The sequence below is a fragment of the Bufo bufo genome, chromosome 10 (genome assembly GCF_905171765.1).
Source record: "Bufo bufo chromosome 10, aBufBuf1.1, whole genome shotgun sequence".
In the NCBI taxonomy this organism is placed as follows: Eukaryota; Metazoa; Chordata; class Amphibia; order Anura; family Bufonidae; genus Bufo; species Bufo bufo.
The window spans coordinates 25318212-25462390 of NC_053398.1; the positions used below are offsets into that span (position 1 = coordinate 25318212).

The 144179-nt window shown below is 42.4% G+C and overlaps 1 protein-coding gene across 3 annotated transcripts; it reads left to right on the plus strand.

The window, feature by feature from the left end:
• Positions 1 to 20584: 20584 nt before the first annotated feature.
• On the plus strand, positions 20585 to 73142 carry WT1 (WT1 transcription factor). Of its 3 annotated transcripts, none has more exons than XM_040410199.1 (9): positions 20585 to 21134; positions 27790 to 27912; positions 30280 to 30382; positions 46598 to 46675; positions 59968 to 60070; positions 68848 to 68998; positions 69130 to 69219; positions 70385 to 70477; positions 71122 to 73142. In XM_040410199.1, the coding sequence occupies exons 1-9, from the start codon at positions 20744 to 20746 to the stop codon at positions 71241 to 71243; spliced, it is 1254 nt and encodes a 417-aa protein (XP_040266133.1). In that variant the 5' UTR covers positions 20585 to 20743; the 3' UTR covers positions 71244 to 73142. The 3 variants fall into 3 exon arrangements, with proteins under 3 accessions (XP_040266133.1, XP_040266134.1, XP_040266135.1); XM_040410200.1 differs by having other exon boundaries at positions 70385 to 70468; XM_040410201.1 differs by lacking the exon at positions 46598 to 46675.
• Positions 73143 to 144179: the final 71037 nt, after the last annotated feature.

Genomic DNA, 144179 nt, shown 5'->3' on the forward strand with positions numbered 1-144179 from the left:
CGAACGGAGCGGCGCCCAGACATACTAGTAAGTGCAGGGGGACCCCTGGGCGCCGCTCTGCCCACTGATATAGTTAGTTTTTAGTTTCTACACTAGTGAAAGGTCCTCTTTAAATAGAAGCATGTGAGACATTTCTGCCATAAATACAAAGTGCTAAAACATCCTAGTTTTGGTCTGTTTCATGACACTTTTTATTAAAGGGGTATTCCAAACGCAGACCTGTAGGTGGTAGAGAGGGGGTTGAGAGAACAGGGGTCCCATGAGTCCTGTTTAGCATTCCAAGGGGCTGAGCTGAGAGGGAGAAGGAGGCCAGCCCCTCTCTATTACAGTCTATGGATACACCATAAATGTCTATGGTTGGAATACCCCTTAAAGGACATCTGTCAGTAGATTTGTCCCTATGGCACTCGCTGACCTGTTACATGTGCGCTTGGCAGCTGAAGACATCTGTGTTGGTCCCGTGTTCATATGTGCCCGCATTGCTGAGAAAATGTTTTAACATATGCAATTGATCCTCTAGGAGATATGTGCAAAGGGTACGACAATTGCAGAGAAAGCAGAAACTCTAAGGCCTCTTTCACACGGGCGTCATGGTTTTGGGCCGGATAAGATGCGCGATTTTTCTCCCCGAGTGCAAAACAGTGCAAAACATTTTCACAGAAGTTTGGGTATGGGTTAGGTGTTGTGTAGATTGTATTATTTTCCCTTATAACATGGTTATAGGGGAAAATGATAGCCTTCTTAATACAGAATGCATAGTACAATAGGGATGTTAAGAAATAAATACAAAATTATTTAACTCACCTTAATCCACTTGTTCGCGCAGCCCGGCTTCTCTTCTTTGTTCAGGACCTGGGTAAAGGACCTTTGATGACATCACTGTGCTCATCACATGGTCCATCACATGATACATCACCATGGTGATGGATTTATGTGACGGACCATGTGATGAGCGCAGTGACATCACCACAGGTCCTTTTCCTCCTGCACAGCAAAGAAGAAGACAGAAGAGAAGCCGGCTGCGCGAACAAGTGGATTAAGGTGAGTTAAATTATTATTTATTTATTTTTTAACCCCTCCAGCCCTATTTTACTAAGCATTCTGTATTAAGAATGCTCTTATTTTTCTTTATAACCATGTGATAAGGGAAAATAATAATCATCGGGTCCGAAACCCGATCATCTCCTAGCAACCGTGCGTGAAAATCGCACCGCATCCGCACTTGCTTGCGATTTTCATGCAGCCCCATTCACTTCTATGGGGCCTGCGTTGCGTGAAAAACGCACAAAATAGTGAATGCTGCGATTTTCACGCAACGCACAAGTGATGCATGAAAATCACTGCTCATGTGCACAGCCCCATAGAAATGAATGGGTCCGGATTCAGTGCAGGTGCAATGCGTTCACCTCACGCATTGCACCCGCGCGGAAATCTTGCCCGTGTGAAAGAGGCCTAAGAGTAACGGCAACACCCCCATTGCACCTAGTGGCTCATTTGCATATATTAAAGCATCATTTTTCTCAGCAATGCGGGCACATATGAACATGGGACCAACAGAGATGCCTTCAGCTGCCAAGCGTACATGTAACAGGTCAGCCAGTGTCATAAGGACAAATCTGCTGACAGATGCCCTTTAAACTTAATACTGGACACCCTACATGTTATGAATTTTGTGACAATGATCAAAAGTAACAAGAATCACCTGCAGAACAAGGCTCCCCTGATCCCCGCCCCATCTAGTGAGGTGACTGGCACATCCAATTAGAGAACAAATCTAGATAAGCGCATGTCCCAGAGGTGGACCCACATCTATGAGACAATTATGGCATATCCTGTGGAAATTCCATAAATATATAAAGGAATTGTATCTCAAAAATATTCAACAGTATTTAAACCAGCACCTGGATCTGAATACCTTTGTAATTGCATGTAATTAAAAATGTAGTATAGCCAGTGAGTTATTTAGTGAAATGTATCTGTATAGAGCCACCTGCTGTTTTTTCTTTTTCTTATTTCTTTGTCCTGCTCACTGACATGGTCGCACATGCTCAGTTTCATCCTTCAGCTGCCCCCTGAGCTGTGATAGGTAGAGCTGAGACACGCCCCCTGAGCTGCAGCAGAAAAGACACTCCCCTTGAGCTGCCAGCTTGATATAAATCTATCAGAGCAATGAATGGGGAGATCTCTGGATCCATGTGAGGTACAGGGCTGGTTCTAGCTTTGTTAGAAAGAGATTGTCATGTGCTATATGATGTCTGATTTTCACTTTTTACATTAGTCATGGGATAACCCCTTTAAGGACTGAATACCCCTTTAAGTCATGTCAGTGTCTGCAGACAGAAGACTAATCACATACAGATTTCATGAAGGAACTAGTGGAATTTTTTTCTTTCAACTTTGAGTGTGAATGGAGAAGAAATGGATGTGTGACTCAAGACCAAACAAATTGTAAAACTGACAAAATGGGAGATAAACTAGTGATCATGGGAACAGGTCTTCCTGTTGAAGTGTATAGTCAGCCTATTTCCAGTCTGTAATGGCTGATAGCAGAGAACAACAGATTCATTACATTTAACTGTACAAGAAACCTTTAGTTTTTATGTAATGAGCTGAGCCACATTCTTCTGTCCAGATATAATTTTATCCTCTGCTACAAGTATACGATGCATTGCTGGACACAATAAAAAGGGAAATGTCAATCTGCACCAGATGCATCACAATATTTCTCTGTAACGTGTTTACAGGAAGATGATTCTTTGTTAATACTCTCATTATTTTCTAATTCAAGCAAATTAGGGTAAACCGGCTATGGAATTATAATACTGTGCTATGGAAGTATAACTTTTTTTCTATGCTATGAAAAAAATATATAATACTATGAAAATAAGATGTATTATTTATTTATTTATTTATTTATTTTATTGTGTTATTTTATTTATTTTATTTTCAAATAATATAATAATACTATGAAAATAAAATACGATAGCATGAAAATAAAATATAATGATACACTGTGAAAATGTAATCTAACACTAGACTATGGAAATTATAATGTGATAACTATGCTATGAAAATATCACATAATATTATACTATATGGGAATATAACACTACTATACCATAAAAAAAATTGTAATACTATACTATGGACATTATAATATGTTACTACTATGTAATAATATAATATTATATCGTACAGTAAGACCAACTTCACATATATCCAGGAGTTTCAAAATAGTTTCCCTCCAGTGAGGTGCAGAAAACTGATGATGCTAGAATCTGTGCACTATGAAGTGTATATATAATATATATATATATATATATATATATATATATATATATATCAGTTGTGTCCAGCTCCCAGCCTATAACAATATACTATGAAAACATACTTTAATACTATATTAAGAAAATATATAGTAACACTATGGAAATATAATACAATAAACATGATATTATTCTATGGCCATTATACTACTATATTAGGGATATTATAATATAATGCTTTACTATGTACTATATAAAGTATCACAGAATAAAATAGGATAAAAGTGCCTGCATGATATAGTCTGCAGTCAGGGTGCTCCATTAGTGCCAGAAGCCCCGGACTGCTTCCTTAAAGTGCATCTGTCAGCAGCTTTGTACCTATGACACTGGCTGACCTGTTACATGTGTCCTTGGAAGCTGTGTAAGTTCCATGTACACATGTGCCCGCATTGCTGAGAAAAATGATGTTTTAAATATATACAAATAAGCCTGTAGGAGCAACGGGGGCGTTGCCGTTACATATAGAGGCTCAGCTCTCTCTGCAACTGCTGCGCCCTCTTCCATTTTGATTGACAGGGCCGGGCTGGTGTGATCACTTTTAAACTGCCTGCCCTTGTCAATCAAAGTGGAGAGGGCGCAGATGTTGTAGAAAGAGCAGAACGTTGCACCTAGAACAAGGGGCGTTGCCTTTATACCCAAGCACATAGGAACATGGGACCAACACAGATGCCTTCAGCTGCCAAGCGCACATGCAACAGGTCAGCCAGTGTCATAGGTACAAAACTGCTGACAGATGCCCTTTAAAGATCCGGCAGCGCTCTCATAGTGTTTTGCTGGATTAGTGAGAGAGGTGTGCTTTTGGACACTTCTCTCTCTCTCTGCCCGACACCGACGTGTGTAATCAGTCTAGGCAGGAGAGGAAGATTGTTCAGCACATGGAGAAGACGGTGAGAAACATAACCCTCCTCATGCTGAAGTTCCCCAGGCAGCAGGGAAACACATGAAAGCTCTTATTTAGCGTAGATCCTTTGATGATGTCATCAGTGAGACGGGTCAGACCAGTAAGAAGAAGAAGACTACACAGTGGGTGCTATATTGTACTGTGTACTGTAACTTCTGATGTTAATACTCCTATCATGTGTCCACATGCGCCACTGCTGTTTGTTTCAATGGTCAAAAGATGACACACTAGGATTAGGAGGAGCTGACTGTAAGCTATTAACCCCTCTATTCTAGACATTGACCCCTCTTGTTCATTAAACTTTAAATTAAATTTGTATAAAATATTTATTTTCTAATTTCCTGTTGTCTAAACCTGAGGGGCGTCTTATGGTCAGGTGTGTATATATAATTTATTTATTTCATTTGTTTTTGCTAAAAATTAATCAGAATTGACATTCTCATTTTACATTATTACGACCACCAGCCAATATCCAGAGTAATCGCCGTGTGCAGCATGGACAGCAGCTGGACGGGCTGGGAGTGACCAACAAGGTCCTGGTAGGTGGTCACAGGTATCTGGAGCCATGATGACTGCAGTGCATCCCACAGCTTCAGGAGGGTGCGGGGGAGGATCCATGGTGTGAACATGGTGATCCAGGTGGTCCTGCAGATGCTCAGTTGGGTTCAGGTTTGAGGTAGTACTTGGAAGTCTTGGTCATGCTCTTCCAACCAATATTGGACATTTCTAGCCATGTGACATGTCTCATTGTCTTGCTGGAACATCCCTTCCACCCCAGGAAAGACAATCAGCATGTATGGGTGTACGTGATCTGCAAGGATGGGTTCATACCCAAATCGGTTGAGAGCGCCTTTCATACGGATCATTCCCCAGACCATAATGCAGCCACCACCAGCTTGTGCTATTCCAGCAATAGTTGCAGGGTCTTTTCTGATGTTTCTCACCTACCACACCAACATCCATCCAATCTTGACATCAATCTTCGGAGGAGGCAACCCTTTACCAGTCATCAGAGGTCCAATTCTGATACTGCCCCCAAAACACCTTATATACCCACCAAGCCAGCTCACCACACATTACTTCCTTCATGAACTATGCACTGCTGATGCTGAAAGTAGGAGGTGGTCATAATAATGTGACTCCACTGGGTTCTATAGAAGCCGGTGTATCTCACACATTGCAGTGCACAGCCACAGTTAATGTCATGCGAGGCAGAATGATATATACTAGTGTGAGTACTAGAAGAGTATCCCTCACATGGACTTGAGAGGAGACAGATCCCCTGTGTTATGACTTATCAGTGTGAACAGATATCTATAGGTGCCTGTAAGATTTATAGAGCTGATTGCAGGCAGAAGTGCGGCACCAATTGTGAAAGGAAACACAAATCCCTCCAGTCTATTTCCTCCATGATTAATAGACAGCCGCCCGGATAGAACTAACAGCATCAGTAATGGCAGAGCATGCCTGGCTCCCAAACACCTGTAATGCTGCCTACCCCGCCGTAATAGAATTTTTTTAGAAGATGGAAATATATTTTATGTATACTGTACATTATAAGTATATATATAAAATAATACTATATAATATATAATATTAGAAATCAAGGTCTATTTATTTCAGCAGAGCTACTTTCAGAGAGTGGCAAAGTGGACAATATCGTGGGCTCCCATTTCAAAGGGGCCCCTGAGGTCTGGAGCAACTGTCTAAGGGCTCATGCAGACGGACACTCCCCGGCCATGCCCGTATTGCGGCCCGCAAACACTTGAATGGGTCTGAAATGCAGAAGGTGCGGAATGGAGGCACGGAAGCACTACGGAGTGCTTCCGTGGCGTTTCTCTCCGTGCCTCCACACCGCAAAAAAAATAGAACATGTTCTATTTTTTTGACAGTGTGGACGGATCACGTACCCATTCAAGTTGAATGGGTCTGCATCCGTCTGCGGAAACCTCATGGATAGTGTTGAGCGAACTTGTGTTTTAAGTTCGGCGTCTAAAGTTCGGGTTATCGAAGAATCGCGTTATGGATTCAGCTACCACGGACCATAACGGAATTTAGAATCCATAACGCGATTCTTCGATAACCCGAACCCGAACTTTAGACGCCGAACTTAAAACACAAGTTCGCTCAACACTACTCATGGATGTTGCCCATGTTTTGGGGACCGCAAATTGCAGTCCCCAATGCATTGAACGGCCGTGTGCATGAGCCCTAAGGCTACGGCTAGACCGCCTTTTGCTGTTTGTTGTGTTTTGTTTTGTTTTGTTTTTCATTTTTGCTCCAATTTTTTGTCTTTTTTTAATTAGTGTGTTTTAGCACATACATTTTTATTACATTTTTGACATTTTTAAAGTATGTACTCCTCTGATGTCACTTCCTCTGGAAAAAAAAGCCATGGTTAAAAATGCTATTAAAAAACACCATAAAAAAACGCCACACACATTGACACGTTTCATGCTGGCCAAAATAAACCAATGGGACAAAATGAATGCAAGAAAATGAAGGGAAAAAAACAACACTAAGGAAAAATAATGCCACTAAAAAAAATTTAAAATATGTTTGTAAGGCGTTTAATTATTTCCAGAAAGCAAACATATGGAAGTGGTTATTTTGCCTTTAAAACACTGCAAAGAAACACACACACACACACACACACAAAAAAGCAAAATGTCACAAAAACACAAAAAACTATTTGGAAGCCTTCTTCTTTCACCAATACTTTTTGGCCTTTAAAAAATTGAATTTCAGGTGTTTTTCACTTGTGTTTTGATCTTTTTATTCAATGCATTTTTAACAAAAAAAAAAATAGAAAACAAACAAACATGTAAACATAAATACCAGGAAAAGGCTTCATTTGTTTCCCCCATGTATGTGAGACCACTCTAAAAATGGTGAGTGGGGCCCTACTTTGCCCCACTATCTATAAATCCTGCCCTGTGTATACCTCTTTATGAAGAGCAAACATGGCCGTATACATTAGATGAACACTAGATGAACATAGGTCAAACTCACCGATTATGGTAGGATCGGAAACAGTGTCGGACTGGGGTACCTAGGGCCCACCAGTAAAATGTATTTTGGGGGCCCACCGTACTGATACATTCAAATATAATAAATAATCTAAAAAGTTTTTTATATGAACATGGACTTGTGGAGGTGCTGTACATTGAATATATGTATGTAGTGATCCGCGTGACGGGGAGATGCAGAGGTGGCTGTGTGGGCATCAGAGCAACGTGGGTGCCAGGGAACGGGGTAAGTATAACCAGTATGAGGGGGCCCGGGCATTTTGGCTTTAAGGGAAAGCTTGCCTTGTGCCATTGATTGGCTGATATGAAAAACTTTTTTTAAATAAAGTCTGCAGGGGTTCAGGTGTCTGTGGCTTCTCATTGTATAACTGCAGCTGCTGAAGAACCTCTTTTTCTATGAAGATTGTTATCACTGCATGTCATTAAAGGGAATGTATCATCAGAAAATCACCTATTGTTTAAATCACTTTTTCATGTTTAACATAGAATTTTTGGTGGTTATTTTTCTTTTTCCATGTCATTATCTATATTTAAACAAAAACCATAAAATCTTGCAGTTTGTGCGCTGAGTGATAGGCGCCACTTCTTGGTCAGTACAGATCACTTTACTGCAGTTATCTGCTTATTATTACAGGCAGTATTAGAATGACAGATACCACCTCTGTGTATTGATAAGATGGGATCCACCATTCACAATAGATGATTGTAAAAGCTTATCTGCTCCCTCTCTGTACAATGACCTCTGCACAGTTCACAGAGCATGCCTAGAAGACTCTCCCATAGAAGTCAATGAGGTCCCCTCCTGACCATTGTGTCTATGGACCACGGGGCTGCCTTAAAGAAATTTTCTTAATGCTTTCTAAAGCTGTTAAGAACATCTCTGGCGAGATGGCCGCCCCCATAATCATGTTCAGGAAATAGAATAAAAAATGTGCAATCAAACAATAAAAACAGATAAGAAAAAAGGACATGTGATTCTATCTGGGTTTTAGTAGACAGATACGTTTTTGGTGACAGATTTCGATTAAACAGGAGAAGTAACCAAGGTGATCTGTGACAGGGAGAGCTAAGTATTAGATTTATAGGTATTGTCCCACAGAACATGCCAGAAATGTCTGATAGGACGAGTCTCACCTCGGGGACCTGTATACAGGACACGCTGTATATAATATACTGTATACAGGACACACTATATATAATATACTGTATACAGGACATGCTATATATAATATACTGTATACAGGACATGCTATATACAATATACTGTATACAGGACATGTTATATATAATATACTGTATACAGGACATGCTATATATAATATACTGTATACAGGACATGCTATATATAATATACTGTATACAGGACACACTATATATAATATACTGTATACAGGACATGCTATATATAATATACTGTATACAGGACACACTATATATAATATACTGTATACAGGACATGCTATATATAATATACTGTATACAGGACACACTATATATAATATACTGTATACAGGACATGCTATATATAATATACTGTATACAGGACACACTATATATAATATACTGTATACAGGACATGCTATATATAATATACTGTATACAGGACATGCTATATATAATATACTGTATACAGGACACACTATATATAATATACTGTATACAGGACATGCTATATATAATATACTGTATACAGGACATGCTATATATAATATACTGTATACAGGACACGCTATATATAATATACTGTATACAGGACATGCTATATATAATATACTGTATACAGGACATGCTATATATAATATACTGTATACAGGGCATGCTATATATAATATACTGTATACAGGACATGCTATATATAATATACTGTATACAGGACATGCTATATATAATATACTGTATACAGGACATGCTATATATAATATACTGTATACAGGACATGCTATATATAATATACTGTATACAGGGCATGCTATATATAATATACTGTATACAGGACATGCTATATATAATATACTGTATACAGGACATGCTATATATAATATACTGTATACAGGACACGCTATATATAATATACTGTATACAGGACATGCTATATATAATATACTGTATACAGGACACGCTATATATAATATACTGTATACAGGACATGCTATATATAATATACTGTATACAGGACATGCTATATATAATATACTGTATACAGGGCATGCTATATATAATATACTGTATACAGGACACGCTATATATAATATACTGTATACAGGACACACGATATATAATATACTGTATACAGGACATATTATATATAATATACTGTATACAGGACATGCTATATATAATATACTGTATACAGGACACGCTATATATAATATACTGTATACAGGACATGCTATATATAATATACTGTATACAGGACACGCTATATATAATATACTGTATACAGGACATGCTATATATAATATACTGTATACAGGACACGCTATATATAATATACTGTATACAGGACACGCTATATATAATATACTGTATACAGGACAGGCTGTATATAATATACTGTATACAGGACATGCTATATATAATATACTGTATACAGGACATGCTATATATAATATACTGTATACAGGACATGCTATATATAATATACTGTATACAGGACACGCTATATATAATATACTGTATACAGGACATGCTATATATAATATACTGTATACAGGACATGCTATATATAATATACTGTATACAGGGCATGCTATATATAATATACTGTATACAGGACATGCTATATATAATATACTGTATACAGGACACGCTATATATAATATACTGTATACAGGACATGCTATATATAATATACTGTATACAGGACACACTATATATAATATACTGTATACAGGACATGCTATATATAATATACTGTATACAGGACACGCTATATATAATATACTGTATACAGGACATGCTATATAATATACTGTATACGGGACATGCTATATATAATATACTGTATACAGGACATGCTATATATAATATACTGTATACAGGACACGCTATATATAATATACTGTATACAGGACATGCTATATATACGGTAATATACTGTATACAGGACACACTATATATAATATACTGTATACAGGACAGGCTATATATAATATACTGTATACAGGACACGCAATATATAATATACTGTATACAGGACATGCTATATATATTATACTGTATACAGGACACGCTATATATAATATACTGTATACAGGACACGCTATATATAATATACTGTATACAGGACACGCTATATATAATATACTGTATACAGGACACGCTATATATAATATACTGTATACAGGACACGCTATATATAATATACTGTATACAGGACATGCTATATATAATATACTGTATACAGGACACGCTATATATAATATACTGTATACAGGACATGCTATATATACGGTAATATACTGTATACAGGACACACTATATATAATATACTGTATACAGGACATGCTATATATAATATACTGTATACAGGGCATGCTATATATAATATACTGTATACAGGACATGCTATATATAATATACTGTATACAGGACATGCTATATATAATATACTGTATACAGGACATGCTATATATAATATACTGTATACAGGACACGCTATATATAATATACTGTATACAGGACATGCTATATATAATATACTGTATACAGGACACACGATATATAATATACTGTATACAGGACATGCTATATATAATATACTGTATACAGGACACACGATATATAATATACTGTATACAGGACACGCTATATATAATATACTGTATACAGGACATGCTATATATAATATACTGTATACAGGACACGCTATATATAATATACTGTATACAGGACATGCTATATATAATATACTGTATACAGGACACGCTATATATAATATACTGTATACAGGACATGCTATATATAATATACTGTATACAGGACATGCTATATATAATATACTGTATACAGGGCATGCTATATATAATATACTGTATACAGGACATGCTATATATAATATACTGTATACAGGACACACTATATATAATATACTGTATACAGGACATGCTATATATAATATACTGTATACAGGACACGCTATATATAATATACTGTATACAGGACATGCTATATATAATATACTGTATAAAGGGCACACTGTATATAATATACTGTATACAGGACACGCTATATATAATATACTGTATACAGGACACGCTATATATAATATACTGTATACAGGACATGCTATATATAATATACTGTATACAGGACACACTATATATAATATACTGTATACAGGACATGCTATATATACGGTAATATACTGTATACAGGACACACTATATATAATATACTGTATACAGGACATGCTATATATAATAGACTGTATACAGGACACGCTATATATAATATACTGTATACAGGACATGCTATATAATATACTGTATACAGGACATGCTATATATAATATACTGTATACAGGACACGCTATATATAATATACTGTATACAGGACACGCTATATATAATATACTGTATGCAGGACATGATATATATAATATACTGTATACAGGACACGCTGTATATAATATACTGTATACAGGACACGCTATATATAATATACTGTATACAGGACATGCTATATATAATATACTGTACACAGGACATGCTATATATAATATACTGTATACAGGACATGCTATATATAATATACTGTATACAGGACACGCTATATATAATATACTGTATACAGGACATGCTATATATAATATACTGTATACAGGACACGCTATATATAATATACTGTATACAGGACATGCTATATATACGGTAATATACTGTATACAGGACACACTATATATAATATACTGTATACAGGACATGCTATATATAATATACTGTATACAGGACACGCTATATATAATATACTGTATACAGGACATGCTATATATAATATACTGTATACAGGACACGCTATATATAATATACTGTATACAGGACATGCTATATATACGGTAATATACTGTATACAGGACACACTATATATAATATACTGTATACAGGACATGCTATATATAATATACTGTATACAGGACACGCTATATATAATATACTGTATACAGGACATGCTATATAATATACTGTATACAGGACATGCTATATATAATATACTGTATACAGGACACGCTATATATAATATACTGTATACAGGACACGCTATATATAATATACTGTGTGCAGGACATGATATCTATAATATACTGTATACAGGACACGCTATATATAATATACTGTATACAGGACATGCTGTATATAATATACTGTATACAGGACATGCTATATAATATACTGTATACAGGACATGCTATATAATATACTGTATACAGGACATGCTATATATAATATACTGTATACAGGACACGGTATATATAATATACTGTATACAGGACATGCTGTATATAATATACTGTATACAGGACACGCTATATATAATATACTGTATACAGGACATGCTATATATAATATACTGTACACAGGACACGCTATATATAATATACTGTATACAGGACATGCTATATATAATATACAGGACACGCTATATATAATATACTGTATACAGGACATGCTATATATAATATACTGTATACAGGGCACGCTATATATAATATACTGTATACAGGACACGCTATATATAATATACTGTATACAGGACACGCTATATATAATATACTGAATACAGGACATGCTATATATAATATACTGTATACAGGGCATGCTATATATAATATACTGTATACAGGACATGCTATATATAATATACTGTATACAGGACATGCTATATATAATATACTGTATACAGGGCATGCTATATATATAATATACTGTATACAGGACACGCTATATATAATATACTGTATACAGGACATGCTATATATAATATACTGTATACAGGACATGCTATATATAATATACTGTATACAGGACACGCTATATATAATATACTGTATACAGGACATGCTATATATAATATACTGTATACAGGACATGCTATATATAATATACTGTATACAGGGCATGCTATATATAATATACTGTATACAGGACACGCTATATATAATATACTGTATACAGGACAAGCTATATATAATATACTGTATACAGGACACGCTATATATAATATACTGTATACAGGACATGCTATATATAATATACTGTATACAGGGCATGCTATATATAATATACTGTATACAGGACATGCTATATATAATATTCTGTACACAGGACATGCTATATATAATATACTGTATACAGGACATGCTATATATAATATACTGTATACAGGACACGCTATATATAATATACTGTATACAGGACATGCTATATATAATATACTGTATACAGGGCACGCTATATATAATATACTGTATACAGGACATGCTATATATATAATATACTGTATACAGGACATGCTATATATAATATACTGTATACAGGACACGCTATATATAATATACTGTATACAGGACATGCTATATATAATATACTGTATACAGGACACACTATATTTAATATACTGTATACAGGACATGCTATATATAATATACTGTATACAGGACACACTATATTTAATATACTGTATACAGGACATGCTATATATAATATACTATATACTGGGCATGCTATATATAATATACTGTATACAGGACACACTATATATAATATACTGTATACAGGGCACTCTATATATAATATACTGTATACAGGACATGCTGTATATAATATACTGTATACAGGACATGCTGTATATAATATACTGTATACAGGGCATGCTATATAATATACTGTATACGGGACATGCTATATATTATATACTGTATACGGGACATGCTGTATTTATTGTACTGTATACAGGACATGCTATATATAATATACTGTATACAGGACATGCTATATATAATATACTGTATACAGGGCACGCTATATATAATATACTGTATACAGGGCACGCTGTATATAGTGTACTGTATACAGGACACATTGTATATAATATACTGTATAAAGGACATGCTATATACACTGCTCAAAAAAATAAAGGAACACTTAAACAACACAATGTATTTCCAAGTCAATCACACTTCTGTGAAATCAAACTGTCCACTTAGGAAGCAACACTGAGTGACAATCAATTTCACATGCTGTTGTGCAATGGGATAGACAACAGGTGGAAATTATAGGCAATTAGCAAGACACCCCCAATAAAGGAGTGGTTCTGCAGGTGGTGACCACAGACCATTTCTCAGTTCCTATGCTTCCTGGCTGATGTTTTGGTCACTTTTGAATGCTGGCGGTGCTTTCACTCTAGTGGTAGCATGAGACGGAGTCTACAACCCACACAAGTGGCTCAGGTAGTGCAGCTTATCCAGGATGGCACAATAATGCGAGCTGTGCCAAGAAGGTTTGCTGTGTCTGTCAGTGTAGTGTCCAGAGCATGGAGGCGCTACCAGGAGACAGGCCAGTACATCAGGAGACGTGGAGGAGGCCGTAGGAGGGCAACAACCCAGCAGCAGGACTGCTACCTCCGCCTTTGTGCAAGGAGGAACAGGAGGAGCACTGCCAGAGCTCTGTAAAATGACCTCCAGCAGGCCCCAAATGTGCATGCGTCTGCTCAAACAGTCAGAAACAGACTCCATGAGGGTGATATGAGGGCCCGACGTCCACAGGTGGGGGTTGTGCTTACAGCCCAACACCGTGCAGGACGTTTGGCATTTGCCAGAGAACACCAAGAATGGCAAATTCGCCACTGGTGCCCTGTGCTCTTCACAGATGAAAGCAGGTTCACACTGAGCACATGTGACAGACGTGACAGAGTCTGGAGACGCCGTGGAGAACGTTCTGCTGCCTGCAACATCCTCCAGCATGACCCGGTTTGGCATTGGGTCAGTAATAGTGTGGGGTGGCATTTCTTTGGAGGGCCGCACAGCCCTCCATGTGCTTGCCAGAGGTAGCCTGACTGCCATTAGGTACCGAGATGAGATCCTCAGACCCCCTTGTAAGACCATATGCTGGTGCGGTTGGCCCTAGGTTCCTCCTAATGCAAGACAATGCTAGACTCATGTGGCTGGATGTGTCAGCAGTTCCTGCAAGACGAAGGCATTGATGCTATGGACTGGCCCGCCCGTTCCCCAGACATGAATCCAATTGAGCACATCTGGGACATCATGTCTCGCTCTATCCACCATCATGTCCACTCTGTCCAGGAGTTGGCAGATGCTTTAGTCCAGGTCTGGGAGGAGATCCCTCAGGAGACCGTCCGCCACCTCATCAGGAGCATGCACAAGCATTGTAGGGAGGTCATTCCGGCACGTGGAGGCCACACACACTACTGAGCCTCATTTTGACTTGTTTTAAGGACATTACATCAAAGTTGGATCAGCCTGTAGTGTGTTTTTCCACTTTAATTTTGAGTGTGACTCCAAATCCAGACCTCCATGGGTTAAAAAATTTGATTTCCATTTTTTTATTTTTGTGTGATTTTGTTGTCAGCACATTCAACTATGTAAAGAACCAAGTATTTTAGAAGAATATTTAATTAACTTAGATCTAGGATGTGTTATTTTTGTGTTCCCTTTATTTTTTTGAGCAGTGTATAATATACTGTATACAGGACACACTGTATATAATGTACTGTATACAGGGCACACTGTATATAATGTACTGTATACAGGGCACACTGTATATAATGTACTGTATACAGGGCATGCTATATATAATATACTGTATAAAGGACACACTGTATATAATATACTGTATACAGGATATGCTGTATATAATATACTGTATACAGGACATGCTGTATATATTGAACTGTATACAGGACATGCTGTATATCATATACCGTATAAAGGGCATGCTATATATAATATTCTGTATACAGAGTATATATAGTATATATATAGTATACTGTATACAGGAAATGATGTATAATAATACACTGTATACAGGGCATGCTATATATAATATACTGTATACAGGGCATGCTATATATAATATACTGTATACAGGACATGCTATATATAATATACTGAGGAATATATATACTGTATACAAGACATGCTATATATAATACACAGCATACAGGGCATGCTATATAATATATACTGTATACAGGGCACGCTGTATATATTGTACTGTATACAGGACATGCTATATATAATATACTGTATACAGGACATGCTATATATAATATACTGTATACAGGACATGCTATATATAATATACTGTATGCAGGACACGCTATATATTATATACTGTATACAGGACATTCTGTATATAATATACTGTATACAGGACATGCTATATATAATATACTGTATACAGGGCACACTGTATATAATGTACTGTATACAGGACATGCTATATATAATATACTGTATACAGGAAATGCTGTATATAATATACTGTATACAGGGCATTCTATATATAATATACTGTATACAGGACATGCTATATATAATATACTGTATACAGGACATGCTATATATCATATACCGTATAAAGGGCATGCTATATATAATATTCTGTATACAGAGTATATATAGTATATATATAGTATACTGTATACAGGAAATGATGTATAATAATACACTGTATACAGGGCATGCTATATATAATATTCTGTATACAGAGTATATATAGTATATATATAGTATACTGTATACAGGACACGCTATATATAATATACTGTATACAGGGCATGCTATATATAATATTCTGTATACAGAGCACGCTATATATAATATACTGTATACAGGACATGCTATATATAATATACTGTATACAGGACACGCTATATATAATATACTGTATACAGGACACGCTATATATAATATACTGTATACAGGACACGCTATATATAATATACTGTATACAGGACATGCTATATATAATATTCTGTATACAGAGCACGCTATATATAATATACTGTATACAGGGCATGCTATATATAATATTCTGTATACAGAGCACGCTATATATAATATACTGTATACAGGACATGCTATATATAATATACTGTATACAGGACACGCTATATATAATATACTGTATACAGGACACGCTATATATAATATACTGTATACAGGACACGCTATATATAATATACTGTATACAGGACATGCTATATATAATATTCTGTATACAGAGCACGCTGCATATAATATACTGTATACAGGACATGCTATATATAATATACTGTATACAGGGCACACGATATATAATATATACTGTATACAGGATATGCTGTATATAATATACTGTACACAGGACATATATAAGATATCTTCACTCCATAGGTCGCACAGTCTGTGGTGTGGTCGGGACATCGGGACATTGTACTTCTCCTTTTTGCTCCTCTTCGCCAGTGACCCCCATACTGGAGACCCCCCTTCCCCCGACCTTGACCCCAGGGCCGGACAGACAATAGCCGGGCTGCAATCTCTATTTCTGGGCCTGTAACCTTGTGGAGCTTTTCAATAAGAGGAAATGGAGGCAAAGGTGTCTGCCAATTAACACGGGGCTGCAATCGTTCCCTGCTGGATATTAAATCAATGCCCCGGCTTCCCAATGGCAGGAGCTGCTTAATTGACCGGCAAATTGACTCCACGGCAATCCTTTATGACACCATTCATTGATTACTGACCACAGGCCTCCTGGAATTATATGTGGGGGGCACAGAGAGAAACCCACCCCAGTACATATCCAGAGCTGCCACTAATTACAGCATGTGGAATATGCAGGAGGTGTGGGTGGATGGATAGATAGATAGATAGATAGATAGATAGATAGATAGATAGATAGATAGATAGATAGATAGATAGATAGATAGATATGAGATAAATAGATATTAAATAGATGGATTCGATTAGATATGAGATTGTTATATATAATATGAGATAAATTATATATATATATATATATATATATAAAATAGATAATAGAGATAGAGATTAATAAATATAGGCAGAACTCATATATGATTAATCGATATATGATAGATAGATAGATAGATAGATAGATATGAGACAGATAATAGAAGAAGATTATATTAGAGCGATAATACAAGACACTTCTATATGATAGAAGGTTAATAGAGAGAGAGATGAGCTCATATTAACTAGGTAGATATATAATACAGAGAGATTTTATAAGATAGATAATAGATATGTAGAATATATATGATAGATGGTTTAATAAGAGATGATAAGTAGACAGACAAATAGATATAGATAGATAGATACTGTAGATAGATAGATAGACAGACAAATAGATAGATATAGATAGATAGATACTGATAGATAATAGCTATATTATAAAATTAATATTCCAGTATCCCAGGGCTTGAGACAATATACACAGAAAAATTATTTCAATACTCACAAAAAAAAGAGTTTTGATAAAATAGGATTGAAATTATTTGATGTGTTTAGTGTAATATAAAAGATTCTGCGTATTTTGTGAAAAAAGACGATATCAATAAATACATAAATAGATAAATAAATAAATAAATAAATATTATGTTAAGAAAAACAGAAATCATCAAAGATAATGTGAATGCAAAGATACATTTTATATTCTAAACTGCTAATGGATCTAAAACTGCCTAATTGTGTATTTGAAATGTTGGGTTTTAAGGCATCAGAAAAGCGAAATATACATAAAAATATATATTGTTAAAAATTATAAAAGCTATATTATATTGTATATATATGTATTTAATTCTATAAACAAGAACATTATTTTTGTCGATAATTTACCGCTGATAAGAAGAAACATTTACTGTACTTTTCCCCTTTGCGCGCGGTTTACGCACAGTCCGCAGCAGTGATGGTACAGGTGAGGCGGACACAGGAGAATACCAGTCACCATACACGTAAATAACATGATTTGATACTAATTTTGTAGTAGATAATTTAATGAGGTGTCTGATGAATTCATTTATAAACAATCCCTTGATATCTCAGGGCTCACGGCCGGTACATGTTGGGTGCCTGGTCCTGTCCCATTAGTACTTGCTGATGATCCAGAGATAATGGCGGCTGCTGCCGGATCACTGGGTGCTGACACCCCCCCCCCCCCCCCCCCCCCCCCAGGAGCGTGTGAAAGAGCAGCAACAAGTGACACTAGGAGTAATAGAGGGAAGGTGAAAGTTCATTATCGTGTAATGTGAAATTAAGGACATGCCACTCCGACTAATTGATCCCTGGCAGATTCCTATCTCCTGGGATCATCTGTTTATGCAGAAGCAAAGCGATCACTACATGAGCCGATCATTACCTGTAATTACCATTACTCCAGTATTCCTTCTAGATATTCACAGACTACCGACTCATATCTATCTATCTATCTATCTATCTATCTATCTATCTATCTATCTATCTCATATCTATCTATCAATTTATCAATCAATCAATCAATCTGTATCTATCTATCTATCTATCTATCTATCTATTATCTATCTATCTATCTCATATCTATCTATCTATCTATCTATCAATTTATCAATCAATCAATCAATCTGTATCTATCGATCTATCTATCTATCTATCTATCCTTCTATCTATCAATCATCTATCTATCTATCATCTATCTATCTATCTATCTATCTATCTATCTATCTATCTATCTATCACTTCTATCTATCTATCTATCTATCTCATATCTATCTATCTATCTATCTATCTATCTATCTATCTATCTATCTCTATCTCATATCTATCTATCTATTATCTATCTATCTATCTATCTATCTATCTATCTATCTATCTATTATTTATTTATTTATTTATTTAATCTGTCTGTTTATGCAGAAGCAAAGCGACCACTACATGAGCCGATCATTACCTGTAATTACCATTACTCCAGTATTCCCTCTAGATATTCATAAAATACTGACTCCTTTCTATTATCTATTATCTATCTATCTACTAATGTCTCATTTGAGAAAAGTTCCTATTTTCTCCCATTCTCACAAAATTCTCACGGTTCCCAGTTGCTCCCAGTTGTTGCAGCTCAGCCCAGTCCTGTTATGTTTGTGGCTGGTCTCTGACGCCCATGCTTCACTTGCATTTTTTATAATTGGGGTAAATGGTCACCCCCTCCCCTCTGTGGCTGGGGTCTGGCTCAGGAGAGCAGTGATAGAAGGGCTGTGTATGAATGGAGATGGGGCTGGGACTCCACCTCCCAGTGAGGAGAAGCCCCTATTAGAGCATTAGGGTCCTGGCCAGTAGGAGACACTAGGAGAGGCAGCTCCCACACCGCACAGCTCCTGCAGGACTCCTGGTCACAGCACCCACACCCAGGAACTATATCCATTGCTGTGGAGCAGGACTATTGAGTGGACCCCAACATCTCACCCTGAAGTCCAGCATCAGTCCCTCCAGCATTCAGATGGGGTCTGATGTGAGGGACATGAACACCCTGCTGCCCCCTGTGTCTTCTCTCTCCGGGAACAGTAGCTGTAACATGCCAGTCAGCAGCAGTGGGCAGTGGGCACCAGTCCTGGACTTCCCACCAGGGGCCCCATACTCTTCCCTCACTCCCCACTCTTTTATCAAGCAAGAGCCCAGCTGGAACCCGGATCTCCATGAGGATCAGTGTCTCAGCGCCTTCACCGTCCACTTCTCTGGGCAGTTCACGGGCACAGCCGCCGGAGCCTGCAGGTATGGGCCATTCAGTGCACCCCCTGCCAGCCAGGCGACCACCGGGCAGCCGAGGATGTTCACTAATGCCCCCTACCTGTCCAACTGCCTGGAGAACCAGCAAAGCATCAGGAACCAAGGTAGGTCCATGGCTGGCAGCAGGACAGTGACCTGCAGATATATTCCATCTGCCTCTCTCATGTCATCTATATCTATCTATCTATCTATCTATCTATCTATCTATCTATCTATCTATCTATCTATCTAATATCTATCTATCTATCTATCTATTATCTATCTATTATCTATCTATCTAATAACCTACCTATCTGTCTGTTTATATATCTTAAATCTATCTATCTTCTATATATATATATATATATATATATATATACACTATCTATCATTATCTATCTACAGTATCTATCTATCTATCTATCTCTTTATCAGCTATCTATCTATCTATCTATCTATCTATCTATCTATCTATATTCTTTCTATCTATACAAAGCATGGTATAGCACATACATTACTCGTGGGGGTCATGTCAAAATTTAGGGATCATATCAGAATTAACTTCAGTAGTTTCAGTGTCTGTAAATGTTTTTATTACTTAAAGTAATATGGATTAAAATGTTAACATGTATGGGCCAATATTCACCAGCATTAGATGATTACTCTATATTCCAATATTTGACTACTTTTTAGCAAATGTTCTACCATGCTGAACAGACTACTGATATGCTCAAAATTATCTATCTATCTATCTATCTATCTATCTATCTATCTATCTATCTATCTATTTTATATCTGTATATAATTTATCTATATGTTATATTATATGTGTCTCTGTGTATCGCTAAATATTGCCTATAATACAATCTATAGAAGGTTCTGGTTCCTGGTCCAGTCTGAGTAAATGCAGGTGACGGTTCTTCAGGTTCAAGTTCAGACAGACATCATTGCTGTTACATAATGAGAGCGCCCAGGAGTGGACAGGGGATTAGGAGGAGCCCCTGTGTAATCTCACTGCACTCACCTACAAGATGACAGCAGTGCCTGCATTCCTGGAGACAACTCCGAATTTATACCAAGCAGTATAATCCTACCTCTGAGGAATACTATTCATATAGACACTGCAGATTCTGTATATACAGAGGAAAATACCAGAGTGAACGAAAGGAAGGTGGAAAAAGAGAAGAAAAAAACCCCAACATATTATATATATATATATATATGTGTGTGTATTATATGTTTTTTTCCTCTTTTTCCACCTTCCTTTAGTTCACTCTGGTATTTTCCTCTGTATATACAGAATCTGCAGTGTCTATATGAATAGTATTCCTCACAATATATATAATACACACACATATACTTCATAAATATACTACATATATGGAAGAGACACAAATGCATAGATAGGTAATAGATAGATAGATTAGATAGATAGATAGATAGATATGAGATAGATAGATATTAGATCTGAGATTATAGATAGATACACGAACAAGAATTAGAAATTGTAGGTTCCTATTCTTGTAGAGATAGATATAAAAGTAGATAAATATGAAATAGAGATAGACAGAGGCACAAATAGATAGATGAGCATCTAGTGAGAATCTCTGCTATGCAGAGGGATAACATACTTTAAATATCTATCTATCTATCTATCTATCTATCTATCTATCTATCTATCTATCTATCTATATAGAAGAAAGGCAGCACTCCAAAAGTGATGAAAAAAGGTGGACGATTCACCCATCTAGCAGCAACTTTTCAGCTCTCTCATTGGAGCCTTTGTTCAACTATCTATCTATCTATCTATCTATCTATCTATCTATCTATCTATCTATAAGAATAGGAACCTACAATTTCTAATTCCCACTAGGAGTATTACTCTACATTCCCAGTAGCTTTTCTGAATATTTGGTATAATAAGACCCATGAAATACATCTAGCAGATAATAATGGTGTCAGACTGGATCTGGTCAAGGCTAGAACCATGATGCTTGGTCTACTTCGTGAGAAAGATGTTACCTTGATGGAACAATGTCCCATTTTGCCCAGCCTTGTAGAGTTGCACTGTGACCATCTCCTCCAGTCTTTGTTCCCTCTTTCATCCTCTCTCCATGCCTCCAGCTGGGGAGCATTCTGGTTTTCAGCACCCTGTAATCAGCCCTGGTGTGATAAGACTCTAATTACCTAGAACTTGGTATCAGCAGAGGATTTGCTCTGAGCCACAGTCCCTTATCAAATTCCTGAAGTTTTGGGTCAGGCAGGACCAGGAAATGTGACCAAAAACATCATTCTGCCTTTCAGATGGATTTGTCAAGGTCACAGATGAGACATATTGATACATTGTAACGAGCACCACAGCAGTGTATGTGCATTGTTCAGGGACAGCCAGCCTAGTTTTATGGGGGAGTGAAGACAAGAAGCTGCATCCCCTGTGCTGTCACTTATTCAGTAGAACTAAGTGGGTAATGGTCAAAACAGGTAATTAAGTGAAAACAAATATATATATTTCTAAAATAAATAAATAAAATAGTAAAAATAAAAAGATATCTAATTATCTAGCTATATCTTTGTTTAAATAAATAATAGTAAGAAATAAAAATAAATGAAATACATAATACAATAGGATAAAATATTTATTGAATATAAAATGACACACACACTATCTTCTATCTATCTATCTATCTATCTATCTATCTATCTATCTATCTATCTATCTATCTATCTATCTATCTCTCTATCTCTCTATCTATCTATCTATCTATCTATCTATCTATCTATCTATCTATCTATCTATCTATCTATCTATCTATCTATCTATCTATGTGTGTATGGGCCAGTACCCACACCTCTATTTTAGTTCTATACAATACTATAACAGTTATTAATTCAGTAGTTACAGGGGTTTTACAGGAAAACGTTTCAATTTATCTGGTTTAAACCGTATTACAAAATAGACAATTAGAAAATAAAAAGTAAAAAATCATCTGGATATTAGAATAGTCCATTATTCTGGCTGTCGGTGTTATTCTTCTTCTTACTACATCTTCTAGTTAATGTGCACATTGTAAAGTTTCACTAATTTTCTATATTTGCGGAAAAAAAGGATGAAGAAAAAAAAGTGTGGGGGAGGGGGGTAAAAAAATTATATTGTAATTACTATGTTTACTTTCTATTGCCACATTGCATTATTGCACTAAACTGCCCCATGTAATTAATGAAAGTGCCTGTTCCAGGGGTGATGGATGACCCCAGGGCTGAAGAAAGGGCTGACTCTATTTGTTTGCTGTACATATTGGGAGGCTGTTTTTTCTTTGTCAAGTAATTTTCCATTCACTGGGATTAATGCTATTTATAACTGTATTTCTTTTAAAAAAATCACAAAACAAAACAAAATAAAAAAAAATCTCATTAACTCACAGGGTGCAACAATTGTTATTACTAGTGACATGTATTCCTTCATCAGTGGAAAATTGAGATATTGTCTAGATTTAAAATTCGAAAAAATGTAATAGATGTTACTATTTTTATAATATACATTTCCATAATAATAGATATAGCAGAATTATTATTATTTTTATTATTATTATTATTATAGTAGTATTATTATATTTATGATTATTATTATTACTATTATTATTTGATTATTATTACTATTAATATTTGATTATTATTAGTATTATTAAATGTATGATTATTATTAATACTATTATTTGATTATTATTAGTATTATTATATTTATGATTATAATGAATGTATTTATTGTAATTTTTATTATTATTTTCAACTAACAAGCCTATTAATGCCTCACATATTACAGATCATGTATATGCTATGTAATGTTCCCGAAAATTATAAATACATTAAAATAAATTCACTTTTTAGATATGATGATGTTATGTTTCCCAATGTAATATAAAGTGTTTTCCTGCTTTCATAATGGCTAATAATTATTAATAATATGATAACCACAGCCCTTCTGGAGTATTAGGCTCTAATAATAGAATTTCTGCCATTGAAAATATATAAGTGAATGGGTTGTTTCTGCAGCATTTACATGGATTTCTGCAAAATTCATTCAGATAAATGTAACAGAACAAATGTCTAGTCAGTAACTGATCTCTGTTGTCAATATTTAATTCAGAAAACATAGAAAGGGTTTACATTTTTTTTTTGCTTTTTTTTGCCTTTAAAATGGCATAAAAATTGATAAAAAAATTAAAATGTTTTTTTTTTTGCATATTTATTTTTAAGATTGCTGTTGTCAATATTTAAATCAAAAAACATAGGAACATCGTAATAGTTTCGTATTTTATTTTATTTTTTTGCTTTTTTCTGTCTGTAAAACTGCATAAAAATGAAAATTTGTTTTTTTTTTGCATATTCATTTTTATGTTTTTCTTTGAAGACACATAAAAAAAAACTACCAAAGTCTATAAAGCAAAATACCCCTGAAAATGTCCCCTATATATTTTCCTACAGACCAGTATTGCGGCTTGGCAGCTGTTTCTAAACTACTACTTCCAGTATGCTAGGAGTTGTAGTTTTGGTATGGGGCCAGTGTGGGTTTGTTTAATTTTTCCTATTTGTGACTGTATCACAAGGTTACAGTAAACGTAGAGCAGAAAAGTCGCGTGATTTGAAAATATGCGCGGCTTGTCTGCAACTTGCTGTCCTACGACTATTTTAGAGCTGTGATTTGGCTGGGAGAACGCAGGCACGTTACAGGCAAAGTCGCAGGTGAGTCTCTTGCTGCGCGCGATTACCATTAAAAACAATGGAGGCAAAGTTGTGCGCAACTTGCGACACAAAATCCGTCATGTCTGGATTTTTTTGTGACTGTCCCATTGTAGTCACACCATATCAAGTGTCGCATTGCATAAAATGTCCTTCAGCCTTCTTATCGCATGACGCACAGGGTTGCCATCCGTCCAGAAATTTCTGGTCAGTCCATAAAAATAGGTGACTTTTTTACTATGTCCATGGAAAAAAAATTGATGTGTCCGTGATTTTTATGAGGCTGGTGGTTCTGGACTAGATTTTTTTTTAATGGTAATTACCATCATTTTACAGCTTTTATAGAGTTTTTATCAGTATATTGGGCTATAGACATGCAATACTTATACTCTTTACCATTCATTATGGTTTTCCAATTTGTCCATAAAAAATGGTTGGCTGTCCGTGATTTTGGGATAAGTTGTCCAAGTTGTCCAATTCTGACTGGCAACCCTAGTGACGCCTATCGCCCCCTTAGTCAAACCCTGGGGATTCCAGCACAATATTTCATTGATGTTCCAGGTTGCTGGTTAGAAGTCAGTAAATAAATGTATGTTCACACAGGGCAGATTTGTTGGAAATATCCTATTGATTCGAATAGGGCTTGCAGAAACCCATGCACATGCTGCAGAAAATAAAACATTTAGATGCAGTTTATTTCTATTTTAGTCAAAGTCAGATGGATGGAAAAGGAAGGAAAAGTAGGAAGGAAAGACAGATCTCCTCCTCCTACTTTGGATCCACTCTTGACTTGGCTTAAAAAAAAACTATTTATAGGAAAACTGCATGTGTGAATCGAGCTCTATAGTGGGAGGTGGTATCCGTTTTTTCAATCAGATATTGACTGACTGGAAGTGAACTGAAGTGTAGTTACTGACACATAGAAGAGACGGATAAACCGCTACATGGTGTTAATACGGCTGATTTATCCCACTGAATATTTTCTTTTATTTTCATGTTTGGAAATCAATGTATAAAATAATTTCTCTGTCCGATTTTCATTCCATTTTTGAGACTTGATTGTATTTACCAGACGCAAAGCTTTTGGATGATGTACAAAACAGACCCTGACTGAACTGATGTATATATTTAGCCACCTCCATCTAAGGGGCTGTGAGGGGTCCAACAAATGATATGAACTCCGTCTATCTATCTTATCCATCATTCATTTCTGCTCTATATCTCATATCTATGTATTTATTTATCATCTATCTACCATTATTTCAACTTTCTATCTACCTCATATCTATCTATCTATCTATCTATCTATCTATCTATCTATCTATCTATCTATCTATCCCATATTTATTTATTTTATGCACTTATATAGCACTACTATATTCCGCAGCGCTTTACAGACATTAGCTTCCAACTGTCCCCAATGAGGCTCACAATCTAAGTTCCCTATCATTATGTCTTTGGAGTGTGGGAGGAAACCGGAGAACCCGGAGGAAACCCACGCAAACATGGGAGAACATACAAACTCCATGCAGATGTTGTCCTTGGCCGGATTCGAACCTAGGACCCAAGCTAACCACTGAGCCACCGTGATTTATGATCGATCGATCTATCTATCTATCTATCTATCTTTCTATTGTATATGTTTTGTTAAACCCCCATTCGTTAACATTGTTGTGGAATTTCAATGCAGATTTGGCAAATAAGATTCTAGAACAAATATACGATGTATGGACTTATCCTTTATCCTTTCTTTCAAGTCAGTGCTTCATAGGAAAACATAATGCATCATGTCAGCCAAACCCGAAAGTCCTCCACCTGTAGACAGCTGTTTTGGGGTTCTTGCAGGGCAGGGGGCTGGTTTGCTGGTTGATACGGCTCAGAGGAAGCCTGGGGGGGTCAGGCCCAGTGGTTGTATGAGGTCTCCATACACCTGCTCGGTCTCTGCAATGAGAAACATTAGCCCCAACCTGGAAACAGCTGTCACCATATCACCATCATCTCCTAACTTACTCATGTTACATCGGTAATGTCTTTATTTTGCAGGTTACAGTACAGTGGCTTTTGATGGCACCCCAAGTTACGGTCATACTCCATCTCACCATACGCCACAATTCACTAACCACTCATTCAAACATGAAGACCCCATCAGCCAACAAACCTCCCTAGGTAAGTGCCTTGTATATGTCTGTGCATAGTGTAATGTGTCATTGTGTTACCATATTACAGCAAAGAGCAGGACATTTATTCCTTTCTATATATTCTTGTTATTACACTGTAATTTTTAGACGTTCCCAGAACTGACCCTTGTACAGAGCTGAACGTGTCACTGTCTGATTAGGGACAGTGTCATTGTGCATATGTGCGGCGTTCTGTGTGCAGTAGTCATTCCTGCAGCCGTCGCTTAAATCACAGGTAACAAATGCGACTTCTCCCCTAGTTGGGCAGAACAACAGATGCATCTTCGCTGAATGATGGCATGTGAGATAGGGGAGACAGCACAATACATGGCCGAGGATCTCTGCTAAGCCAAGCTTGTCTGAATACACACAGTGATGTCCACAGCTTTGTGTACTATCCCAGCAGCCGGCATGTGGCCCTTCAGCTGCCGACAGGAGTTTACATGAAACACAAACTATTAATCATTTACAGAATCTTTCTTCTATTATTATCTTTGTATTTCATCTACTTGTTACCACTTATCATCTGCAATGTTATGCCGCCCTTTCTATCTATCTATCTATCTATCTATCTATCTATCTATCTATCTATCTATCTATCTATCTATCTCATATCTAATACAACTCCCATGCCCTGCTGTAGGCTGATAGCTGTAGGCAGTCTGGGCATGCTGGGAGTTGTAGTTTTGCAACAGCTGGAGAGCCGCAGGTTGGCCATCCCTGATCTAATATCTATCTGTCTATATCTATCTATCTAATATTTATGCCTGCAATTAATCAACTACCAAACTCATCCATTCATCGATCCATCCATTAATCAAGCAATCATGTTTTATTTTCTTAAAGTACCTTACTACCATGTCTCTCTTTCTTTCTTTCCTTTTCTTTCTATTTTTCTTTAATTTTTTTTTATTTTGTTCTCTCTCTTTTGTTTTTTCTCTTAATGACAAGTGAGTTAGCTGCCAATGTTACCAATACCAGTCACCTATAGTATATACATTTTCCATGTAATATCTCTCTAACATTATCTTACATCTAAACAGATATCCATCACCTACCCAACAATAAATAGAAAATTGGGATGATCTATCTGTTTATGTGTCCGTCAATTATCAAACTCATTGATCTATCATCTATAAATCAATCAATATGCTGAAACCTTCCTCCCTCTTCTCCCTCCCTCTCCTAACTTTCTTTCTTTTTCCTCCTTTCCTCATTACGGCTTTCTAATATTCAGTAAAATTGACACTCCATTTTCAGTATGGTAGTGCAGAATGTCAGTTATCTACTGTATAGTATGTCCATGTATTCTCTATATATGTACTTTTATCTCTCACCTGACATTCTATCTAATCCATGTATCTATCTATCTATCTATCTATCTCCTATCTATCTATCTATCTATCTATCTATCTATCTATCTATCTATCCATCTATTTATCTAATCTTTCAAGAAAGTTAGATGAGTTCATGTTTATAGGAAGAGGTGATGCAAATGAGTTTTTAGCAAGCTCTACCTCTAAAGCCACCAGATGTAGGATAGCTACTGTGTGATCTAATTCGACCTAGGTCCACCATTGACTTATAGGGTAGCTGCCTTACATCTGGTGGCATGAGCTCCTATGCATCCCTTTCTTCCCAGAATTCCAGAGGAGCATGTAGAGCCTTTAAAGGGAACCTGTCATGTGGATATTTGATTATAATCTAACTAATTATATACAATCATTAACTACTAAAAAGTACCTTAGATGTATTCACTTACTGGTGTGACAGATGGTTACCTCATAATATACACACATAGATGCCGCATGTTAATGAGCTGATTTGAGTCCAGCGTGATGTCAGTGAGTCCAGCGTTTTTTAATTCAGAGCTATAGCCACTCCCCTGCCCACCTGCTGCTGATTCATATGGAAAATAACTGTCAATCAGCAGCAGGTAGGCGGGGAGAGTCAGAAGGTCATGAATATTCATGACTCATCATTATGAGCTGGAGCTTTGCAATACAAGATATTGGCAGATTGACTGGGTCAATTAAAGAAAGTGACCCAGCATTTTGCTAAGAGAATCAGTCACTTATTTATGTTGCCCTTAGTTAGGACACCATAAAACTGCTGACAGGTTCCCTTTAAGTCTCCTCACACAGACTGGTCAGCCTCCATAAGGAGATTTAGTATCCTCCAAATTCTGTTTATAGAGAGATGTTCTAATCTTTTGTAGATAGTTCTCTAAGATGCAAACAAGTAGCAATCAGGTTTACATGTGGATTTTGTAAGAAGACAGACGGGTAATGGATGTAGATGATGGTGGGCGACATGTCGGGGTGATGTTTGCTGATTGGATGTGATTTCCCTGCAGGAGACCAGCAGTACTCAGTGCCTCCTCCAGTGTATGGCTGCCATACCCCTACTGACAGCTGCACGGGCAGCCAGGCCCTCCTGCTCAGATCTCCATACAACAGGTAGGTTGTCAGATGTCTGATGATTGGGGTCATGTATCAGTAATGATTGTGTGAAGCATGTTTAATACTAATGTCTCTGAAATATTACTATATTTATGAACACGTCATTGGAGAGTCCTCTATATGTATGACAGCTCTAGCCGCTGTGCATGTAAGCTACAGTACATGTGTTCACGCATACGTCAGCATGGACGGACAGCCCTCTTCTTGACTTTGGGATTTTTGGTATTGGAGAAAATATGGAGTAATGCATGGATAATGATGGCAGGTGAACAGTTCACCATATTATATGGCATAGTAACCCCACCTAAAGTGGTTGCACAAGATTAGGAAAGAATCATTTATTTTCAAAACTACGCCACTCTTGTTTACAGGCTGTGCCTGGTATTGCAGTTCAGTCTCATTTACTTAGATAGGACTAAGCTGCAATACTACAAGAAAATTTAGACAAGCACATTAATAGTCGCGGATGCACATCCGTAAAGCTAGGAGGCAGAAAGCAAACAAAAAAAGGTGCGGCAGCATAACATCTCACATACAAACAATACAACTGGGAAATAGAGTTTATTCTAAATTAAAGTGGTATTATACCTACTAGAAATGAAAAAAAAATATAGAATCTCCAATACTAGACTCAGTCTATAGACAAAACGCGCGCTGTTTCGAATCTCTTGCAAAAAAATCTAAAAATAAATTGGGTCTTGCATTGAAAGTAAATCCATTGATGTTTTAGAAGACATTTCATACAGTACGTGTCTCACATACAGGGGGATTTTGACGGTGAACAAATTGGGGCAGATTTACTAGTAATATGTATAATATAGATGGCATAAACTTAGTTATATGCAAATGAGGTGCTCAGAGCACTGAGGAGCTGGCCTAGCCCCTCGGAGCATTGCTTTACCTCTGCCTCTCCCTGTCACCACTCCCCCTTCTATGAGATTGATAAGGCCAGGCCTCCTTGCTGTGCCAATGCCTGACCCTGAAATCTCTCGCATGCACTGGCACTGTAAAGACTTTTGTCCCCATCCTGACATTGTACTCAGGCCGACGGTACTGCAACAGGTGAATGCGTGAGATTTTAGGGCTAGGCATGGGGAAGCCTGGCCCTGTCAATCTCACTGGGAGAGCAGGTGACAATGGGGAGAGGTAGTGGTAAAGCAGTGCTCCGAGGGGCTAGGCCAGCCCCTTGGTGCTGCTAGAACCTAATTTACTAAAAATAAGAATCTCTCTTTATCAGTAATACTGATTGCTCATTTTAGTCCCCATGATCAACCCCACTGGGCAGTATGCCTGGTTTAATGATTATGGTGAAAGAAGGGTGTCCGGATTTAGGGCTCAACCCGGATGTAAGCTCCCCTTCACTCCATTATCAGGTACGGGTGGAGCATCGGAGCATTTCCTTGCTCCGATGCTCCCCTTGCCTTGCGCTGCATCGCGCAGGGCAGGGGGTGTTTGTTGTGAGCCAGTGACGTACCTGGCTTCACATGAGTATGCTAGGCGGACACATTTGGAAGGTGTATAGCGTTGTTCTGCATGGTTTTAGAGGCGGGTACTAGTGATACAACTATTTGTAAATACAGTGCACATTTCAAATACAATGTTTCAGGATTTAATAATGCACTCATGTAAAATATTTTCTGATGCAATAACGCTTGTTCACACTGCTGTGAAATGTATTTCAATATGTTAAATAAGAGATTGCTGCTACTCAGTAGTGTAGCTAGACTCTTCCAGTATGAGGACTAAGATGCCTCAAGTGTTTTTAGAGACTAGCATTGGCCGTGCTGCTGCTGCTGTAGTTGTCGAGTCATAGAAGGTACAACCTATAATTATAGGATAGTTAGATCTCTTTCACATGAGCAATACGGATTGTGTCGGGATCTGTTCAGGTAAAAACTGATGGTTTTGCAGGCAAGTTCAATCGTTGTTTTCTTCAGTGATTTTATCCGGACGCATGTGAATAAAAACTGAAGGATAACAATCTTCATCTCCCAGCAACCATCAGTGAAAAATGCATGGCATGCAGAGGTCTTCCGTTGTCCATGCAGGCCCCATTCACTTCTTTGGGTCCAGAACAGCGTGAAAAACTCACAATATAGAACATGCTGCGTTTTTTTCCCTAAACACAAAGATGATGCATGTACAATGACGCTCATGTGCACAGAACCTTTGAAATGAATGGATCAGGATTCAGTCTGGATGCTGTCTGTTCATAACACGCATCGCATGTGCAGATTCTTTGTGTCATCAACAACAATATAACTAGATATCTGGAAAGGAGATCAATATGGTGAATGAGCCTATATTGTAATAGGTTAAAGTGGTCTGAAGGTGATCCGCTCTTATAATGAAGTCCTTTGGCTGGGCCCACGTGTGGTTGTAGTGCTGAAAGTAAATCATTTTGCTGCAGTAGGAAGTCCTGTTGACTCTTGACCACTTGTCATTGTGCTCCCAGGGCTGGTCCTCTCTCAGTTGTCAGGATAATATTCTAAACTCATAACATGATGATGAAACGTGAGGTTGTGACCATAGTGGAGTTACAGTACGTTACAGTCCTCACAGTGCTAAGTAGAAAAGTTCTTCCCATAGGCACAGTTCCCAGAACTCTTGCTTGGGATTGTAATTGCAGTTGTAGTTCCCCCCCACTTAAGTCAATGGATTCATGAAAAAAAAAACATAATTAGACAAGTCTGAGACAAAAAGTTGGAATTTTAACGTTTGGACTTTTTTTTACTCAAAGTTTACTAAAAAAGTGACTTGAAGTGGACCCATCACCTCCCCCGACGTGTCTGCTTTAATAACGGCTTTAATTCCCTGTATAATTACAATTCTGCAGCCTCTATTTTTATGATTCTTTGTTATGCTGTTCTTCTATTAGGCCCCTTTCGCACGGGCGAGATTTCCGTGCCGGTGCAATGCGTGTGGTGAACGCATTGCACCCGCACTGAATCCGGACCCATTCATTTCTATGGGGCTGTGCACATGAGCGGTGATTTTCACGCATCACTTGTGCGTTGCGTGAAAATCGCAGCATGTTCTATATTGTGCGTTTTTCACGCAACGCAGGCCCTATAGAAGTGAATGGGGCTGCGTGAAAATCGCAAGCGTCCGCAAGCAAGTGCGGATGAGGTGCGATTTTCACCCATGGTTGCTAGGTGACAATCGGGATGGGGACCCGATCTTTATTATTTTCCATTATGACATTGTTATAAGGGAAAATAATAGAATTCTCAATACAGAATGCTAAGTAAAATGTGGGTTGAGGGGTTAAAAAAAATAAAAAATTAACTCACCTCCTCCTCTTGTAGTTGCCAATCTCTTCTTACTTCTTTAATCATGAGCTGCCGGCTAAATGACCTGTGGTGACGTCACATCACATGGTCCAATCACATGGTCCATCACCGTGGTGATGAACCATGTGATTGGACCATGTGACGAGCTCAGTGATGTCACCACAGGTTCTGAAGAAAAAGCAGAGACCGGCAGCTATGGAGGAGATGAGTTTTTTTTTTTTTTTTAACCCTCAATTGACCTTCTACTATGCATTCTGTATTCAGAATGCTATTATTTTCCCTTATAACCATGTTATACGGGAAAATAATAAAATCTACACTACAACTAACCCAAACCCGAACTTCATTGAAGAAGTTCGGGTCTGGGTACCACATTCAGTTTTTTCTCACGCGCGTGCAAAACGCATTGCACTGGCGCGGAAAAAACTGAACCACGCAGTCAAAACTGACTGCAATTGTGCGCTCACTCGCACGATTTCCCTGCCACGCACCCGCATCCTATCCGGCCCCAATCCGTATTGCCCGTGTGAAAGGGGCCTTAGTCTAGAATGAATTGCTAGCAGTTTGCACTAAAATGTCCAGATGGGTGTTACCAGCTGAAGGCGTACAGTCTGACACTGTCCAATCAGTGCTGACAGCATCAGACTGTGCAGGGACACCCCCCAAACTGGTAACACCCAGATGGACTTTTATTGCAGACTGCTGGCAATTCATTTATACACTTCTGGCAGGAATAATAAAGGAATGACACAACAACAACAACAACAGCAGCAGCAGCAGCAATGTAAGAGTCATAAGAATAGATGCTCCAGAATTATTACATGGAGAATGCAAGAAATTACTAAAACAGACATGTACAATTCTGACAGAATTTGTAATTTTCGTTTTTTTTTCTTAACACGGCTCCAGGAATCTAAAAAGATTCTGAAGTAGAAAGTCAGAATTCTAAAATAAAAAAGTCAAAATGCAGAAAAAAAGGTAGAATTCTCAGACAGAAAGTTAATATTCTAAAATAAGGAGTCAAAAAAAGATATAAAGTCAGGATTCTAACTTTTTATCTCAGAATTATGATTTGTATCTAAAAATTTAACAATTGTTTTCAATTGCCCTTATTCTCCTTCATATTCAGTACAACGTACAATATCCATGAGATAGCCCTAGCATGGTCCATTAAAAAACAAACAAAAAAAAACCCAAAACCAATTACTAGAAATTCCATCTACTTTAATGGATTTTTTCCGCTGTAAAAAACATAATAAATAAAGAGGAGCGAGCTTTTTCTAACGGCGATAGTTGTCACATGTCTGTGCCTTCCTCACGTACGGTAATCCACAATTTTTAATTGTCCACTTGGACTGTAGAGGACTTTGCTATGTTTGCTGGTAAATTTCAGTTTCACCAGATATTATTAAAAAGCTTTTCATCATAATTAACCTTGCAGAATTTCCACCTTTTCTTGTAAGTGCAGAAAAAGATATAGTGCAGGTTCAAGACACACTTAAAGTATCACATTCCCTTTCCTAACATTTTCGGCAGTGAATAGGAAATCATTTCTCAACTCTGGGTGAACTTGGATACAGTCCTGTATCACTCTGATAAGACTTGTCTGGTGACTGGTACAAACTGCACCGTAGAACCAGTGGGGAAAATGAAGTCATATTTCCCCTAGGATGACTCCAGATCCAATAAATATTGATGCGTTCTACCTTGGCATGGAATCTGTTCCTACATGTTTTCTCTTTAGTAGCTCTAATGTAAAAATATAGCTCTAACACCTAGAAGGAAATAGCATTTGCTAATTTTTTTTTCAAGAATTTCACTTCCATTATGCCTTAGAATGGACAAAATATTTCAGATTCTTGGAAACATTCTTCTGTGCTCTTTGCTGTTCTCTGGTGTTTAGTGCATCTTATATGACCTGCTAAAAACAGTGGGGGCAGAGAGATGACCACTAGCTTTAGTACAAAATCAGGCTCATTTGGCTGCTTTCTTAAAGGGGTGTTCCATCGATCCAATACCATTGCCATGCCAGGGTCCTCGCTGCTCTCTACTTTGGGCTCCTGATTTGACACACAGGAATTGTCTGGAAGCACCCTCTCAGTCAATCACTGGTGCTCCACCTAAGCCCAGGACAGAAGGGTCATGTTCTTTTATTTTAAAAATCTTCTTTATTGTATTTTTCAAGTTCTATGATACAATCATAAATACAGAAGAGATAAAACACAACATACAGATAATACATCAATATCAGGAACTTGCAAAACCCCTTTAACTATAGAAGTTCATTGGGTAAAAACTATAAAGAAAAACATTACATGGTGCCCATTGAGACCACCGGGCATCTTAAGTATCACATGGGTGCCAGGAGTTGGACAAATAACCCTTAGCACCCATGTGGTACCACAGTAAACTTTGTGTGTTCACCAAGGACCACCGTCAGCTGTGACTAGATGTAAAGTTTAAGATCATCATGGTCAGTGGTCATTGTTTTATTCGTTTCTGAAACATTTGGAGCTCCTTATTTGAGGACTTTCTTGCCTCCCTATATTTACCGCCTCCTCCCTCACCTCTTAGACTCCCTTAAAAACAGATCAGGGTCCTCTCAGCTCCTGTGCCCCATACTAGATGCCATATCCCAGGTAGCTATGCCTATGATGGATGCATGTGGTCCTCCAGAGTAAGACCCATTCTTTCCATTGGCTCTCCACTCTGGCTAATTGAGGTGGTCCTGATAAGAGGCACCCCCATATTATCTCTGTATGTCCTAATAGCCCATAGGAACAACCGTTGCCTAAACCACACAGCCATTTATTAAAAACCTTTATCGATTATGTTTCAAAAATGTTGAGCAGACTTTATTTCCGAGGTAATTCCAGACCTATTACTTCAAGTGGATGTACAGATAAAGTAAAACATATAAGATGTCAGGGATTACGTATGTTATCATAGTACCAGTGCTCACTGGAGGAAATGGTGGTCTGTAAACATGAGTAGATGTATTTAAGGGGTTTTCTTACAAAACAGATTTATAGCATATCCACAGGATCCCTTGGTACTGCATGAACTGGGTACCAATAATAATATGGGGCACATGAAACTATGGAGGCTGAAAACAGCCAAACTACAACACTGGCTTAAAGGGAATCTGTCAGAAGTTCTTACTGATGGCGCTATATACAATAGCTGATGCGTGAGCAGTATAACATATCAGAGGCAACGGCCCTGCAGCTTTCTTCCTTCTTTTAATCCCCCGAGCACCCAGACTACAAGTTCCTGGTAGGTCCAAGCTGCACGACCATCTCCCCAGCTTTCAATGCTCCCCCTGTCATCTATATAGCGCTGTCTGCAGTTTTGCTGGGTGCACATTACTCACAGAATCCCTTCAATACAGCATGTTTACCAAACCCCCTATGCCAGTTTTCTGGCCTAAAAAAAGTTGCATATTTTGGTGTGAGCTACACTTGCTCAAAAACTGGCACCTTTTAAAGGGTTTGTACCACATTTCTCACTTTTTAAATAAGTGGGCAGTAGTGGATGGTATGGGTAGGGGGTAGGGCGTAGGCGCCCCTAGTGCATTTTTCAGAATTTACACTAGCGCCTCCCCTTGTGGTACATCTGATACCACGGGGTTTTCAGGATTACTATGGTCATTAACTGATAGGCTCACGCTGTTGCTTCCTCATGTACATCCTCCCCATGCTTTCTTTTTAAATCTGGACTCTCCTGACCCGTTTTCACCATGTAAACCAATTCCTCTGGTCTGCTTCCATCCTGTATGTAGCACTTCCAACCAAACCCATGATGCACTTCTTCTTCCTCTGCCACAGCTCCAGCTCCGCCCCTAACAACGCCCAGCTAGTTACATAGACACTCCCCTATCACTGACCCTAACAACACCCAGCTATTTTATAGCTCCACCCACCCAGCTAGTTACATAGACACTCCCCTATCACCTCCCTTAACAACGCCCAGCTATTTTATAGCTCCTCCCACCCAGCTAGTTACATAGACACTCCCCTATCACTGCCCCTAACAATGCCCAGCTAGTATATAGCTCCTCCCACCCAGCTAGTTACATAGACACTCCTCTATAACCTCCCCTAACAGCGCCCAGCTATTTTATAGCTCCTCCCACCCAGCCAGTTATATAGACACTCCCCTATCACCTCCCCTAACAACACCCAGCTATTTTATAGCTCCTCCCACCCAGCTAGTTACATAGACACTCCCCTATCACTGACCCTAACAATGTCCAGCTAGTTTATAGCTCCTCCCACCCAGCTAGTTACATAGACACTCTTCTATCACCTCCCCTAACAACGCCCAGCTATTTTATAGCTCCTCCCACACAGCCAGTTACATAGACACTCCCCTATCACCTCCCCTAACAACACCCAGCTATTTTATAGCTCCTCCCACCCAGCTAGTTACATAGACACTCCCCTATCACTGACCCTAACAATGTCCAGCTAGTTTATAGCTCCTCCCACCCAGCTAGTTACATAGACACTCTTCTATCACCTCCCCTAACAACGCCCAGCTATTTTATAGCTCCTCCCACCCAGCTAGTTACATAGACACTCCCCTATCACCTCCCCTAACAACGCCCAGCTATTTTATAGCTCCTCCCACCCAGCTAGTTACATAGACACTCCCCTATCACCTCCCCTAACAACACCCAGCTAGTTTATTGCTCCTCCCACCCAGCTAGTTACATAGACATTCCCCTATCACTGCCACTAACAGCACCCAGCTAGTTTATAGCTCCTCCCACCCAGCCAGTTACATAGACACTCCCCTATCACCTCCCCTAACAACGCCCAGCTATTTTATAGCTCCTCCCACCCAGCTAGTTACATAGACACTCCCCTATCACCTCCCCTAACAACACCCAGCTAGTTTATTGCTCCTCCCACCCAGCTAGTTACATAGACACTCCTCTATCACTGCCCCTAACACCCAGCTAGTTTATAGCTCCTCCCACCCAGCTACTACATAGACAATCACTGCTCTGCCCATCGACATAATATCACAGGAAATAAGAGCTGCATGGACATGTGACCACAGCCCAGAGCAGAAGATAGGAGCAATAAAGGTAAAAGAAATACATTACAAAATTACAACTTCCTTCATAAAGGTGGAAACCCCCTTTAAGGCTGGCATTAAACCGCTGGTTTCAGTAACTGTGTTTAGAATACTTTCATAGGAAGGAGAATATTGAGTAGAACATTGTAGCAAAATTTGACAAATGTGTTATAGATATTAGTCGCTAACGTTTATTTGTCCTGTCGTTATTACTTTATATATCATTAGTTTATTAATTCATGAATTAATTACTTATGATTAGTAGTAGTACTTTTTTGGGCCAAGTATTGCGCTATCTATACCCTTAGCTTGCAGATGTTGAACCTAGCCCATCGCAGGCCCCTCAGGCAGCGAACAAGCCATCCCAGCTACATGAGTCACACTTCCAGGGCTTGCAGAATGGGGGAGTCGCAGTGTAGATTAAAGCTTCATCCACTGCAGGGGTCAAGAACTCGTCATCCTTACCCTGCGGGCCAAGACAAACTCAGAATGATCTACTACTGAGTTCCTTTAAAGTTCCTCTTTTTCACTTGGACTTGGTTTCCTTTTATTTGTCTCCAAAGTGCATCAATCCAATTCAATCTTTCGACGCATTTTGCGGTAGAGAAGAAATGTACTTCCAATGGTCTGATATAAGATTATTTTTAGACAGCGCTGAATGGAAACTATTTTTTTTAAATACAATAACATAAAGTAGTAAGATGTGGAAGGAAGAAGACTGATAGTTGATCTTGGGTTACCAGTGTCATTGGCTGGAGCATTGGCTGAAGTCCCTTGGGCCCACCAGAGGAAATGATTCTGAGGGCCCACCCTCTGTGTATACAGGACCTTAAGGGCACTGATTTATTACGGGTCCATTACTGTCAGAGCTTGGGCCCAGTAGAGGAACCTCTGGTACTCTGGTAGGCCAGTCCGACCCTGGGCTGGAGCTCTCCATGAGCCCATGGCTGTGTCTGAATTTCCAGCTGGCATAAGACCTGAGATCTTTTGGTCTGTTGAGAAATATAGCCTTTAATAAAACTTTGGGTTAGTGTTAACCACCTCAATTATGTACAGATTCTCCAATGAGTCCTTACCATCTTTCTACTGATTGTACTCAAACATCCCATTGAGGATGGGTACAAGGTGCCTTCAAGGCTAGATCATAGAGGTCAAACAGGACATGTGCTCCACCACATTAGATGTCTAGACATGCACAGCATATCTACAGGAGGATAGTGGACACCCATTCTCACAAGAGGTGGGGTCCCCAAGGTGGAACACCTGTCTTATATTTATGTCATGCTTTGTGGATATACAAAAAATGTCTATTGTATGAAAATCCTACAATATTGATACTATACAGGGTAATGGCGGAGGGTGTGTAGGACTTTTAAGAGTTTTTTTTCGTTTGCATGAATATCCTTTAAACTAATCATTCATAAAGGGAGCTCCTGTAGTCGATTACCTCACTTCTGGTATTTCACAAGGAAGCACCCATTGTTTTTGTTCTGGGCTGTGGTCACATGACCATGTCCTTGCAGCTCCTTATTATTTCCTGTGATGTCATGTCCATGGGCGGGGCAGTCATTCTATGTAAATAGCTGGGTGGAAGGAGCTATAAACCAGCTGGACGTTGTTAGGGACAGTGATAGGGGAGTGTCTATGTAACTAGCTGGGTGGGAGGAGCTATAAACTAGCTGGGTGTTAGGGGTGGTGATAGGGGAGTGTCTATTTAACTAGCTGAGTGGGAGGAGTTATAGATTAGCTGGGTGTTAGGGGCAGTGATAGGGGAGTGTCTATGTAACTAGCTGGGTGGGAGGAGCTATAAACTAGCTGGGTGTTAGGGGTGGTGATAGGGGAGTGTCTATGTAACTAGCTGAGTGGGAGGAGTTATAGATTAGCTGGGTGTTAGGGGCAGTCATAGGGGAGTGTCTATGTAACTAGCTGGTTGGGAGGAGCTATGAACTAGCTGTGTGTTAGGGGTGGTGATAGGGGAGTGTCTATGTAACTAGCTGGGTGGGAGGAGTTATAAACTAGCTGGGCGTTGGTAGGGGAGGTGCTGGAGTTCTGGCAGAGAAAGGAGAAGGGCATCATGGGTTTGGTTGGATACAGCACCAGGAAGTGCTATATACAGGAGGGATTGATTTAAATTGGGAAAATTAGTCCAAATAAATAAAAAAACCATGTACATGAACATAAGTTACATAACTACATGGGCAGATCTGACGATCTGACCCAGAAAGGTTTATATCTCTTGAAATGAACTTTTTGTTCCACAAACGCTCATAGATGGTTCCAACTATTAGAATCAAGCTTTAATTAAAATGGATGAACATGATGCTCCAGAGAACCATCGACACCATATACATGTATAAAATCTATCTATCTATCTATCTATCTATCTATCTATCTATCTATCTATCATCAATAATTTATCTATCTATCTATTTGCCTATCATATCCATCCACCCATGAGACTATTAACAAGACACTTGAGATTAGTGAAATATGGGCAGCAATGTGTAGCTTTATGATGCTAATGGTTTCTGCAGGTTTATATAGCAGTCACCCTTCCAGCTTTGACTTATACGTGTTCCATTCAGAGTCATCATTTGGTTCCAAATTTACAGAACAACACAAATCACTTCATTTATTTCTGTCTATTCTTTTCCAAGATGATCCCAGATAATTGTACTGTTTAACAATGGGTAGCCCAGATCTCCCATTTCATATCAGGCAGTATAGTAAAACTGTCGTCACCTTTACACTGCTGGAGGGTTTCACTTGTCAGGAGCCCAGAACATTCCAAACATTAACTCTCCATGTGCTCCCTAATTTCCACAATCGTATAGCCAGCTACCATATGTGAAGAATAAAAATAGTTTCCCCTAAATAAAAAGTTATTTTTTAAGTTCTAATCTATCTATCTATCTATCTATCTATCTATCTATCTATCTATCTATCTATCTATCTATCTATCTTCTCTGTCTGTTCATAAGTCTATCTATCTGTCTCTGTTGATCTATCAGTCTATCTATCTATTATCTATATATCTGTCTATCTAATCTATCATCTATTCTATCTCTATTATGTATCAGAATAAAATATTATCATGCCATTTAAAATATCTGTTTCAAAATATATCTATATCTACCTATCTCCTGTAATATCTATCTATCTATCTATCTATCTATCTATCTATCTATCTATCTATCTATCTATCTATCTATCTATCTATCTATCCATCCATTAACATAGAAACATAGAAACATAGAATGTGTCGGCAGATAAGAACCATTTGGCCCATCTAGTCTGCCCATTAACGCTATCATTACAATCACTAGCAAAATATTCAAACCCCAATTTAACAAATTAGTATGGCTTTCCAATGACACCTACAATCATGGTTTTAGACATTATCTTCTAATGCAAACCAGTATGTTCTTAAATAAAACTCACAATTTATGATTTGTCAGAAGATATTCCTAAAATAACTGTGAAAATGCTGCATAAGTATTCAACCCCTGTGTCATGAAAGCTCCAAGTATCCAGGTCAGACACAAAATGGTTAATTACATTGACCCTATGTCACGTTCGGGTGTGGGATGGAAACACCACACCGAACATAGGAGGGAAGGGGGAAACAGGGAATACGGCCTGTAAACTAGGGAAAGGAGATGGACACCTCCTAGTAAAACCCTAATCAAAGTCCTGACTAACTACTAGTATGAACAGACCCCAGAGGTAGGTGAGTTCATACACAGGAATACCTAGTGTCCTAACTCACCCTATAGGACCCTGGTACTAAGGTCAGGACTGAGACAACCTGTTCCTCCAAAAGGAAGAACGAACAGGAGTCTCCCTCAGGCCTTAGTACAAATGACAGGGAAATGCAGCACACAAAATAACCCAAACAAAATACAAAAGGGAAAGAAAACACTTAACTTCAAGTGGCTATGGCAGCACCAGAAACTCAGCCGAGATCCACACACCAGCAATCCACAACTCCAACAGAAGCTATAAACCGCATAGCATAGTGGGAGAAACAACTATAAATAGAGAGAGGGTTAAATGACCACAATAGCCACACGTTGGGAAAGAAGATGTGGCAAGCACCAGAAACGTCATTTGATCCAAGCAGAAAACATGTCAGATCAAACCACGTGTTGCCAGTCTCACCGATCTCCTGCCACCTGTCGCTGGAACGTCAGTGACACCCTGACGTGCCATTTACACTTAGCATATGTGGGTGCAATCAGACATTCTCAGGGGATCAGGCTCGCACCTCATAGGGGCCCAATTTATAACACAATAGGGAGCCCCAGCTGTAATGGGCTACTGGGGTGTATTCATTTTTGGCTTATATCAGAAATTGTGATAGGACCTGTGCTTTTAATGATACCAGCAGAGCTTCTATATGGCTGGACCCTCAGTATAATCTCCTCTGGTTATCCCAGTGTGGAAATACCATCCCTATGGAAATACCAGTGAAAACCGCTATGTGCCCAACTTTATGTCTCATTACTGGTCCTTCCCCAATTTAAAGGGCAATTACCAATTAAGCAGACTCTGTGTTTGCTACTTCTGGCGGTTCACGTCCAGTATAGCACAATGATAGGCGACACATATAGATTAATGACAAACTGGAAAAGAATGACATGACTTGTTGAAAAGTGCAGAACATGAAGAAAGAAGAAATATTTCATGTTAATAATGACACGTCAGCTCGGTGCGGGTTTTTAGAAGAAACTCCTGCTGCAAGATCCCGAGCTGGTATTTCTAATAAAAAATAAAAAAACTGGTCTTGAAGATATTAATTACACTCTGCTACAGGAAGAATTTGTGGAATTGCTAAATGTAATGGTACAGACCAGCACGAGACGATGGGGAAACTGCAGGAGAGCCGCTCGTTTAAGAATTGATATGAAGGATATTGTATGAGCTCAATGCCAGGCCAGATGCTGCACCGAGTGGTGTAAGCTGGCCAAACACACTCTGTATAGCCTATAATGGGTATATCAAGGCATGTTACTATAACAGAAGGCCGAGGATATATTTGAAGTGAAATGTATACTTATTCACACTCTTTTCTTTGCAGAAATCACAGGGCCCCAAAGTAAATAGGCTCCACCAAATGTAAATGTTTTTATTAATATTTTATTTATATTATTATTATTATTATTATTTAGATTTTAGGGAAGAGAAATCTCTGTTCTGATCAAAGTGGTTTTCATCAGTTTCATACAGATGACTATCCACCACATTTATTTATGCACTTATATAGCCCTATATTCCACCGCACTTTACAGACATTAGCATCACTCGCTGTCCCCAATGGGGCTCAAAATCTAAGTTCCCTATCAGTATGTCTTTAGAGTGTGAGAGGAAACCCACGCAAACAAGCAAGCATCTCATAATGCTCCTTTGGACTAGTTTCTATTACCCGCCTATGAGTAAGTTAGTAGTACGGTATATCATGGTAGCAGGCTCATTACTAGCCTATATAATGACTCTTGTAGTTGCCCGGTATTCACATTTCAGTGACCCATTCCATGCACAAGTGTGTAAACACTCAGTTCCCGTCTGAAACACGTATACGATCCATGGATTCCCTCCAGAGTTCAAATATTTTAAGTAATGTATTTACACTGTCTGTTTAATAATAACCAAATAACCGGTGAGTTCTCTTGTCATTACTTATAATTGGAGAAAAGGGGGAGACAGATCCTACAAGGAATTCCAAGAATTTTCAAATAAACACAAAGTTACGTCCATAACTTGTTACTGCTTTTTAAAGGAATTATTTCATGTCTTCAATATACCAATGATGAAAACAAAAAACTTTAACATTTCTGGTCATCTATTTTTTTATTTATATTTATTTATTACTTTTACTTTACTACTATGTATTATTTTATTTATATACTTTTTATTTTCCAGCTGCATGAAACATAAAAAAAAAAAAAAATTAACAATGTAACTACTGATGATAATGAAAGACTGACTTTTAGAGCTGAGTATCACACATGTATCAAGGCTAAAATGTAAAATATTTACAGACATGATACATTGTGTGGACCAGTACATAAAAAATTATATTTGTGTTTCCATAATTTTAATAAAAATATATAGCAAATGATGTATCAGCAAATAAAATCACGCAGACATAGAGTCAAATTTTTTTTTCATTTGTATAAGATGAGCCGCATAAATGGGCCTCTGCTTTGGCTCCGGCTTCTGGTTTTATGAGATTCCAGAATATCTTGCTTTAAGGTACTGATGCTCTTGGAGGGTGGAAGGGTGTTACTGATTTTCCTTACAAAGATCCAGCGCCATCCTCAAGGTGAAACAGTACCACCCAAGAGCCCTACCCAGCCATAAAGCACCCTGCTGTCTACTAACAATGGTTTAGTCAAAATCTTAGTCTTAGTTTTTTTTTTTAAAGGGGTTGTCCGGGTTCAGAGCTGAACCCGGACATTCCTCCATTTTCACCCAGGCAGCCCCCCTGACTTGAGCATCAGAGCAGTTCATGCTCCGATGCTCTCCTTTGCCCTGAGCTAAATTGCGCAGGGCAAAGGCATTTTTTGGAGATCCGGTGATGTACCGGGGCTCTCCATTGGGCTTCCAGGAAGCCCGGTGACGTCACCGACACTGATGGGCGGGATTTAGAGCTGCCCTAGCCAGTAAAACGGCTAGGGCAGCGCTAAAGCCCGCCCATCAGAGCCAGTGACATCACCGAACACACTGCTGTGCGGAAGCTTCCCCCCGGCAGTGTGTTATGATAAACAAAAGAGCCTGTGCCCTGCGCGATCTAGCGCAGGGCAAGGGAGCCGCATTGAAGCATGAGATGCTCCGATGCCAACATCAGGGGGGCTGCCTGGGTGAAAATAAGGGTATGTCCGGATTCAGCTCTGAACCCGGACAACCCCTTTAAAGGTCCAGACATTGAGTTGCTTTTTCCTTCTGAAATTGGAGGACTATTTAACATAATCAGTTACCTGTTATGCAGTTTTTGGAATATAGTAACATGGCATCTTAATAATGCTTGTAGCTGTATAACCTGCTGTTAGAACGGGCCCTCCGTATGTGATCTGTGGCAGGGCCACTGTACACCCACCAGTCAACAGAAAGAAGAGGCTGCAGTGTTTGATGGAATACCTGATGCAACAGAGATCCGGTCCATGTGGCCATATTTGGTACTGCCGCTCAGTGCAGGCTCAACCCAATTCAAATGAATGGATCTGAGCTGCAGTACCAAACACAGCGACATGGATGTAAGTAAAGCCGACCCTTTTTTCTCTTGATTGGTAGGAATTTGGGGCACAAGTAACAACATACCACCATGCACCAAATGGTCCTTAGCCCTACCTAATACACAAGTAGCAACATACCGCCATGAACTGAAGGGTCTCTCACCCTACCTAACACACAAGTAGCAACATACCACCATGAACTGAAGGGTCTCTCACCCTACCTAACACACAAGTAGCAACATACCACCATGAACTGAAGGGTGTCTCACCCTACCTAACACACAAGTAGCAACATACCACCATGAACTGAAGGGTCTCTCACCCTACCTAACACACAAGTAACAACATGCCACCATGCACCCAAGGATCCATCGCCCTACCTAACACACAAGTAACAACATGCCACCATGCACCCAAGGATCCATCGCCCTACCTAACGCTCCCCACTTTACAGGTCCAAGTTTTCAGTGAATGGACAGGGTTACAGAGGGTGTGGGTGGGCACCAGGGGGGGTGGATGGACACACAAGAAGCAAATATGTCTCAGGATATTATTTGTCTGTACAGTAACCAGTGTCTCTTGTGTTGGGGTTTTTCCAGTGATAACCTCTACCAGATGACCTCACAGCTGGAATGTATGACATGGAATCAGATGAACCTGGGTACATCACTGAAGAGGTAGGACTCTTCATAGTTTTTTTCCCCTTTGCAGAAATTGTAGAAGCCTGTCCAACAACTGAGCTGCAATACCAAACACAGCCTAAGGACAAGGGTGGTGCTGTGCCCAGGATAGTCATTTGGCATCAATGTCCTTTTTCAATAGGGTCTCATTGTCTATGAAAGTATAAGAGTGTTCATGAAGTGAAATACAACTGTCAAGATTGTAAGACCCGGTGAGGACAGGGACTAATGTGATGACAGTCTCTTCTGTACAGGGCTGTGGTCTATGCTGGTGCTATATAAATGAATAAAACAAATTAAATTAACAAAACTAAAAATACGGCCATGTCATGAGCTGAAACCTTTAAATCCTGAGGCTGAAAACCCAGACAGACCTAATAGTTTGCCTAGCTGTACAGAACTATAAAACCATCAGAGCCAAATCCCATGTAGCATCCAGAGCGGAGGACTCAACTACATTTTGTAAAGGTCCAGAAAGAAAAGTATTAAAGAGCCTTTGTCAGCATGATCAACTCTGTTAAACCAGGCATACTGCCTGGTAGGGTTGATCATGCTGATTAAAACTAGGGCTTTCTTTTTTTATTTTATTTTATATTTTTATTACTATTTCTTTTGTCTGTATGTTATACAGCTGCAGAGATATATTCATTTTATTCATATGCAAATGAGCAATTGGAGCACCAGGCAACAGGGCTGAATACTTGGAGCATTGCTTTTGTAACACCTCTGTGCTCTATGCACTTCCCCTTCCTCTTGATTGACAGGGCTAGCCATCAGCATGCTGAGGGTGGAGCTGTGTCCAAACATGTACATATCATATACAGTACTTACTATAGCCTTACCATGGAGATGTCCCAGGTTTAAATCCCAGGAGAGAGAAATCTAGAATTTTTTTCTTCAGATATTTTATCTCTCTCCTTCATTTAACACATAATAAAAGACTATAGTCTTACTATATTGAGAATAGAGGTTTTCTATGCTTAGAAAGTTAACCTCTTTAAATATGGGTTAACACTGATAACAATAAGAAAAAGGAAAATACTCGTCACCCGTCAGGGGCGTACCTAAAGCATTTGGCACCCGGGGCGAACCCTTTGTTTGGCGCCCCCCCCCCCCCCCCCCCCAAGAAAGTTAAGAAAACATGCACAAACTTTTTTCAATGTTTTCAATAATATTTATTACAAATTTGTAAGCTCTATATCAACTTGAAAAAACTATAACTGTGAAAAATAAATTAACTTGGAAATAAATTAAACTTAAATAATTACTGAACAGCTTTCTAGAAACAAAAAAAACACAGATCCAAAGTGACCACTCAGTCTATTAGGCCGAGGTAATTTGAAAGGATTTACATCCTCTGCCTTCGAGCCTTCATTTTTGCAAATTTATCGATTACTTCATCAAAGCTAATCTGCCTTGCATATTCATGCTCAATGGAAAGTATGGCCAGATTTGTCAACCTTGTCTCACTCATGGTTGAGCGAAAGAAATTTTTTATCAATTTTAATTTGGAAAAACTCCCCCTCCCTCCCCACCTTAATTACAAACCCCTCCCTTAATTACACACACACACATCCCTTAATTACACAATTATTTACTCACATTTTGATGATGCCTCAGGCTCCGTCCGACCGCTGGTAATGGATCCTTCCGCTTCTTTAAAAGATCTGTGAAGGTGGCGCGGCGTCAGCGTCGTGACGTCATGTTGCAATAATCCTTCCACAGAAGCCGGCGCCTGGCGGAGTCGCGTCGCGGTGCAGCAGTGGATGGAGGGGTGACTCCGTCATGGCACCCCCCTTGTGAGTGGCACCCGGGGCGGGCCGCCCCCCCCCGCCCCCCCCCTTGGTACGCCACTGTCACCCGTACATACTACATGGTAAAACACTGGGTAACACTGACATGGAAAAGGACCTAGAATTTTAGTGGACAGCAAACTAAGCTGTAAAAACCAGCTGCTGCCAAGGCCAATAAGATAATGGGTTGCATCAAAAGATGCCTGTGATGAGAACATAGTCCTACTACTTTACAAATCACTGGTCAGACCACACATGGAGGACTGTGTACAGTTCTGGGCTCCTGTGAACAAGGCAGACATAGCAGAGCTGGAGAGGGTTCAGAGGAGGGCAACTAAAGTAATAACTGGAATGGGAGGACTACAGTACCCTGAAAGATTATCAACATTAGGGTTATTTACTTTCGAAAAAAGACGACTGAGGGGAGATCTACTGACTGTATAAATATATCAGGGGTCAGTACAGAGATCTCTCCCATCATCTATTTATCCCCAGGACTGTGACGAGGGGACATCCTCTGCGTCTAGAGGAAAGAAGGTTTCTGCACAAACATAGAAGAGGATTCTTTACGGAAAGAGCAGTGAGACTATGGAACTCTTTGCCTGAGGAGGTGGTGATGGTGAATTCATAAGAGTTCAAGAGGGGCCTGGATGTATTTCTGGAGTGTAATAATATTACAGGCTATAGCTACTAGAGAGGGGTCGTTGATCCAGGGAGTTATTCTGATGCCTGATTGGAGTCACAAAGGAATTTTTTCTCCTTAAACTGATGAAAATTGGCTTCTACCTCTTGGGGGGTTTTGTCTTCTTCTAGATGAACTTTGCAGGATAACAGGCTGAACCGGATAGATGGATGTCTTTTATTAGCCTTACAAACTATGTTACTATGTCCAGTTACCTGGGTCTACCATTAGCTGAACACCGATGAGGGTTTTAATGAGGCACATGGGGTTAAAATGAGGTCCACAAGGATCCTAATGAGAGGCACATATGGTTACCTACTATTAATGTGAGGTATACTGTATGTGCTTACAAATTGAATAAACCCACTATAATAGTAATTAATATGATGTATCTCCCAATAGTAACCCCAATGTGCCTACTGCGAGGTACATGGGGACATTAAAGGGTTTGTCCAATTATAAATTTGGCCCGTGCTATTAATGCTGTAGAACCGTTCACCGTTCTCTGCACTGCCGATCCGATCCTCCTCCACTATTTGTATACAAGGCCGCAGCGGTGATGTGCAGGTATACAGCAGTGTGTCCACTCCTATGTTTGGTAGCAGCAAAAATTCAGTTTTACTTTCAATAATTCTTCTTAAGGACTTCAAGGAGGAAATGCACCAACCTTGACCAATATCTGAACTCTAGACATAAAGGATGAAGATGGGAATTTATCTGTAAGGAATGGCTTAATGCATAGAGCACAATAGAAATAATAGAGAGCGTCCGCTCTATAATTAATGAAACGCAGCCCATCTGAAAGTTCACAGGCCATTAGCAACCAAAAATATCTGACCTGAGCATGTTTTCGGGCTGAAGGAATAGAATCTGTATGGATGATGTACAGCCCTGCAGGAAAAGATGAAAGCTCTTGTTCTTTTCTTTAAGTCCAGAGCTACAGAATCTGTGGAAAATCAGCCCTAGACATGGCCTCATCTTCACGATATAGAGCCAACATTTTTATCTGTCTTTGTTTGGCTGAGAGTTAAAATGCACAGTTCAGGCCGTCTAGTATCAGCGGCCATAAACATAAGCCTCATGCATCTGTGATATAGACTTTTCCAAAATTCCCCTTCCTCTTTTTTTACTACATTATACAGTCTTTCTTTATGATATTTTGGATTACTCTACATGTAATTGGAATTTTATTTTCATTTTTTTCTGATTATGGATCACGCAGCATGTTCAATGACTCCTCTCTTATAAAGGTCTCGTGAGGTGGGTTACGTGGTTACTTTTGGTCCTGGGTTTACAGTGCAGCCAAGTAGCTGAGGGCACAACTCTTACCCTTGGGGATTCCACCTGGCAATGGATAGCTCCCACCATGATCAGTGGAGGCATGTCCATCTGTGTAACTATAAGGTATATGTGAAATCCGGGCCAAGAACTCTTGGTAGGACTCCAGAAAGAGTTCCAGATATTTGATGATCGTCAGGAAAGCTGTAAAAAAAAAAAAAGAAGAGCCTTGCTTACCTGTTCAATCCCTTGCTCTGGTGCTCCTGGCGGCATACCTGTATGTTTCTGGCGCTGCAGCGATGGCATGCCCAGCTTTTTTACATGATTGCTGCAGCCAATCATTTGCCTCTTTGGTCACCTGGGATAGTCGGAAATGTCATCGCTGCAGCGCTGGTCTCTTCGAAGTACCCAACTACTTTATGAGGCCAGAGATTGGCTGATCATGTGGAGTCGGTGACATCATTGCTGAGCACCATAAACAAAAACCACCATGACCACTGGAGTACCAGCGCTGGAACATAGGGAGTTTGAACAGTTGAGTAAAGTTTCAACTTGATCACAATTGTTTTTTTTATGTCTTGTTACAAATTCTCCTAAAATGAGTCCCACCCCATCTTATCAATTTCTGTGGTTTGGCAATAAACATTAATAATGACATTTGTAATACCCCAAAATGCCAGTCACTGAATACATATATGTCTATAGGAACCTCGAACCTTGCCATTATTACCTTCTTCAAGTCACTTCCAGAGTTCTTGTCACCACCATGAAGTTGCCAGTCTCTACTAGGGAATGTTAGTTACAATAAGTTGCCTATAATGATCTATACAGAGACTAAAGCACATTGCTTGCCACCTCATCCACTGACTTTTCATTTATTAAGAGGCAGTAATCTTGAAATGGCCCTGATGATGGTGGACCTCTTGACTCTCGAAGAGTCATCCTTTAAAACTCAGGAGAGGAAAAACCCCTAGGAAACCTCTAGAGAACCATGCCTGAAGGACTTCCCTTCCCTCTAGGCAGGAAGGTTAGAAAGTCATGTAAGAGGTAGATACAGCAAAATATTCACTTGTAGTGAATGGATATTACTGGTTAATGTACAATATATACAGGATAAGAACAGAGACCGAACCCGCAATCTGCTTCTTCTTCTTAAAGTGTCTGATTTGAAGCTGGTGGCCACCATTACATTGCATGTGGTGACATCTTCATCTCCAGCTGCTAATTGTCTAGAGTCTAGACTCCAAGACCCCAGTCTGTATTGTATTTGGGTCCAACTTATAGACAAAGACCCCAACACTTGACACGCAGAAGAGAAGGCAATAGTCATGGATACTAGGGATATTCTTATGTGGACACTCCGCACTATAAAAAATAAACAGAAAACACATTAAGTATCAAGAAATAAAAAGTTCACAAATAATCAGCATATCAATCAGTTGATAATGTTATCGATAATATGAAAAACTTTAATCTCTGGAGATATCAACTGCACAGGGGCCAGTTTATATCCTTTCAGAGAACTTGTGTTATTAGGGTTTTGGAAGGCACCGATGTGAACCACTCCTGATCTATGTTCCATGGCCGCATTTATTCACTTCCTACTATTTCTGAGAAAGGAATGAAGATCAGATATCATCTTGTAATAACTCTTGTCTCCTCTATGCAGATTTTTTAGACAGTATATTAGGATTACATTACTAAATGTGTTTTTAAGCTCTGTATATACAAAAGAAGAGAAAGGAGCTGATATCTGTGGTGCTGGGGCTGTTAGTACATCCAGTGATATACTCAATTGGCTAACTGTAGATATGGTCCAAGACAAGTTAAATAGGGTAAATGTGAACAAGGCTCCGGGTCCAGATGGATTACACCCAAGAGTGCTTAAAGAGCTCAGTTCAGTCATTGCTGTGCCCCTATTTATAATTTTTAAAATTCTCTAGGTACTGGTATAGTGCCAAGTGATTGGCACAAGGCAAATGTGGTGGCAATATTCAAAAAAGAATCTAGGTCCTTCACAGGTAATTATAGACCAGTTAGTCTAACTTCTGTTGTGGGAAAAATATTTGAAGGACTCTTAAGGGACTTTATACAGTAGAATGTGACCGTAACTAATATCATAAATGACAACCAGGATGGGTTTACCAAGGACAGAAGTTGTCAGACTAACCTGATTTGTTTTTATGAGGAGGTGAGTAGTAGCCTGGACAGAGGGGCGGCGGTGGATGTGGTGTTTCTGGATTTTGCAAAGGCTTTTGATACTGTCCCTCATAGACGTTTAATAGGTAAAGTAAGGTCTATAGGCTTGGAAAGCTGTAATTGAATTGAAAACTGGTTTAAAGACCGTGTCCAGAGAATTGTGGTCAATGATTCCTGTTCAGAATGGTCCCGGGTTATAAGTGGTGACCCCAAAGTTTAGTGCTGGGTCCTCTGTTCATTAATTTATTTATTAATGATATTGAGGATGCAATTAATAGCACCATTTCTATTTTTGCAGAAGACACTAAGCTGTGTAGTACTGTGCAGTCTATGAAAGATGTCCATATACTACAAGCTGACTTGAACACTCTGAGTGATCGGGCATCAACTTGGCAAATGAGGTTCAATGCGGATAAATGTAAAGTTATGCATCTTGGTACTAATAATCTCTGTGCTTCATATGTCTTAAGGGATGTAACACTGGGGGAGTCACTTATAGAGAAGGATTTGGGTGTCCTTGTAGATGGTAGATTAAATAACAGCACAATGTCAATCAGCTGCTTCTAAGGCCACCATTAAATGGGGCGGGGATGTAATATTACCACTTTACAAAGCGCTGGTGCGGCCTCATCTGGAATATGCAGTTCAGTTCTGGGCACCAGTACATAGAAAGGACGCCCTGGAGCTGGAATAAGTACAGAGGAGAGCGACTAAACTGATAAGGGGCATAGAGGGTATTAGTTATGAAGAAAGATTAAAAGAATTACATTTATTTAGTCTTGAGAAGAAACTTTTTAGGGGGGACATGATCAACCTATACAAATAAATAAATGGGCCATACAAAAAATACGGTGAAAAACAGTTCAATGTTAAATGCCCTCAAAAGACAAGGGGGCACTGCCTCCGACTGGAGAAGATAAAGTTCAGTCTCCAAAAGTGTCAAAGCTTCTTAAGGCTACTGTCACACTAGCGTTTTTGCTGGATCCGGCAGAGTTCCGCAAAAATGCTTCCGTTACTGATAATACAACCATCTGCATCCGTTATGAACGGATCCGGTTGTATTATCTTTAACATTCCCAAGACGGATCCGTAATGAACTCCATTGAAAGTCAATGGAGGACAGATCCGTTTTCTATTGTGGCAGATTGTGGCAGAGAAAATTGATCCGTCCCTATTGACTTGCATTAGGGGTCATACCGGTTCCGTCTTGCTCCGCATCCCAGGACGGAAAGCAAACTACAACATGTTGCAGTTTGCTCTCCGGTATGGGAACGCAACTAAACGGAACGGAATGCATTTTGGAGCATTCCGTTCTGTTCAGTTCAGTTTTGTCCCCATTGACAATGAATGGGGACCAAACGGAAGCTTTTTTTTTCCGGTATTGAGCCCCTATGACGGATCTCAATACCAGAAAACTAAAACGCTAGTGTGAAAGTAGCCTTACTATAAGAACTGTGAATCTATGGAATAGACTTCCTCAGGACGTGGTCACAGCAGGAACAGTGGACAATTTTAAAAAGGGTTTAGATGAATTCTTGAAAGTAAATGACATTAATGCTTATGAAAATGTGTAGAAATCTGAGTCTCACTTCCTTCTGGGATTTGCTTCCTCACCTACCCCTTGGTTGAACTTGATGGACTTATGTCTTTTTTCAACCGTATTAACTATGTAACTATGTAATTATGTACTAAACTGACAATAACAGCAGGAAAGCCAATGGTTACTTTCTCGAAGAACCGATCCATCCATGTAGTGGATCACTGGTGGTAATTGGGGGTTGGGTGGACTGCAGTGGACAATAAAAGTTCTTCTGTATGTTCTACAATGCTATCTACTATATCTAGAATTATAAGTCATAATCAATTTCTTGGATTTTGTAATGTCTGGTAGATAGGGAACGATCTCTTGGATATTCCAAGACTCTGGATATGTTTCTTAGAAGACACAGAGTCACTAATTGACTTTTCTTTTTGGAAATCCTGTTATCCCACCATTTTCACATTGTGTCATGTTGGTTAATTGCTGTAGGATCTCTCTCATCTGCCAAAAATTCAAAGGCAAAAACTATAGCAAACACAGCCATAGGAGTTTCTTTGTTGATCTATGTTGAGAAAGGTACAGTTGCAAGAAAAAGTATGTGAACCCTTTGGAATGATATGGATTTCTGCACAAATTGGTCATAAAATGTGATCTGATCTTCATCTAAGTCACAACAATAGACAATCACAGTCTGCTTAAACTAATAACACACAAAGAATTAAATGTTACCATGTTTTTATTGAACACACCATGTAAACATTCACAGTGCAGGTGGAAAAAGTATGTGAACCCTTGGATTTAATAACTGGTTGAACCTCCTTTGGCAGCAATAACTTCAATCAAACGTTTCCTGTAGTTGCAGATCAGACGTGCACAACGGTCAGGAGTAATTCTTGTCCATTCCTCTTTACAGAACTGTTTCAGTTCAGCAATATTCTTGGGATGTCTGGTGTGAATCGCTTTCTTGAGGTCATGCCACAGCATCTCAATCGGGTTGAGGTCAGGACTCTGACTGGGCCACTCCTGAAGGAATATTTTCTTCTGTTTAAGCCATTCTGTTGTTGATTTACTTCTATGCTTTGGGTCGTTGTCCTGTTGCAACACCCATCTTCTGTTGAGCTTCAGCTGGTGGACAGATGGCCTTAAGTTCTCCTGCAAAATGTCTTGATAAACTTGGGAATTCATTTTTCCTTCGATGATAGCAATCCGTCTAGGCCCTGACGCAGCAAAGCAGCACCAAACCATGATGCCCCCTCACCATACTTCACAGTTGGGATGAGGTTTTGATGTTGGTGTGCTGTGCCTCTTTTTCTCCACACATAGTGTTGTGTGTTTCTTCCAAACAACTCAACTTTGGTTTCATCTGTCCACAGAATATTTTGCCAGTACTGCTGTGGAACATCCAGGTGCACTTGTGTAAACTGTAAACGTGCAGCAATTTTTTTTGGACAGCAGTGGCTTCCTCTGTGGTATCCTCCCATTAAATCCATTCTTGTTTAGTGTTTTACGTATCGTAGATTCGCTAACAGGGATGTTAGCATATGCCACAGACTTTTGTAAGTCGTTAGCTGATACTCTAGCATTCTTGTTCACCTCATTGAGCAGTCTGCACTGTGCTCTTGCAGTCATCTTTACAGGACGACCACTCCTAGGGAGAGTAGCAGCAGTGCTGAACTTTCTCCATTTATAGACAATTTGTCTTACTGAGGACTGATGAACAGCAAGGCTTTTGGAGATACTTTTATAACTCTTTCCAGCTTTATGCAAGTCAACAATTCTTAATCGTAGGTCTTCTGAGAGCTCTTTTGTGCAAGGCATCATTCACATCAGGCAATGCTTCTTGTGAAAAGCAAACCCAGAACTGGTGTGTGTTTTTTATAGGGCAGGGCAGCTGTAACCAACACCTCCAAACTCATCTCATTGATTGGACTCCAGTTGGCTGACATCTCACTCCAATTAGCTCTTGGAGATGTCATTAGTCTAGGGGTTTACATACTTTTTCCACCTGCACTGTGAATGTTTACATGGTGTGTTCAATAAAAACATGGTAACATTTAATTCTTTGTGTGTTATTAGTTTAAGCAGACTGTGATTGTCTATTGTTGTGACTTAGAGGAAGATCAGATCATATTTTATGACCAATTTGTGCAGAAATCCATATCATTCCAAAGGGTTCACATACTTTATCTTGCAACTGTATGTTTCAGAGGGTCTTATGCCACTTTGACCATAGATGTTATTGATCTGCTCATGGACAGATGATGTCAGAAAACTGGTCTTGCTGTGTGCCACCAAGATTTAACCATTTCAGAGGCATGTTGTGATCCAGTATTTTCTATTCTCATCATAGTATATTTGTTTAGACTTCTTAGTAAGCTATAGCGGGGAGCTAGAAGAGCGGCGGTCATCAAAGTCCTCAAACTGGGCCTAATTGACGCTGCTCCTCAGGGTGGATAAGTGTTCTGGAGACAGGTTGTTTATGTTTTGCTGCCTCTGGGAATCAGACATCGTGACTTCCAATGATGTCCTTATGATGATGATGAATTCCCTAAGACTTGTGTTACCAAGAAAGATTTGTGGTCTAATGCAGCTTTTTGTTTGCAGGTGGGAATGTCTCATGGTCAGGCTCCATGGAGATGGGTCTTCTGTTTTTATGGTTCAGTATGGGAGCTTTACCAGAAGCCTTCACAACATCTTCCTTGGGCTCACTCCTTACATGTCTAACATTTTAAGGGTTTACATTGTTCTTTCAAGATGTAAAGAGAACAAGACGCTTGAATGCTGCAAGTTCTTGTACTGGAAGTGTTTTTATGATGGCTATTTTGTTTGTTCTTCAGTCATACTTTAGCAGGTGGTGAATTTTGGACATTAAACAGCATCTCAGGAAAGCTTAAAGAGGTTGTCTGCTTTTGCTATACTGATGGCCTATCCTCAGGACAGGTCATCAATATCAGATTAGCGACGTCCTTCACCAATCAGCTGTTTAAAGAAACCGTAGTGCTGGTACGAGCGTTGCCTTCTACTCATTGTTTACCTGCTCTCCGTCTACATTGCATTGTCATTTTGTACATTTTGGCATATAGGGTTGCCAGTTTAGACAACCACTGTTTGTTACCCCAACCAATCCTGTCAATATAGGCTAATCCCATAGAAGCAGAATTTACACTCAAGGCTGGAATCACACATGCAGTTTTTGGTGCACTTTTTCTTGAGCCAAAGCCAAAGGTGGATTCCAAGGGGATGGGAAACATAAAGGAAGGACATCTACCGCTTCCTGTTGGATCAGCTTCTGGCATTGGCTCAAAAACTGCTTCTAAATCTGCCACAAAAAGGGCAAGTGTGCTTCCAGCCGTAGAGGTAGCAGAAGGAGTATCCCATCCTGTTCAAATGTGTTGAAGATAAAGGTAAAGTACTGGAAACATTGTTTTTAGACCAAATGCAGAAATTTGTGGTGTGGTTATTTTATGAATGTAGGCTTGATATTTGTGAGGATCCTGTGGATTTTACCTTGTTTTGTCCTGACAGGATATATTCTTTGACATTTTCATCCTCAGTTTTTAATCAGTTCAATGCTATTTGCCCATGTCCTAGACTGATGTCAGAGGGGTAAGGAGAAGGAGGAGTAGGCCACTGCCTAGGGCCCCACTGAATGTTTGGGGGAAATTCTTCTTGTTTTAAAAAGAAAAAAGCCACAAAAAAAATCTGTGTTGCTCCACTTTCATGTACTTAAAAAGTTACAAAGGGATACAAAGGGAATGTTACATTGGAGCCTCTGTTAGGGGACTCTGTCATATTTGATGGGAAGAATAGGAATACATGCAGTGCTATTCTTCCCTGATGGACAGTGATGGACACCACTGATGAATCCCATTATAAGTCAATGCGGGTGATGGTCTCTGTCATATGACAGAACTGAAACTCCATTTTTGTATGTGATTTTGCTCCAGGAAAATGGAAAAATTAATGGAAATGAGAAGTCTTACTGGGACGCACTCATTGCTCATTTAGGAACCAAGTGAGGGGGCCACATACACCAGCAGCACAAGCTTGTTGAGTGGTTTACAGCTCATGCTTTTGCTGTAATTGTATAATTTATGTATTTCACAGTACTTTACTCTGTAGTTGGAGTTGGATTCTTACCTCCTAACTGTCCTACTTTTCTCATGATTGTCCTACTAAATGAACTTCAAAAAGGATGGAACCTAGGCAAATGTGCCCCAATGTGGGTATTTTTGTAAGGTTTTGTGAATGTTTATGTGGGACATGAGGGATGGGTCTTAAAATATGGTGTAATAGGGAGGTATGTTAGAAGCGAGATACTAGACTACAGGAGGAATTTGTGGTCATATTTGACCTTATGTATTAACACTAGGACATGTTGCTTATTGCAGCTTGTATTTTAGGACCCACTTTGAATAAAAGTTGATATTTTATTGGTTGCTGTAGTTTTCATACATGAGGCCAGAGTCATAATTAGTTTTTCCTTCACCTGGGTCAAATGTTCAGTTCACTGCCATCATGCTGGCCCAAGCAAAGTGGCTTGTTGGTGCATTCCCCATAGCCACCAGCATCTGGGGCACATGTGCCAGTTGTTCCCCCTAGCTTCCCTCCTGTATATCCTAGTACAGTGGTCCCTCAAGTTAGAATATGAATTAGTTCTGGGAAGACCATTCTATGTTGAAACCATTCTAACTCGAGTCCATAATTGTATGGAAAACTAGCGATTGGTTCCAAAGCTCAAAATTGTCATCCCATAATAAGAGAAAATGAAGCTTTAAGAAAAATAAGCAGATACGTAAGACATAGAAAGCCAATCCTCATATATAACAAAAATAGATGCTGGAAGCTGTCAATCATTTTCTATGGTGATGACAGGAGCTTCTTACTGGATAGCACACAGTGTACCAGAAAAATAAAACGGATTCATCCTCTTCTGACATCCAAAGTAGCAGCTCATCCTGGCACAGATAGAAGGCAGTACAGAAAATGTAGTACTGCACTGTACTGTAAAGAGGCGCTACTAGACAACCAGGTAGAATACCAGAGTAATGGCCATATTGATTGGTTGGATCTGAGTCTAAAGCTGCAGTTACATAAGCCAATAATCGTCCAGATTGTCAGGAACGACCGTTCCTACGAAACGGTCGTTCCCGACAATCTGCCAATGTAAATGTGTTCGTTCATCGGGTGATCCTGAAGTTCATGCAGAGACCGACGATCATAGTTTCTGGGATGCAGATCGTGTTGGTCTAAACAGAGACCAGCGGCCCAGAAACAATGATTGTGTATGAGGGATCTCAATAGCCACCTCTTGTCTTCATACAGTGAAGGAGATGACTGAACAAGCAGCCGAGTGTCGCAAAGGAGCGTTTCCTTCCCGACAACCAGCTGCAGAATCGTCCCGTCTAAATCCTCCTTAAGACATTGTATGTTGAGAGTGGTTTTTAACTTACGATGGTCCAGGAAAGACCATTATGTGTTGGAAATATTGTATCCTGAGGCCATTGTATCTTGAGCGACGACCACTGTATTATGAATAGCCTACTGTGGTGGAAAAACCAGAGTAAAGGAATGAACCCTCTCATTGTACAATATAGATTCTTTATATTATTCTATTTTTTGCTCAAGAAAGTATGCAAAAACAGCATGTTATTCTTTACAAATGGTTGAGCAATCCTTGAATGAAAGTTACTTTGTACCCATGTGAGCACAGATTTTATGGAACTGGTTACTAATATTATTGTCTGCTTTGAAACAAAAATAAATCTTTTTTTCTCCCTGTTTTTTCTATTTTCAGTCATGGGACGACTTATGAAAATGACAGCCACAGCACCCCCATGTTATACAGCTGTGGGGGTCAGTACCGGATACACACGCATGGAATGTTCAGAGGCTTACAAGTAAGCATGGGAAACTGAAATCATCCTTCTGGATCCTCTTGTTCTCCTATAGATAATTTGCGGGGTGTTCTTGATGGAGTGTCTGCTTCATGGACCTCCAGCCAAACCCTCACATGAACCTCTCGCTCAACAGCAGGAGGTACAAACCTGGTTATTGCCTACAACAGGACATAAATAGATCATCTGGGATGTCACCTGAGGTGGACACAAAAGAGAGACAGGTTCTTGATAGGTTTCTGCAGGAAATGAACCAGATCTCACAGACTCAACCATAGGGCAATCCAAAATGCCCCCAGCCGCTAGGCACAATTCCCTAGTACCAGCCATAGATCCCACAATAAGGGGTACAGTGCGCCCGGAGCACAACCCATAGCTTTTCACATTACAAAGTCAAGAAGGAACTTACAGTAGATGAAGATCTTTCACAATTTTGCCATAGACATAAGATGATCATCATTGTGAATGGGGGAGTGGGGACTCTTCTGCAAGACGCCACTGGCAGTAACTTGTATCCTGAACAAAAGGATCAGGCATGTTGATGTGAGTAAGTTTTGGGCACATTCTGCTGTGTGCGATAGACCATGTTGATCCAACATGCCTGACCCTGCTCTCCACTGACTTCTGTCATCCAAGTGTTGCAAAGTTCCTATATACACTGACTGATTCCAGACAGGCTCAGCTGACATACTGACATCTAATGTGTATGGCCAACTTAGGCTAATTTCAATCCTCCGGCAGAAAACAGCACGCTTGATGCCACTTGAATGCACAGCCAGCCCCATTAAACTTCAATGCAAAAAATATACTGAAAATCGGCCGGACAGAAACCGCTGCACGCTGCAGTTTGTGACTGGCCGATTCCCAGCTTTCTTTGCTGGAAATGGCTGCAAGATCACAATATCGGAGATGTGAAACTAGACTTAGCCTCTTGCATCTGGGCTGATCCATATAAGCTAATATCTACCTAGATCAGGCATTGGCAACCTTCGGTACTCTAGCTGTTCTGAAACTACAACTCCCAGAATCCTCTTTTAACTTCTATGGGAGTTACAAGAACAGTGGAGTAAGTGTGCATGATGGGAGTTGTAGTTTCACAGCAGCTGGAGTGCTGAAGGTTGCTGATCCCTGTCCTAGATAATGTAGCAGAATACCTCTGCCTGGGCTGTACTGGGAGACTCCATACTTGGAAGACATTCTGCACCTCATCAGGGACTCTGGGTGTCTTAGGCTGCGCTCACATGGGCGAGATTTCCGCGCGGGTGCAATGCGGTAGGTGAACGTATTGCACCCGCACTGAATCCCGACCCATTCATTTCAATGGGGCTGTTCAGATGAGCGGTGATTTTCACGCATCACTTGTGCGTTGCGTGAAAATCGCAAGCAAGTGCGGATGCAGTGCGATTTTCACGCATGGTTGCTAGGTGACAGTCTATTCACTGTATTATTTTCCCTTATAACATGGTTATAAGGGAAAATAATAGCATTCTGAATACAGAATGCTTAGTAAAATAGCGCTGAAGGGGTTAAAAAAAAAAATAAATTAACTCACTTTCTCCTCTTGATTGCGTAGTTCCCGGTCTCTTCTGATGAGCTGTCGGCTAAAGGACCTTTGGTGACGTCAGATCACATGCTCCAATCACATGGTCCATCACCGTGGTGATGGACCATGTGATTGGAGCATGTGATCTGATGTCACCACAGGTCCTAGCCGGTAGTTCATCATTAAAGAAGTAAAGAAGAGACCGGGAACTACGCGAACAAGAGGAGAAGGTGAGTTATTTTTTTTATTTTTTCTTAACCCTCAATTGATCACCTACTAAGCATTCTGTATTCAGAATGCTATTATTTTCCCTTATAACCATGTTATAAGGGAAAATAATACAATCTACACTACAACTAACCCAAACCTGAACTTCTGTGAAGAAGTTCGGGTCTGGGTACCACAGTCGGTTTTTTATCACGCGCGTGCAAAACACATTGCACCCGCCCGATAAAAACGGACTGCAATTGCGTTCCTACTCGCGCGGGTTTGCCGCAATGCACCGGGACGCATCCGGACCTAATCCGGACACGCCCGTGTGAACCCAGCCTTACTCTTGAACAGCCCTTGTCTACAGGGCTATTGTGCACACAAGCATTATCTCGGGTATGCATTGCCCAGCACGTCTACCTCTGTAGCATTTTGGTTAATTGTTGGTGGATAAGTGCTGACCTCTCATTCTGTTAAAGAGGACCTGTCCCCTCTCCTGACATTCATGTTTAATAGCTCCATGCATTCCCCATGTAATAACAATTCTGGAGCCTCTATTCTTATATCTCTATGTTGTGCCATTCATTTATTATTTCTACTAGAAGTTATGAATGAATTTCTATTAGCTTTCAATAAGGGTACAGAGGGGAGGTAACCAGTTGGGAAGGGGGGGGGGGGGGGGGTCCCTGCACAGACTCACTCTATCCAATCAGTGCTGCCATTTTCAGACTGTGCAGGGACACACCCCCAACTGGTTGCCTCCCCTCTGTACCCTTACTGCAGACTGCTAGCAATTCATTCATAACTTCTAGTAGAAATAATAAAGGAATGGCACAACATAGAGCCATAAGAATTGTTGCTCCGGAATTGTTATTACATGGGGAATGCATGGAGCTATTAAAACAGGCATGTCAGGATAGGGGACAGGTACTCTTTAAATTGAAAAACGAAAATACTTAGAATATTGACATCCTATGGCAATAAAGCATAATTCATAGAATTATTATTATTATTTTGTAAAATGTGATAATCCCATATCTTGGAATTTTCTATGGTCCAACACGTGGTTGAAAACAAATGTAAAATTGCTGACTGGTGACAAATGTTAAAACCATATCTCTTTAGTAGTATATGCTAAGAAAACAAACATGGCTGATAATCCCATCAATAAAGGTGTAGACATGAAGAATGTATTAAGTAAGAAATGTTTATTGAGGCAGAAAAGATAAAAGAAACTGGATAGAGGACCTGTCTCCTCTCCTGACATGTCTATTTTAGCAACTACTTGTATCCCCCATGTAATAACAATTCTGGAGCATCTTTTCTTATGACTCTATGTTGTGCCATTTCTTTATTATTCCTGCTAGAAGTTTCTGAATGTTTTGCCAGCACTCTGCAATAAAAGGTACAGCTGGGTGTTAGCAGGAATTATAAAGGAATGGCACAACATAGAGTCATACTAAAACAGAAATGTCAGGAGAGGTGACAGGTTCTTTGTAAATCGTGACTCCGCTCTTAGGTCACAAGTTACCAGCTAATATTGTTCAGGAGAAGTGTTGAGCGCGAATATTCTAATCGTGAATTTTTATCGCAAATATTGGCACTTGGAGAATTCACAAAAATTTTGAATATTCTAGATTTTTTTTATCACTAGATATACCTATAATCTTCTTCTACTTATTGTATATAGCTTCTCTTTATCCTTATTATACTATCTATCATCCATCCTTTGTTTTATAACAGACAATCACACAAAAGCTGTATGCCAAAAGCTTGGTATGTGCAAGCCAACAACCTATCCATAAGACAGGTACAGTCAGCATACCTTACAATGGCAGCCTTGTGCACTATGAGACAACTAGCAATAACCACACTTTGGATAAACCTCATGGGTTATGATATTGCCAGGACCAACTCTGATTTGACTGAGAGCCAGTAAGCCTCAAAGTTGCTTGATTTGTGCTGGATGGCTTGGGGGGACCTGCGAACCTAGATCATTATCATTAGGGTGACAAAAATTATATATATATATATATATATATATATATATATATATATTGGATGCCAGCTAACTCTTCTCTCACTGCTTAGGAGGGAAAGACATGCAAATAGTGTTTCAGCTGAAAAACAAGGCAGATTCTGCTAATTTGCATGTCTTTTGCATATTCAAGTTTATGCAAATGAGTTTACATGACAAAACAGTATAGAAAGGTTATTGAAATTAGAAAACTGAAAATTTTTATGCAGCCCTATGCAGTGAGAGAAGAGTTAGCTGGCATCCAAAAAAAATAATTACAATTTTTGTCACCCTAATGATAATGATCTAGGTGCGCAGGTCCCCCCAAGCCATCCAACACAAATCAAGCAACTTTGAGGCTTACTGGTTCTCAGTCAGATGAAAGCTGGTCTTGAATGTTTCATAGTGCACAAGGCTGCCATTGTTAGGTATGCTGACTGTACCTGTCTTGTGGATAGGTTGTTAGTTTGCATATACCCAGCTTTTGGCATAAAGCCTTTGTGTGATTGTCTGTTCATTACATGTTATAGATAATAATGTTGTATGTGCATATTGCATTATTGATTTTTGCAATCAAAAATTCTTGAATTTGCAAATTTATGGTGAATATTTGGTCAAAGATTTACAAAATGTTGCCAATTTGAATATTGTCTATGCCGCTCATCACTTTTCAGGAGGAGCTTTACTTTCAAGAGACTCTCCAGGGAAAAGTGATAGACTGTGCTATGCTTTGGGCAGCGCATGAGTCAGAGAATCTAAGACAGATCTAACACGGTGTCCCTGGAGTGTTACTTTAACCCCCTAATGACTGCCAATACATATAAGAATAAGCTCTGTTGTGCAGCGGAGAGCTCTCATATGACAGCTGGGCTCCTGCTCTAAGCGTCTAGATCGGCAGAAGTGCTGGTTTGGGCTGTTTAACCCCTTATATTCCAAGGTCAATAGCGACCCTGGCATCTAAGTGTTTTATTGGCAACCCAAGAGTGAGATTGCCTATGTCTTTGCATGGCACCTGGAGCCTAAAGAAGGACCCCAGGTCTGCCTGCAGTGTATGCCAATCAGTCTGCCAGTATAGTACTGACAGGATAATATACTGTACTGTACTGCATAAGCGGTACAGTCTAATATAGAAGCAATCAGAAAATTGCTTTTCAAAGTCCCCTTGTAGGACTAGTAAGTGGCAAAAAAAAAGTTTAAAAAGGTCTATTAAGAAAATCTCTAAGTTAAAAAATACACCTTTCCCATAAAAAAAAATTATTTCAATTGAAAAAATGCAAAAATAAAATTTGGCATCATCGCATCTGTAATGACCCACGCTACACAATTATCATGTAATTATTATGTAATTTATCTAAATAAAAAGCCAGAATTGCTGGCCAAAAGGGTTTTTATTGTGTAAAAGTAGTAAAATACTATATATATATATATATAATGTTATTTATGCCGCAAAGTGAGCGTTGCAAAGTTTACAATGTAAAAACTCAGCAGCGGAATTGCTGTTTTTTCTCCATATGCCCCAGAAAGAGTTAACCAGTTAAGTTATGTGTACCCCAAAATAGTGCCTTAAAAAAAAACTACAACTTGTCCAGCAAAAACAAACTCTCATACGTAAAAATAACAACGTTTTAGCTCTTGGAATGCGACAGAATTTATTTTTTAAAAAGGCTTGGAAACTAAGGCTCATAATGCATACAGGGAGAAGGGGTTAAATTCTGATTCCATCCAGTTTGATACATTTTCAGGCAACAGCAAAAATTATTATGTATTTGGTATTCAAAAGAAGGTCAAGTTTCAGTGGTCCGGGGAGATTTGACAGTCCTTCCGGGCACACACTTATCAGCGACCATCTCTGTCTTCCATAATGCTTTTGCCTTGTCAAAGTGCCAGTGTATGGGGCGATATTTTGGGAATATTTAGTGAATGAGTTTCCAGATTACTAAAGACTTTTTCTTTGTATTGGTGGATCAGGAGAATATTGCATGGTGGCTCAATGGTTAGCACTGGGGTCCTAGGTTCGACTCCGACCAAGGACAACATCTGCATGGAGTTTGTATGTTCTCCCCGTGTTTGTGTGGGTTTCCTCCCACACTCCAAAGACATCCTGATAGGGACCTTAGATTGTGAGCCCAGTTGGATGCTAATGTCTGTAAAGCGCTGCGGAATATAGTAGCGCTATATAAGTGCATAAAACAAATAAATATTCAGGGACCCAGGTTTGGTTCCGCAGTTACATATCTAAGTGATCTATCTCCGATCACAAAGCTACATTCATCAGAGGAACAAAGGGCTGAGATGTTTACAGGAAAATCACTGCTGTCATCAATCTGCCCTGTGAAAAACATGATCACCTGCAATATTGTATCAGTCATGGGTCAGCTGAGAAGAAATCCCACAAACAAACAGGGCCAGGAATGTCACAGCTGATGTTACATTGTAACGCCACACGACCGTGTGATATAAATAACAAATGTCATAACTCACTCCAGGCCTTCTTGCTATAGAAATTCACAAAGATGTGCTTTATTTGTTTATAAAAACTTGAGGAAAAGAGCAAACTTAAAAAGATTTAATTAAAAATAATAATAATAATAATAATAATAATAATAATAATAATAATGTACAGCATTAAAATGTATTGGCTCCGTTAAACCAAAGTTCGTTTCACCCGAAGTTGCGCAAGACTTCGGTTAATTCCTACTTATGCATATAAAATTAAAAATAGCAATCCGAAGTGTGCTTTGGTACTGGCTGGTACCTCGGTACCATAGCCCAGTTCGAATTGCTATTTAAAATTATTTTTAATACGCAGGTATGTGTACAGTGGGAATTCCCCGAAGTGTCGCACGACTTTGGGTGAAATGAACTTTGGCTTCGCGGAGCCAATAAATTTTACAGCTGTACGGAAACAGCATTAGAATCAAAAGTATTTGAATGAATCGACTTCAGATCTATGATCCGAAGGTCGATTCGCTCAAGCCCTAGTGGATCAGTAAAGTGTCAGACACCCGCAAATCACACACTGACAACCTATTTTTAGGATAGGCAAACCATGTATGCACCTAAAACATGCCTTTTTTTGGGAGTCGGACCCCCCATCAATCTCCTATTAATAAACACTGGAAAAATGAATATGAAAATTGCATCACTGCTATAATTACTGTATGAAAATTAGAAGCTCTTTGCGCAATTTTTTTTTTAAATCAAAGTTGTGTTGGGCCCATCTACCAGCGACAAGACGGGACCTACACAAACAGACTTGCCTTTCCTGGGCTTTTAGCCTACAAAATTCAGAGCAATGTAGAATCCAGCTATATTATACTCTAATTAGAAGCCCTGGGCAAGTGGGCAAGGAGTGCATTGTACAAATGGGGGATGCCACCTGCCCGGGGATCCGCAGCAGTCTATTCCTGACAAATGCATGCTTTTATTATACGCAAATGACGCGCTTTTTGCTACAAGGGCGTTGCCATTAGACCTCGTTACACAAAATGCTCAGCCCCAGCGTTGAGGGACAGCGCCAGGCAGGGGAGATATATTCTCGCCTCCTGGCTCTGTGTTCTTGTGTGCGCGGCGCCTTGGGAATCAGCACATGCGCAGTACAGACCTGACCCAGTCCAGGGCAGAAGTCTTCTGTATCACACAGTACTGCACGTGCACCGATTCCCGAACAACAACTCCCCTGCCTGACCCTGTCACTCAAAACTGAAGGCGAAAGGGAGCAGAGGTTTTGGCGCAATGAGGTGCAAAGGTGACGCCCTTGTTGCACCAAGCAGGTCATTTGCATATAATAAAAGCATTCATTTCTCTGGAATGCAGACACTGATTGGGATGGGGGGGGGGGGGGGGGGGGAGGCAGCATTTGAATCAGGAGACACACGCACATCTGACATTTCATTTGGGTTAATGTGGTGACAGATTCCCTTTCATTTTGAATGCAGTGACTATGAAGGTGGATAACCAATGCACTGACCATCGTAAAATAAGTGAAGCGCTGCTCTGGAGCTGCTGGCTTTCACTGTATCGGGGCGATCTTCCTATCACCTGCATATATCATGTTATATCACGTCCTTCACCATAGACCTAACCATGGACAATAGGGAACGCCTGCAAAAATGTCATTCATTGCATAATGAAAAGCTATACAAGTGTCTAATATACTTTCTGCATCAGTTCCTCATAGAATTTCAACATCTCTGTTTGCTGTCATTTAATAGGAACCTTCTTTGTTTGCTTGCACTGGATACAAATTTGTCTTGGTCTTATGATGGGCATGAAGACCAGTTATTACAGATCTGTCTTGTAAGGGTCATGCATGGGATCATCGCATGACCACAACCCATTTTTACTCCCAGGAATTAAACCATGAAACTTCCTATTGAACGGCAGCAAGCAGAGATATTAAACCAATGTGAAGAATTTTTGCACAGAAATACATAAGAAAGTTGTTATGGCGTTGCCTGCTTTAGCTTTCCGTTGACAACCCCTATGTTATATCTGCTACTGTGCTACAAAGGCAACACGACTTTGGCAAGTCGTTTATTTGTCTAGATCATTGGTCAGCTGCTGTGCAACTACAACTCCCAGCGTGCACCCTCACTCAGTGCATCGTGTAATTTCCATAGAAGTGAATGGAGGATTCTGGGAGTTGCAGTTTCAGAACAGCTGGAGTGATGGAGGTTGCTGATCCCTTGTCTAGATCGGGGATGCTCAACCTGCGGCCCTCCAGCTGTTGAAAAACTACAACTTCCAGCAGATAAATGTGCATGTTGAGAGTTGTAGTTTTGCAACAGCTGGAGAGCCACAGATTGGGCATCCATGGTCTAGATCAGGCAAAACTACAACTCCCAGCATGCTCAAACAGCCTACAGCTATCAGCCTACAGCAGGGCATTGTGGGAGTTGTAGTTTTACAACAGCTGGAGGGCCGCAGTTTGCCCATCCCTGGTCTAGATGATGGGGTGTATTGTGGTCATAACAACAGCAAACTAACGGGTGAATCTTGACGTTATAGGACGTCAGACGTGTTCCAGGAGTGACTCCAGCCATAGTGAGGTCGACATCAGAAACCAATGAAAAGCGACCCTTCATGTGCGCATATCCGGGGTGCAACAAGAGATACTTCAAGTTGTCCCACCTGCAGATGCACAGTAGAAAGCACACAGGTAATACAATCTATAGGCTGCTCTATGTCTAGGTCATGGGACAAAAGTAGGAACCATGTGATGGGCATCTCATGAGGTTGGCTTTTTATCTGGGTCATTCAATACAAGGTGCTCTTATCTTTTCTCTGAAGGTGAGAAACCCTACCAATGTGACTTCAAAGACTGCGAGAGGAGATTTTCTCGTTCTGATCAACTGAAAAGGCACCAAAGACGACACACGGGTCAGTAAACAGCACATGTATGATTCTGATGACTTGTAGGACAGGCTCGAGATGTCGTACTGGAAGAGGGACACCCAAATTGTGGTCCATATTGGAACCTTAGGCAAACTTCACACTTGCGGAAAAGCTATCCGGTAGGCTGTTCTGACAGAGAACAACCTGCTGGTGTTCTCCAGATCCGGCATAACCGTATAGCACGTCAATGACTATAGGACGTTTCTCGGCATTAATGCTTGCTTGCAGAGATTTTTGTCTGCCCGAATCCTGGCTTTTATGCCATAAAGCAGCTGGATCCCATTATAGTCAATGGGTTTAGGTGGGGACATGGGACTATCCGGCTATGCCAGATCTGGAGAACATCGGCAGGCTGTTCTCTGCAGGATAGCTTTGTCGCAAGTGTGAAATTAGTCCAATATATTCAACCTTGTTTGAAGCAAATTAGAATTGTAAAATATATATTAATACAGCAGCATATACAAAAACCACAGAACCCCAAAAACAAAGGGTTCCCGTTCTTCGCTGAGGGTTTGACTAATGTACTACACTTTTATTAAGTTTAGTATACATTTTTATTTCTGAAATTCTGTGACTATCATCATGATTTTTGGGGTCTTCACCCTTGGGACGGACACCAAACACTAGGATGAAGACCTGATTCCTCCTGTGACAATTACTTTGAGTACAATTTTGGATCAGTAAAATAGCTGTTGCTTTTCATCCCATTTAGCCGGACAAACATGCCCCATGAACACGGCTATGCTATAAATATGTGCAGAAATCTATAGGCCCATATTGTACCTCCATATGGCTCTAAATTGTGGCATGTTCACATTCAGGAGGTATAGCTACCTGTTCAGTATTGCTTTTAGTAGAGAATGTGGTGCCCTCAGAATGACCATATGGAGGCAGATGGAGTGCCTAGAAGAGAGTCGACCCCATAGCAAAAATCAAAATGAGGCCATCATTTTGGGAATTGGTTTCACCATCAGGTTACTTGCTTTGCCATGCACATGAAGCCTAAGTTGAATGTCTATACTAGACCTACTATAATAATGCCCCATGTAGGACAATAAGACCCATATATACCTTATGTACATACAAATGGCTGTACAGTACTGTGACCTGGGAAGCAATCTTGGCTATAAAAGTTCATTCTCGCCCTCAGGTGTCAAACCCTTCCAATGTAAAACATGTGAGAGAAAGTTCTCCCGGTCTGACCACCTGAAGACGCACACCAGGACTCATACAGGTAAAACAAGTGCGTAAACCTTTATTCACATTTATCTATTCATGTACTGTCTTAACAATCTACATAACATTATGGACAGATAAGACCAAACTTTGTCCATAGTAACATCCTATATTGTATTCCATTCCCACCCAAAGCTGCAGTCACAATTCTGCTGATTACGAAGCTAAGATCTACTTGTATCTCCTGCTTGTTCAGTGTCTGCTTATAGTTTTCTTTGATAATTTCGCGTTCTGGAATGTGTATTTAATATATTAAACATTAAACTTACCCAAAATGCGGAGCAACAGGGGTGTGCTTGTTGACAAACAGTCATCTGGTTTCAGTAGCAAGCAGAACTATGAATGCAGCTCTGGACTATAACTCAGCATAAGTGCAAATAAGCAATGCAGTGCATTTGCAAAGTTATTTAACTAAGTCATTTCCATAAGATTGGGCCTCCTTGCTATTTAGAAAGATGTTTCATAAGGTTGGAGAATCCCATTCTAGAGATAGATGCTGGTCCCAGAGGTGGGATGCACTTCTATCAAACATTTATGGCATATCCTATGGATGACAGATGAGAATGCCCCACATTTCTGTAAAATTTCCCTGGTTCTCACAACAATATTAAATGATATCTCCATGATAACTGGACATTTCTATGTTAACAGGTGAGAAGCCTTTCAGTTGTAGATGGCCTAGCTGTCAGAAGAAGTTTGCAAGGTCGGATGAGTTGGTCCGACATCACAACATGCATCAAAGAAATATGACCAAACTTCAGCTGGCTCTATAGGCGAAGAGGTCAAAAAGACTTATATATCTACTGTATTATATACAAAGCTTCCAGCACATCCAACCAGCGGAGGTCTAATGGAGAAGAGGGTTTCCGGACGGTTGACCTGACGACAGGAACGGGTGTATTCATTTTTTTAAGGGCCATCAAGCTGGAGGACTACAGATCTTTGGACACCCTTTTAGGGTTCCTCACTTCCTTGGAATGCTCCATAGACTTTTATATAAAAGTAATGTCTGGCCCGATAAACTGAATGCGGCTCTTCACATGGGGCACCTTGGACAACACTGGTCAATGGAATGGCTATACTTATTCTGTATATAGACCTTACTGTACTTATTTAACTTGCAGGGATGCAATTCAGACTGCAGCATGAACTACAAATCTATAATGGTGACATTGATGTAGTGTAAGTTGTGTGGTGAGGTGTCAAAGCTACTGATTTTCCTTTCAGGGGGACAAAGCATTGATGCCTGTTCATGGTTTATTCTGCAGATCTTCTACTTCATGCAATAATATTACCGGCACCTTAAAACCCTAAAAATCCATTAAATGTATTTTTAAGTGTGGTGTGCAGGTAGCAATGCAGGAGGTTCCGTTTGATTCAGCGCTTTTGGCTATTTGACAAATAGATCAACTGACCTACCCCAAACCTTAAGGGCTATCCCATGAACATTATTTATCACCTAGCCACTGGATAGGTAATAAGTATTTGATCACAAAACTCTGATCCCAAAAATACAGGTTCCCAAGTCCTATTTCTGAATGTAGAGTGCATGTTGGTTCACCCATGGGACTGAAGGTGTGGACTGATATGGACAACTTCTCCATTCAGACTTGGGACTCTCATCCTCAAGATCATGGAGGGTCCAAGTGGTTGGAACCCAGCAGTCTGATATATTTTCTATCCAGAGGATAGCTGATACTTTTTAGAGGATAACCCCTTTAAGTTAGCAGAAATTTTAAAACAGACATGGGCAGGAGGTACTGCTATCTTCTAGGGACTATCTAGCAAACCTTTAATGGCAACTCATGTTGGTTGCACAAGGGTTTTGTGCTGTGCACAGTCTCTGTTAGAAAGTTGGACAAAGATAAATTGATCACAGGGTGTCTCGCTGCTGAGACCTCCAGCAATCAGGTCTAATCTTTGGAGAAATGAAATGTCTAAAGTCACCCTGGACAGGACATTTGTTGGTTGCCCAAGGACCATATCTTTTTCCATCTCATCGTCAAAGCTTATCATCTCCAATGTTTTTTTGATGAAACTCCTACCTTTCCATCATGGCAAGTGTAATGAAAAGTTAGAGTTAGATGAAGATCCTCCTCTACAGTCAAGTCGCTCATTGAGTAGATTGCAACTTGAAGCCTCCATGATGGAAAGAGCTTCGACTTCCACTTTGTTCCCTCAACCAGTACGTGTGAATCTGATTCTGAAGGGCCAATATAGGAGTCCAAAACATTACTGTTGTAAGGGTGTGTAAGTGTGAGTGACTGAGTCTTTATATTTGTATTATGAAATGGTGCATTGAAGAATTATTTTTTTGTAGACTTTAATTTATTTTACAGCTAGAAGTGGGCAGTCTGCCGGTCAACATGCTTAGGGACCAAACACGCTTTCTACCTTTTCCCATGGCACTAGAATCTACTCTGGAATAAGTCACTTACCTGTCTGATGTGCAAAAGGTGAATGCCATGACTGCAACACCCAAAACACCCATCCTATGAGCCGTCATCTGATTAAATGTCCATTTGTCATGTATTTCAGAGGAAAACTAAATATGTCATGTTCAATTCCCGGAACGCGGTTTGCCGGTGGTGAACAGTGTAAAGGCTGCACTGGTTTTGTGGCTGATCGTTGTAAATATGCTGCTTAAATGGTATTAAAGTGTTATGAGAAGTAATGGAATCGTTGTGCTGTCCTTTGTTAATGACGGAAGGAAGCAGTTTATGGTTATGCTGTCCAATGCAGGGTTCCAACAGAGGAAAAAAAGAAAATCGTAACCCCCCGTGAAACCGGGAGGACCGTGGGAGCGCCAATGAGATGACAATTGAGTAGAGTGGATTAGTTTGTTAGGCAAACTCTGTAATTTGAATAAAATACTTCTACCTATTTCTGGAGCCCTGGCAACATCCTTTGGGGACACGGAAGCCTAGTCAATATCTGATAAGCGACCTCGGCGGGGGAGGAGAAGGTATAGGTGTATTGAGCTTATCCTATACCTCCCTCCTTGGTGAAGTAAGTTTCCCACTTTAATCAATTTTTTATACTTTATTCATTACATCTTGCCTCCACTTGTGCCTTTCTAGTCTCCACCGTTAAATGATTTTGCATTGCCTAACAAACTAATCCATTCTACTGAATTGTCGTCTGTCCTCCCAGTTTTACGCGGAAGGGGGGGGTTACGATTTTCTTTTGTTCCTTTGTTGGTACATTTTCGCAGTCCACTTCTGCGCACTGTTGATAACTTTGGGTGCTGCCTTGTAACGACTTTGTAGCCTCTACTACACACTCCTACTCCATCACTCTTTGGTAGTTCCTTGGCGCTTCTTTTCCATATTCCCTTTTTCCCACCTTTTGCTCCTTTTTTCTTGTGTTTTTACCATGCAGGGTTCATCAGGCTTTCTTTATGGGGAAGGGATGTTTTTGCCACTAGACATTTGACAGGAGGGCTCTGAACAAGATGCAAAGAATTTGGGAATAAAGAGAAGCAAATGAGGTTGACACAACAGCAATACTTTCCTATGCTGCTGATGGGACAAGACTTTTGGTTGAACACACGATCCGACGAAAAAATGACGTCTTTGCTGTTTAAAGGGCGTCTGTCATCAGATTCGCACCTATGAAACTGGCTGATCTGTTTAGTCTTGAGAGAATCGACGTTAACGAAATGCAATTCAATCCAAATTTCAGGCAAAATGAAATTCACCACAAATCCATATTGCTTGGCGCTTCATGGTAATGAATACATTTTTTCTGAAATAGTGGTAAAAAAAAATCAACATCCATTTGATGTCCTTCTTGATTTAGCAGGGCCAGGTCATAATCAGGCTGAACACGGAAGCCACCCGTATGTGTTCCGCAATTTGCAAAATGGAACGGAATGCCCATTATAGAAATGCCTATTTTTGTCTGCAAAACGGACAAGAATAGGACAGTTAAGAATAGGAGTGCTGTCCGCATCTTTTGCAGCCACATTGAAGTGAATGGGTCTGTATCCGAGCTGCAAAAAATGCGGCTCGGACGCGGACCCAAACAACGGTCGTCTTCATGAGGCCTTATTGTGAGCCAAAACCAGTAGTGAAGCCTACACAGAGATCAGGTGTAATAATTTGATCTGCACCTGTTTCCTGTGTTTTTGACCCGCACCTGGTTTTGGCTCACAATAACTGATCAAAATAACTGAAGTGTGAACTTGGCCTAAAGGAGTTTTCTCACTTCATCAAATGGCATTGATCACGTAGAAAAAGTTAATACAAGGCACTTACTAATGTATTGTTATTATCCATATTGCTTCCTTTGCTGGCTGGATTCATTTTTCCATCACATTATAGACTGCTTGTTTCCATGGTTACGATCACCCTGCAATCCAGCAGCAGTGGCCGTGCTTGCACACTATAGGAAAAAGCAGCAGCCTCTCTGGTGGCCGGGACCGTGGGAGTGCACATAGGCTCGTGCTTTTTCCTATAGTGTGCAAGCACGGCTACTGCTGCTGCATTGCAGGGTGGTCGTAACCATGGAAACAAGCAGTCTATAATGTGATGGAAAAATGAATCCAGCCAGCAAAGGAAGCAATATGGACAATCACAATACATTAGTAAGTGCCTTGTGTTAACGTTCTCTACATGATAAATGCTATTTGCTGAAGTGAGAGGACCCCTTTAAGGTTTGGGCTGTTGAATTTCAACTTGTCTGATCCTTTTGTTGTTGGGGGAGACAAGCTGCCGCCAGAGATGCCTGGAGGACGTTTTACACCAGCCAATATTTTGGCCGATAATTGCTAACAAGTGTTCGCATGAATGCTCATTAGCGATCATCTGGCAGTGTAATACTGCCGCCAATTGTCCGATGGACGAGCAAACGCTTGTTCATCGGGCAATTCAGATTTTTAAGCATGCAGTGCTTGCCGGCAGCAGATCATGCTGTCTAATAGCGATCTGCCGCCGGCAAACCACTAGACAGTATGGGGACGAACCATGGCATTGTGATTGCTCCTCCCCGTACTGCGGAGGAGATCGCTGCACGCAATAGCAGCAGTCTCCTCTGCTAGCGGCCAGCCAATTGCCGGGAGGGAAGACAATCGCTTGCTGATCTGCCTTAATACAGTCTTTACTCTGTTGATAAAAGGAAAAGAAAAAGCAAAATAATTTTGATCCCAACAAGAAAATCTAAACTATTAGGCCCCTTTCACACGGGGCAAGAATTCCGCGCGGGTGCAATGCGTGAGGTGAACACATTGCACCCGCACTGAATCCAGACCCATTCACTTCAATGGGTCTGTGCAGATGAGCGGTGATTTTCACGCATCACATGTGCGTTGCGTGAAAAATTGCAACATGTTGTATATTCTGCATTTTTCACGCAACGCAGGCACCATAGAAATGAATGGGGCTGCTTAAAAATCGCAAGCAAGTGCGGATGCGGTGCGATTTTCACGCATGGTTGCTAGGAGATAATAGGGATGAGCAACCCCGGACCCATTAAAGTCTATTCACTGTATTATTTTTCCTTATAACATGGTTATATTAAAAAATAAAAAAAATCAACTCACCTCATCCACTTGATCGCGCAGCCGGCATCGTCTTCTTTCAGGACCTTTGGACCTTTCTGCATGCAGTTCTGGAAGCCAAAATTAGGAGCAAATTCAAAAAGGAGGAGGATTTGTATGGTCCTTTATATTTTCTCTTCCTTTTTTGGAATTCACTCCTGATTTTGGCCTCCAAAACTGCATCCAGAAACCTGACCGTGTGGCAGTAGCCTAATGAACACAACATCAGGCTTCATGGATTGTGTTAGGGCTCATTCACACGACCGTGGTTTGGTTCCGCATCCCAGCCGCATTTTTTCAATGTGCTGCCCGTATCCGTTGCTCCGTTCCGTGGCCCCGCAAAAAATGATAGATCATGTCCTATTCTTGTCCGTTTTGCAGACAAGAATAGGCATTTCTTGTAAGGAACCGTCCGTTGCGTAAATTGTGGAAGGCACACGGGCGGCATCCGTGTTTTGCGGATATGCAATTTGCGGACCGCAAAACACGGCGCGGTGGTGCGAATGAGCCCTTAGGCCTACGTACAAGACGGCACTGAGAGGCAGGGGTCTCTGGAGAAGCTCAGAGTACACAAGACCGAAAATATTTGCAGAATGTCAGGCTGTGCATTTTCTTGAGATGCTCGTTCAGTGAGGAGGTCAGGAATAACACAGGATTTATGGCCTCATGGGGAGTAAATACAATGGAGGATGACAGCCGGGAAGTGCATGCTCTCTCAGAAAATATGTGTCTGCGCTCTCATTAGATCCATCAAATGTGGACACAGAAATGCAGCAGAAACAAGAAATTCGCGGCTGGTTGCGCTGGAAGGAATTCAGTTTCATGTGCGCTGTGAGGTGGTCTGGAGACTATTGAATAGTTTGCATAAATAATATCATATAATATAAAAAATATATACTACAACATAGGCAGTACAGAGCTAAGTGCCTTACTGATTTATTTTACAGGGGTAGTAGAAAAAGCGGTCTGTTTTTATTCCAGGAACAGCGCCACTCTTGTGTCTGCCATGACAGCTCTTCCCCATCAACTTCAAAGAGGACCTGTCCCCTCTCCTGACATGTCTGTGCCTATCCCCATGTAATAACAATTTGAAATCATCTATTTTATGCCATTCCTCTGTTATTCCTGCTAGAAGTTTATGAACGAATTACCGGCAGTCTGCAATAAAGGTCCAGCTGGGTGTTACCAGTTAAGGGGTGTGTCCCTGCACAATCTTACATTGTCAACACTGATTGGACAATGTCAGACTATGCAGGGACACCCAGGTATACCTCTGTTGCAGACTCCTGGCAAATCATCCAGGAATATTAGAGGATTGGTGCAACACAGAGTTATAAGAATTGCTATTACATCGGGGAATGCAAGTAGTCAGGATCGAAATGGCCATAGGATGTACAGGGAACTGGTCATCACTGCCTGGCATCCTGGGTAATGTAGTTCAGTGACGTTAGGGAAGCAAGAGGTAAATGTGTACAGTGATTATATAATTCTCCGTGGTGGGCCTCAGGGCCGGTTTTAGACAAAATGTGGCCCTGGGCAAAATCAAAAGTGGGGCCCCAAATCTTGTAATAATGTACTAACAACACAGTTATATTCACACAGATCTGCACCCTCATGGCCCCAGAATGCGCCACATGCCCCCTCCCCTCACAGGAATAAGTTCCCCTCCCAAAAAAGCTACAGCAATGGAGCAAGTCGCCATACAGCATGTACCCCAGGATTAATACTACTGCTAGTAATATATAAACCTCAGTAGTAGTTTACTATGTATTATGCATTTATATATAAAAGAAGTATCATTTTATACTTATTTTTTGTAATTTCGTATTTATTTTGTGCCATACATTTTTCTACAATTGCTAAAAAAAAATATATAAAATGATACTTCTGCTGTATATAAATACCGAATACATGAGAAACTACTATGAGGTTTTTCTGCAACTGTTTAACATTGAGCTCTATAGCACAGTGGTTAATGTTCTTGCCTTTAGTGTAGATGGTTGTGAGTTTAAATCCTAGCAGAAACATTTCAAGAAAAGAGGCTAAATAAAACTTAAATACACATTGTGGCCCCAAGCATATTGACAATGCTTTGGGATACCCTCTTCATAGTACTGATTCCATATATGGACTTAGAGCAGGGACTTCCAAGCCATATATGGAGTCAGAGCAGGGTCTCCTATGCCGGAAACAGTAACACTGCTGAGTCCCCACTCTTCAGCGGTCTGCCACCCTGATGTTCGGAGGCCCTGGGCAATTGCCCAGTTTGTCCCCCCTAACGCCGGCCCTGGTGGGCTTCTTACCAAGACTGGATTATGACACGCCATGAATATGCCCCATTGAATCCAGGCCAGAAAAGGTTTCCTAAAAGCTCACTGGTTTCCCCCTCAACCAGTATCAATCCTTTTCTTGCGATCGCCATTGATCCTAAGAATAGGATTCCCAAAAACTGGGGAATGGAAATTCTTTCTCCCTTGTGCATGATCAATGCAACTTTTACAGGGTAGCATGTGTCCAGTGCAGTTTCTAGGTAAAATTTCTCTCAGGGCGAGTGTCGAAAACCCCCCCCTCCCCCGATAGGAAATCTCAACGTCCCACTTGGTACCCCTGGTACCGAACTTCTAGTATCGGCTTGGTTTGAGTCTTGTTCTGACGTCAGGAGAGCGCTTCACTCAGTAGGGAATAACAGACACAACAATGATGTACTGAATGAATGCTCTAAAGTTTATTATTAGTACACACAGATTATATAGAGGGGTTTACGCCCCCATATTAGCATATCAACGTAAGTTATTTATTCAACCTATCATAAATCAACATGTTCTATTCTACAGGCAAATAGAGCAAAGAGCGGAACTTCCATATTTGGGGGAAACATCTGGGCGTAGTGCCAAAGAGATAAGATTCATTTTACAGAGAACACAAACTGATACACAAACAAAGAAGCTTCTACATGTTGTATAACATGGATTCCCTTCACCCCCCATCAAAACTTCTTGATGAAATCATATCAGAAGAGTACTTGCAACCGTCTCACCATATATACACTGCTCAAAAAAATAAAGGGAACACAAAAATAACACATCCTAGATCTGAATTAATTAAATATTCTTCTGAAATACTTTGTTCTTTACATAGTTGAATGTGCTGACAACAAAATCACACAAAAATAAAAAAATGGAAATCAAATTTTTCAACCCATGGAGGTCTGGATTTGGAGTCACACTCAAAATTAAAGTGGAAAAACACACTACAGGCTGATCCAACTTTGATGTAATGTCCTTAAAACAAGTCAAAATGAGGCTCAGTAGTGTGTGTGGCCTCCACGTGCCTGTATGACCTCCCTACAACGCCTGTGCATGCTCCTGATGAGGTGGCGGACGGTCTCCTGAGGGATCTCCTCCTAGACCTGGACTAAAGCATCTGCCAACTCCTGGACAGTCTGTGGTGCAACGTGACGTTGGTGGATAGAGCGAGACATGATGTCCCAGATGTGCTCAATTGGATTCAGGTCTGGGGAACGGGCGGGCCAGTCCATAGCATCAATGCCTTTGTCTTGCAGGAACTGCTGACACACTCCAGCCACATGAGGTCTAGCATTGTCTTTCATTAGGAGGAATCCAGGGCCAACCGCACCAGCATATGGTCTCACAAGGGGTCTGAGGATCTCATCTCGGTACCTAATGGCAGTCAGGCTACCTCTGGCGAGCACATGGAGGGCTGTGCGGCCCTCCAAAGAAATGCCACCCTACACCATTACTGACCCAATGCCAAACCGGTCATGCTGGAGGATGTTGCAGGCAGCAGAACGTTCTCCACGGCGTCTCCAGACTCTGTCACGTCTGTCACATGTGCTCAGTGTGAACCTGCTTTCATCTGTGAAGAGCACAGGGCGCCAGTGGCGAATTTGCCAATCTTGGTGTTCTCTTGCAAATGCCAAACGTCCTGCACGGTGTTGGGCTGTAAGCACAACCCCCACCTGTGGACGTCGGGCCCTCATATCACCCTCATGGAGTCTGTTTCTGACCGTTTGAGCAGACACATGCACATTTGTGGCCTGCTGAAGGTCCTTTTGCAGGGCTCTGGCAGTGCTCCTCCTGTTCCTCCTTGGACAAAGGCAGAGGTAGCGGTCCTGCTGCTGGGTTGTTGCCCTCCTACGGCCTCCTCCACGTCTCCTGATGTACTGGCCTGTCTCCTGGTAGCGCCTCCATGCTCTGGACACTACGCTGACAGACACAGCAAACCTTCTTGCCACAGCTCGCATTGATGTGCCATCCTGGATAAGCTGCACTACCTGAGCCACTTGTGTGGGTTGTAGACTCCGTCTCATGCTACCACTAGAGTGAAAGCACCGCCAGCATTCAAAAGTGACCAAAACATCAGCCAGGAAGCATAGGAACTGAGAAGCGGTCTGTGGTCACCACCTGCAGAACCACTCCTTTATTGGGGGTGTCTTGCTAATTGCCTATAATTTCCACCTGTTGTCTATCCCATTTGCACAACAGCATGTGAAATTGATTGTCACTCAGTGTTGCTTCCTAAGTGGACAGTTTGATTTCACAGAAGTGTGATTGACTTGGAGTTACATTGTGTTGTTTAAGTGTTCCCTTTATTTTTTTGAGCAGTGTATATATTTTTTTTATGCTTAACACAAGATTTATTGAGAGCAAAAGAAAATAATAAATTACTGCTTAAACTGCTAAAAGTCGCAGGCAGAGTGGTACAGGAGAACTGCAGTATAAAGGAAGGCAATACCCTTAGAAGAGTAGTCATGAAATACAATCATCAATAATGTGCAAAATCAAAAAACTGTCATGTTAGCATTTAATAACTAACTAAAACCCAATCACAGCAGGTCTCAACTAGCACACGCAAGTAAATGTACAAAAACCAAGTAACATATAAAACCAGATTCAAAGAATAGAAGGCAAGGCGGATTACTGTATACTGTACATAAAATGTATGGAGGTCACACCATGCCGGACAATATAAACTCTGTGCCATGCTGAACAATAAACAGTATAACCCCTACACAGTGTAGAGGTATACTGTATATTGTGGGGCACAGTGTAGAGGTATACTGTACATTGTGTGGCACAGTGTAGAGCAAGCATGTCAAACTCAAAGGCTAACATGGGCCAAAAAAACAAAATTTAAGTTTATGTGGGCCGCATCAAAAAAAAATTAAAAAATCGGACATTTTCATAGAACAACATTGTTGTTTCATGACTGCTGACCCCCAACATCCCGTTGCCCAATAACACAAGTGAGACCTATATATATATACAAATATTAAACTTCACTATAAGACGCACCTAGGTTTTTGAGGAGGAAAATAAGAAAAAAATATTTTTAACCAAAAGTTGTGCTTTTGGTGGGCTTTGAATTAATGGTGGTCTGTGCATGACACTATTATGGGGGATCTGTGGATGACGCACTGTCATGTGGGGGATCTGTGGATGGCACTGTTATGGGGGACCTGTGGATGGCACTGTTATGGGGGATCTGTGGATGGCACTGTTATGGGGGATCTGTGGATGGCACTGTTATGGGGGATCTGTGGATGGCGCTGTTATGGGGGATCTGGGGATGGCACTGTTATGGGGGATCTGTGGATGGCACTGTTATGGGGGATCTGTGGATGGCACTGTTATGGGGGATCTGTGGATGGCACTGTTATGGGGATCTGTGGATGGTGCTGTTATGGGGGATCTGTGGATGGCACTGTTATGGGGATCTGTGGATGACGCACTGTCATGTGGGGGATCTGTGGATGGCACTGTTATGGGGGACCTGTGGATGGCCCTGTTATGGGGGATCTGTGGATGGCATTGTTATGGGGGATCTGTGGATGGCACTGTTATGGTGGATCTGTGGATGGCGCTGTTATGGGGGATCTGTGGATGGTGCTGTTATGGGGGATCTGTGGATGGCACTGTTATGGGGATCTGTGGATGGTACTGCTATGGGGTGGGATATCTGTGGATGGCATTGTTATGGGGTGGGGGATCTGTGGATGGTGCTGTTATGGGGTGGGATATCTGTGGATGGCATTGTTATGAGGTGGGGGGATCTGTGGATGGAACTGTTATGGGGGGGATCTGTGGATGACACTGCTATATGTCATCCACAGATCCCCCTCATAACAGTGTCCCCCAATACACCGGCCCTCTGCTCACCGAAGTATTTATAAACGTGAATTCGTATCCTGTTATTAAGTTGAACTAACGCTGCCCTCTCCCATGTTCCCCTGTTCCCCTGTATCCCCACAGCTCTTACGAACACGCTTCCATAGCAGGCAGAGTGGACGGCAGCAGTAACGTCACTCACTGACGTCGCGCGTCTGCTCCGCCTGCTTCATTCATAAAGTGGGCGGAGCAGGCGCTCGACGTCAGTGGGTGACGTTACTGCTGCCGTCCGCTCTGCCTGCTATTGAAGCTTAAGTAAGTGCTGTGGGGATACAGGGGAACATGGGAACATGGGAGAGCGCAGCGTTAGTTCAACTTAATAACAGGATAAGGATTCACGTTTATAAATACTTTGGTGAGCGGCGGGGCCGGTGTAAGAGTACAGTGACTGCACCGGGCCCCGCCCCTAGTTACGGACTCCAGCCCCTCCTCTCTCCCGGCTCATACATAGCAGTGCATCTTTGCCGGGCCGCAAAGATATTCATTGCGGGCCGCATGCGGCCCGCGGGCCGCATGTTTGACACCCATGGTGTAGAGGTATACTGTATATTGTGTGGCACAGTGTAGCGGTATACTGTATATTGTGTGGCACAGTGTAGAGGTATACTGTATATTGTGTGGCACAGTGTAGAGGTATACTGTATATTGTGTGGCACAGTGTAGCGGTATACTGTATATTGTGTGGCACAGTGTAGAGGTATACTGTATATTGTGGGGCACAGTGTAGAGGTATACTGTATATTGTGTGGCACAGTGTAGCGGTATACTGTATATTGTGTGGCACAGTGTAGAGGTATACTGTATATTGGGTGGCACAGTGTAGAGGTATACTGTATATTGTGTGGCACAGTGTAGCGGTATACTGTATATTGTGTGGCACAGTGCAGGCTATATATTATATGTATAACATAAACATATTCCACATGAAAACTTACAATTACTTGGCTTGGCCCTTGGGGATCTCGGACGCCACTTTAACACTTTGGCCGGGGGCTCGGTGGAGCTGATGTTGTGCTTTATCCTAAAGAGAAAGATTACATAATAAGGATTTGGAGAAAGGGCAGAGGGATAGCAGAGCAGGGAGAGGCTGGTGCTGCTACTAGGGGGTCATACCATGGGGGAGTAATAAAGCCCACCATAATGTACCAATATAAAATACCACTTCTTAGTGCCCCCGTAGATGACCCCATAGTGCTCCTCTCCCCCCTTCCCCATAGTACCACCATAATGTGTCCCAGTATAAAATGCCCCTATACAGAGCCCCCCATATAAAATACCCCTTCTTTTTAGCCTCAGTAGATGCTCCTATAGTGCCACCCAATAATGTGCCAGTAAGATGTGCCCCCATAGATGCCCCCTAATCATGTGCCAGTAATAAGATCCCCCCACCATCATGTGCTAGTAGGCAGAGTGCCCCCCTATCATGTGCCAGTAGCCCCCTTATGTGCCAGTCGCCCCCCCCATCAAGTGCCAGTAGCCCCCCTTATGTGCCAGTAGCCTTCTATCATGTGCCAGTAGCCCCCCTTATGTGCCAGTAGCCCCCCTTATGTGCCAGTCGCCCACCTTATCAAGTGCCAGTAGCCCCCCTTATGTGCCAGTAGCCCCCCTTATGTGCCAGCAGCCCCCCTATGTGCCAGCAACCCCCCTTATGTGCCATCAGCCCCCCTTATGTGCCAGTAGCCCCCCTTATGTGCCAGTAGCCTCCTATCATGTGCCAGTAGCCCCCTATCATGTGCCAGTAGCCCCCTTATGTGCCAATAGCCCCCCTTATGTGCCAGTAGCCCCCTTATGTGCCAGTCGCCCCCCTATCAAGTGCCAGTAGCCCCCCTTTTGTGCCAGTAGCCTCCTATCATGTGCCAGTAGCCCCCCTTATGTGCCAGCAGCCCCCCTTATGTGCCAGTAGCCCCCCTTATGTGCCAGTAGCCCCCCTTATGTGCCAGTCGCCCACCTTATCAAGTGCCAGTAGCCCCCCTTATGTGCCAGTAGCCCCCTTTATGTGCCAGAAGCCCTCCCTATGTGCCAGCAACCCCCCTTATGTGCCATCAGCCCCCCTTATGTGCCAGTAGCCCCCCTTATGTGCCAGTAGCCTCCTATCATGTGCCAGTAGCCCCCTATCATGTGCCAGTAGCCCCCCTTATGTGCCAGTAGCCCCCCTTATGTGCCAGTAGCCCCCTTATGTGCCAGTCGCCCCCCCATCAAGTGCCAGTAGCCCCCTTTATGTGCCAGTAGCCTCCTATCATGTGCCAGTAGCCCCCCTTATGTGCCAGCAGCCCCCCTTATGTGCCAGTAGCCCCCCTTATGTGCCAGTAGCCCCGCTTATGTGCCAGTAGTCCCCCTTATGTGCCAGTAGCTCCCCTTATGTGCCAGTAGCCCCCCTTATGTGCCAGTAGCCCCTCTTATGTGCCAGTAGCCACCCTTATGTGCCAGTAGCCCCCCTTATGTGCCAATAGCCCCCCTTATGTGCCAGTAGTCCCCCTTATGTGCCAGTAGTCCCCCCTATCATGTGCCAATAGCCCCCCTTATGTGCCAGCAGCCCCCCCTATGTGCCAGCAACCCCCCTTATGTGCCAGTAGCCCCCCTTATGTGCCAGTAGTCCCACTTATGTGCCAGTAGTCCCCCTTATGTGCCAGTAGCCCCCCTTATGTGCCAGTAGTCCCCCTATCATGTGCCAGTAGCCCCCCTTATGTGCCAGTAATCCCCCTATCATGTGCCAGTAGCCCCCCTTATGTGCTAGTAGCTCCCCTTATTTGCCAGTAGCCCCCCTTATGTTCCAGTAGTCCCCCTATCATGTGCCAGTAGCCCCCCTTATGTGCCAGTAGTCCCCCTATAATGTGCCAGTAGTCCCCCTATCATGTGCCATTAGCCCCCCTTATGTGCCAGTAGCTCCCCTTATGTGCCAGCAGCCCCCCTTATTTCTGTGCCAGCCCAGTTGCCCCCCTTATGTGCCAGCAGACCCCCTTATGTGCTGTTATTATAATTTGTACATATATATAAAAATAAAAAATAACTTATACTTATCTCCTCCAGGATGCGATGCAGGCCTCTTCCTGCCTGTGTCCCTCGCTGGCTCAGGTGGCGCGATGACGTCATCGCGTCGCCTGCACTGGCCTCTGATAGGCTGCCGGCCTAGTGCTGGCAGCCTATCAGAGGAACAGGGAGGGGACACACCTCTCCCTCTCCTGCCGGCTGCCGCAGCACAGACATTTGTATCGCCGTCCTGAGGACGGCGATACAGATGACTATAGAGATGAGTGAGCGTTTCCACAATGGAAGCGCAGCGCTCATCTCCTGCTGTGCCCTGCCGGCGCGGCGGCGCCCCCCCCCCCTTCTGACAACGCCCCGGGCGGCCACCCGACCCGCCCGGTCCAAGAAACGGCCCTGCATGTGTCTATTATGTAGAACATAACTAGCACAGTACAGTTTAATGGGATGGAGTGATGCCGGACTAGTAGACATTTTTAGATTACTGACTTCTATATCCAAACATCCACAGTCATTTTACCAACTCAATATTCAAAGTCCTTTCCACCACTTCCTGACCTTGACCTGAATCAGAATTAAATCCCAACAGAAGGTGAAACAAAAAAAAACATTCTGTCATGTCACTATATAAAAAAAATATATACAGATCATAATTATCCCCATGTGAATTAGCTCCTTTACTTTTGCATTGGGATAACCATGCAATTTGAAATGACAAAATAGTTAGAGGCTGAATGCCGCAAGACGGGGACTACCAAGCCACCGGGTGATAGACTTAATTATATTAAAAGAGCTTGATTTAAACACTTGGAAAAAGTCTAGTCCATTAAAAAAATACAATGTAAAACATCATAAAACAACATACAAGAAGTTAAAAGTAAAGCTAAAAAGATGGGCGAGCACACTTCAAAAGTACATAAAATTTAATTAAATCACAATATAATTAGACACGTGTGAATAAGTAAAAATCAAGTCAGTTGATAAATAAAATGCAATAAAACAAATACAATAAAACAATTAATGCACTTTAAATAGTCCTCAGTTTTATTGCATTTTATTTATCAACTGACTTGATTTTTACTTATTCACACGTGTCTAATTATATTGTGATTTAATTAAATTTTATGTACTTTATGATCCAAATGAAGTGTGCTCGCCCATCTTTTTAGCTTTACTATTTACCATATAGAGGGTGGGTGTCCCTCCAATCTGGGTTAGTAGCACCTGTTCCACAGTTCCGTCCAGAGTGAGCCACCGCCCTATTGTTTGTAAGAAGTTAAAAGTGTTCGCCTATTTGGACATTACCTTTTTGTTGTAAAACTGTAAACTAATTGCATCATGTTCTGTGGCGGAGACCCCCAGAAATCAGCTGTAATCATTAGAAAACACAGCAGAGAGTATTCAGTTTACCTGCAGTGCCCCCACAGGTGAAGTGAAGCATTACAAGGTGCATACTGTAATCTATCCATGTAATCTATGAATATGCCAGGTCCACCAGAATGAGAGATGATCATTGTAGCTGCTCTCCGATCTCGCCAGTAGATGAGGTTCTAGAATGGGACCCTCAGTTATTAAAGTGGTTTTCCATTCTTAAGATTTGCGGCATAAAGCTAGAATATGCCACAAATGTCAGATGCAGGTCCCAACTCTGGGACTCACTGCCATCTGCAGAATGGGGACCTCAAAGTGAAGGACAGGGCACAAGCGCAGCATCCTCTCCAGTCACTGCTATGGGTATCGGCGGCTAGGCCATAGACCCTACAGGGAAATTTCCGCGAGGGCCAATGCCCAGGGGACCACTTACTCCCTCCTCTTGGCCATCAGCAAGGTACATAAAGATATGATGCTCTCAGCATTAATTAATGTAGGAGCATCAGGCACAGCCTCATACTGTGGTGAAGGCGGCAGTATTTTGTGCTGCACTGTGGTATTTGGTTCTGCTGGGGTGGTCTTTTGTCCTGAGCTATGGTATTGCTGGGCCCGCCTACTTCTGTTGTCCCACCTTCTGTCAATTTGGACACGCCTACAACATGGGGTCACTTTTAGCTTTTTTTTCCACAGCCACTTTAAGTTCCCAGTCCACCCCTGGCTATGGTACTCCGGAAAACAGCCGAGCGAGCATGCTCAGCTATCTTCAAAATTTCCATTTCAGTGAATGGGGAGTGAGCTGCTCAAGCGCGGCCACTTTTCTCCATTCATCACTATGCAGCGCTCGCCTATTTTTGAAACTACCTTAGCAGTGAATAGAGGGTGGCATCGCTTGTGTGGCTGCTCTCCCTTCATGATAGGCGTCCCATTATGTAGATAGGAGCAGTCCCAGGGTGGGACCTGCACCTATGTGACACTTGTGAAAATGGGAATACCCCTTTAAAACTCGATAGTTCTACAACAGGATATTTGAATGGGTTCTCTCACCTCAGACATTGGGGGCATATTGTTACCATATATTCCCAATGTCTGATAGGTGCGGGTCCCACCCGCCTTCCATTCATTGCTATGGGACCTGCACCTATCAGACATTGGGGGCATATCCTAGCAATATGCCCCCAATGTCTAAGGTTAGACAACCCCTTTAAGTATAAAAAGATAAAAGTAAGGAAACACGAAGATAGATTTGATATTTCAAACATGGTACAAGACTATATATTAAGCGATGACAGACAACTGTTTTTCCAGTTTGATCTATGGCCATTTTTGAAGGGATCTGGATCCTCCTCATGAATAAAACACAAAATCCGGCCATGATGCTGTAACTTAATCCTCAAAATAATTTCACTCTGTGCAAACTCCTCAAGCAAAAAGGCTAAGCTTCGTGTAACACTGCACCAGAGCAGCACTGCCAAAATGCATTAATATCAGCAAATTTATCTGGCCTCCAGCGTGCTAGAAGAATTCATTAGGACAATATGAGATATGGCGGTGAAACAGAAGGCTGGCTGTCTCAGACTAGTGACGAGGAAGTGTGGTCCCAGATGAACTCTAAGAACTGATAAAGACTGGGTGTGCTTGAAGGAATCATTTTTTTTAGTGGGCCATCTGCATCCAGTCAAGGATAACTCAAGTTTCTCGAAAACCCATCCATCAGAGTCAACCAACTCAAGACAACTTTCCTCGACTGGAGAGAGGAACACAAAAGATTTGGAGATGGTTAATATACTCTTCACAAGCCAAAGGTCAAGGCTGGTTTAGACAAAGCCATGTCTTCATAATATACAGAAGCATTGAAGTGGCCTCTTTATTTAGAGGACTGGTGTGTTCACCATTGTTATCAGGATTTGCTATGGTTTATTTAGTTGGGTTTCAGCCTGTCTATAAATCCTCGAATCAGTGTTTCTTCTCTACCGATCCAGTCTCCGGGGATTTCTTTTCATTTTATCACCTGTTTATGTGTAGTACATGTGCAAAATGAGAAATGACTGCAGTGGTTTATTTTTTTATTGAGATGGTGTCTAGACTCTTCGAGTTGACTAAGGTTGGGGGCTTACAGATTTTTTAAAGAAGTTCTGCAGTGCGTTCACTAATTGGATCCCTGACATGACTTTTATGGGGGAAAGTGAAACGTGCATCAGATAATTGTGCAATTAAATGGACAGTTAAAGCAATTAGGCACTGTAAACTAAGAACAAATGATGGCAAGTAAGTGTCTTTCTTTAAATTTTACAAGGAGATGCCATTGAAAGCGATGATCTTTAAAGCAACGCATGAAAGTGCTTGTAGACAAAGAATGGTGATGCCCATGTACAAAATGTCATTGGAACCTGCCAATTTCAGCAGGGTTCTCCAACTTTTCAACATGCATGGGGGTCTCCTGACTCTCAACTGATGGTAGATGTTGGGGGAGGTTGCATCTTCTCTGCTGCAGCTCTCTTCCTATAACAGCTCAGGGGTGTGTTCCTTCTGTTGTAGTTCTTGCCCTATAACTGCCACAGCTTCTAACAGAAGATATGGCTGGTGACAGTTGAAGATTTAAACTCAGTGCATACGACCACCTAAGTGAGGTGGACAGAGAAATAAGGAAAATAACAAACAGCAGGTGGCGCTATACAGATACATTTTATTAAATAGCTTAGTGGCTATATTACATTTTTAATTACATGTAATTACAAAAGTATCCAGATCCAGGTGCTGGTTTGAAAAATGTCTAATATTTTTTTGTGGCTTAAAGGGTTTCTAGGCAGGGGCGTACCTAGAGCATTTGGCACCCGGGGCGAACCCTTTGTTTGGCACCCCCCCCCCCCCCCCCCCGCCAAGAAAGTTAAGAAAACATGCACAAACTTTTTTTTAATGTTTTCAATAATATTTATAAATAAAAATAAAACCCCTTAATAAAATAAACCAATGCACACCCCCTTAACGAAATAAACCCATTAACCTCCCTTAATAAAACCCATTAACCACCCCTTAATAGACCCCTTAACCCTTCCTTAATAAAATAAAAACCTGCACCCCCTTAAACCCCAGTATAATAAACATTGGTGGCGCAGTGCGCCCCCCCTCCCTAGTATAATAAACATATAAACATTGGTGGTGCAGTGCGCCCCCCCCAACACCCTAGTATAATAAACATTGGTGGCGCAGTGTGCCCCCCAACATAATAAACATTGGTGGGCAGTGCGCCCCCCCTCCCTAGCATAATAAACATATAAACATTGGTGGTGCAGTGCGCCCCCCCCAACACCCTAGTATAATAAACATTGGTGGCGCAGTGTGCCCCCCCAACATAATAAACATTGGTGGGCAGTGCGCCCCCCCTCCCTAGCATAATAAACATATAAACATTGGTGGTGCAGTGCGCCCTCCCCCCAACACCCCAGTATAATAAACATTGGTGGCACAGTGCGCCCCCCCCCCCAACATAATAAACATTGGTGGGCAGTGCGAATGAGGGTTAAAAAAATTAATAAAAATTAACTCACCACCTCCAATTGATCGCGTAGCAGCCGGTCTCATGTACTTTCTTCAGGACCTGTGGTGATGTCACTGAGCTCATCACATGATACATCACATGATACATCACCATGGTAATGGACCATGTGATAGAGGCTGGAGCTCAGTGACGTCACCACAGGTCCTGAAGAAATTACAAGGAGACCGGCAGCAGCTACACGATCAATTGGAGGAGGTGAGTTAATTATTTTTTTTTTAACCCTCATTGGCACTGCCCACTGCCCACCAATGTTTATTATACTGGGGGGGGGGGCCGCACTCAATGTTTATTATACTGGGGGGGCGCACTCAATGTTTATTATACTGGGGGGGGCCGCACTCAATGTTTATTATACTGGGGGGGGCCGCACTCAATGTTTATTATACTGGGGGGGGGGCGCACTCAATGTTTATTATACTGGGGGGGGGCCGCACTCAATGTTTATTATACTGGGGGGGCCGCACTCAATGTTTATTATACTGGGGGGGGGGGGCCGCACTCAATGTTAATGAAGATAACTGACCTGTTAATACAAATGCAGGAGGTGGGTGCCGGAATCAAATAGCGGCACCCGACCTCTATGACAGGGAGCGGCACCTGAGGGGTTAACTGCCGCTGATGAGGCTGATCGCAGCTCCCTGTCATAGAGGTCGGGTGCCGGCTATTTGATTCCGGCACCCGCCTCCTGCATTTGTATTAACAGGTCAGTTATCTTCATTGGTTGCGCAGCGGCCACAGCCCCTCCCCCGGCCCTGTCCCTCTTCTTATTGGCCGCGGCGGCAGCAGCACAGGGGGAGGGAGAGACCATCTGGAGCCCTGCCCCTATCACAGCGCCACGCCTCGCCCACTCGCCACATTTTTTATTTATTTTTTATCCTCAGTCGCGGCTGGCACCCCCCTTGTGAGTGGCACCCGGGGCGGGCCGCCCCCCCCGCACCCCCCTTGGTACGCCACTGCCTCTAGGTGCTATCAGGGCGTTGCTTCAGCACCTAGAGGCTCGGTCTACGCACCCTTTGGCACGCCCAGGTCCAGTTGATTGACTTTTGAGTTCTCCTCATCATCCCATAAATCCTGCGTCTGCGCCGTCCCGTTTAGTATTCGGAGCAGGCGCAGTGAGTGAAGGACGCTCTCCTGCTGCCGACTTCCTTCCTTCGGCGCAGGCGCAGTGAGGAAGCCGGCAGCAGGAGCGCGTCCTTCACTCACTGCGCCTGCTCCGAATACTAAACGGGACGGCGCAGGCGCAGGATTTATGGGATGATGAGGAGAACTCAAAAGTCAATCAACTGGACCTGGGCGTGCCAAAGGGTGCGTAGACCGAGCCTCTAGGTGCTGAAGCAACGCCCTAATAGCACCTAGAGGCTCATTAGCATATTTTAAAAGTCTTTATTTTAAGAGAACGGCGGCAGGCAGGGAGTTATAAAGCATACTGGTATGTACTGCTGACATTAACCCATCGCTAACGTCAGTCAGCTACATAACGTTATTTCTCATGACAGTAACCCTTTAACCCCTTTAACTGATTAGCCCCATTTAGGCTCTGACAGATCCCAGTGCTGGAGGTGACATATGTGGACACACTCTACAATTGAAAAATAACACCAGTCCTTCTAATTCAGCCTGTTTTCCTGCAATCTTGAGCCACAGAAAGGCACCCTCCCCCCATGAGGTAGAAACCAATTTTCCTAATTTTAGGTAATAAATTCCTTCTTGACTCCAAACATGATAACAAAAAATTGTTTCTGGATCAACGACCAATCTCCTATAACCTAGTAATTATAATTAGGGATGAGCGAATCGACTTCGGATGGAACTGAACCCGAGTTCGGAAAATGTTTTTTTACAGTACAAATAATTTTTGGAAGTTATTGCGCGAAGCAATAACTTCGGCTCATCAGAGCCAATACATTCTAATACTATTACTAATAGTATTAGAACAAAGTTTTATGCGAATCAACTTCGGATGTTTCATCTGAAGTCGATTCACTCATCCCTAATTATAATTAGAATTATTATTATTCTCAAGAATCATTGTGTTTGTGCCACACAAAACTAGCCTCAGAAAGTTCAAAATTTTGGTGCAAGTATTTTTTTCAACCCAAATTTTTTACTTTTTAAAAAAACAAAAATGGCAGGACTTAGAGGGAGGGGGTGTGGCCTCTAGTGGGCTAACAAAGTTATTATAATTTACCTGCCAGAAACAGGTGTATATTATAGCGCAAATCTGTGCCAGCTCATAGCTTGCATTTGCATTTTTAGTGCAGGCGGAGATGTGACAAATTTATTAAAGGGGTTTTCCCAGGAAAAGGATCACTATGCAATGAACGGGGCATTTCAAATAAGGTATTAATGCAATATACCTGCAATAAAAATATTGTTACATTTTTCACGTACATTACATTTTCCTCTCTGGTAGCGCCCCCTGCTGTTTACACTGTAGTCCACTTTCTCTGGTGGACCCACATGCTTAGTAGCTTCCCTGCTACCTTCCTTATTTTAGTGCTGGTGTAGTGATCTCATAGAGAAAAGCAAGTGATGTGGCCCAGACATTTCATTCATTCATCCCTATTTCTAAATTCATAGATGTACATATATATATACTAGCTGAAGGACCCGGCTTCGCGCGGGTATATTTAATCTATTTCATTTAATGTTTGTGTGTGTCGTTAAAAGATATCGACAGTATCCACTATAACAGTGACCTCTACAGCACCCCGCCTTAACAGTAACCTCCACAGCCCCCCACCCCTTAACACTGACCCCCCACAGTGCCCGTCTCCTTAAAATGGGACCTCCACAGCAGCCCACCCCCTTAACTTTGACCTTTACAGCAGCCCGCCCCTTTAACAGTGAGTTCCACAGCACCCCACCCCCTTGACAGTGACCTCCACAGGGGCCCGCCCCTTAACAGTGACCTCTACAGCACCCGCCCCTTAACACTGACCATTTGTTACAGTCCCCTTAACTGACCTCCACTATTCCCGGCCCCCTTAACAGAGACTTCCACAGCGACTGCCCCTTTAACAGTGACTGCCACAGTACCCCGCTCCCATAACAGTGACCTCCATTGTACCCCGCTGCCTTAACAGTGACCTCACAGTACCCCGCTGCCTTAACAGTGACCTCACAGTACCCTGCTGCCCCTCTAATAGTGGCCATCACAGTCCCCTCCTCCCTTTGACAGTGACCTCCACAGCGGTCTCCCTTTATTAGTGATTTCCAAAGTACCCCGTCTTGTTAAAATTTATTTCCACAATAACCCGCCCCTTTAACAGTGACCTCCACAGAGCTCCGTTCCCTTAAAATGTGACTTCCACAACACCCCACCCCCTTAACAGTGACCTGTACAGCACCCCGCCCGTTAACACTGACCTTCATAGCGGACCATCCCCTTAACTGTGACTTCCACCGTTCCCTGCCCCCTTAACAGTAACATCCACAGCTCCCTCCCCTTTAACAGTGACCTCCACAGCGGCCGCCCCTTTATTAGTGACCTCCACAGTACCCCATCTCCTTAACAGGGATTTTCACAACACCACGCCCCCTTAACAGTGGCCTCTACAAAAATCTTCCCCTTAACACTGACCTCCATAGTGGACCGTCCCCTTAACTGTGACCTCCACAGCAGCCTGCCCCTAGGGTAGCCAGAGGTCCGGATTTAGGCTGGACAGTCCGGCTTTCAGACTCCCTGTCCTCCGTCCGGCGCAGGGCCTGGACAGACACAGGGATGTCCTTTAGAACAGCTCACTCTCAGACATCACTGTGCTGTCTGAGTGTGAGTTGCAGGGAGAAAGTCACCCTCCCTCCCACCCCTGCAGCTGACAGAAGTTGATTTTTACCTTAATTTTTTCAATACCTGTCGGCTGTGGAGTGGGAGGGGCGTGGCCTAACAGGGTCAGGGCGTGGCTTAGCTGGACCTGGGGGCGGGGTTTTTAAGTCCATCTTCTGAGGGTGGCCTGAATGGCCACCCTACCTACCCTCCACAGCACTCCACTCCTTTAACAGTGTCATCCACAGTGCCCTGCCCCTTTAAAGCTGACCTACAGCAGTGAAGAAAAATGGCTGGGTTGTTATGGAAACCTGGTGTACAACTGTGTGTATGTGGAGGCTAAGGACCTGCGAGCTTCTATTGGCTGATAAGGGACATGTGACCGTGTGTATGGCAGTTGGGATATGAAGAGTAAGACCTGCAGGCTTCTATTGGCTAATGTAGGTCATATGATGTGCCATATTTGCATATCTCAGGAACGGTACATCCTAGAGATCTGAGACCCGGTCTAAAACCTTCCCAGACACCTGATGTACCTGTGTGCCAAATTTCGTGATTGTAAATGCGACGGTGCGGATTCCATTAGCGGACATACACACATACACACACACATACACTCAGCTTTATATATTATATATATATAGCTCCCTCTCTCTAGACAGCGAAGAAGGCAATTGTGGGGCAGTACATACCATAGATATCTCCGGGACTTTATGTGAGGGACTGTTTTCTATGCAGGCGAGGAAGAACTAATTTCAATGCATCCTGAGAGATGCAGGTGCTTGATTTTCTAATGTGAGCTGCTGCCTACCCACAGAAAGGGAAGAAAGTAATATACATAAGCAGATGTGAGTAAAAAGAGAATGAAATTCATGGGATGACTGCTTTAAAGGGGTTTTCAAAGATTTTTTAACTGATGACCTAAGTTCTGGTCAACAGTATCCCAGGACCCCCACCGATCAGCTGTTTGAGAAGGCACGAGAGTAACGCCGCGCTCTCTTCTCAGCTCACCAAGCACAGTGCTGTCCATTGTACAGCAGCTGCGCTTGGTATTGCAGCTCAGCCCCATTCACTTGAATGGGACTGAGCTGCACGTAGGTCATGTGACCCATGAACATAACGTCACATGGCCTACGCGAAGCTGCGAGAAAGCCGTTGGACATTTCTCTAAGACCAGGATTTGAAATGCCGATCTTAGTAAATTCTCTCCTGTATACATTAAGTTCACAAGCTCCCTCTAGTGGCAGCTTCAGGCAGCCAGAATGTTATCTTCAGGGGGTTTGGATACATTATTTATTAATGAATTTATATTTATTTATTTTACTCACTTATATAGCGCTATATTCCGCAGCACTTTACAGACATTAAACGCCCTACTTGCTGGTAGTGAAGTGATTTGCATATTTTAAAAGATTGTTTTTTAAGGAAAAGAAGCCACAGACAAAGGTAAGATCCCTATATAGGGAATAGTAGCTAAATAAGGATTTTACCAAGCCCAAAAAAAAAAAGTGTTTTGGGGGTGACAGAAGCCCTTTAAACTCTTAAACTTCTACCTTAATAAAAAAAAATGAAAAGAAACTTGTACTAAACCTAATACAACCTGAGAGTGATTGTCCGGACCACAGTCATCCTTGCTCATCCATCTCTATGAAAGACAGCATTTTCTGTAGAATGACTAACACCGGCATATTAATCAACAAGAATTTCATTATTACGTGCAGGAATCGTTCGAAAGATAAGATAGAAAACGATTCTCAGTACAGGAGGACGTGAGCCCAAGAAAACAGCTTCACTTATCCAGGAATGTAAGCAAAAAGTGTCCGCGCTCCATTAAAAGATTAGGACGTTTTGAGCGATTGGTGGGCCGTTCAACAGATTCATGAAATCGCCGTCTCAATATTCAATATTAAAGGAGACATTTATTAGCCGTCTATCCTGCTAACTGTGTGCCCAAGACTGGTCAAGAGATTCTATTTACAAATAAGGAACACAAGCAATGAAACATAAATTTAATGTTTGATTTCAAGCAGGACCCCCCCCCCCCATGGGACTGAACACCCATCATGCTACATGTTCTCATACTTGACTTGTAAACTGAGCGCCAGATCTTGAGAATCCCGCCCGAGAAAGTAGCGCTGTGCTTATGTTCATCTGTAAGTTCTGAGAGCTGCCTGCACAGATGGAGCTACAGAACACAATGTTTGTAATTGTTGATGACTGTGACTGTGATGGAGACCACTATGTCTAGGTTAAAGGGGTTGACTGAGATTTTGATATTGATAGACTATCAGATCGGTGGGGTTCCGACTCCAAACATCTCCACTGATCATCTGCTCTAGTGAGCGCTTCGGCCTCTTCCTAGGCCAGTGACGTTATCGGGCACATGGCCATTCAAGTGTATGGGGATGAGCTGCAATACCAAGCACAGCCACTATCCAATGTACGGCGCTATGCTTGGTAAACTGCGAGGAGGCTACAACCCTCACTGGAGCACCGCAGCGGTGAGTATCCGCAGAGGTGAGTATCCGAAGTGCACTTCAATATGAATTTCAGGGAAAATTTGATTCGCTGCGAAGCTGAATTTCCTCGTGCTTCGTGGTAAAAAAATCAATTTTCCCTGAAATGGCGGTAATTTTTTTAAAAAAATCACGGCCCATGGAAGCACTGCATGCTACATGCTGTATTTTTTTGGTGCATAATGTATCTTGCGGATCGCGGACACATTCAAGTGAATTGGTCTGCCTCTGCAAATGGCGTGCCCTCATTTGCGGTCCGCAGCATGGGCACGGTGCACACACGCTCCCTCACTGCTTCCCCACTGCCTGGCCCTGTCAATCAAAGCAGCCAGGGAGGGGCTTATCAGAAAAAAGGAGTGGAACTTGGGTGCAACAAGAGCAATGGTGATGCCCTTATTGCACCAAAAAGCTCATTTACATACTAAGAGAATGTGTCATAACTCAGGAACGGAGCCTCGGATCAACAAAAGAAAAACTGTGTTTTAATCAGGTGACCCACAGCTATGGGTCTGGGGAAACAGTTTAATAGGGAGGCCACTGGTGACAGATTCCCTAAGCCGGAATCTGAAATCTATTGAAACTAGGAGCTGACATAAATTTATGGTGTCATTTATGTAAATTTTCTGGCATCAGTAGTGTTAAACTTGTTGGCGTTGTAATCCTCCTTCCACTCCTGCCCTGCCCACATTTTAGTAAGCCGGTGAGTGTGGGGTAATACAGCAAAAAGTTGCACATAAAAAAAAAATGAGGCTTATGCAAAAATGTGTGACTTTTTGACACCACTTTTCTGGTGTGTGTGTATGGGGGGGGGGGGGGGGGTGATACATTCCTCCCATAAATCTAGGCAATGTGCAGCAGTGGTCACCTCTCCTGACATGTCTACTTTAGTCACTATTTTTGCATTCCCCATGTAATTACAATTCTGGAGCATCAATTCTTATGATTCTATTCTATGTTGTGAGGTTTCTCTATTGCTCCTTCAAGAAGTTTACTTACAAGAAGTGCACAAATCGTCCCACAAAATGAACAGCGACATACTGTACCAGAGGGGAATCAATGGCAAAAATTCCCACAAAAAATATGCATTTTAACCAGGGGCCATTTATATGCGTCTTAAAGGGAAACTGTCAAAAATGTGGCCTGATGGAGCCTAGAAAATTTTTATTTTAGGCCCCACGGGAGTACAGGCCCCAAACATTAGGCATTCACTGGAGAAAAAACATCAAGTGATTATGTGGCTAGAGGTATATTAGACGGTCATTGGATATCAATTTTACTTCAGGCCAGTGGCGTACAGGCCCCAAAAATTATTCATTCAATGTACAGAAAAGAACAAGTGATTATGTGCTGGAGGTATTAGACAGTCATTGTATATCAATTTTACTGCAGGCCAGTACAAATAAATGTCAAATACATATGTTTAAAAGAACTAAAAATATAAAATTTTATTAAAAACATGGCTAACGAATTCCCCCCTTTAGAATAAACCCGAAATGATAATAAGTGAAATTCGATAACATGTGGTCGTCACAGGTGCTGAATTCCTCCGAGGCCCCAACAATTAGGCATTCACCGTACAGAAAAGATCAAGTGATTATGTGGCTGGAGGTATATGAGACGGTCAATGGATATCAATTTTACTGCAGGCCAGTGGACTACAGGCCCCAAAAATTATTCATTTACCGTACAGAAAAGAACAATTGATAATGTGGCTGGAGGTACATTAGGCGGTCACCGTATAACAATTTTACTGCAGGCCAGTGGACTACAGGCCCCAAAAATTATTCATTTACCGTACAGAAAAGAACAATTGATAATGTGGCTGGAGGTACATTAGGCGGTTACCGTATTACAATTTTACTGTTGGCCAGTTAGATTACAGGCCCCAAAAATTATGCAATTACCGTACAGAAAAGATCAAGTGATTATGTGGCTGGAGGTGTATTAGACAGTCAATGGATATCAATTTTACTGCAGGCTAGTGGACTATAGGCCCAAAAAATTATTCATTCACCGGACAGAAAACATCAAGTGATTATGTGACTGGAGGTATATTAGGCGGTCATTGGATATCAATTTTACTGTAGGCCAGTACAAATACATGTCAAATACATATGTTTAAAAGAACAAAAAATATAAAATTGAATTAAAAACATTGGCTAACAAAATCCTCGCTCTTGAAAAAACCCCAAATGATAATAGTTGAAATTCGATAACACGTGGTCGTCACAGGTGTTGAATTCCTCCGAGGTCCCAAACATTAGGTATTCACCGGACAGAAAAGGCCTTTTATGCCGCTGTATTTACATAAGACAGGGACCATTATTTGTTCTGGATGGTGGCGGATATGTGTGGGCTAGCATGAGGAAATTCGATTAAACATGGTTGTCACAGGTGTTGAATTCCTCCGAGATCCATGCCTCATTCATTTTTAGAAATGTATTCCACACTGTGGTGAGCTAGGCGAGTGCGCTTATCGTTCATGATCCCCCCTGTTGCGCTGAACGTCCTTTCGGACAGGACACTCGGCGAGGGGCAAGCCAAGAATTCCATGGTAAATTGTGCCAGCTCTAGCCACAAATCAAGCCTGCACACCCAGTAGTCAAGGGGTTCCTCATTTCTCAGAGCGTCCACATCGGCTGTTAACCCAATGTAGTCGGACACCTGTCGGTCTAGGCCAGTGATGGCGAACCTTTTACAGACCGAGTGCCCAAACTGCAACATAAACCCACTTATTTATCGCAAAGTCCCAACACAGCAATTTACCTTGAATACTACAGTCCAATATAGTATATCTTCCATGTACTTTATCATTTATCTACAATATCCTGCCTACATTCAGTGCGCTGCCTGTGCTGTTCATGGTGCGCCCTGCGCTAATGGCTGACAGGAGAAGTCTAAGGCATATCGGTACAACATAGACGTTTTCCAGGGTGTGGGTGCCCACAGAGAGGGCTCTGATTGCCGCCTCTGGCACCCGTGCCATAGGTTCACCGTCACTGGTCTAGGCGTTCCCTGAGGCTGGATCCGGAGGGCGGCTGTCTATGGGTTGTCTGCAAGAATGATCTCATATCCGAAGTGACCAACACATCTTCAAACCGCCCTCTTCTTGCATGCGCTGTAGGATTGGTACTCCCAACTGTTTCTCTGTGGGTGGAAATTCCTCTGCCAGCGCCCGCCACAGCGGAATGCAGCATCTCTCGAAGCAAGGCCTGGAAATGCTGCATTCTTTTTATACGGGGGTCCCTCTTCAAACACTGGAGCATAAAGGCCCCCATTTGCACTAAATTGGAAGCGGTGGAGCGGCCTGGCTCCTGCTCATCGCCCAGGAGAATGTCGTCCTCGGTCTCCTCCCCCCAGCCACGGACAACACCAGGGATACCAGAAAAGTTTAAAGCCTGCTCTTCTTGCTCCTCCTCCTTCTTCCCCCAGGCACCATCCTCCTCTGACTCCTCTTCAGACTACTGTTGTTGACTTGTCTCAGATGGAGTAGCCCCCCTGGGAATTCATTCAGAATTGCGACTTTCTCATCTTCCTGCTCATGCTCCTCGATGGCTTGATCAATGAAACAACGCAATGCACGATCCGTAAATAAGGCGTAAGGTACGATGTCACTGATGGTGCCATGGCTGCGACTGACCAGTTTGGTGATCTCAACAAATGGCCGCAGAAGTCTGCATATGTCGTGTATGAGCAGCCACTGATGCGGCGGAAAAAAAAACAAGCTCCCCAGAACCTGTCCTGCCGCAGAGTTCGTACAGGTAGTCGTTAATGGCACGTTGCTGCTGGAGCAGCCTATCAAGCATATACAAGGTGGAGTTCCAGCGCATCGGGCAGTCACAAATCAGACGTTTGACGGGCAAATGGTGTCGCCGCCGAACCTCAGCAAGGCGAGCCATGGCCGTGTAAGATCTTCTAAAATGGCCAGAGATTTTCCTGGCCTGCCGCAAGACGTCCTGGACCTCGGGGTATTTGGCATCGAATCGCTGCACGACTAAGTTCAGGACGTGTGCCATGCACGGCACGTGTGTCATTTTGCCCTGTTTCAGCGCGCTCAGCAGATTGCCACCCTTGTCGCACACCACTTTACCAACTGTCAAATTGAGCAGGGTTAGCCACTGATCGGCCTGTGACCGCAGAGCTGAAAGAAGTGCAGGACCGGAGTGACTCTTGGCTTCCAGGCACAACAGCCGCAGCACAGCATGGCAAGGTCTCAACCTGGCACGTTGAATAGGTTCTGGGGAGCTGGGGGGCTGCAGCAGAAGAGGCGGTAGCAGTGGAAAAGGAGGAGTCAGACGAGGAGGAGACGAAGGATGGAGTAGGAGGAGGAGAAGAAGAGGCAGGCCTGCATGCAATCCGTGGGGGTAACACCCAATCCACACGGGTGCCACGGGTTGCATGCTTGACAGCTGTCAGAAGGTTTACCCAGTGGGCAGTAAAAGTTATGTACCTTCCCTGCCCGTGTTTGCTAGACCACGTGTCTGTGGTCAGATGTATCTTGGTACCGACATTGTGTGCCAGAGATACATTCACTTGCCGCTGAACATGGCCATATAGCCCTGGGATGCCCTTCTGGGAGAAATATTTCCTTCCGGGGACCTTCCATTGCGGTGTACAAATGGCCACAAATTTTCTAAAGGTCTCTCCCTCTGAACTCCCCTTCTCTTCCTCTTTTGTGGGCACCCACGTGACATCCATCAACACGTCATCATCATCACCTTTACCACCACTGACATTAGAGATCTCGGAGTAGGCAGCAACAGCGGGGACCATCCTCCTTGGGCTGATATGGGTACTCCCGTCAGACCGCTGGGTGTCGGCTGTTGCTAACTCCTCTTCCTCATTCGATGCCAAGAATGGCTGCGCATCGGTAAGGTCTGGGAATGGATGGGAAAATATTTCCTCTGACTCGAGTGGAGGGGCTATGGTGGTGGTAGTGGTGTTGGTGTCTTTGGGGGTGCACACAGCAGAGTGAGGAGGGTGCTGATACAGAGGATGAGGAGGGTGCAGAAGCGGAAGGCTGAGTGAGCCACTCAACCAACTCTGGTGCGTCATTTGAAATAATCGCACGCACCTTCTCCAACTTCCAACTTAGGCTCCGGCCTGGTGCATCTGCCCGACCCCTACCTCCCCTGTGGAATGGCCTGCCTCCTCCTCTGCCTGTAATTTTCAAAATTACCCTGTGAGAAAGTCCCTATAGTAGAGCAGTATTTGTGGAAGCAGGTATAAAAAAAACCTTAATGAGTATTTGCTGGAAGCAGGTATATCAAACCCCTTAATCAGTTTATTTTGGGGCAACAGGTATATCACACCAGTTGCAATTAGTTATTCCAATTGCGTTTGTCCCTCTGTATAGCTGCGGGATCTCAGCAGAACCGCACACGACTGCTGCACAATACAAATGCATTATATAGAAAGTATATTATAGGTATATCACACCCCTGCCTCAATCAGTTTTTTTTCGGGGGCAACTGGTATATCCCACCAGTTGCAATTAGTTGTTCCAATAGCGTTTGTCCCTCTGTATAGCTGCGGTATCTTAGCAGAACCGCACACAAATGCTGCACAGTACAAATGCACTATATAGAAAGTATATTATAGGTATATCACACCCCTGCCTCAATCAGTTTTTTTGGGGGGCAACTTGTATATCACACCAGTTACAATTAGTTGTTCCAATAGCGTTTGTCCCTCTGTATAGCTGCAGTATCTCAGCAGAACCGCACACAACTGCTGCACAATACAAATGCACTATAATATACTATCTATGTTAGAAAGTATATTATAAGTATATCACACCCCTCAGTATGTCACACCTATCGATAGCACACCTATACCAGTCCTTAAAAGGACTTTTGTGGCCCTATTAGCTAGCGTTTGGTGTCCCTAACAGTCTGTCCCTGCTCCACACAGCAACCTCTCCCTACACTGGCAAAAGACTGAATGTAGAATGGCGGCCAGATCGGGTTTATTTATAAGGTAGGGGGTATGTCCATGTGCTGAAACGTCTCAATTAGCTGTCCTGTCCCACCTGATGGATGTGTCTCGGGTCAAAGTTCGGGACAATGCAAAAGAATATGGCGCCGGCGGACATCACCATATGTTCGCATTTTCGGCGAACCACGTACGGACAAAGTTTGCCGCGAAACGACCGCCGGACGAACCGCAAGGCCATCTATACTCTTTAATAGACGGGAAGGGACGCACGCTCTGAGCTGATTTATAGGTCCTCTGCTCTTGGGAAGTTTCTATAATTTCTCTTCATAAATTAATTCAAAATCAGATGATAAAACCAAGATTTTTCATCCGTATGATTAATACCAGGAACAGTTTTTGGTACTTTTTTTTTTTTTACTATTTTACTGTAATATTATTTTTGAATAGATTTTAGTCCTTGGCGCTGATTCTTTCATATTTCTCTGTTTCCTTTTCTTATCGGTACATTCTTTTCAGAGTAATTCATTTCTAGTATACGCATCAGCAAAACACTGTATTCCCTTTGTTTCAGATGCTGACACCGAGATAACATTCATACCGACTGATACTGAAACTGCTCTGGATGGTAAAACAATTCCCCATGGAGCAGGTTTGTGTGACGTAGGACCTGGATGATCTGCAGACGGCCATAGCCCATTAGCTGCTAATAATTTATATGTGGCTAGCTGTATCATATGTAAATATGGAGGATATCTGTCTCTTGTCTCCTTCTGTAGAGAATGGCGTGAACATACTAAAAGGGGGTTTCTAAGATTACAATGGTTTTCAACAGATCTGTAGTTGCTTACTTCATGTACATCTTCCGCATGCTTTTTTTTATTTCAATTTGGACTTTCCTGACCCTTTTTCACCATGTAAACCGATCCCTCTGGTTTGTTTACCTCCTGTATGTAGCCCTTCCTGCTGCTGTATCCAACCAAACCCATGATGCACTTCTCCTTCCTCTGCCACAGTCCCAGCACCGCCCCTAAAAACTCCTAGCTAGTTTATAGCTCCTCCCACCCAGCTAGTTACATCGACATTCCCCTATCACCACCTCTAACAACGCCCAGCTAGTTTATAGCTCCTCCCACCCAGCTAGTTACATAGACACTCCCCTATCACTGCCTCTAACGCCCAGCTAGTTTATAGCTCCTCCCACCCAGCTAGTTACATAGACACTCCCCTATCACTGCCTCTAACGCCCAGCTAGTTTATAGCTCCTCCCACCCAGCTAGTTACATAGACATTCCCCTATCACCACCTCTAACAACGCCCAGCTAGTTTATAGCTCCTCCCACCCAGCTAGTTACATAGACACTCCCCTATCACTGCCTCTAACGCCCAGCTAGTTTATAGCTCCTCCCACCCAGCTAGTTACATAGACACTCCCCTATCACTGCCTCTAACGCCCAGCTAGTTTATAGCTCCTCCCACCCAGCTAGTTACATAGACACTCCCCTATCACTGCCCCACCCATGGACATAACATCACAGGAAATAAGAAAGAGCTGCATGGACATGGTCATGTGAACACGGTCCAAAATGGGAGATAGAAGCGATACAGGTAAAAGAAATACATTACAAAATTAGAGCTTCCATCATAAATGATTATTTTATAGGATGTTGGTGCAACGCGGAAACCCCCTTTAATACTTAGTGGTCTTGGGTACGTTTCAGCAGGCTGTGTTCAGGGGCATAGCTATAGGGGGAGAGGTAGCAGTCACCCTGTGCCCTGGCACCACAGAACCTTTAAAGGCCCCTCATTCACATAGGAAAAACACCAGTATTTTAAATTCGGAATGATAGGAATGCGTCCAGTCACAAATTTTACATTGGGGTCCCAGAACTTCAAATATATTTCACAGGTTTTGGAGGACATAACCACTATGAAGGGGCCACAGGGACGACATAACCACTGTGAAGGGGCCACAGGGACGACATAACCACTGTGAAGGGGCCACAGGGACGACATAACCACTGTGAAGGGGCCACAGGGAGGACATAACTGTTGTGAAGGGGCCACAGGGAGGACATAACTACTGTGAGGGGGCATAATGTAGGCAAAACTGCAGTGAGCGGACACAATGTATTTCTGCTGTAAAGGAGCCACAATGTGGGCATAACTACTGTGAGGGGGCTACAAGGAGGACATAACTACTGTGTAGGAGACAAAATGTGGGCATAACTACTGTGAAGGAGACACAATGTGGGCATAACTACTGTGAAGGAGACACAATGTGGGCATAACTACTGTGAAGGAGACACAATGTGGGCATAACTACTGTGAAGGAGACACAATGTGGGCATAACTACTGTGAAGGAGACACAATGTGGGCATAACTACTGTGAAGGAGACACAATGTGGGCATAACTACTGTGAAGGAGACACAATGTGGGCATAACTACTGTGAAGGAGACACAATGTGGACATAACTACTGTGAAGGAGATGCAATGTGGGCATAACTACAGTGGGGGGCGCAATCTGGGCATTAGTACTGTGTGGTAGCACTAAGGGAAAAGCAATGCTCTAGATTACCTTGTTGTTATACATGGGGATGGCTCTGTCATCCAGGGCAGTATGGCGCCCCCTGCTGGGGATTTCACAGGGGCAGTCACCATCTCTTCCTTTTTGCGCTATCACCGAGGCAACCTTGTTCCGGATCCAGCGGACATCACGCCGACGCCAGCGACACCCTGGATGAGGTAGGACCAGTTGGGTCTTTCTTTTTTGCTAGGAGTACTGGTACCGCTCTGTACCCTATGATAGATTTTATTAGGTAAAAAAGTTTTTTTTTAAATTGCTGCCGCATGCTACGTGCGCGGCTTAATTTTTCCCTCCTTATGTAAATTTGAGTGGAAACTGGGGGGGGGGGGGGGGGGGGGCACCATGCTGAATCCAGTGTCCTCTGGGACCCGCACCTATCTCTACATGACATTGGTGGAATATCCTAGCGATATGCCGCCAATGTTCAAGGTGAGACAACCCCTTTAATCATGAAATGACCACTAGGAAATGAAACAATATATAGTCCCCCTTCAAACCAATGGGCTATTTCTGTAATGTGCCTACATGCCGGGGCCTCCAGGGCAAGAGAAACTTCGCCCAAAAATTTCCAGGACCCGTTGATCTATAGTTCTACAGAATGAAAGATTTGAAGATCTCTGAACATTAAGGAATCTGGGCTTGTGAAGAAGTGTTATATAAAAAAGTGCATAATTCTAACTTCATGGCTAGCACGGAAATGGTTAATGAGGACACAAGAAATTCAGCTCGGCACCACCGTGTACCATGCAATGATATCACCCCGGACATGAAATAAAAAAGCCTTGTGTACAGTGACACGGTGCATCTGCTCCGGCTAATACCTTCAGTCAGGAACTTTTTTTTTCTGAAGCTTCTGCACTTTTTCTCCCTAGGAAGCATTCTTCAGTGCGGAGTCAGTGGGAAACCCCCGCAGATTTCGAGGGAAAGTACAAAAACGACTTTATTACCGCCGAGTCTTAACATCAGCAAGATGCAAGTCATGTAGGACTATGTGCAATACCATTGATGGGGGTGCACAGTAAACGAATGAGGCTCAGCTGCAATACCAGACTCAACCTGTAGGCGGAATATAGAACATGCTGCGCTTTTCATGGAATAGGTCATTAATACGAAAAAAGCCCGGAGAACCCCTTTAATATTAGACCACTATAACTTCCCGCTCCCAAAGCCATACTATTGCAGAGCACAAAGAGTTAAAAGTCACTGGGGAAGCCCCCATACAAGACCCTGTGATTGAAATTAAGGCTACTTTCACATCTGCGTTTTTGCTGGATCAGCGAAAAATGCATCCGTCACGATAATACAATCGTCTGCATCCGTTATGAACGGATCCGGTTGCATTATCTTTAAAATAGCCAAGACGGATCCGTCTCTAAAACCAATGTAAGTCAATGGGGGATGGATCCGTTTTTTTTTATTACGGGGGATGGATCCGTTTTCTTTTGTGTCAGATCATTGACTTACATTGTGAGTCATGACGGATCCGTCTTGCTCTGCCTCCCAGGACGCACTCAGAAACGCTGCTTGCTGCGCTTTTGTGTGCGTCATGGGAACGCAATGAAATGGAACGGAATGCATTCTGGTGACTCCGTTCCCTTCAGTTCCGTTTTGTCCTCATTGACAATGAATGGGGACAAAACTGAAGCGTTTCCCCCCCCCGCTATTGAGATCCTATGACGGATCTCAAACGCGGAGAGGGAAAGTGCAGATGTAAAAAATAGCGACATTTGCATCTGCAGCATTTTTTCTGTTCAGTATAATGGCTGGATCTGTAACATGACGGAGATGAACAGCTCCCACTGGAACCCACCGCCACATTGAATCTGTCGGGTTTCTGTCAGCGGACACTGCGTAGCATGCTGTGCTATTCTGTTCTGCTTTTTAATGGAACCTGGGACAGAGCGACTGCAATACCGGACACAACCTATAGACAGTACCTTACCGTGCAATCCAGCAGCGGTGGTCGTGCTTGCACATTCTGGTGGTCAGGACGGCAGGAATGAGCATAGGTCGTGCTTTTTCCTATAGTGTGCGAGCACGACCACTGTTGCTGCAGGATTGCAGGGTGGTCATAACCGCTGGATACGAGTGGTGTATAATGCAATGGAAAAATGAATCCGGCAACGGAGGCAATATGGACAATCACAATACATTTCATTGTAGATAGCGGGTGCAATGACAGGGACCGGCGATTACATCGCCCCCTTCCCCTTCTCCCCATCATTGAACCCCTCAGATGCCGCATTCATAGCTGATCGCAGCATCTGAGATCCATATTAAAGCATTTGCTAATTAAAAAAAAAAAATTAAGTGGTACTTACCTCATCAGGAGGCATTTCCTTTCTGCTGCAGCTCTCTCCCTATCACAGCTCAGGGGGGTGTCCTTTCTGCTGCAGCTCTCTCCCTATCACAGTTCAGGGGGGGTGTCCTTTCTGCTGCAGCTCTCTCCCTATCACAGCTCAGGGGGTGTGTCCTTTCTGCTGCAGCTCTCTCTCTATCACAGCTCAGGGGGTGTGTCCTTTCTGCTGCAGCTCTCTCCCCATCACAGCTCAGGGTTGTGTCCTTTCTCAGGGCCGTGTCTTTTTCTGCTAAAGCTCTCTTCCTGTAGCTGTCACAGCCTCTAACAGCCTCCATTATTTGATAGTGAAGAGACCGCCGCTGCCATCTCCTGCGGCGCGTGTTGACGTCATCACGTCGGCCAGCTTGGTGATGTCTTACGTCACCACGCATGAGATTTTGTGACGGATCTTCAAGCAAGATGGCAGCGGCGGTCTCTTCACTATCAAATGGATGAGCTGAATATGATTTTTTTTTTTTACCACCATTTCAAGGAAAATCGACTTGTTGCCATGAAGCAAAAGGAAATTCGGCTTATTAGGCGGCGTTTCAAATTTTTCCTGAAATTCGGATCGAAGTCCACTTCATAAACTTTGATTCGCTCAGCACTAATAGTATTGTATGGTGTGAGACTCTTTGTTGTGTGCATTCGAGAAAACATGGACATGTGCACTGAGTAAGGCTACTTTCACACTAGCGTATTTTTGCGGATCCGTCATGGATCTGCAAAAACGCTTCCGTTATAATAATACAACCGCCTGAACGGATCCGGTTGTATCATGTCTTCTATAGTCATTACAGATCTGTCATCAACTCCATTGAAAGTCAAAGGGGGACAGATCCGTTTTCTATTGTGTCCGTCCCCGTTGACTTACATTGTGTGTCAGGATGGATCCGTCTCGCTCCGCATCCCAGGACGGGCAGAAATACGCTGGTGTCCGCCTCCAGAGCGGAACGGAGGGAAAATGATGCATTCTGAGCGGATCCTTATCCATTCAGAGTACATTAGGGCAAAACTGATCCGTTTTGGACCGCGCCCTGAACGCATCTCACAAACGGAAGGCCAAAACGCCAGTGTGAATGTAGCCTCACACTCAATACATGGAGAATTGGTGGACGGTCTCACGGAGAAGCCCCCTTCCTCTGCTTCTTACACCATAAACCAGGGAGAATTATGGAGCAGCTACAGGACAGACGATACTACACTTCCCCCTCTATAAAACACTGTGACAGATGAAAACAAACTCTGCAGATAAAATATAACATGACAGGGTAGAGGGCACCAAACACTGGCTTTGGTCTTGGCTGCAAACACATATCCCTTGAGCGTGTCAACAAGGCACCTACAAAAGGGAACCTTAAAGAGGTTTTTAAAGATTTTTAAGCAAGTGCACGCAGCAGCCTGACCCCTGAAACAGAAAATTCATATAGGGCAGCATGGTGGCTCAGTGGTTAGCACTGGTGCCTAGGTTCAAATCTGACCAAGGACAAAACATCTGCATGAAGTTTGTATGTTCTCACCATATTTGCCTGGATTTCCTCCCACCCTCCATACTGATAGGGAGCTTAGATTGTGAGCCCCATTGGGGACAGCTTGATGCTAATGTCTGTAAAGAGCTGCGGAATATGTCATATGTTGTATATAAATACATAAAATAAATAAATAAATAGTTACTTGGTCCAGTCCTCCGCTCTCTCTGTATTCAGGCCTCTGCACCACTCCAGCCACTGAAGGGCTTCAGCGGTGATATGGCTTTGAAGCCCTCATTGGCTGGAGCGGTGCATGTGACCATGTCCTTGCAGGGCCAGAAGAAAACAGTCTGGGGACTGGAAGATGGAGGCGGCACAAAGGACCAAAGCGGTGTGCTTAAAAATCATTATAACCAGAAAAAAATAACTTTTAAGGGAGTGTGTCACCGAAAAAAAATTCTGCCCGTTAAAATAGTGACACATGTCTGTTTTTTTATTTTTTGATTATAGAATTTGTTGTTCTATGTATGAACTCCTCGCAAGTGTTTTTGTTAACTACAGTATATTTTATTTGCTGCAAAGATGCAGGGCGGTTGTTGCGTGTATTCATTATTAGGTTATTTATCATGCCTTCACTTCAGAATCCTGGTTTCAAAAAAAAATTAGCAAAATGGCGCTTTGGTGACTTTTTGGGCTTACTTGTGCAAAAATTTGGTGACTTTTTACATTATTATATTATATTTATGTGTAAACTTCTGCCTGGATGTGAGCTTAAATGTTTGCTTTGATGCATTTTTCTTTAAATCATTTTTTGTTTGTTATAAAGTTGCCCGAGGGTGGACATGGCTGTCAACAGTCCATCGAGGCAACTGCAATCATCAGATTGTCTGCTTTCAGGAAAAAATACGGTTAGGCCTCTTTCACACGAGCGAGTTTTCCGCGCGGGTGCAATGCGTGACGTGAACGCATAGCACCCGCACTGAATCCTGACCCATTCATTTCAATGGGGCTGTGCACACGAGCGTTGTTTTTCATGCATCAGTTCTGCGTTGCGTAAAAAAATCGCAGCATGCTCTATATTCTGCGTTTTTCACGCAGCCCTGGCTCCATAGAAGTGAATGGGGCTGCGTGAAAAATGCATTGCATCCGCAAGCAAGTGCGGGTGCGATGCGTTTTTCACTGATGGTTGCTAAGAGATGTTGTTCAGTTTTTTATCACGCGCGTGAAAAACGCATCAAAACGCATTGCAGCCGCGCGGAAAAAACTGAACAACTGAATGCAATCGCAGACAAAACTGACTGAACTTGCTTGCAAAATAGTGCGAGTTTCACTGAACGCATCCGGACCTAATCCGTCACGCTCGTGTGAAAGAGGCCTGAAAGGGGCCTTAGGCCCCTTGCAGACGAGCGTGTCTGGATTAGGTCCGAATGCGTCCCAGGTGTATTGCGTTTTGCACGCGCGTGATAAAAAACTGAATGTGGTACCCGGACCCGAATTTCTTCAGTGAAGTTCAGGCTTGGGTTCAGTGTAATTATTTTCCCTTATAACATGGTTATAAGGCAAAATAATAGCATTCTTTAATACAGAATGCTTAGTACAAGGTCAATTGAGGGTTAAAAAAAATAATAAACAAATTAACTCACCTCCTCCAATTGATCGCGTAGCTGCCGGTCTCCTGTTCTTTCTTCAGGACCTGTCAAAGGACCTGTGGTGACATCACCAAGCTCATCACATGGTCGAATCACATGGTCCATCACCATGGTGATGGACCATGTGATTGGACCATGTGATGTGACGTCACCACAGGTCCTTTAGCCGGCAGCTTATGATTAAAGAAGTAAGAAGAGATCGGCAACTACGCGATCAAGAGGAGAAGGTGAGTTAATATTTTTTTTTAACCCTCAATTGACCTTCTACTAAGCATTCTGTATTAAAGAATGCTATTATTTTCCCTTATAACCATGTTATAAGGGAAAATAATACAGTGAATAGACTGTCATCTTAGCAACCATGCGTGAAAATCGCACCGCATCCGCACTTGCTTGCGGATGCTTGCGATTTTCACGCAGCCTCATTCACTTCTATGGAGCCAGGGCTGCGTGAAAAACGCACAGAATAGAGCATGCTGCGATTTTCACACAATGCACAAGTGATGCGTGAAAATCACTGCTCATGTGCACAGCCCCATAGAAATGAATGGGTCCGGATTCAGTGCGGGTGCAATGCGTTCACCTCACGCATCGCACCCGTGCGGAAAACTCGCCTGTGTGAAAGGGGCCTTAGGGTTAGGGTTAGGGGGGTGGACTTACTTTTCAAGGACTGTAATCCCTGTATTTTATAGGTTGCTATTTTTTTTCGAGGTGATTTTATGAAGATACGTGCATGTAACTTCAAGAGTAAGTGGTATATATGAACTTTGCATATGTTGAATTTTATTTTTAAGAGGTGTGGTTCATAATTCAAAGGAATTACACTTTGCCGCAAAGTTGCATAAAAGTGTCTGTGTATGTGAACTGCAAAGTGGCATTTTGAGAATGTGCTCGGTGTCTACACGTACTTTCAGAAAATAGATGACTATTTGGGGTTAGTATGATTTTATCTAATGTTTTTATTTTGTAATTTAAGTTATATTCGTAGATGTCAAAACTGTGAAAAATTATCCTGGCTACCAGAGGTGCAAAATGTCCAAACACTCCTGGCACTGAAGGGGTTAAACAATAGGTCATTTTTCTAAAAAAAATCAGTTTTGACTTTTGAATGCACAGTGCCTTTAAATTGTCACTAGTTTTTCTAATACATGCAAAAGAGCCTCTCAAGGTAAGAATTTAAATGTGCAGCATTTGAAATGTAACTGCATTAAAAAAATGTGATGCATAGAAGTATTCTCATTACATCCGTATATAGATGTGTATATAATATTGACATGAATGGGCCTGGTTGGATTACATAAAAGGGTTATTCCCATCTGAGATAATGGGGGCATATCGCTAGGATATGCCCCCATTGTCTGATAGGTGCGGGTCCCACCTATATCGGTCACCATTCAAACGCTCTCCCCATAGAAGTGAATGGGAGCGCACCGCGCTTGCGCGGCCACCGCTCATATTAATTTCTATGGGGCCGACGGAAATAACCGAGCCAACGCTTGGCTGTTATAGAAATGAATGGAGAGCAGCTGCGCGTGCGCAGTGTGCCCTCCGGGACTTTGCCTTTACAAGATAGTTGTGGGTCCCAGCGATATGCTCATATTGTCTGAGATGGGAATACCCCTTTAAATGATAAAATTACTATTATGAATAATTTATTAGCTTATTAATGAAATCAATGGAAGCAATATAGATATATCTTAAATAAGCTATAATAAATCAAGTATACATAAATAAATAATACATAAGAAATTGTACATAATAATAAATAAATAACACACAATTAAATGATGTGTCATGTGCCCCTCTGGCCTTGGCTGCTGATACATTAAGAAAATATTTTTGAACAAGCTGAACACCTGGGAAATATCAGTCCAAGAAAATTCATCCACATTTAGTGAGCTCTCCTTAATTGGGCCAGGCTTAGCAATAACCTATGAGAAGGAAAATCACTGACCACATTAATAAATGGGGTCAGCTCCGAGTCAACAGCTAATTGACCTGGGTGGCTATTCGGCCTGGGAAGTAGGTGGTGGTGTTCCTCACTGGACAGTAACATCTATTAGCTCCAAAGACAACTTTGTTTGTCCAGCCTATTTGGTAGGGAGTCACTGTTTTGAGGGTCAAATGTATATAAAACATGCATCTTCGAGACCGTACAGGTTAGTACTCAAGCTCTTAACTCAAATTTCTTAACTCATCGCGTTATCTTGAGACAAAAGCCATTGAAAAGCAATTGAAGGTGTTTGCTTAACGCATTTAGTTTAGATACCACGTCTCATAAAGCATGAGTGTTAACTCTACTACATCCGTATATCAATACCGTATTTTTCGCCCCATAAGACGCAATTTCCCCCCCACCCCAAAATGGGGGGTAAATGCCCCTGCGTCTTATGGGGCGAATGCTGACATTTTTTACATCGCAGGCTGCGATGTATGAGGGAGCGGGGAGGGACTGGGAGGAGGAGCTGGGGGCCGGCAATTGTGGCGGGGCTGGTGCAGTCACTGTACTCCGGCCCCGCCGCTCCAGTGCTGCACTATACAAATATAAAATGTCTCATTCAATTAAAAGTGATTAAACATGCCCCCCTCCCCACTTTTAATATTACCGTACACCCTAACAGCTTCTGTAGAATGCAGGCAGACAGGGCGGCAGCGTAACTCCCTGATGTCACGTGCCTGCGCCGCCTACTTTATGAATGAAGCAGGCGGCGCAGGCACGTGACGTCAGTGAGTGACGCGCCGGCCTGCCTGCCTGCGTTGTGCAGAAGCTGTTAGGGTGTACGGTAATATTAGAAGTGAGGGGGCATGTTTAATCACTTTTAATTGAATGAGACATTTTATATTTGTATACTGCAGCACTGGAGCGGTGGGGGGGGGGAATCTGTGGATGACAGTTTTATGGGGGACATCTGTGGATGGCACTGTTAAGGGCTGGGGGGTCTGTGGATGGCACTGTTATGGGGTGGGGGGTCTGTGGATGGCACATATATAACAGTGCCACCCACAGATCCCCCATAACAGTGCCACCCACAGATCCCCCATAACAGTGCCACCCACAGATCCCCCATAACAGTGCCATCCACAGATCCCCCATAACAGTGCCATCCACAGATCCCCTGTAACAGTGCCATCCACAGATCCCCCTTGTAACAGTGTCAGCCACAGATCCCCCTGTAACAGTGCCAGCCACAGATCCCCCTGTAACAGTGTCAGTCACAGATCCCCCTGTAACAGTGCCAGCCACAGATCCCCCCTGTAACAGTGTCAGCCACAGATCCCCCCTGTAACAGTGTCAGACACAGATCCCCCCTGTAACAGTGTCAGCCACAGATCCCCTCTGTAACAGTGTCAGCCACAGATCCCCCCTGTAACAGTGACAGTCACAGATCCCCCCTGTAACAGTGTCAGCCACAGATCCCCCCTGTAACAGTGTCAGACACAGATCCCCCCTGTAACAGTGCCAGTCACAGATCCCCCTGTAACAGTGCCAGCCACAGATCCCCCCTGTAACAGTGTCAGCCACAGATCCCCCCTGTAACAGTGTCAGACACAGATCCCCCCTGTAACAGTGCCAGCCACAGATCCCCCCTGTAACAGTGTCAGCCACAGATCCCCCCTGTAACAGTGTCAGACACAGATCCCCCCTGTAACAGTGTCAGCCACAGATCCCCTCTGTAACAGTGTCAGCCACAGATCCCCCCTGTAACAGTGCCAGTCACAGATCCCCCCTGTAACAGTGTCAGCCACAGATCCCCCCTGTAACAGTGTCAGACACAGATCCCCCCTGTAACAGTGCCAGTCACAGGTCCCCCCTGTAACAGTGCCAGCCACAGATCCCCCCTGTAACAGTGTCAGCCACAGATCCCCCCTGTAACAGTGTCAGACACAGATCCCCCCTGTAACAGTGTCAGCCACAGATCCCCTCTGTAACAGTGTCAGCACAGATCCCCCCTGTAACAGTTTCAGCCACAGATCCCCCCTGTAACAGTGTCAGTCACAGATCCCCCCTGTAACAGTGTCAGCCACAGATCCCCCCGTAACAGTGTCAGCCACAGATCCCCCCTGTAACAGTGTCAGCCACAGATCTCCCCTGTAACAGTGTCAGCCACAGATCTCCCCTGTAACAGTGTCAGCCACAGATCTCCCCTGTAACAGTGTCATCCACAGATCCCCCCTGTAACAGTGTCAGCCACAGATCCCCCTGTAACAGTGTCAGCCACAGATCCCCCCTGTAACAGTGTCAGCCACAGATCCCCCGTAACAGTGTCCGTCACAGATCGCCCCCATAACAGTGTCCGTCACAGATCCCTCCATAACAGTGCGTCATCCACAGATCCCCCCATAACAGTGCGTCATCCACAGATCCCCCATAACAGTGCCATCCCCAGATTCCCCATAACAGTGTCCTTCACAGATCCCCCACAACAGTGCCATCCACAGATCCCCAGTAATAGTGCCATCCACAGACCACCATTAGTTCCAAACCCACCAAAAGCACACCTTTTGGTTAAAAATATTTTTTTTCTTATTTTCCTCCCCAAAAACCTAGGTGCGTCTTATGGGCCGGTGCGTCTTATAGGGCGAAAAATACGGTAATTAGCATCAGAAATTGGCACACACCACAACTTTGGCCCTAACTCCTCATAGCTTGGCCTGTGTCTCTACAATTTTTAGGGTATTTGCAGAAATATCCTGTATCCATGCTCACAGCTTCATCCTTTGGTCAGTACTCAGGTCCACATGAGTACATTTTATTTGTCCCTATTTCATATGTGTGAACTGGCACAATCGCGGGTTTAAATGACCAAAGCTCACAGCATCATAGATCCCTAGGATAGGGACTATAGGGTCTGTAAACTCTAGGTTGGGCCAGGACACTTGTCCAAAATACAAACGAGTAATGTGTCCGTCATACACTCACATGGATGGACCTGGCCTAAGAGCTCTGAGCATGGATTTGACTGTGTGAGTCCTCTGCAACCCTCTGCATGGAGTTTATCTTCCTTCAGGTACATTCTGGTATTTCCTCTGGTGGCTTTTCCAGTTCCTGCCCAAGGCCCAAAAATATACTGATAAGCCTCCGAGAGTATTTCCCCTAGTGTACAGTATGTGCCATACAGCAGATCGAGTATCTGCAATTGTTTATTATATATTGTAATGTCGTGTTATGTTATGCATCTGTGTTGTGCTTCAAAAATGATAAGGTACGGTTGGCATAAAGAATGGAATTTACCATTCTATTCCTTCCTTCTTGGTAGGTGTGGGCTGGTTTCCGCCAGGAGGAGGATCTCTAGAGAGTTCTAGGGGGAGTGAGCTTAGCAAACCTAGAGTGAGGGAGTATGTCCATCTGCTCCCTCTCCAAGGGCCTAGGAACTAATGATGCAGCTCTAATGTGAGGACCACTACTCCAGGGAGGCTGCAGAGTCCTAGGACACAAAGGTCTGCAAGCTACAGTTTTTACTGACAGAAGGGAGATTAGCACTACAGCTATACAGACTCTGTTGCAGGTGAGGGGATAACAAGTTAAGACACCCATCTGCACAGTTCAGGACAGGCACACTCGAAAGCCTGCATCTAACAAAGGACACCTCTACCCACAAGTGCCTTCCAGTGCCAATCTATAGTAATCCAACCTGCCACCATACCTCCTCAACTGGTTCCAGAAACTGCACTTGGTACTGCTGGATGTGCCACAAGGTATATTCTGCACTAAGTAAAGAAAGACTTTTATATGTTTAATTCTGGCCTGATTCTATAAATCTACTTTTCCACTGCACTGAACTCCAGGGAGCAATGGACTGAGGGAGGACACCGCGACCCAACACTACCATCAGGGCCACTACCACTCCCATCCTCTTCATATGTGTAATTGGAAAAACTGACTGGTATATATCTGTCTACTACAATAAAAGGAGTAGGGTAGTAGACTACACCAGAGTATGTCATCCCATGGAGTCCAGTAAAAAGTGTATAGGTTAAGTGCATACGTTTTTTAACATGGGCGCCTATGGGAGATGGATGTCACCGTAGGGCAACCATCACAGGCTTCCATTTCATGGATACGTCATGAGCTTATAAAAGGACGCCATTATAACCAGTTGGTGAGGATTGCACTAAACGTAGGCCAATGGTAACTGTCACCCATAGGCTATAATGGCATCCATCTGGCAGATACTCATGACGTATCTGTTGAACGCATGCCATTATAGCCTATGGGAGACAGATGCCACAGTAATCTTGTGTTAAAGTAACAGATCAGAATTGTCTGCCTGTGTGGGGCTTGTAGAGACAGTAGGAGAACTTTACATTTAACAAGATAACAAACAAAATCGACGCAACCCAATGAGCCGCCGATCATCTGTTGTCCTACACCCTCATTACCAGTGTAAGCTGTTGGATTCCAACTTATCTGTCACCATCACACTGGCAGAAGGGGCTCACTGAGCTGGAAATAACACCTACCACATTCACCTTCAATTACTGCATCTGGCCTACAAGGTGGGAGGTGACCGATCTTCCCATCCTCAGTGTTTTTCTTCCCAAGCTTCTAGTAATTGTTTTACTATTCCTTGCAAGCCGTACAATAACACGTCTAAATGAGAAATACTGTATCCAGGAAAAAAAAAGCTATTTTTTTTGGAGTCGGAAAGCATAAAATTGAATTTAATTAAAGAGTTAATGAGAACTTTTGTAAGTCCAGCTACAGAGCAAAAAAAACAAACAAAAAACAAACAATAAAATAAAAATAATGATAAAATTGAAATAAAATTTGTAATAATAAAACAAATAATAATAATAATAATAAATAAACACATAAATACAATAATAAATAAAATAAGAACAAACAAGAAGAATTAAAACAACAAATCCACTTAAGTCTGGGATTTGTTTTTAAATATTTGATTAAACATATTGATGCTTCTTTGGTTTTCTTTAGCACTTTTTTATCATCTTTTAAAATAATTGTATTAATTTATATTCTTATATATAATTGTATTAATTTATATTCTTATATATTCTATATTTTTCTAAAATATTATTTAAATAGAAAATTAAAATTTTTACTACATTCAATTTATTATTTCCATTTATTATTAAATCACACTTTAAATTAGGCACGTAAATTTTATGAATGTGTCATTTTGCAAAGGAAAGGCATATAGAAAGTCTATTTGGAGACAGACGCAAAGTAAGGGTCCATTCACACGTCCGCAAAATGGGTCCGCATCTGTTCCGCAATTTTGCGGAACCGGTGCGGACCCATTCATTTTCAATGGGGCCGCAAAAGATGCGGACAGCACACAGTGTGCTGTCCGCATCCGCACTTCCGTTCCGCGGCCCCTGCAAAGAAATAGAAGGACAAGAAAAGGCATTTCTATATACTGCCGGCCATGTGTGGTCCGCAAAATGCGGAACGCACATGGTCTGTGTCTGTGTTTTGCGGATCCGCAATTTGCGGACTGCAAAACAGTTGCGGACGTGTGAATGGACCCTAACAGTAAAAGCAATTCACAGCTGGGAAATTTGTATTATAGATTGTACTGCCACCTAGTGGTATATTTGATAATGACTCCAATCAGAACAAGCTAAGCATTTATTCCAGTTGAATGATGTTTTTCTTGGTTTCTAGTCATAAACCCACATTTTGCTAATCCTACTTTAAAATCATGCTCAGAAGTGTAAAGTTATGAAAATGTGCTGCTCTTCAAAATGCATGTACCAGTTCAAGTAAAATGTGAGGATAGATTCACACAGAGAGGAGTTCTAGAGGTGGTGATATCCACACCGTTGTCATAGAATGCAAATTGCATTAAAATCTAAATTTGGTGAGTTTTTGCCCAAATAGTTAAAAAAAAATTGGAGTTTTTGCTTAAAGAAACATTTATAACTATAATTTAGAATAGACGTCAGCGAAATTCATTTTGGATCCGATACTTCTACTGACAGAATCCGTTTAGTCTAACTAAATTTGACGCAAATCAAAAGTGCCCCAATTTGCCCTGAAAAGTCATGTATGACACTCTGGGGTCTCCTAGGACTGTATGCATTCCCCTTCAAGCTCTTCAATGCCAGGACAGCATTAGTCATTACAAACTGACAGCAACATATATGGCTATGGGAAAATGGATGGCCGTCGTGGTAACAAACAGCCACAATGCTGAGTCTGATTTTTGTGCATTTTGAAATAAAATAAATCGTCTACAAATGACCCCTTTTTGGGGAATAGCAACTGGTTTGGTGTTATTTTAAAGAGGACCTTTCACCGGAATTTTCTAGTTTAATTAAATACCTTTCCTTGCTGATGCTGACACACTGTTTTTTTTTTTAAAATACCGCTCGTACGCCCCGCTGTGCCCCCCTGCAGTTCTCCCGCTCAGTATGTTAATCCTGAGCATCGGTACAGGGAGGAGGAGACGCCAGGTAGAAAAAACAGCTCACCTTCCCACTGGCTGTGACGCTCTCCGCTGTGATTGGACGGTGGCACAGCCAGAGAGAAGGAGACGCCCATTGAGAAACCCTGGCGTCTCCTCCTCCCTCTACCGATGCTCAGGATTAACATACTGAGCGGGAAAACTGCAGGGGGGCACAGCGGGGGCGTAGGAGCGATATAAAAAAAAAAACAACCAGGGTGTCAGCATCAGCGGGGGGCCCCCGCAAGGAAAGGTATTTAAATAAAGTAGAAAATTCCCATGAAAGGTCCTCTTTAAAAAAAAAAAGTTATACCATGCAGGGTAGGGTTCTCAGCAGCAGCATGGAACATAACTGACGTTTGGAGATGTGCAGTAGTATCAGCAACAGCAGCAGCAACACAGTATGGAACATGATGGACAAGGCAGGAGATGTGTCGTTTTGTGGGGGTAGTAGTAGCGGCAACAGAAATACAGCATGGAACATGATGGATAAGACAGAAGATGTGTGGCTGTGTAAGAGTAATAGTAGTGGCAACAGCAGCATAGAATGGAACATAATGGACAAAGCAGGAGATGTGTCGTTTGCAGGGGTAGTAGTAGTAGTAGTACCAACAGCACAGTATAGAACACAATAGACAAAGCAGGAGATGTGTGGCTGTGTAGAAGTAGTTGTAGCAGCAACAGCAGCAGTAACATAGTATGGAACATGATGGACAAGGCAGGAGATGTGTGGCTATGTAGGAGTAGTAGTAGTGGCAGCAGCAGAGTATGGAGCATGATGGACAAGGCAGGAGATGTGTGGCTGTGTAGGAGTAGTAGTAGTGGCAGCAGCAGAGTATGGAGCATGATGGACAAGGCAGGATATGTATCACTGTGTAGAAGTAGTTGTAGCAGCAACAGCAGCAGTAACATAGTATGGAACATGATGGACAAGGCAGGAGATGTGTGGCTATGTAGGAGTAGTAGTAGTGGCAGCAGCACAGTATGGAGCATGATAGACAAGGCAGGAGATATGTAGCTGTGTAGGAGTAGTAGTAGCAGCAATAGCAGCACAGAATGGAACATGATGGATGAGGTAGGAAATGTTTTAATAGGTTAGTTGGATAGAGTCCACTACAATATACAGTCAGTAACTGTAACATAGTAACATAGTAGTAACATAGTATATAAGGCCGAAAAAAGACATTTGTCCATCCAGTTCGGCCTGTCATCCTGCAAGTTGATCCAGAGGAAGGCAAAAAAAACCCTGTGAGGTAGAAGCCAATTTTACTCACTTTAGGGGAATAAAAAATTTCTTCCCGACTCCAATCAGGCAATCAGACTAACTCCCTGGATCAACGACCCCTCTCTAGTAGCCATAGCCTGTAATATTATTACACTCCAGAAATACATCCAGACCAATACATTAAGCGGCGCACTATCAGTATCAGGATTAATAATGTGAAAGGTGAGTTGTGATTGTGAATTATGTGATGAAGGCTTTGGTGATTTACATTAAAGGGGTATTCCCCATCACAGACAATGGGGGCATATCGCTAGGAGATGCTCCCATTGTCTGATAGGTGCGGGTCCCACCTCTGGGACCTGCACCTACGACGAGAACGGAGCAGGGAGAGCTGTGACTTGAGGACCCCGGATTTCCCAGGGTCCATCCACCACCAAGCGCTGCTCCCCTCTGCTCCCATAGAAGTGAATGGGAGCGCACAGCGCATGCGCGGCCCCTGCTCCCATTCATTTCAAATCCGGGGTCCTCCAGCCAGCGCTCGGCTATTTTCGGCGGCCCCATAGAAATGAATGAAGGGCGGCTGCGCATGCGCAGTGCTCCCTTCGTTCATTTCCCCGCTCCGTTCTCATAGTAGGTGCAGGTCCCCGCACCTATCAGACAATGGGGGCATATACTAGCGATATGCCCCTATTGTCTGTGATGAGAATACCCCTTTAATAATAAATTGAATTGTATAGCTTTAAGTGTCGCACACTAGCACAAGCACTCTGACAAATGGCCGACAAGACCAGCCTCCCTAAGTTACACAATAAGACAGATTGGGGGAGATTTATCAAAACTGGCTCAGTTGCCCTCAGCAACCAATCAGATTTCACCTTTCATTTTTCAGAGCTTCTCTGGAAAATGAAAGAATCAATCTGATTGGTTGCTGTGAGCAACAAAATCAGTTTTCCTTAGCAACAGCTTTGATAAATCTCCCCCATTGACTCCTGTCTCTAAAATCTATCTGTATGTAAAATAATTCTAAATCTAACCAGCTATTGTCTTCTCTTCACTGTGTAAAACCCTCTCTGACCCTAAACTACATGTATTCTGTGATCGCTCTTCTCGACCTAACAAATGTGCTACCTCGCCAACGTACAAGCCCAGAAAACCATGACGGATCCTGGTTGGGATCTTATATAGTGCCTATAATATGTCCACTGACATCACAGCTATAGTCCCTCATGATTGGCTGAGGCTGACTGCAAGGCATTATGGGCAAGCCGCTGGGACGGGGTCATGTGATCCCCTTTCATCTTTTCATCCTCAGTGTATTCTGATATACAAAATGGCAGGGGCAGGGGCCATTTTGCACAATGCGGAGGAATCCCAAAAACTTTGGAGTCGTTGGAATTTTTTTTCGGAAATTCTTAATGAATGTGATTAATTTAAAATCAATTTGCTTGCCTCTTATTAAAGGGAACCTGTCACCAGTTTTACTCAATGACATCACGCCGGACTCAAATCAGCTCATTAGCATGCGGCATCTTTGTGTGTATATTATGAGGTAACCATCTGTCACACCAGTAAGTGAATACATCTAAGGTACTTTTTAGTAGTTAATGATTGTATATAATTAGTTAGATTATAATCAAATATCCACATGACAGGTTCCCTTTAAGAAATTAATTAGTGAAGAATCTTGAAACTATTTAGATGAAAAAAAAATACAATGTATATTTACAAGTGGATATTCACTTAAGGCCTCATGCACATGACCGTATTTTATATATTTTGCGAACTGCCGAAAATGCGTGTGCTGTCTGCATCCGTGCGGCGGGCTGCAAGTTATAGAACCTGCCCTATACAAGAATAGGCTTTTTGACAGTGGGTCCTGCGAAAATTGTGGAATGCACATGGACTGCATCCGTAATTTGTGGAACGCAAAAAGGATTCAGTCCTGTGCAGGAGGCCTTAGGGACGCAGTGGGATAATTTTTTTTATTTTTAATTTCCATATTTTTAAGCACAAAGAAGGTCAGTTACTAACAGGAAGTTGCCTATTTTTGGCGCAATCTGTGACTTTTCAACACTCACGCCAGGTCTAAAAAAGGGGTCGTAGCACGGCCGGGGAAAGGGACGGGCCAGCAGCCCCATCTCATTTAGCTTTTTCTACGCCTGTTTTAGGTATAGAAAATGGTCTAAATTTAATCCAGCAAGGAAGCTGGCGTAGATTTAGCCCGGCGGTGGATGTGACCAAGTTGTAGAGGCGGGTGCCTCTTCATAACTTCAGCGGATCCACCGCCAGATATAGGGATTATTAAGACCGGTGTCTAAAACGCCGTTCTTAATAAATGACCCCCAAAATGTATAAGATGAATAGAAGTTGAATATAATGAATTTGCTCTTAAGCCGATGTCCTGCGCTGATGAATGCACTTTACTGGATGGTAAGTATACACTTACTCCTATTTCTGGACTTGCATAGATGATTCCTTTCTATAAAAATCCCAGGCACAAGTCTTCAGTTTATGCCTGTGAGAAGTTCCACCACCTGTGACAGAGACTATCTCGTATTTACATGGTGGACTGATTTAGTATCTCGGTGCAGGCAACATCTGTGTCCAATTACTGAGATATATGGACGCCAATCTGACACTGGCAACAGGAGAAGAATGCATCTCATTTACACAAGGTTAAGGGGATTTTTGTTTCTCCTATCAGGTTAAAATTTGGCTTTAGATTAAAATAAAGCTGTATATCTCTTTTCACACAATCATGACCTGGAACAGTAATTCAGAAGACTGTCATAGTCAGTGGCCAACCAAACTTCAGGGATGATGCTATATACAATATCTTGCGTTATAGAAAAGATGGTGAAGGCCTTGGACTTCAGACATGGGTCAGAGATGGTTTCAAGGGTATAAATGCCGTAGAGGCAGACCATGCTGTGAGACCCACCGAGAAAGTGCCCTGCCATGGTTAGTCCCATGCCCTTTAATACTGGGTGCTGGGACCAAGTGAAGTATTCCCCTCTGTAAAGGCCTTAAAATGTTAGCAAACAAGAATGGGGAATCAGCCCAAGGACCATGGAAAGGGCATCTCAGAAAGGGCATCTGTCAGCAGTTTTGTCCCTATGACACTCGCTGACCTGTTACATGTGCGCTTGGCAGCTGAAGGCATCCGTGTTGATCCCATGTTCCTATGTGCCCGCATTGCTGGGAAAAATGAAGTTTTAATACATGCAAATGAGCCTCTAGGAGCAACGGGGGCGTTACCATTACACCTAAAGGCTCTGCTCTCTCTGTAACTGATGCGTCCTCTGCACTTTGATTGACAGAGTCAGGCATGATGAAATTTTCACTGTCTGGTTCTGTCAATCAAACCGCAGAAGGGTACGGCAGTTGCAGCGAGACCAGAGCGTCTAGGTGTAACGACAACGCCCCCGTTGCTCCTAGAGGCTCATTTGCATATAGTAAAACTACATTTTTCTCAGCAGTGCGGGCACATAGGGACATGGAACCAACACAGATGCCTTCAGCTGCCAAGCGCACATGTAACAGGTCAGCCAGTGTCATAGGGACAAATCTGCTGACAGATGCCCTTTAAGGGGTTTTCCAGTATTTAGATAACGATGGTCTATCCACAGGATAGATCATCCATATCAGATTTGCGGGGGTCCAATATGCCGACCCTGGAAACTAGATTGTGTCGACTGTCTAGTGGCCATGCCAGGTACTGCAGCTCAGCTCCCATTCAAATGATGGGAGCTGAGCTGCAGTATGTCGACCCTGGAAATTACACCATGGACGGAGCCTTCCACACACTGCTTCTGGTGTCAGTGGCTGCCCAAAAAAGCAGATCGGTGGAGGTGACAGGGGTCGGACCCCCATCAATCTGATATTGATGGCTTATCCTGTGGATAGACTATCAAAATCCTGAAACAACCTCTTTCCCCCGTTATGTCAAATTTATATCCCGACCTGGAGGGTATGATGGAGAAGCTGCATAAAGATCATATTATTCTCCTTCATTTCAAAATCTGTGGAGGTTGATGGACAGAGTAGGGAAAACAGAGGCCCTGAGCATTTGCCCATTTGGGTCCCAGATATTTTTGATGGCGGCCCTGTACACACACAGGTGATTGTTATTTTCTAGAATCCAATGACCAGACCAGTGACAGGAGAACATAAAAGAGGAGATTTATCAAAACTGGTGTAAAGGAAAACTGGCTTAGTTGCCCATTGCAACCAATCAGATTCCACCTTTCATTTTCCAAAGAAGCTCTGGAAAAAAAAGGTGGAATCTAATTGGTTGCTATGGGCAACCAAGCCAGTTTTCCTTTACACCAGTTTTGATAAATCTCCCCAAAAGTTCTCTACACACAGTGAGGGGCTTTGGAACTGGTTCCTATGTTACCCATAGGAACCAATCACAGTGCAGCTTTCATTTTGTATTCTATGCTTTTTAGAAATGAAAGCTGTGCTGTGATTGGCTGCTATGGGCAACATATACAGGTTTCTTTTTGGACAGTTTTGTAAATCTGCCCTGATGACTTTTTGGAGGAGATTTACCGAAACTTGTGAAAAGGAAAACTTTCATTTTTCAGAGCTCCTTTGGAAAATGAAAGGTGGTATCTGATTGGTTGCTATGGGCAACAAAGCCAGTTCTACTTTACACCAGTTTTGATAAATCTCTCCCAATTCAGGTTTTTGGTCCTGGTGACATTTTATTTAAATGTAGCATGCTCTTGGTGTGGCAGGAGCGGACTGGGAACTTAAAGTGGCCCTGGAAAACAACCTAAAGTGGCGGTTCACGCTTTGTTTGGTGGTAAAAGCAGAATTGCGTTATGGATTCCGTTACCACGGACCATAACGCAGTTCTATGACGGAATGCATAACGGAATGCCTCTAAAGGCATAATATAAGTCTATGACCTGCATAACGGATCCGTCCCGTTTCCGTTATGCAGCAGAGGACGGAATCAAGGCATTCCGTTATGCATTCCGTCATAGAATTGCGTTATGGTCCGTGGTAGCTCAATTCTGCTTTTACCACCAAGTGAAGCGTGAACGAATTTCAAAATATGAAATTCGCTCATCTCTAGTTGAGAGCATCAGATCGTTATGTACCCGTCTGGTGGCTGTGAGAAGGGTTCGTGTGGTCCCCTGGACATCGACCCACCAGGAAATGTCCCTGTATGGTCTATGGCAAGTCTGCTCCTGTAAGTGCGGTGTCTGTTAGTCTACCACTCCCATATTAACAAAAAAACTGCACCAAAAGCTGCAACTGCCTGTGTGACGATGGACAACCATAACTGCCAACTGTCCAGGGAAAGGATAGGGCCAAGGGGGGAGAGAAGAGGACGCGATTGAGCAACCCTGAACAATTTATGGGTGTTTCCTCAGCATTTCAAGGTGGTCCTAGGAGTGGGACTAAGTGGTCTTCAGGGTTTATGGCATCTACAGACTACTAAGGTAATGGTTTAGCAGCTGCTGTGGCTTATCTCCCCAAAAATGAGGTTTGACTAGTTAAAGAACAATGCGTAATGGAAGGAGACAATATATGAGAAGGAGAATTTGGCAAGACCCCTGAGAAATGAATGTGGCTTCATTTCAAGTTGGCCTCAAATATATCGGGGTTTCTTCTTGGTTTAATGGCTCAGCTAGAAATATTAAACTGGAATTTTCCTTTTACCTAAGTTTTAATTATGTGACAATGAACGGTCAGAAGCTTCACATTATTACCAGTTTATAGTGGAGCTATCATGGCCGGCTACAATGAAGACGGATATGGACCAAGTCATAACCGTCACCGTACAAAACTCCTTTTCACTAATGGAGACAGGGTGGAGAGGATTTTTCACCATAACACTTTACCAGGTCACATCATCCTTTTCAAGTCCTGGTGAAGGATGAACTCTAGACGGCCACATTTGATCCTCATTAGGAGGAATCTTGCACACATTTGCCTTGTCTGGGTAACGTCTGATCAATATTAAGGTCTGTCAACAAATGTATAGGCCGCCATTTGTTCTACTGATAATGTCTAATGTATGCATTGGGGGCATAAAAAAAATCACGAGTTTACTTAAAGATCAAGCAGCAATCTTCTACCTTTTGCCTCCCTGCCTTCTGACAGTCAGAAGATATTTTCACATTTTACTAATCTAAACAGAGATTTAAAACTTTTAAAAAAAACTTTAAGGGGCTTCTGTCACCCCCCATTTAGCAATATTCGGTATCGGACATTAGCTATTTGCTAATGTCAGATGAGTCCATATATATCACTGTTACCTGTCTCTGTGCTGTAATTTCAGTAAAAATCTAACTTTTATAATATTCAAATTACTTCACCACCAGCAAGTTGGGCGGTTACTTGCTGGTAGCCGCCGCACACTAGGACTATAAACACGCCCCCTCCTCCATTTGATCGAGAGGGCCAGCGAGCGCTCTCCTCCTCACGCTGGACCTCTCTGCCCATAAAATCCCGCGCCTGCGCCGTACGGTCCTCATTCGGCGCAGGCGCTCTGAGAGAAGGATGCTCGCTTGCCCGCTCCTTCCTCAGTGCCCCTGCGCCGATGACGTCAGCCTACACCCGGAAAAGAAGCACGCCCAACTTGCTGGTAGTGAAGTAATTTGCATATTATAAAAGTATGATTTTTACTGAAATTACAGCACAGAGACAGGTAACAGTGATATATATGGACTCATCTGACATTAGCAAACAGCTAATGTCCGATACCGAAAATTTGCTAAATGGGGGGTGACAGAATTCCTTTAACATTGGTATAATTTGGGCTAAATACGACTTTCTTCTTTTTTTTGGTAGGTGAGGTGACTAAACAACAGCAATTCTGGCATTGTACATTTCACTGTAGGGGATAAATAACATGATATTATAATATTTCTGACTATTTTAGACCTCGCGATACCAATTAGGTTAATATTTTTATTGTTTATAGTTTTTTTTTGTAAATTTTTTAATTTTATTTTAGTTCCACCAGGGGACATGAGCCTGCCATCATTTAATTGCTTATATATAATACACTACAATACAAGCTAATGTTCTGCTTGAAAATCTTGGTTTCTGGCATTCATGTGGATGTCTGATCTGCATAAATATTATACAGACCAAGTAGACCCCCTTCACAGCAGTGAAGTTGCATTCCTTAACGGCAGTAGTCTCTTTCAGCCAGATAATGTACCCTTCTATACTGCAAAAATTGTTCAGGAATGGTGTGAGGAACATGGCAAAGAGTTCAAGGTGATGATATAGCTTCCAAATTCCCCAAATGAGTATCTGTGAGATGTACTGGGAAAACAACATCGATTCATGGAGGCCGCACCTCACAACTTACAGGAACTAAAGGATCTGGTAACATCTTGGTGCCAGATACCACAGGAAAGGCAGTTTACATAATAAAATAATTATGATTTGTTTTATTTGCACCATGGATTTGATAGAGGTTTAATCGAAGATAGCAACAAGAGCATCTAAGAAATTGTCCAGTTTCATCCCTGGGAATGTGATATAACATTATACATGATGTGATGTTTTTTAATGAAGATTTTTCTTCATTTAACTCATTTATGTCCAGGAAGGGAATGCCAAACCAAGAGGTCATCCTAAAGAGACATGATTAAGGGTGAGATTAAGAATGTGACAAAATGTTTCATGCATTTTATTGATGAGAAGGGTCAAGCGTGATTTGCCATTTTCTTCCCGCTGGTCACCAGTCAGTGCTTCTCTGGAATGTGTGCATGGAGTTCAGTGAGATACTGGATCAGCTCCCAGATTGATGATGTTAACCAGCAGACCTTAGCGTTTTCTTAGTCCATCACCAGGCGCCTGTAACAGCTCACTTCCCCAGTGGGTTGACTGCTAGGGGGGTACATCACACACAATCTCAGTTATTAATTGATGACTTTGTCTGATAAAGGAGATTGGAAGATGGAATCAGCTCTCATTTCTATTCTTAGTCAAAAAGGTTCTCAGACTGGACACTTCCATATCTTAGGTGGTTTACCAGAGTCTTAGGGTGGACTTAGTAGCCTGCAGCCAAATGCAAAAACAGTTTGCACATCGGTCCAAAGATGTGGTCCTCTGTAGGAGAAGGACTAGTTCTGTAACTGTCTTTTTAAAGGGGTTTTCCAGGATTGTGACCTAGGATTGTTTTTACCTAGATCCCGGAGCATGTGGTCCTTATTGAAAAAGCTATACTTAGTTTCCCCCGGCGCTCCATTAAAATCTCTCTGGCTCTGTATTGTGATATTCTCATCACCAGTTTACGACCAGCCTCAGCTGTAACAACCCCCAAACAGACACGTCACTGCTGGGTTGCGCGTCACTTGGTGGAAACAGCACCTCTGAGTCAGGTCATTGGCTGTTGCGACACACATGACCCCATCCAGACCCACAAATGTGGAAAATGTAAGGCCTGCTCGTTTATTGGGGTGGGCAGTACCTTCTCCAACAGTAACCAGGACTACACATACACGGCTCGCTCATTTGCGAATTGCAATACGGTAGGCCTGGTGTATAAGGCACAATGCGGTTGCGGCCTGAGCTATGTTGGTAAAACATGCAGGGCCTTTAAAAAGAGAATACTGGAAAATGTCGGTGATGTCCGCCATAAACGCGACAAACCGGTGTCCAGACATGTTGTACTCCAGCATGGAGCAGACCCTAATATATTACGTTTCTCCATGATAGAGACAATCAAACACTCTATCAGAGGAGGTGACATAGACACCATCTTGAAACAAAAGGAGTCCAGATGGATTCATATGTTAAATACAATGTCACCACTGGGACTGAATGAGAATATTGATTTCTCTTGCTCTCTATAGTCTGCCATGGATTATCGATATAAGAGTGGGGGTACACTATAGCATAGTGTCGACTGAAGTGAGGGGAGGGTAGGTAGCCATCTCCAACACTCTGCTATTCCACTCTCTCTTATAGGGAATAAGTTGAACGTTAAAATAAAATAAATAAATATATAAAGTACAAAAACTAAAAAGAAACAAATACACTTATTTGATAGAAATGTGTAGAATGTAAAATATAAAATCGTACGGTCAGACATAGACATGGGATTTAAAATTTCCCTATGTGATCACCAGGGCCAGCAGGTATATCTCTATGTATACCTGCACTGCATCAGGGTAGGGTTTCTATCTATATATGTTGTGCCACAGGGTTGTCCGCCTAGGGGGGGCGGTATATAAGGCTAGGGGGTCCACCCAGCAATCTTGCTTGATTCAGCCGGTAGAGACGCATACAAGATTGACGCGGTGACCTCCCTGATGGCTCTAGAATCATTGCTTTATTGAGACATGTCCACCCTGTGTGATGAGGGTGCCCACTTAACAGTTATGCTCGTCTTGGCCGGCAGATACATGCATAAGATCAATGCGATCAGGTGATCCGGATGACGGTGTGATCGCCCATTCAACAGCAGGCCGTTATATGATTACGGGTATACCTTATCGCCAAGCGCCTTTCAAATGGAGGCTTAGCTCTGTCACGTGAGGTTGTTGTTACTACACGCCATCATGTGACCAGTGATACGGACTATGGACGCAGTGACACGTTACTGGGCGGCGCAACGCAATGAGGGAGGAGGTACCGGGACACTCCTCTCTCTATGCATTCGTGTCACCGGTGATGGCGACATGTCGTTGCGTCGCTACCAATGGACGCGATGACGCAACGGGGGAGGAGGTACTGGAACACTCCTCCCGACTGTGAACGAGCTGAACACTGGCTCCGCCCACACCTAGGCCAGGCGGGCTATTTAAATCAGAGCCAGCCAGCAGCCGGTGACCTCACATTGGTACCGGGCACCGGCGCTGGTATGTTTTTGGAAGCACTGACGACCTGACCAAGGAGGTTAGTAATACAGCTACATGCGATGGCTAAGATCTTTATTATATCCTCCCTACAGACCACCAAAGGTCAAGCCGGAAGACCGTGGGCTGCTACATCATTGAATGGGCGCATGCAACCACCCCCATGTAGTCAATCTTGGGCACGCAAGTACCATAATTATCTTCCATGTTGTGGTGCACATGAACAAGCTAATGTGACCACTGCTGTATATTACCGGCAGGCACCACTTTATCAGTGTGTAAATGGATGTGGAGCGGCACTTGTACCTTTTGCCCATACAGGGATCATATCTATCCTTCATATCTGCATAGGGATGTGACCCTACCTATTGTCTTTGACTGTACCATTCAAGAGTGTTGATTGGAATCGTATGGCTGTAATGAATGACAGCCTGACACTGGTGACAATTTTACTTAGTGTCATCAGCGATGAGGAAGATTGTGTCCTATTCACGTTAATATTGATGCCTGTTAGGTCACTGAACTGTATGTCCCCTGATGAGCCCAGGTCATTGGTGTGGGCGAAACACGTTGGGACTATATATCTATACCAATAGTGCATTTGGCATCGTGATAGACGGCTGCGTTGTGAGAATACACCATTGTGTGCGCTAAGCAGCTGCCTATAATGCATACCATAGAACATCTCTTTTCTCTTACTCTAACGACATACTGGATTTAGCACGTACCTATACGGTGCATATTTAGCAGTATATCCTGCTGCTTATATCTCAATTTTTATTTTATTTTATTATTTTCTGTATTTAGACCAGGTCATCACCAATTGGGCCTTGATTAGACCCAGCCTAATTATCCCCGGATAGGGTTAACCTAGGGCACTGCAGGAGGTTCCTGAACACGTGATCGCCCCTAATGGGGCGGCTATTCCGTTTTTTAGGCAGGAAAAAAATATATCTTAGGGCCATACCCAGGGACAGGCCCAATCAAGAAGCCATCATCCTGCCTAGAACAAAGTGCTCTTTAGGAATCTCACTGAGAAACAGAAATAATTTTTCTGAGCACCAACTGCATATCCACCCATGAAGTGTCGATGTCTTTTCTTCTTTTTTTCTTTGTGTGTTTGTCATTATGGGAGTTTGTTATTTTAAACGTGTTATACAATAAAGGCTACGTTTTTTGGCAGGTGGTACCCTGTGATTACCGATCCAGACCCTGGTCAGAAGTAATCAGACCAGAGACTGAAAGACTGCAAAACGGAACAAGGGCGATGGCACAGAGCAACAGAGTTTGAGTATTTCAACAGGTCCTAGAAAACCCTTTCAGGGCTAGGGTTCCACAGAGACCTCTGTAAGATCTGAAAAAATTGCAGGATTACTTTACCCACACAGCAACTTTAATGTTTTCCTATAAGAAAAAAGTGACAAGTGCTGTGGTACCTAGGATTAAATGGGTTAACCCATGAAAAACATGGGCCAATCAAAAAATGTATGATCGCTGGTGGTCTGACTACTGGGAACCTCACTATTTATAAGAATGTGGGTGCTAGTGACCCTCATTTGAATGGAGCAGTGGTCATGCATGCACACTACCACTCCATTCAAGCTCTAGGTTACCGATGGAGATTGCTGAATGGTGTACTTAGCTATCTTGGACAATCCAGTCAAGACTGAAAAAAATGGGAGCGGGGGACGTGTCACTGGATAATTATGCATATTTCCAAGTCAGGAATCAGAAAAAGCTGGATCACAGACCCTGGTCACATTGGTTGTCAATTTTGTTTTTGGTTACTAGCTAACTTTTTGGTTGTCAGCTATGTATCCAGCTGCCAATGACTGATAAGTCCGCCCACTGGACTCTTACACTGTTACAGAAGGGGAGAGCATGCACAGCCCTGAGCTTAACCCACACCTCTGTCCCTGCCTACTTGCACGGTCCGCTCTAGGGGACGTGAGTCACATGACATGGCCGGCGTCACGTGACTCACAGCAGCCCAACTCAGCCGAGCACGGATCATCATTATGGGTGTTTGGCTCTCCTGCAGCTCGCCTGCTGTCATGGAGACAAGGACGCAGGCTATGTCCCTGTCCCTCTCCTTGCGCAGGGTGCCGGCGGTGCTGTGAAGGAAGTGCGCGTCACCGGCCCCTCGTTACAGTACCCCCCTTCTATGAGGGGCCACCGGACCCAAAGTCATCGCATCGGGTTGGGTTTCTCCGGATGAGCCAGATGGCAGCATGTAACTTACTCATCGGCACCCAAGACCTCTCTTCTGGCCCGAAACCCTTCCAATGCAACATATACTGGAAGAAATTCTGGACCTTTCTAACATCAATAATCCTAAAGGGAACCTGTCACCTGGAAAACACATAACTAACGAACCAACCACAGTACCTTAAAGTATCCCCCATTGTGTTGCTAATCATGATTTTCTTTCCTTATTGTGTCTCCTCATATTTGTTAAAATCGCAGTTTTAATGTCTGTTGGCACCTTCTCCAAGTCAGGCTTGAGGTCAAGGGGGCAGTGGCCTCCTTGCTTCAAGGCACGATAAGCCCGCTCCTTACCCCTCCTCTCTACATTGTGATGGACATCTTGCCGTGATGCCATGACCACACTCTTCTTGCGCATGCGCCGTGTGCTGCCTGTTACAGCGCAATTCCAGCTCCCTGACTCACTGCCTTCATTTTGCAGACTGCGCATGCGCGAGCGCGGTTGGTTTAATATGTGTTTTCCAGTTGACAGGTTCCCTTTAAGATCTCAAATTCAATTTGTCCGGCAACCTCCACTGGAGGCAGGGGTTCCTGTGAAGGAACGACAGGTTACACATACTGTCACGGAAGATGAGGAAAGGGAAGCAAACCAAACGCAACAAAATTTAACAAAACAGCAGGCTAGGCCCCACAGCTAGGGAACAGGGAAAGGTCACTTCCTGACAATCCCTGATCCTTTCCCTGACTGCTACCAACATAAACAAATCTCGATGGTATCTGTAAGTGTTCATGCACTCGAACCTAAGCCCTGCTCCAACTGACACAAAACCTCAGCTAGGGAGCAGGCGAAAAGACAACCGGTTCCTTGCACAAGATGAAGGAACCAGCGTCTACCTAAGGCCTAGCCAGTACAAACAACAGAAGGGAAGGAAGGAGGACTTAACTGAAGACGAACTGGGAACAGATCCACAAAACACCAGCAGAGAACTCCAGGAGAAACTATAAACCGCAAGGGCTATAGTGAAAGGCAGGTATAAATAGCATCACTAACTAACTAATGAGCAGAACCTGTGAGGGGGTGGGATCCTGCCCAAAGCCACAACAAAGCAATCTGTCAGATAGATTCACGTGCAGCAAGTCTGACAGATCTTCTCAGATCACTCACAGGGCAGGGCGTGATACATACTTCTTTAGTAAAGACTTGTGAAACATATTGTGGATGCGAAAGGAGTCAGGTAGTTTTAGTTTAAAAGATACAGAGTTAATAACCTTAATAATCTCATAAGGACCAATAAATCATGGAGCAAACTTATTAGATGGCACTTTAAGAGACAGATTTTTGGTAGATAGCCATACCTCGTCACCCACCACCAAATACACCCCATGAGAGCGTCTTTTATCAGCCTTGATTTTCTGAACCTCCTGGGCTTTCTTCAGGTTCGATTGAACCTGGGCCCAGACTGTGCACAGTTCTCTAACCAATTTATCTGCTTCCGGAACTTGTGTAGAGGATGGCGACAGTGAATTAAATAGTGGATGGAAGCCAAAATTACAGAAAAAGGGCGACACTCCAGTGGATGAGTTCACCCGGTTCTTAATAGTAAACTCAGCCAAGGGTAGATGCCGCACCCACAACTGTTGGTTGTCAGCAATATAACATCTCAAAAACTGTTCCAACTACTGATTCAACCATTCGGTTTGACCATTAGTTTCAGGGTGAAAAGCAGAAGAAAAAGACAAAGCAATATCACAATTATGACAAAAGGCTCTCCAAAAACTAGAAACAAACTGAACGCCTCTATCGGAGACAACATTTTCTGGAATCCCATGCAGACGTACCACATGATCCACAAACAGGGAAGCCAGAGTCTTAGCATTAGGGAGCTTAGCCAATGGGACCAAATGCACCATCTTACTAAATCTATCGACTTCTACCCATACCACTGACTTACCCTTAGAGGGGGCAAGTCAGTAATAAAATCCATGGAAATATGCGACCATGGTCTACTAGGAATGGGTAATGGTCGCAACTCACCAGCCGGGGGAGTTCTGGGAGTTTTGGGTCTAGCACACACCTCACATGAAGACACATATGAGTTGACATCCCTCGATTAACGTGGGCCACCAGTAGGACCTGGAAATGAGTTCCTTGGTGGCATTAACACCGGGATGTCCACACAATACTGAATTATGGCACTCACCCAAAAGTTGGAGGCGTAAGTGACCTGGAACATACATTATCAATGGAGGACTGTACCGGAGCTAGATGTTGTGCCGCCTCAATTTCAGTGGTAAGATCGGAGGATATTGAGGCCACAATGATACCAGCGGGCAAAATCGGTTCTGGAGGAGTGTCTGGAGGTTGAAAGGCATGAAAACTACGGGACAAGGCGTCAGCTTTTCCATTTTCATTTCCTGGCATAAAAGTAATAGAAAAATTAAAATGCGTAAAGAACAGTGCCCATTTTGCTTGTCTAGGATTTAAACATTTAGCGGATTCCAAAAACAATAGATTTTTATAATCCGTAAGAACAGTGATGGAATGCAGAGCCCCCTCCAAAAAATGTCGCCACTCCACAAAAGCCCATTTAATAGCGAGCAGTTCTCGATTCCTGATGTCATAATTTCTCTCGGTAGGGGAGAATTTCCGAGAGAAAAACGCACATGGCCTTAGGTTCGTAAGTTTAGATGACCCCTGAGAGAGACCTGCCTCTACTCCATCCTCCGATGCATTTACCTCAACAATAAAAGGTTTTTCTTGATCCAGCTGAATCAGGACCGGGGCATCGCTGAAACACCTCTTGAGGGTTTCGAAGGCTTCTATAGCCTCAGATGGCCAATTAACAAGATCCGCCCCCTTCCTGGTTAGGTCGGTAAGAGGTTTAGCGATTACTGAGAAATTATTTATACATTTTTGGTAATAATTAGCAAACCCCTGGAAGCGTTGTAACGCTTTAAGGGAAGAAGGTCTCACCCACTCCTGAATGGCTTGTACTTTCCCCGTATCCATCTTGAAAGATTGAGGGGTAAGTATATAACCCAAAAACAAGATTTTCTGTACCCCAAAAATACATTTTTCTTTCTTCGCAAATAATTAATTCTCCCTAAGGACTTCCAGCACTTGTCTGATATGGATGACATGGGATTCCCAACTAGGTGAGAAGATCAGGATATCATCCAGGTACACAATCATATATTTGCCAATAAACTGCCTGAAAAGGTAATTAACGAAATTTTGAAATACCGCTGGCGTATTACAGCGTGACTAAATATTCAAAGTGACCCTCAGGAGTTTTAAAGGCAGTGATTTTGTTTAATTCCCTATAATCGATACAGGGTCTCAAACCTCCATCCTTTTTCTCCACAAAAAAGAACCCTGCCCCCATGGGTGACACCAAGGGTCTGATATGACCTTTGATTAAACTTTCCTTGATATACTCCTTCATAGAAATCCGCTCCGGACCGGATAGATTATAAATACAGCCTTTAGGAAATTTAGACCCTGCAACGATATCAATAGCACACTCATAAGATCTGTGGGAGGCAGACTTTCATTATCAGATGTGGAAAAAACATCAAGGAAATCATTAATGTACGGAGGGAGAGTTTTGGACTCAATCGTGATTCCAGCTTGAACAATCGGTAGACAATCAGAAAAACATTTAGAACTCCATTTCTCAATTTCGCCCGTAGCCCAATTAATAACAGGGTTATGAAGTTGGAGCCATGGCATGCCCAAAACCATCTCCACCGGTAAATTCTCTAAAATAAGAAAAGAACAAATCTCCGCGTGACAAGCCCCCACAGTCAAGGTAATCTCAGGAGTACAAAACTTAACCGTCCCATCCACCAAAGGAGTAGAGTCAATGGCAATAATGTGGATAGGACTAGGGAGAGCCAACATAGGTATTGCCATAGAGAGAATAAACTTATAATCAACAAAATTAGAGGCGGAACCCGAATCAATAAAAGCTTCTCCAGAACCCTTATTTGAGCCCAAAGAGATTGTCACTGGTACCAATAATTTTTTCCTTACCACCTCTGGAAGTACCTCATTCTCTAAGACATCCGGTTTAGGTGACCTACCGGGAGGAGGAACCTTGGGGCATTGTCGTACCCAATGGTCGGAGTCGCCACAGTAAAAGCAAGTACTGCGCTGGCGACGTTGGTCTCTCATAGTAATTCCAAGTTGCATGGGCTCCTCCAGAGGGATTTCCGCCTTGACTCCCATAGGAAAGGAGTCTGGTTTGGTCATAGCCTGTGGAAAGAACAGAAGCTCCCGCTGACGTTCCCTAATGCGTCTGTCCAGTCTCACAGCTAGAGTCATAGTTTGTTCTAAAGTGTCAAGACAGGGGTAGCCAACTAACATGTCCTTAAGATTTTTGGAGAGTCCTAACCTAAACTGGCATTTCAGAGCCGGCTCATTCCACCCTAAGGGAACGCACCACTTCCGAAATTGAGTACAATACTCCTCTACTGGTCAGTTCCTCTGAATGAGGGATTTTAACTGGGATTCAGCCACGGTCGCCCTATCCGGTTCATCATAAAGAACCCCTAGGGCCTGAAAAAATGCTTCGACAGACATAAGACACGGGGAGTCAGTAGGCAGGGAAAATGCCCATTCCAGTGGGTCACCTTGTAATAGAGATATCACGATACCAACTTTCTGCTGATCAGAACCAAAAGAATAGGGTCGTAAGCGGAAATACAGCTTACAGCTCTCCTTAAATGCAAGGAAGCATTTGCGGTCACCAGAAAACCGATCCAGCAACTTAACATGGGGTTCAACGTGCTGTGCAGATATAGTAGGCGCAGGTAGGGTCTGAACTGACTCCTGTTGCTGTAATCTTTCCCCCAATTCCTGTACTATTTGTGCAAGGTTATGGACCTGATCAATGAGCACTCGTATTGGGTCCATAATGGAGTAAGGCCTGTGAATCTGTCACGGAAGGGGAGAGTGTGCACAGCCCTGAGCTCAACCCACACCTCTGTCCCTGCCTACTTGCACGGTCCACCCTAGGCGACGGTGTACAACTGGACGACGTTCCCTAAACTGAGTATGTGCTGGGCCATAAAGGGAACAATGAAACTGGAGAAAATAATAAACAAAGTGACAGGCAGGCACGGAGGGGTAAATACACAAACTATGCAAATATAAGCAGCGGTCAAAATACATGACGAAAGATGCATATAAAAGAGTAACCAAGGTCAAAACAAGCCGAAGTCAGTACCAGGAGGTCACGTCAGTAAAAAGGAATAACCAAATCACAACAAACACAAGCCGAGGTCCGAATGCCAGGAGGTCACGTCAATACAGCAGAAGCGGGGTCAAGGAAACAGAGCCGAGATCAAGGTACAATGCAAACCAATACAGAGAACTTGGTAAATGAAAAGACCTTATTCACAGGCAACCTGTGGCCAGCAGGCTGCCTGTTTAAATAGTCCTGGCTGGTGAGTCACATGACGTGGCCGGCGTCACATGACTCACAGCAGCCCAACTTAGCCAAGCACCGATCATCATTATCGGCGCTCGGCTCTCCTGCAGCTCGCCTGCTGTCATGGAGATGAGGACGCAGGCTACGTCCATGGAGATGAGGACGCAGGCTATCAATCAGTTCGTCTCCTCCTGCTCTATTACATGCTGCCTGTAGATTGCACTGCATTTTAACAGTGACAGGTTCCATTTAAAGTGGTTTATCTGGAATACAATATTGAAGGCCTATCCTCAATATAAGATTGGTGGGGGTCCAACACCTGACATCCCCTGCCGATTAACTATTTGAACAGGCCTCAATATTCCAGTGAGTGCTGGGGCCTCCTCACAGCTTACCAAGCCCATCTCCATACATTGTATAGTGGCTATACTTTGTATTGCAGCTCAGGCCCATTCACTGGGATGGGACTGAGCTGCACATAGGACATGTGACCAATGAAGGTGACATTACTGGAGTAGGGAGAGGCTGCGGTGCTCACAGAAGCACGGTGGCCTCTTCAAACAGCTGATTGGCTAGGGTGCTAGGGTTGGACCCCCCACTGATCATATATTGATGACCTATCTTAAGAATAGGTCATCAGTAAGGTACTCCTGGAGAGCCCTTTTAACATAAAAACAGCATTCCCGGTATTTTTGGACTATAACACTCACCTTTTTAACAGGAAGATATCTTGCTTAAAAGAGCTTGTGTCTCATAGACAGCATTCAGGGTGCTCAGACCCCCCTGAGTGGTTATTTAATCATCCAGCAGAGTTATCAGACAGCATTTTGCTGGATCACACGGGAGAAAGAGAAGTGAGCTCTCTTAGCTCACTTCTCATTCTCCCGTGTGATCAGTGCAGGCAGGAGAAGAGGCTGAAAGATCATTCAGCTAATGGAGAGAACTGTGAGAAATATCTCCATCCCCATGTTGCAGGTCCTCAGGCAGCACAAGCTCTGAGTTAGTGTAGCTAAAGGACCGCTGATGATGTCATCAGGAGGAGGAGTCAGACCAGTAAGACAAAGACTACACAGTGGATGCTGCATTGTACTGTACACTTGTAATGTTTATTGTCATGTTGATACTTATATCATGTGACTACATGCACCATTGCTGTTAGTTTCAATGGTCAGAAGAGGACACAATAAGGTTAACAAGAGCTTGTTGTGAACTACAAATCCCCTGTACTATAGATGATCAAAGTTAGTGACATTGGTCACTTCACTTCATTAAACTACCAGGGAAGTTCTAATTAGTAGGAAATATTTATTTTCTAATTTTCTGTTGTGTAAATCTGGAGGTGTCTTATGGTCAGGTGCTTGTTGTAGTCCAAAAAATACAGTCATGGGATCACTAAGCTTAAAAGGGTTTTCTCAAACAGCTGATCGGCAAGGGTCCTGGGTGTCGGACCTCCGCCAATTCTAAACTCTAAACCAGTTATAAACTCTCGGAAAACCCCTTTAAGAAGAAATAAAATAAAAAAATAGAAGTCAGACCTCGAGTCGTCTTCATTGATCAATGGGTTACAGCCAGTATTCAGACTTTTCTTAGTCACGAAGGAACAGCCAATATGGCTGCCATTATCTTAACTACAGGGTTTGCCACCCAGCTTTCACATACTTCTGTACAGCACTGTGGAATATTTTGGCACTAGCAGTGATTCCTAACCTCATTACCACAGGGGGACCCCTGAAAAAAATGACTCCACTCCTAGTAGGGGGTATTGTAAGGGTGCTTTCATGCATTGTTGACCTCCCTTGGAGGTATGTGTCAAAGGGTTTCCCAACATGTACATCTGATGGATGCTGATGGCCCTCCGTATAGGCATACTGCACATTGGATGTCATTGGCTACAGGCTTCTGTGTGTCGAGCCGGGACCAGATAGTGGAGATCAGCAGCAACCAGCAAGGAGTGAGTGAGACTTGAAATGCTAGAGTGAGTGAGAGTGCATTCTCACAAGGCAGATTTTGTTGCAGAAATTTGAATCTGAATAGGGCTTGCGAAAATCCACGTGTATGGACCATTTTTTTTGAAGCCCCTTTAACTCCTTAGAGGATGCAATTCACCGTGATACCTCAGGATATAAAGAAAGGACTCTCTACTGCCTTTCCCCCAAAAATACAATCACCAATGTACTGCTATGACATCCAGGGAGGAAGCCAGGGATGCAATGAGAAGTCTCTTAATAAGACAGTCAATAAAGCATTGTATTCCAATGCACTAATCAGTAAAAGTCCCACAGGAAGGCTGAAAAATGAAAAATGTAGATACGTAAATAAAAAGGATACCTGAAACCTTTTCTGGAACAAGAAATGAAATAGGATTATATTCTAGAACATAAATATCCAACTGTAATAAACGTGGTCTTTTCCCCTGTGCCCACTAGGTGGTGCTTTATGATTAACTTTAATTTTAAATCAATATTTTCTTTTGTTAAATCTGCATATGCTTTTGTTGTATAAAAGGTACACAAAACAAAAATAAATGGTCATTCCAGCTGCCCTTCTGCAGTCTACTAGCTTGTCTTATTGTTTATTACTCCAGTTTCTTGAGAAATTACTTAATTTGTTTAATTGGGCTCACATAACCATAATGTGATAACAGTCCTGGTGCAAGCTTAAAAAAACATCTTGATGGCCAGTGTCAAGGTTTGTTTGTTAAAATGCTTAAAATCCAATTTATACTTAATTTTCATACTGAAAATAGTAACAATAATTGCTTTATGTTCTAAAATAAAAGGTAAATAATTGAATGTGATGCATCAACCAGTATAAAGATATTGTTTACAAATGGAAAGATATTGGCTACCAAAAATATTAGGTCTTTACTGCCAGAATGTCTGGTGTGGTTTTTTTTTTACACTTTTTTTTTTAAAGACATTTCGGACATCCCAGTGCAGCAGTCCAAGGCAGAGTCTTATTTCAGTGCTGTCAGTGGCTAAAAGGACAGCACCAGGAAGCAGGTACTAAATGGAGCACCTAAAGTATGGGTGCAGTGTACTGCTCCAGAGTGGCAGTACACATCAAAGTGCAAAAGAAAGGGTTAAAAAAAATGTATGTGCTTTGATATGTATATTCCCTTCACTGTATGTATATGCACAAGGTATTAATGGGCCATATTCTCAGCCACCACTAGATGGGGCTGGTGGCTGGTTTCCCCCCCTCTCTCTCTCTCTCTCTCTCTCTCTATATATATATAGAGGAGGGTGGGAAATTCTAGACAGTCCAACCAGTTTAGTCTACTGTCACGGCTATCATGGTCTGGTGGCAGTGGACCGTGACACTTTTGCCGTGCATGCTTGTAGCCGGTGGCAACATATTGTTGGCATGATTTTACACTTACCCTTTAAGGCTGGTGTTCCTTCCCATTTTGGTTTGTTTAGGGTTAAAGGAGTATGCAAAGTGGAGCTGGGTGTTGCCTCTTGGCTTCTTATACTGGAGTTGTTTGCCTTTGTATGAGTAGGAGCTTTGCTCCTCTCTGGATGTGTCACCTGTCCATGAAGGCCTCCTTGTGGAACATCAAGGTCTTTGGCAATGTCATCCCGATGTTTCCCCTTGTCCCCTTACCCATCCTCACCTGTTTATGATATTTAGTGTGGGTTTATGTACAGGGTGTTTGTTGTATGTCATATGGTGTTCCATGTCTGGTCTATTTGTAGTCCAGCATGGTTGTTTGTCATTTCCCCTGTTTTTCTGTGCCTGCGGAAGTGGGCTCCATGGTTTCCCGGAAGGGTGAACCACAAGTCAGCAAGCTGTAGTTGTTCCACCCAGTTGTTGTGGCAGGTAAGTGGTGGTTGTTCCAGTGCGTGTCGTTTGCACTGGGCTCTTACCTGCCGTTATGTGTTTATGCTACTGTCTGCTCCTTTCTTGTTGCTAAGCCTGCTGGAGACTCCGGTTCATCTGTGTCGTGGATGAACAGGTCGTCTCCTAGCCCTGACATTATTACCAGGGATCTCTAGGGTTAGTAGGGCCCGAGGTTCCGGGTATGAGCCTTCCCACCATCATGGTTGGCTCATACAGTCAGGAGGTCAGGGATTGTATTTAGGGATGCATAGGAGGTGACCTGCTCCCTTATCCCGGTCCAGGCCTAGTTGCTCTTCCCCACATTGTACGATGGGGGGTTTCCCTCACTCCCCATCGTGACATCTACTCAGCCTGAGTGGAATTAGCAACCAGAACAGATGCAAGGATGTAATACTTATAGCTCAGTCTGTCCTGTACGAGGTACCACCCAGGACAGGGCTGGAGCAACCAAAAAATGATACCAGATAAAAGGAGAGGTGCAGAAGAAGTCCAGTAGAGATAACGTGTCTGAAAAGAACTCATAGGCACATGTGTTTATGAGTTAGCCTCTGGGGTCTGGATACGCATTTAAGCAGATTGATCACTTGTCCCACACAAGGTGGATTTTGTGGATGTGCACTTAAGTACAGCAACTTGTAGAAGAATAGAAGAATTTATGTATCCTCAGGTGTCGGGCACCCCACATGGAATATACTTACCCCGGTGACCACACCTGGTCCTTGCACCGCCGCCACTGCTTTTTCCTACACACAGATGAAAACATCCTATGTCGGGGGGGAGCAGCCAATGGCCGTCCCCACCTGCCATTGGCTGCTCTTCCCCGACACCGGATGTTTTCATTCATGTATAGGGAGAAGCAGCAGGGACCAGGAGCGGCGCTGGGAACTGGGATCGGGGTAAGTATATTCCATGTGGGGTGCCCGACACATCAGGGGATATTTTATACTCTTGGAGAACCCCTTTCAAGTACAGCAGCCTGTAGAGGTGTACAATAATTTGCCTACCATTACTCGATTAAGGGGACCGTCATTTGGTTGTATTATATTGTCTAAAATATACACCTCAGAAAGGAAGACAACTTTAAGGTAAGCAAGTGGGCAACTACATGAGCAGATCTGTTGTAAACCATAGTAATCATTGGAAAACCCCTTTAAAAGGGAGCCTGGGACAGAGGAACTTAAGGGGCACTTGGAGCAGAGACACTAAAAGGGCTACCTGGTGGAGGCATTAAAGGGACATTTGGGGCAGGGATGTCAGTGACATACATCAGAGGTAGATGCTAAATAACTTTATGAAAGTTCAAAGTATTTCTAGGAAAAGAACAAGGCAGTGTTCCTTCATCTCAAGTAATCTGAGAGGCCCACATGTATATAAAGTTCAACTCTTTGGGGCGGCACTGGACAGCAGTTCACTTAGATCCCTTCCCCTTCTCATCAAGCACATAGCAACTTTTATTCCTTCTCTTTCCCTTGCACTCAGTTTTTTTTTTGCTTTGACCAGCTCCATGTAGCTGCAGGCTCTGGGTCTGGCAGCTCCTCTCGCCAATGTCCTGTTGCAAAGAGTACCTGTGTCATTTAGTATGCAATCTTCCCAAAAATGTGAAAGGTATTTTATTATCTCCAAGTTTTCTTTCAAGGATCTACAGTATGTGTAGCTTTGTTTCTGTTTAGTGTCCTCTTTATATATTGTACTAGGTTGACTAGCTGCGCCTGGGTCACTGGTTTCATATACACTACTGCAGTGATCAGGTTTGAGGTGGCCCCAACAGTACTCTGGATACCCTGAACAACATCGAGGTGTCACTACGTGTTGCACCCCAATGGAAATAAGTCCAGAGAGTCAGGGTTCGCAGGAAATCAGCGTGCTTCTTTACTGCAAAACAATACAGGCAAGGCACTAAGGGTACTTTCACACTAGCGTTTTTTGCATGCAGTTCCGGCAACGGATCCGGAAAAAAAGGCTTTCAGTTTGTACACGGCTTGCCGGATCCATTAGACGATGAAATACCGGATTCGTCTCATCCAGTATCATCCAAAGTACCGCATCTAGTATTTAAAGATCAAAAGCAAAAATAGCTCCTCCTATGTCCCGGCGCATGCACAAACCGGAAAACCGGATCCGGCGATGCGGCATTTTCCGGAACACTTGGTACCGGATCCGGCATTAATACATCTATATGGAAATGAATGCCGGAACCGGTAAGTGCAGTATTGTGGAGGAAAGGCCTAAGGCTGATACCCTGGCCAAATGGCTAATGGTCCAGAGTCTGCAGCTAACCCATTTGGCAGGGCATCCCTGTCTGAGCGTCTTCTTCTGGTCACCTGTGCAGTCTGACAGAGTCTTTCCTACTAAATACTGGTCCCTATCTGCAAACTTCCAAGGGCTCTGACTGCTCTACTTTTATACAGTTTCTAACTAACCCAGAACCCTCTCGAGCAGGGGTGCGCAACCTTTTTTGGTCTGAGGTCCGCATTGTCACATCGCTCTATTTCAAGGGGCCGCAAATAAAAAAAATGTTGATTGGCGCTCATTTGGATCAGCCTATTACACAGGCCAATGTAAAGTGACTGGGGAGGAATGATCGCTATCAGTAGCAGATCCCTGGTTACACAGAGAGATGTGCAGCACGATTATACCGCCAGTTATCATGAATGAGCGCTCTTATGAACACTTGTTCCCAGTAATTGACCTGAATATCTCGGCGTATTAGGGGCTTAAAGGGATTTCCTAGTAAAAATGATTTTTTAACAAGTTCTTGCAGCATGGCCCCTGAAACCGAAGAGTTTTACTTACCTGCTCCCCGCGCTGTTTTTACTTGGCAGCGCATGGCCATGGTCACATGCACCTCTCCAGCCA

What these genes read in the sequence shown, in the direction of transcription:
- WT1 (XM_040410199.1), top strand. Translation starts at nt 20,744, where the DNA reads ATGGGGTCTGATGTGAGGGACATGAACACCCTGCTGCCCCCTGTGTCT. An exon ending in GCAAAGCATCAGGAACCAAG is followed by an intron (nt 21,135 to 27,789) that starts GTAGGTCCATGG and finishes TTTATTTTGCAG; the next exon opens with GTTACAGTACAGTGGCTTTT. An exon ending in CTGGGTACATCACTGAAGAG is followed by an intron (nt 46,676 to 59,967) that starts GTAGGACTCTTC and finishes TTCTATTTTCAG; the next exon opens with TCATGGGACGACTTATGAAA.